The following is a 144,179-nucleotide window of genomic DNA, read 5'->3' as shown; positions in this document are numbered from 1 at the left end:
ATTAAACAATTTACTTTTGTACAGTATTCTACAACCATAAAACACACCAAACACAAAAATATGCAGGAGAACACATTTCAGTATATTTAAATGAATTCTTTTCAATGCTGACAGTAATGATCAGAGGGATATCGCTTTACAAAATGTTTTAGTTGATCGTCTCTCTCTTTTCCAATCACTGCTTCATTTCATTTCAGATTTATTTTCCACCCTTTGTAATTAGTTATGTTCTCTAGATGCTGCCTTCCTTAAATCAAAGTCGTTCACTCCGAAGCAGACCCTCCGTATGGAACAATTTGAATGTTCATTTCCTCTGGGGTGATGTTTAGTGATAATATACCCCACCGTGGCAATGGAACTAAGAGTTCAGTGCTGATGACGTCATCAAGGTTCGTTTATGCACAGAGTCTGACCCAGTCTGGCTATTCTTTTGCTCTAACTAATCGGTCACTATATATCAATCAATCATTATGTCTCATGACAACGTGGGTAGTGTTAATTATATCTCCCTGCTCCTTAATTATGACTGCTTGTCCAGGGGCGTAAGCAGACCTCAAGGTGGGAGGGGGCCAGAGCCCAGTGAGGAGGCACATTTTGGTCTGCTGCCCCACCAACACCCCTCCACTGCTGCCCTGTTGCTCCCCACCCACTGCTGCCGCTGCACATACCTTGGCTGATAGGGGTCCCCAGCTGAAGCTGCATTGCCTGCCCTGCTGTTTCTTCCCCTGACATCTGGCACGCAGGCTCAATTTCATTAAAACAAGCGTGCCAGACATCAGGGGAAGAGAGAGCAGTTCAGGCAATGCGGCAGCACTGGACAAACCAACTTTAGCCAGCCAAACCAGGGGCTTAGAACAAATTTAGGGGGGCCCAGGCCCCCATGGCCCCCCCATAGCTATGCCACTGTGCTCATCCCCTCCAGCTCCCTAAATCTCAGTGTGCACTCATAGATGCCAGTACTCAGCATGGGTTTCCAGTCTAACAGGAGGAGGGGCAGGGCCTGTGAAAGGTCCCAAGCTGACTGACACAACAGACATTAGTAAGGGTGTCCAGTGGGAAAGAGATCAGCCCTGTTTCTGTGACCCACAGGATGGGAACCTTTGTCTTACAGCATATGTATCCTCAGTCAACAGAAATGAGCACACAGAGACTGTTCAGTTTTCAATAAATCATGATATACAGTGGACCACCCAAAATGTACCCCCTCCTCCGCTGAAAAGCTCGTTCCTAGTGTTAAGCTATTGTTCAGTAAACTGAGAGGCAAAGAAGGTGACTCACCTAAGGTCACTCAGAGAATCAGTGACCTTTTCTTCCTGTCCACAAGCCATGAGATTTGTCAGCTTTCAGCCTCTTCACTTGAATTGTTAGTCCTGTAAATAGATACCGTCTGCAGAACACCAAATAGGCTTATTTTTAACATTAGTCTAAAATGTACCACTTGTACCACCACTGAGTGTACAGTTGTAACATTAGTGCTGTTTCCAATTACGGAGAGTCATTTTAGGCAGGTAGGTTCTGGAGAGGCCATTAGCCTTATCAAGCACTGTGTGCTAAGTGCTCAAAAGGACATTTTCTGATGACTGGACAATGGGCCACGTACGAGAGAGGACACTGCAAGCCAATGTGACTGAGCAAGGTCCAAATACGTCTCCATCCAAAGAGATAATATTCCTTTTAGAATTTATTTTTATCTAATGGGATTTATTCACTGCCTGTATGAAGAGGGTCACCCAACAGGTACAGCTTGATATAAACAACTTTCATTGGCAGACAGTGACTAATGAACTTTCCTGTCAAAATTCAAATTAGGGACTGATGAACTTTCTTAGCAAAAGTCACATTTGTGCCCAATAGACTTCCCCACCTCAATTTCCTGTCCAAATCTCCTTCCTTCCTGAGGAAACCCATAGCGCTCCTTAGTAAACATAGGCACAAGTGTCTTAACACAAAAAAAGCACTTCCAGCACTCTGTACTTTTAATAAAGGAACTTCAATATGTCACTATTGGGCTCATTTTCAAAACAGAAAAACATCAAAAAAGTGGCATTTGCTCACCAAAATGTCAAAATCAGTGTTTTCAAAACCTATTTTTAGACATTTTCCATCAGAAATGCATCCGAATCTCAAGGGGGTGTGTCAGGGGTGAGTTCAGGCTGGGACTTGGGCGTTGCTAAGACTTAGATGTTTTTCAGCCATAATGGAACAAAACAATACCGTCCAGACGTTTTGATCTAGACTTGTTTTTATAACGAATAAGGCACAAAAGGTGCCCTAAGTGACCAGATGACCACTGCAGGGAATCAGGGATGACCTCTCCTTACTCCCCCAGTGGTCACTAACCCCCTCCCACCCCCAAAAAATGTGATTAAAAACATTACTTACCAGCCTCAGATGTTATACTCAGGTCCATTAGAATAGCATGCAGGTCCCTGGAGTAGTCTAGTGGTGGGTGCAGTGCAGACAGGTGGACCCAGGCTCCTACCTCCCCCCACCTGTTACACTTGTGGATGAAACTGTAAGCTGTCCAGAACTCACCAGAAACCCACTGTACCCACATATAGGTGTCCCCTTCACCCGTAAGGGCTATGGTAGTAGTGTACAGTTAGGGGTAGTGGGTTTGGGGGGCTCAGCAGACAAGGTAAGAGAGCAATGGTGAGATGTGTACCTGGGAGCATTTTATGAAGTCCACTGCAGTGCCCCCTAGGGTGCCCTATTGCTGTCCTGGGATGTCTGGGGGACCGGTCTACTAAAAATGCTGGCTCCTCCTACATCCCAATGGCTTAATTTTGTGTTTTTTGTACGTGGACATTTTTTTTTTTTTTTTTTTTTAATGGACCAAAAAATAAAACGTCCAAATCACAAAATCTTGTTCAAAACAGTATTTTTGAAAAAAAATAAAGATACATGTTTATCTTTTTTTGTAAATGACCTTCTTTCCTATTCAGATTTTGGCCGTGTTTGCTAAATGTCCAAAGTCAGACTTAGATGTCATATTGAAAATGCCACTCCACGTAATCCTTGTTTTTATATAGACTCTCAGAAAAGTTGGCCTGCTAAATGCACAACCACTCGTCATTGGTTCAAAAATGCTGAACAGCTTCTTAGTTATAAAGCGCAGCGCGGGATCTTTCAGTTGAATACTGTCAACCTCATGGTTTGGACTCAAAATTAGAATGGAGGTCGATAGTTTAAATGGTCTCCTTTTGATAGTGGTGGGAATATTGACCAATAGGAACACGTGCTGGTCACGTGATAAGAAGTTATTCACTTAATAGCGGTGCAAAGACAATTCTGCCATATTGGCTACCTGTAGGAATGTTGCGGTTATGTCACTGTAAGTAGCTGTCACTATTCGAAGAGTTTGATTCCAATTGGTTTTGCTTCAGCAGACCTCAACCCTGATGAAGAATGCAAAATCTGAACATGTTGGCAGTAGGTTCGGTTTGATAACAGCTATACAAATAGCTACATGAAAGATTTTTTAGAAGTTCATATTTGAAAGTAAAGTTTTGCAACAACATTTTTCTAAAACATGTTTGAACCGATGACAAATGGGCAGCTATAGCACGGAGAGGGTGGTGAACGCTTGGAATGCCCTCCCGCGGGAGGTGGTGGAGATGAAAACGGTAACGGAATTCAAGCATGCGTGGGACAGGCATAAAGGAATCCTGTGCAGAAGGAATGGATCCACAGAAGCTTAGCTGAAATTGGGTGGCGGGGGAAGAGGGGTTGGTGGTTGAGAGGCTAGGATGGGGGAGGGCAGACTTATACGGGGTCTGTGCCGGAGCCGGTGATGGGAGGCGGGACTGGTGGTTGGGAGGCGGGAAATGCTACTACTACTACTTAGCATTTCTATAGCGCTACTAGGGTTGCGCAGCGCTGTACAAGTTAAAACATGGGGAAGGTCTGTGCCCTGAAAAAGACAGGTACAAATCAAGGTAAGGTATACACATATGAGTTTATCGTGGGCAGACTAGATGGACCGTGCAGGTCTTTTTCTGCCGTCATCTACTATGTTACTATGTTACTATGTAAAGAGGTGTTGTGCTTTTAGCAGGGCAACTTTTCTGAGGGTTCATATAAAAACAAGGATTATATAGTGACATATTGAAGTTCCTTTATTAAGAATACAGAGTGCTTTTTTGTGTTGACAAGGAGGGGTATTTTTGAAAGGGACGTCCAAGTTGTGATTTGGACATCTTTGCAAAATGGCAAAATCCAGGGGCGGGGAAACCCGTATTTTTGAAACAAGATGGACGTCCATCTTTCATTTCGAAAATACGGTCAGAGACGTCCAAATCCTTAAATTTTGACGTCCCTAGACATGGACGATTCTGACTTTCGGTGATTTTGGAAACCAAAGACGTCCATGCCAAAAACATCCTAATGCAAGCCATTTGGGCGTGGGAGCCAGCATTTCTAGTGCACTGGTCCCCCTCACATGCCAGGACACCAACTGGGTACCCTAGGGGGCACTGCAGTAGACTTCACAAATTGCTCCCAAGTGCATAGCTCCCTTACCTTCTGTGCTGAGCCCCCCAAAACCCACTACCCACAACTGTACACCACTACCATAGCCCTTAAGGGTGAAGGGGGGCACCTAGATGTGGGTACAGTGGGTTTCTGGTGGGTTTTGGAGGGCTTGCTGTTTCCTCCACAAATGTAACAGGTAGGGGGGGGTATGGGCCTTGGTCCACCTGTCTCAAGTGCACTGCAGTACCCACTAAAACTGCTCCTGGGACCTGCATGCGCTGTCATGGACCTATGACATCTGAGGCTGGCATAGAGGCTGGCACGACATATTTTTAAAGATGTTTTTTGAGGGTGGGAGACTGGGCCAGGCCCCCCCAGCTGCTCCCCCTCCCCTCCGAGGTCGCCAACGTCGCTCCCCCCTCCACCCACCCTCTTCCATCTGCCACCAGGCCGGGCCCCTGCATTGAAATCGCAGTGTCTCTCACCTCCGTGTGAAAATGCTGCAGGCAGCAGCAGATCACCTCCCTTCGGGCTTCCTTCCCTCCCTGTATCCCGCCCTCGCAGAAGTTACGTCAGACGAGGCGGGACACAGGGAGGGAAGGATGCCCGAAGGGAGGCGATCTGCTGCTGCCTGCAGTGCTTTCACACGGAGGTGAGAAGCGCTGTGATTTCAATGCAGGGGGCCCGGCCCAGTGGCAGACGGTCGATGATGGAGGGCGGGTGGGACTGTGGCGCCCCGGGGAATTTTGTCCCCCCCTGCCCCCCATCTCGGCAGCCCTGGGTTAGTGACCACTGGGGGAGTAATGGGAGGTCATCCTCGACTCTCTCCGGTGGTCATCTGGTCATTTCCGGCACCTTTTTGTGCCTTAGTCGTAAGAAAAACATGTCCAGGTGAAACTGTCCAAGTGTTCGTCAGGGACATCCTTGGTTTTTTTCGATTATGGGTCAAAGACGTCCAAGTGTTAGGCACGCCCAAGTCCCGCTTTCGCTACACCTCCGCCACACCCCCTTGAATTTGGGACGTCCTTGCGACGGACTGCAGTTGGAGATGTCCAAAATCGGGTTTCGATTATACCGATTTGGATGTCGCTGGGAGAAGGACGTCCATCTTTCGATTTATGTCAAGAGATGGACATCCTTCTCTTTCGAAAATGAGCCCAAAGGTGTCCATGCATTTAAAAAAATGGCCAGTTAAGTGGATTTACAAGTATCTTGTCAGGCAATTACAGGGGGAAGCTGAAAGAAAAGCCGACATCAAAGTCTTGCCTCATCATAGCTAATAAAAACTTTCCTACGCTCTTGAATTTGCCTTGTTACATCAGGATATATCCAAACCTTTTTACCATGAAAGAGAGCCTGAGAATTCTGGAAATGCAACTTCATAACTGCATTCAAATCCTGCTCAAAATGTTACTATGTTACCATCAAAGTTGCCCTTTCAGAGTCCTCATGCAAAGATGATTCAAGTATTGCTGATATATTAAGATCCTCAGTTCTTGAAATTTGAGCCATTGTCTCTGGCTGATCCCATGACAATAATCTTGAAGGAACATAAAATCTTCAGCAGGAAACTTTTAAAACTTCTATTAAGTATATTTAAACACATCCACAGGAATAATTCCAGAAGGCCTTGGGAAATTCAAAAAACAGAGGTTTAATCTTCTATTATAACTCTCTATAAGTTCTATCTTTCGGTGGATAATCAATTTATCCTTAATTACAGCTACACATGTATCTTGCAAAGTTTTTACCTCCTCTTTAAGAGATGTGGAGGGGCATAATCGAACGCGAACGCACATCTCCATGGGCGTCTATGTTCGAGAACGGGTACGTGAAGGGGCGGGACAGACCGTATTTTCGAAAAAAAAATGGGCGCCCATCTTTTTTTTTGATAATACGGTTTGTGCCCGGCAAATGCATCAGATTTGTGCGGATTTGAGCTGGGTGGTTTCGTTTTTCAGCGATAATGGAAACCGAAGGCGCACAGCTGTAAAACGAACAAATCCAAGGCATTGGGTTGTGGGAGGGGCCAGGATTCGTAGTGCACTGGTCCCCCTCACATGCCAGGACACCAACCGGGCACCCTAGGGGGCACTTGTAACAATTTAAAAAAATGAAATACCTCCCAAGTCCATAGCTCCCATCCCTGGGGTGCTGAGCCCCTCAAATTCCCCCAAAACCCACTGCCCACAACTCTACAACATTACCATAGCCCTTATGGGTGAAGGGGGGCACCTACATGTGGGTACAGTGGGGTTTGGGGGCAGTTTGGAGGGCTCCCATTTACCACCACAAGTGTAACAGGTAGGGGGGATGGGCCTGGGTCCACCTGCCTGAAGTCAACTGCACCCACTAACAACTGCTCCAGGGACCTGCATACTGCTGTGATGGACCTGGATATGACATTTGAGGCTGGCATACAGGCTGGGAAAAAGTTTTTAAAGTTATTTTTGTTTGGTGGGAGGGGGTTAGTAACCACTGGGTGAGTCAGAGGTGGTCATCCCCGATTCCCTCCGGTGGTCATCTGGTCATTTAGGGCACTTTTTTGGGACTTGTTTGTGAAAAAAAGGGTCCAAAAATGACCCAAATTCGCGCTAAAAACGCCTTTCTTTTTTTGATTATCGGCCGAAGGCGCCCATCTCTCCTCGGCCGATAAACACACCCCAGTCCCACCTTCACCACGCCTCCAACATGCCCCCGTCAACTTTACCTGTTTCCGCGACAGATTGCAGTTGAAGACGCCCAAAATCGGCTTTCAATTATACCGATTTGGGCGCCTTTGCGAGATGGGCGCCCATCTCCTGATTTGGGTCAAAATATGGGCGCCCAACACTTTCGAAAATAAGGCTGATAATCTGACTGGAAAACTCACTTCTGGTTTCATCCATTTTTTTTTTTTTTTTTAGTTAAATCATCAAATTTACTCACAAGGGTTGAAACCTTTTGTGTCGAGCTTGCTACTGCTGCGTCCAACCTCTAGAGAGTCTCCTAAACCATCAAACTTACTCACAAGGGTTGAAACTTCTTGAGTCGAGCTTGTCACTGTTGAGTCCAACCTCCTGGAGAGTCTCCTAAACCATCAAACTTACTCACAAGGGTTGAAACTTCTTGAGTCGAGCTTGTCACCGTTGAGTCCAACCTCCTGGAGAGTTTCCAAAATACTTTCCAGAGGCACCACCTGAGGAGTCTATTGCTGATGCTCCCCAAAGTTGACCCTATCTCCAGAAGGTTGAGCAGCAGAACTGTCGTCTCCAAACTTGAAGCTTCTGCATGTGGAAGCTCCACAGCTGCTGCCAACACTGATGGATGGGGTGGCGGGTGACATGCTGGAGGAGAGAGTGATACCAAAAGCAACAAGAAGCATCACTAACTATTTTCATGCAGAAAAGAACTGAAAACCTACCTCTTCAAACTTCTATAGTTCACCACATAAGCTATCAAATTCCAACCTCCTGTAAACCTATCTCTTCAAAACTGACACTACTAAACACATAAGCTACTGATGTTCTCTCCAAATCTTGACTGTAAGGAAACGAACATTTATTGTAACTACCACACTGTAAACCACTTTGAACCAAAACATGTTTTTGGATAACAGTGGGATACAAGAATGTATAAATAAAATAAATAATAAGTCGGACCCTGAAACCACTAGCGCTGTCATGTGTAAGGAGGTGACAGGAGACCTTGTTGCAGCTGTGGGGAAGCAGCACATTGTCAATTCAGGGAAAGGCTGAGCTATCAGACTTGGCCTGTTTTAACCCCACCAGCACCAGGTACTGCTCCTTAGACCGAGCCCAATCACTTCCCCTTCCCTTGGTGATGCTGCTACTCCATAAAAAGACCTCCACTGGTTGAAGGGAGGTAGAAGACAGCCCCTCCACCCCCCCCCCCCCCCAGTTTACCTGTGCTTTCCTGGGCATTCTGGTCCAGGGTTTCTCTATCTCTAAGGGGAGGGAAGGAATAGTAGAGATTAGTGGTTGGCGTGTATTGGCAGACTGGATAGGCCATATGGTCTTTCCCTGCCCTCATTTTCTTTGTTCCCATCCAGATTGGGTGGGGAACTCTAGGAGGGTAGGAGGTTATGTTGGGGTGCATGGGAAGAAGGTTACAAGGAGTGGTGTACCTCATAATTTTGTGATGTTTTCTCCTAGTATTTTAAGAAAAAGCAAACAGGTAGAATAGTCCGACATAAGAGAACCATTGTGATCTAAGGGTGCCACCTGCTGGTAAGCTGTGAAATTAGTCAAGAGATTTTATTTCTTGAGTTTATGTACTGCTAAATCCTTCTTGTACTAAGAATTTCAAGCCTTACCTGAGTTGGGACTGAAGAGCAGACAGGATACATATTTTGGGATGCCTGCACAGGATTAGATGTTACATTAGATAAGTGCAGGTATGGTCATTATTTTCAAACCAGGGTATTTTAGTGAATAATCTTTTTTTATTGACTTTTAACAATAACATTACCATAATATTGTTCATTACACAATATCATATATAAAGACATATACAGAAATATCGATAATTATATAATAAAAATATCGATAGGTATAGAATAAAATTTTCTGAACATATTCTGTTTGTCAAGAGAATTCACAACAATCCAAACTATTACAAGTTCTAACACACCCAGGCACTCTGCCTTTAGCTATTGATTAACAAAATATTCTGACATACTGGCAAGTACCATAGTATCATATCCCACATTGCAAAACAGACCAAATCCCATAATATAAACTGAAAACAAATCCATAAACTGTCAAGTTATGCAAGATCTAAACCTCGCATATTCATAACCAAGAGCAATAACTCTCCACCTTTATCAAACTTACATATATATATCAATCCTCCCCCTCCCCCATCCTATCTCTCTCAATAAATTAGAACTACTAGCCCCATCTCCATTATTAAACATTAATCCCAAAGTTGTGATGAACTCCCCTCAATGCCACCCCCCCCCCCACCTACCTCCCCTCCCAGCATCACTAATCCACCCACCCCTCAAACCAGGGTATTTTAAAACAGCATGTTGATGATTGATTAAACTGGAATACATGGTGTGATTGTATAGCATTATTAGCAGGGTTAATCCAGTCCTGGGTTTACCCTGTTGCATGCAGGGACTTCTAGTTCTGATCTCCCCATTGCATTCCCTAAGAAAAGTAAAACTACAAGTTCCAGCTTGCACTGGGGTAAAACCAGGAGTGGGTCTATCTATCTTATATCCCACACCATCCACTAGAGCTAAGCAGGTTACAAAGGAAAACAGACAGAATAAAAATCACATATAAATTACGAACTTTACTGCGCTGAATAATACAAGCTCACTCGTTTATCTGCATTAAATCATACGAGGACACTCATTTATATTAATTAGCTCTTTAAAAAAAGCTTCATGAAACACATGTGTTTTTCACTGTTTCTTAAATATGAACGAAGAGGAGAACTGGCAGAACTCCAGAGCAAGATCGTTGCACATAGTGAGTTCAGCTATAAAAAAAACATTCATGCATGATCCTCCTCTAAACAGACCTGATGAAATGAAGGAACGTCCACAAGACATTTTCCTTGCGACTTCAACATTCAAGGCAGGTGGTAAATCTTCAAACTCTGGAAGATAACAATAGACTTTTCGTCATGCAGCACCTTAAAGACCAGCAGTAGAACTTTGTATCTGCGATAGGCAACATGGAGTCAAGGTAACGAAAACCTCAAATCGAAAGGCCTAGGTATCGGTGACAGTCCTAGAGACGGCAGATTCAATATCAAGAGGCAATGCAGAAATGGAGTTTATCTTGTTGGGCAGACTGGATGGACCGTACAGGTCTTTAGCTGCCATCATTTACAATCTTTCATGGTGGGGAAGACTGGACACCATAAAGATGATGCTTACTCCTCAAATTAACTACATATTAATGATGTTACCTGGATTATGTTTAAAGTTGACATTGTAAGTAGTATACTATGCCATACATTGTATTGCTATTTGAATATTTTTACTGCTGTAATTGTCTATTGCTCATGCCATACTGGGACAGACCAAAGGTCCATCAAGCCCAGCATCCTATTTCCAACAGTGGCCAATCCAGGTCACAAATACCTGGCAAGATCCCAAAAAAGTTCAATACACATTATGCTGCTTATCCCAGAAATATTGGATTTTCCCCAAGACCATTTAATAATGGTCTATGGACTTTTCCTTTAGCTATATTTCACTGTCAAACCAAGCTCTCACTTGATGTAACAATTTTTGTTCGGCGTATCCTCAATTAGATGTGCAGGAATCAGATCTTAAATTTTTTGATATTTTAAGTTCAATTGCCCTGCAGATGATTCTAGGCATTTGGAAAATGCAAACATGTTAGATGCTACATTCTGATGGAACACAGTATGTATGATATCAAAATTAGAATTAAAATCTGCTGAAAAAAAACCCCAAGTAAACCGACAGACCATTCTTTGGACATGAAAACCTTTGGATACATATTTAAATCAAGATTTATAATCACACTGACAATCTATGTATGGTTATATAAAGGCTCAAGGCAACCAGTATCTTATCTACTTTGATGTTCACAGAAATCTACCAGTTTACTATGTCTCTATATAGCATCTGCCTTTTTAAAATTACTGTTCTTGTTTTTTTTACAGAATTGTTATTTTATAGTTCTATTAATTTGAGCATTTAAAGTATTTCTCTGATGAAACATCATTTTGTATTTTAAAATATTAATAAATCATATTTTCTTTGACCCATCCCAACTGGAGTTGTTTATTACATGGAGAAAGACTGATGGAGCTATTGAAATAGAAATATAACGTCTTAAGATACGCTCAACCTTTCATTTAAATTGTGATTATTTGCTTGCTAGTACTTCAACGTATTGTATATTTTGAACTCCCCAAAAGTGGACTTGGGATGAAGATATTATTTTTGCAAAATCATTTTACCTTTGATTGTATTTTCTTCTTTGACCAATTTTTTCCTGTTACAAGATTGCTAAGCTTGTAAAATTTAAAATTGAACAAATAAAATATGAATAAAACAAAAGATTTGAACTCAATAGATATTATCAGGGACTACTCATTCCACATGTCTTTAGTAGAGGAGTACAGGATTACACAAAACAGCTGAAAGACCTTATCAAAACATTTCCTACACAAGCGCAACCTCACCTGAAGAAACTCATACCAAATCAACCTTCCATGGGCACATTTTACATGCTACCCAAGATCCACAAACCGGGAAACCCTGGCAGACCAATCATATCAGGTACTGGCACACTCACGGGAGAAATATCTGGATTCATAGAGGGAATTCTGAAACCTCTCATACACAAAACTAACAGCTTCATACAAAACACCACAGACTTTCTGAATAAATTGAAAAATATCAAGCAACTACCACCTAACACCCTTCTGGTCACGATGGATGTAGAATCACTATACAGCAACATTCCACATGCGGATGGCATAGCTGCATGTGGTAGACTCCTAAAAAAATCCACACTGGACCATCAATACTCACCAGAAACTATTACAAAATTAATCAAATTCATTTTAACTCACAACTACTTCCACTTTAACAATGATATCTATCTGCAAATAATGGGCACTGCAATGGGCACCAGGACAGCACCCCAATATGCCAACCTTTTTATGGCTGAGCTGGAAGAGACATTTCTGAATACACACCAGACCAAACCTCTAAAATACTACCGGTACATCGATGACATTTTTATGATTTGGACGGAGGGTGAAGAAACTCTGAAACAATTTTATTCTGCATTCAATACATACCATCCTACAATCAGATTCAAAATTGACTACTCCCCAGAAAAAGTCAATTTTTTGGACACCACGGTCTCAATCAGTGATGGCTGTATACAAACATCTATATACAAGAAACCCACAGACAGATGCAGCTACCTCCACAACTCCAGCTTCCATCCTTCACATACAAAAAGATCCATCATTTACAGCCAAGCCACAAGATACCACCGTATCTGCTCTGACCCAGGGGACAGAGACAGACACCTTAAAAGCCTGACTGAAACCTTCAAACAGAAGGGCTACAACCCCAAAATAATCTCCAAGAATATTGCCTCCTCCCTCAAAACACCCAGGGAGAATCTGCTACAGTACAAGGAGAAAAAATCCCCCTTGTAGTGACATACAATCCAGAGCTGGAAAAACTGAGGAAAATCATAAGAGATCTACAACCTATACTCCAGGAGGATGAATTACTGAAAGAGATATTCCCATCCCCACCAGTACTGGCCTTCCGACAGCCACCCAACTTAAAACACAAGCTAATCAGAAGTAAACTTCCATCACAGACTGAAAAGGAACAGAAGGGCACACGTCCCTGTAATTTATCCGGTTGCAAACTATGCCTAAATATTTCACAGGACCCCATAGTTATCCACAAAGGAAAGATATTCAACATAAAGGGATCTTTCACTTGCTCATCTTCCAATGTGGTATATATCATTCAGTGTAAAAAATGTAACGAAGGATGCTATATTGGAGAAACAGGCCATATGCTTAAGACAAGATTCAATTTACATAGACATCACATGAACAATACAGCCAGTAGGGCCCCCACCCCGGAGGGACAGCACTTCACAGAACCAGGACACTGTATCAGTGATTTCACAGTGAGAATACTGAAAGGTAACTTTAAAACCATACAAGAACGTAAGACCTTTGAAGTCAGAATGATTGAATATTTTAACACCCAACAGAAAGGACTTAACAAGGATCTGGGGTTCCTAGCCCATTATAAACCATAAAGCTGTATGTCTCTGTTGATCACCCTCCCCTCATCTATCCACACCCACCCTGTTAGAATATCAATGATATGCTTTGATGTCTCCATGCATACTTCCTACCCACCCCCCTCCTCCCACCCTGTCAGATTGTCATAGTAATGCTTGAATGTTTTCACTTATATACACTGTCAGCTAGCACATTTGCTTATTTCCGATCTGAGGAAGAAGGGCAACCTTCGAAAGCTAATCAAGAAATGTATTAAGTTATGTCCAATAAAAAAGGTATCATCTTATTTTCTTTTCCATGTTTTATTTGGTTTGATTTCTATTGATAACCACATGTCTTTAAAAACAGGACATGTCAATGATTGCTTTTCTTTTAATTATAAACTAATTACGATGATACTATTTCTTCCCTTCTGACAATGATATAATTCTGCTTTATTTATATTTTCTGTTTTATATAGTTCTCCTCAGGTGTATTTTGTTTGTTATAAAAATTCAATAAAATGTTTTGAACTTGAAAAGAAAGTAGCGAATGTTTAATAAGAGCTTGGCAGGGTTGCCACTCTGGCCTGTAGAGGGCGCTAGGCCCAGAACATTGAGGATCCAGGACCAGGATGGTCTGGGATTATAACAATATGTATTTGATTCAATCGGAGGAAGTACCCAGCAGTAACACTTTCACTATGGAAACAATGATAAAGAAAATGTCTTTTTTCTTTAGCATCAACAAACTGCAAGTTCACTAGAAAATAAACTCCTAAATTGACAATGTACAAACACCTACAAAGAAAAGTTCTGCCTATCCCTCCCTGTTTATTAAGCCAACGCCAACACCAGTTTAGTAAACAGGGGGGGGGGGGGTATCTCTAGGATTGGAGTTCTCAGGATACAGATCCTGCTGTCCTGCTGTGGCGGAGCAGGTGGGGGGAAGAGGGGTTGGTGGTTGGGAGGTGGGAAATACTGCTGGGCAGACTTGTACGGTCTGTGCCCTGAAAAAGGCAGGTACAAATCAAGGTAAGGTATACACATATGAGTTTATCTTGTTGGGCAGACTGGATGGACCATGCAGGTCTTTTTCTGCCGTCATCTACTATGTTACAATATGGGGCTCATTTTCAAAGCACTTAGCCTTACAAAGTTCCATAGATTACAATATAACTTTGGATGTCTAAGTGCTTTGAAAATACGCCTCTATGTCACCTCTCAGGCTAGGGGACTTGGTAGATGGGCACAAGAGTACAGAGCCTGACAAGTCTCGGGCTTTGGGGGGGGTCTTAGGAGATGGGCACAGGGGTAGAGACCCTGTCAGGTCTTGGGCTGGGGGCCTTAGGAGATGGGCACAAAGGTAGAGACCCTGTCACCTCTCGTGGTAGGGGCCTTCAAAGATAGGCAGAGGAGTACAGAGCTTGTCACTTCTAGGGCCAGGTAACTTGGGGTTAATATTCTGAGTGATTTAATTGGCCAGAAACGGCTCCTGCCCCGTTTAGTTGCCTGTTTGGGGCTAACTGCTAATTTTCAGTGGCACTTAGCTGGTAGAGCTGCTGAAAATAACCAGTTAGTGTTGAACTGAAAACCGGCTATTTTGGGGGTGTTCCGGGGGTGGAGTTAGCACTTGGCTGGTTAAGTGTCGACATTCAGCACATAAGTGACCAGGTTAACCGCATAAATAAGACTGCATAAAAGTAAGTCCTATTTTTATACGTAGCTGGTTAAGTGCTGAATATTGCAATTAAGTGGTTGTCCACAAATCTGGAAATTCCGTGCAGCTGCCCAGACATGGCCTGGCATTAAATTTCTGGGTTTACGCCGCTGGTGATTAGGTAAAAGTGCTTCAGAACTTTGAATGTGAGCACAAATATATTTTAATATCCAGTTTGGTTTATCAGAAACTCAGTACCTCAGAGAACTCTGCACAACTTTCAGATTTTTCTGTAGCTGATTTTCAAATGGATTTAAGTACACTTTCCTTTTATTTATTTATTTATTTCTGGCATTTATACCCCGCTCTTTCCCGCTCAATAGCAGGTTCAGTGCGGCTTACAAAGTGTGGTACAAAGTATCACAGAGATAATACAGGGATGGAAACAATGTATCAAATAGATGACATAATTACTTAGATTAGGTTTAGTATGGTACGATGTATCACAGAGATGATACAAAGTATGGAACAAAGTGTCGCAGGGACGGCATAATTTCAAAGAGTGGGATAATTACATAGAGTGGGACAGTGGTAAGAGATGTGTTGAAGGGATTGGAGTGTGGGTGATATAGTGGAGTGGAGTTGTGTTTGAGATTTAGGATGGGTCGTAGGCTTGTTTGAAGAGGTAAGTCTTCAGCAGTTTTCGGAAGGGTAGATGCTCAGTGGTTTTTTGGATGTGTCGAGGTATGGCGTTCCAGAGTTGGCTGCCAATTACAGAGAAGTTGGATGCGTAGTAGGTTTTGTATGTAAGGCCTTTGCAGTTAGGGAGATGAAGATTGAGATATGTTCTAGAAGTACTGGTCCAGTTTCTGGCTGGAAGAACGATCAGGTTGGACATGTAGCTTGGGGATTCGCCATTGAGGATCTTGTGGATCATTGTGTGGGCTTTGAAGTGTATTCGTTCCTTGATTGGGAGCCAGTGACGTTTTTCACGAAGTAGGTGTAGGGCCGTGGGGGGGGGGGGGGGGGGCCTACTGGGATGTGGAGGCCACGTGACCATTTCACATGTCATCAACTCCAGCTCTCAGAGCAGCTTCGCAATATTCAAAAATGATCTGTCTCATAAAAGAACTGACGTTGGAAAAGTGACATTAAATGAATCCATTGCCAGGTCGCTACTGCCATAATCTATGCCATTTCTTCTTAACCCTGTTCTGAAGGCAATGTCTCCAGTATATGCAAATGTAGCTCATGCATATTCATTGTGGTAATCCTGAAAACTTGACTGGCAAGGTCTGCGTCCAGGGGAGAATTGAGAAGCACCGATCCACACTGCCACAAGCACTGGTGTACCACAGAGAGTTTCACAAAGTGGCATAAAGTCCTTTTTTTTAAATGATGTTTTATTGAGTTTTATTCAAAACAAGTTACAATACAGAGAATATAATAACATAAGTACTGCCATACTGAGACAGACCAAAGGTCCATCAAGCCCAGTATCCTGTTTCCAACAGTGGCCAATCCAGGTCACAAGTACCTTGCAAGATCCCAGAACACTACAATACACTTTATGCTGCTTATCATAGAAATAAGTAGTGGATTTTCCCAAGGTAAAAAAAAACATTAGTTAAAAACTAATAACTATATAACAATATCAGAGGTACTGTAAAGTAAATTCAAAGATCATTTACTGAATAGGTATCACGGGCTTTGAATATACGCATTACAGAGATATAATTTGAGAGACAACCAACCTAAGGGATCCTTTAGCCTAGTGGTTAGTGCAGTGGCCTGTGATCCTGGGGAACTGGGTTCAATTCCCACTGCAGATCCTTGTGACTCTGGGCAAGTCACTTAACCCTCCATTGTCCCCCCCCTCCCCCCGTACAAAATAAGTACCTGAATATATGTAAACCGCTTTAAATGTAGTTGCAAAAACCTCAGAAAGGCGGTATATCAAGTCCCATTTCCCTTCCCCTTATGACATCACAATATCAGAAGTGAGCCAAGTATTGGTTAATCAAGCCATTGTGACATCACTGATGAGGTTGGCTCTTATTGGTGGAATGAGTGGAGGAGTAGCCTAGTGGTTAGTGCAGTGGACTTTGATCCTGGGGAACTGGGTTCAATTCCCACTGCAGCTCCTTGTGACTCTGGGCAAGTCACTTAACCCTCCATTGCCCATGGTACAAAATAAGTACCTGAATATATGTAAACCGCTTTAAATGTAGTTGCAAAAACCTCAGAAAGGCGGTATATCAAGTCCCATTTCCCTTCCCCTTATGACATCACAATATCAGAAGTGAGCCAAGTATTGGTTAATCAAGCCATTGTGACATCACTGATGAGGTTGGCTCTTATTGGTGGAATGAGTGGAGGAGTAGCCTAGTGGTTAGTGCAGTGGACTTTGATCCTGGGGAACTGTATCGGGCAACCAAGCCATTGTGACATCACTGATGAGGTTGGCTCTTATTGGTGGAATGAGTGCAGGAGTAGCCTAGTGGTTAGTGCAGTGGACTTTGATCCTGGGGAACTGAGTTTGATTCCCACTGCAGCTCCTTGTGACTCTGGGCAAGTCACTTAACCCTCCATTGCCCCAGGTACAAATAAGTATCAGTATATACTATGTAAACCACTTTGAATGTAGTTACCACAGAAAGGCAGTATATCAAGTCCCATTAACAAGATTCCATTCACAGTCTCAAAGAGTAGCAACATTCCATGTACAACTCCAAAGAATAAGCAATATTCTGGAATCCCAAGGAGTGGAGGAGTAGCCTAGTGGTTAGTGCAGTGGATTTTGATCCTGGGGAACTGAGTTCGATTCCCACTGCAGCTCCTTGTGACTCTGGGCAAGTCACTTAATCCTCCATTGCCCCTGGTACAAAATAAGTACCTGAATATATGTAAACCGCTTTGAATGTAGTTGTAAAAACCTCAGAAAGGCAGTATATCAAGTCCCATTTCCCTTCCCCTTATGACATCACAATATCAGAAGTGAGCCAAGTATCGGGCAATCAAGCCATTGTGACATCACTGATGAGGTTGGCTCTTATTGGTGGAATGAGTGGAGGAGTAGCCTAGTGGTTAGTGCAGTGGACTTTGATTCCCACTGCAGCGCCTTGTGACCCTGGGCAAGTCACTTAACCCTCCATTGCCCCTGGTACAAAATAAGTACCTGAATATATATAAACTGCTTTGAATGTATTTGCAAAAACCTCAGAAAGGCGGTAGATCAAGTCCCAGTTCCCTTTTACCAAGGTGCACTAACGAGTTTAGTGCACATTAACAAATTAGTGTGTTAAGTACCATACAGAGGTATAAAGTGGACTGTGTGGCATTTAACATGTGCTAATTGGAGAGAATATCTTTTGGGGCTATGGTAAGGAGAATATCAATTTTTTTTTTCTGAGAATCAGGATGCAAAATATGAATGGGACACAATTTGAAAAGGGCTATGGATGGTGATAATTCAATTTGCAGAGCAAAACTATTTTTCATGAAAGACCATGTCTTCTTCCAAAAGGTGATAGTGAAGTCACATTCGTATAACCTGTAATAAAGTATCAATAGAAGAGTTACAGTTCCAGCACAAACTAGAGGAAGATAAGCCTGCTGTCTAGAGTTTACAAGGAGTTGAAAGAGTTCTGTGATATAATAAAAACACCGATTGCAGAATTAAAGCTGAAGAGAGAGGTCTTAGCATTTTGGACCTAAAAAGTGATCTCTGAACTTCAGATAATTGGTGCAATCCTGCCACCATATATTGTAAGTGGGAGTTAAAATACTACAGTATGAAACATAAACAGAGCTGGGAAGGGGTCCGGATCTTTGAAAGAGAGATTTTAAAACACGCCCCCAGGCCTGCTCAGCTTTGCTCAGCCACCTCTTTTGTATAATTCAACTTCCACTGGGTTGGAAACAAATTAAAAGAGCTCTAATGGCAAGAGAATGTTATGTAAAGAAAGTAAATGAAGACAAACAAGAGGAAAAGGAAATTGATATGGGTTCTCCAAGGAGCTGGCTGAAATAATAAAGTAAAAAAAAAAGAATAGAGTTAAGAAAGTACACAGGATCTGATCAAGCAGAAAGAGACAAAGAAAGAAATTAGGAGGGTGAATTAAGAAATAAAGCAGTAAAGCCAGGTGAAAACCCTTTCTCTGGAATGTCAGGGAAAGGAGGAAAACCAGAGGTGGAATTGTAAAACTGACTGGAAGGTCTGAGTTAGGAGCTGAGGTAGACAGCCCTTTCTTGGTCCTTCGCTGAAACTGAGAACTTGTACCATATGCGGAGCTGCCAAGTTACCCATTCCAGGAGGGAGACTTTTTATCCACTTATGGATTTCTGCCAACCTCATCTGGTGCATTATGGGACCTGATTTCAATGGCTAGAATCAAGGAAGTTTGATCACATGAGATGGCGTAAACTTATCTGGCCCATTAACCAGCTAGAGACCTTCCTTTACTGTTCTCCTTGCTTGTTTGTCTGAACTATATGGCGTGAATATAATTCCTTTACTATTTTTAATTGGAGTTCCTTTCCTGTTTCAATTTTTTTAGCCTGTACACTGCTCTGTACTGCTTTAGCCGCTAGTACGGTCTAGCAAATTGAAATAAATGATAAACTATTATATGGTCTGAAACCAGTAGGCGGAGTTTGTTACCCTATCAATTACATTGTTTTGGGTGTACCAACATGGTGGCAGCTGCATGGGGAGAATTACAACCTCCCTAGGTGGAGTAGGCGGAGACTGACTGCAGGCTTGTGACATCATACCATCTCCTGTTATCAAACTGCCTTGGATAGAATCATAGACTACTACTACTTATCATTTCTACAGCGCTACTAGATGGACGCAGCGCTGTACACTTGAACATGAAGAGACAGTCCCTGCTCAACAGAGTTTACAATCTAATTAGGACAGATAAACAGGACAAAGAAGAGATAAGGGAATAATATTAAAGTGAGGATGATAAAATAAGGGTTCTGAACAAGTGAATAAGGGTTAGGAGTTAAAAGCAGCATCAAAAAGGTGGACTTTTAGCTTAGATTTGAAGACGGCCAGAGATGGAGCTTGACGTACCAGCTCAGGAAGTCTATTCCAGGCATATGGTGCAGCAAGATAAAAGGAACAGAGTCTGGAGTTAGCAGTGGAGGAGAAGGGTGCAGATAAGAGAGATTTTCCCAGTGAACGGAGTTCCCGGGGAGGAATGTAGGGAGAGATGAGAGTGGAGAGGTACTGAGGAGCTGCAGAGTGAATGCACTTATAGGTCAATAAGAGGAGTTTGAACTGTATGCGGAAACGGATAGGAAGCCAGTGAAGTGACTTAAGGAGAGGGCTAATATGAACATAACGACCCTGGCGGAATATTAGTCATGCAGCAGAATTGTGAACAGATTGAAGAGGAGAGAGATGGCTAAGTGGGAGACCTGTGAGAAGCAAATTGCAATAGTCTAAGCGAGAGGTGATAAGAGTGTGGATGAGGGTTCTGGTAGTGTGCTCAGAAAGGTAAGGGCGAATTTTGGTGATATTATAGAGAAAGAAATGACAGGTTTTAGCAGTCTGTTGAATATGTGCAGAGAAGGAGAGGGAGGAGTCGAAGATGACCCCAAGGTTAGCTGATGAGACAGGAAGGATGAGAGTGTTATCCACAGAAATAGAGAATGGGGGAGGAGGAGAAGTTAGTTTAGGGGGAAAGATAAGAAGTTCAGTCTTGGTCATGTTTGGTTTCAGATGATGCTGAGACATCCAGGCAGCAATGTCAGACAGGCAGGCTGATACTTTGGCCTGGATTCCTGCTGAGATTTCTGGTGTGGAGAGGTAGATCTGGGAGTCATCAGCTTAAAGATGATACTGAAAACCATGGGATGAGATCAGAGTACCAAGGGAAGAAGTATAGATGGAGAAAAAAAGAGGTCCCAGGACAGATCCCCGAAGTACACCAACTGACAGTGGGATAGAAGTAGAGGAGGATCCACCAGAGTATACATGGGAGAGATAAGAAGAAAACCAGGAAAGAACAGAGCCCTGAAATCCAAGTGAGGACAGCGTATCAAGGAGTAGGCTGTGATCAACAGTGTCAAAAGCAGCAGCTAGATCGAGAAGGATGAGGATAGAATAGAGACCTTTGGATCTGGCCAGGAACAGGTCATTGGAGAATTTAGCAAGCGCTGTTTCGGTTGAATGAAGGGGGCGAAAGTCAGATTGAAGTGGATCAAGAAAAGCTTGAGATGAAAGAAAGTCAAGGCAACGACGGTGAACAACACGTTCAAGTATCTTGGATAGGAAAGGGAGGAGGGAGATGGGGCGATAGTTGGAAGGACAGGACTACAAATATTACACTGCTGGGGGATGCAAATTTAAAACCAGGACCTACCAAAAAGTCTCCCTCCTGGAATGAGTAACTTGGCAGCTCTGCATATAGGGTTAATGTCCTGCCAGCTATCCCCACTGGGGATGAAGGTCAAAAGCGTTTTCATCATGGCCTATAAATATTTATTTATTCATGTAGAATTAATTCAACCAGTACCAAAACTCCCAGGGAAGGGGAGAGACAAACCTTATGCACTGGTCCTGCATTTCTAGAATGTAGTGTTCACACCTCACCCTTTCTCTGTGAATCAATTTCTGTTCATTCACACATAGTAGATGACGGCAGAAAAAGACCTGCATGGTCCATCCAGTCTGCCCAACAAGATAAATGAGTGTGGAGAGACTCCTGGTGTCTCCTGGTGTCCAGTGCAAACCAAGGTCAGACTGTCAATTGACTCCAATCCCACATGCAGTCTCTCAACATTCTCTCTGGCTCTCTCATAATGAAGTTATATGGTAATACTTTTAAAACAAATAAGAGGAAATATTTTTTTTCCAGTCAACCAATAGTTAAGCTCTGGAACTTGTTGCAAGAGGATGTGATAAAAGCAGTTAGTGTATCTGGGTTTAAATAAAGGGTTTGGACAAGTTCCTGGAGGAAAAGTCCATAGTCTGTTATTGAGATGGACATGGGGGAAGTCATTGCTTGCCCTGGGATTGGTAGCATGGAATGTTGCTACTCTTTGGAGTTCGGAATCTTGTTATTGTTTGGGATTCTGGAATGTTGCTCTTATTTGAGATTCTACTTGGAATGTTGCTATACTATGTGAGTTTCTGACAGGTACTTGTGACCTGGATTGGCCACCGTGTTGAAGCAGGATACTGGGCTAGATGGACCATTAGTCTGACCCAGTATGGCTATTCTTATGTTCCTATGGGGCCACCTATCCCCCCCCCCCATGCTGTCTCTCAGCGTTCCCTGTGACACCCATGCTGTCTCTCAACACGCCCTATGATACCCTCACAGTAACACCTCTCTAATCCTGTGCACTTTCAGAAGAAAAGGATCCTCAGGAGCTTAACCGAGATTGGATAGCAGAGCCGGTAGTGGGAGGCGGGGCTGGAGGTTGGGAGGCAGGGATAGTGCTGGGCAGACTTATACGGTCTGTGCCAGAGCCAGTGGTGGGAGGCGGGACTGGAGGTTGGGAGGCGGGGATAGTGCTGGGCAGACTTATACGGTCTGTGCCAGAGCCGGTGGTTGGGAGGCGGGGCTGGTGGTTGGGAGGCAGGGATAGTGCTGGGCAGACTTATACGGTCTGTGCCAGAGCCGGTGGTTGGGAGGTGGGGCTGGTGGTTGGGAGGCAGGGATAGTGCTGGGCAGACTTGTACGGTCTGTGCCAGAGCCGGTGGTTGGGAGGCGGGGCTGGTGGTTGGGAGGCAGGGATAGTGCTGGGCAGACTTATACGGTCTGTGCCAGAGCCGGTGGTTGGGAGGCGGGGCTGGTGGTTGGGAGGCAGGGATAGTGCTGGGCAGACTTGTACGGTCTGTGCCAGAGCCGGTGGTTGGGAGGTGGGACTGGAGGATGGGAGCCAGGGATAGTGCTGGGCAGACTTGTACGGTCTGTGCCAGAGCCGGTGGTTGGGAGGCGGGGCTGGTGGTTGGGAGGCGGGGATAGTGCTGGGCAGACTTATACAGTCTGTGCCAGAGCCGGTGGTTGGGAGGCGGGGCTGGTGGTTGGGAGGCGGGGCTAGTGCTGGGCAGACTTATACAGTCTGTGCCCTAAGGAGCACAGGTACAAATCAAAGTAGGGTATACACAAAAGTAGCACACATGAGTTGTCTTGTTGGGCAGACTGGATGGACCGTGCAGGTCTTTTTCTGCCGTCATCTACTATGTTACTATGTTACACTGCCTCTCACCACTCTCTGTGACTCTCTCATAGCGTCACCTCTGATCTCACACACTGTCTCTCAACACTTTCTGTCTTCCTCATAGTGCCACCTGTAACCTCACAAGCAGTCTCTCAGCACTCTCTGTGACACCCTCACAGTGTCACTATCCTGTATTCTCCCCATCCCATTTTTGGGGTGTAATGAGGTGTCTTTTTCCTTCAGTCACCTTTCCTATAAACTTTATTTTTCCGGGGGGGGGGGGGGGGATGTATTGTTCACAGCCACTTTGTAACACTGTGTCCTGGGAATTTCAAACCAACTGAAGTGGTAACATGGATTAGCCCTGTTTAAATATAGGGATGGGGTTTGCTCGGGCCCCTGTGTCTGAAATTCTGAAAGGGGGTTTATTTCTCCTAATCCCATGGCTAAAGTCGTGTGCCAGCCCTGTTAGTCCACTTTAAAATAAGAAGATAGTAAGATACCCTTTTAATTGGACTCAATGCATGATAGTTTGAAGGGGAAAGGTAAGGGTGAAAGATAAGAAACAGAGAGAGACGGCCGGGTTATCAGAACGAAGTAGCATTTTATGGCTTCTCTAGCAGTAGAATCACATTATTATAAGCCATAAAATGCTACTGCTGTAACTTCTGTCACCTCTTTGTCACCCCCTCTTGAGACCTTACAACGCTTTTACCTTTCACTTAGATATTTTACTGCTGTCATCTTTTGCTCACAATGTCCTGATCTGTGAAAGAATGTATTAAGGTAGAATGATACGAATAAAAATCATCGTATTGGTTGTTTTCTTTCTTTTTGGGATCAGGAAATAAATATTGTCACAGCGGAGCGGCATCTGCACCCGAGCAAAGAGGGTCGGGGGAGGGAGAATGTCTGGCTCCGCCCACAGCTCAGGAGGAGGAGGAGGAAGAGGAGGGGGAGAGGCATCCGTCGGTCGGATTGCGCTCGCCAGCTGCTACTTCGTTCGCAGCTTCCCACCGGCAAGGAAGACACCGCCACCGGCTCGGGAGGGTCGCTGAGTGACCTACACCGGACAGTCCAGGAGCTTCCATCCCCGCGTCTTACTTTCCTTCGCCTCCTCCGCCCCCGACCCCTGATCCTCGCCCCCTCTCCCGCCTCCGATTCCCTGTTCTCCATTGTCTTATTCCGCCCCCGCCCCAACCCTCGATCCCCCCCTTCTCCATTGTCTTCCTCCGCCCCCAACCCTCGCTCCCCCCCCCCCCCCCCCCGACCCTCGCTCCCCGGAGCCGGCAGGAGGCAGCGCCATGGCCAAGGAGCAGGTGAAGCCGCGGCTCTGCCACCTGCTGAGAGATGAGAGCGGATACGGCTTCCACCTGCACGGAGAGAAGGGCAAAAGCGGGCAGTACATCCGCAAAGTGGAGCCCGGATCCCGGGCAGAGGCGGCCGGACTGCGGGCTGGAGACCGCCTGGTGGAGGTCAACGGAGTGAACGTGGAGAAGGAGACCCACCACCAGGTCTGAAAAACACCTTAATCCCCAAATAGTCCCCAAACCCTATCTGTCCCCCCTGGTCTGAAGCACCTTCACCCTAATTCTACCCCTGCCCAGTTCTCAAACCCTTTAACCCTGTCCCTAACCCTATCTCTACCCAGGTCTAAAGCATTTTAACCCAAATCTTACCCCTCCCTGGTTCTGAAGCATTTTAAACCTAATATTACCCCTCTCCAGGTCTGAAAAACACCTTAATCCCCAAATAGTTCCCGAACCCTACCTCTCCCCCCTGGTCTGAAGCACCTTCACCCTAATTCTACCCCTGCCCAGTTCTCAAACACTTTAACCCTGTCCCTAACCCTATCTCTATCTCTACCCAGGTCTAAAGCATCTTAACCCTAATCTTACCCCTCCCTGGTGCTGAAGCATTTTAAACCTAATCTTACCCCTCCCCAGGTCTGAAACACCTTAATCCCAAAACTAGCCCTAACCCTATCTCTCCCCAGGTCTGAAGCACCTTAATTTTAATTCTAACTCTAATCTTACCCCTCCCTCCCCAGTTCGGAAGCATTTTAACCCAAATTGTACTCCTGCCCATGTCTGAAGCACCTTCACTCAAATGTTATTAGAGGCATTTTATTGAAGAGTTTAATTAAGCCACATGTAGGGTTATTGGTGTTACATGGTTTTTTTTTAAATGTTGTAAATTATGGTTTTATGAGTGGTAGTTATAATCCACTTTGATATGTGGGATATAAATTTGATAAACTTACTTACCCCTCCCCAGGTCTGAAGCACCTTAACCGCAACCCTGTCACTAACCCTAACCCTATCTCTCCCCAGGACTAAAGCACTTTAACCCTAATCTTAACCCTCCCCAGGTCTGAAGCACCAGCACCGTATCTTCATCCCTGATGTATTCCTTCTCCAGTCTGAATTCCAACCCTAACCATAATCTTATACTCCCCCCCCCCCCCCCCGTGTCTGAAGAGCCTTAACCCCAGCCCTTATCCCTAATCTTGTCCCAATCTTCAACTCTGACATCTGAAGCACCTTATTCTGATTCTAATCTTATCCTTCCCCAGGCCTGAAGCACCTTAAACCCAAACCTTAATTGTAGACTTATCTTTTTCCAGCTCTGAAGAAGCTTAACCCTGACCTTAACTCTAAATTTGTTCTTTCCCAGTTCTGAAGCAGATTTATCTTAACCAGTCTGTCAACTATTCCTGCCAAAGCAAACCCCAAAACCTATCATTTCCAGAGTTTGAAGCACTTTAACCCAACCTTAACCTTAATCGTATTCTTCCCTAGGACCGGGAGTATTAATCCCCACCCCCCAACATGCACACAAAATCTCCCTTATTCTGATCCTTAGCCATTTGTAAGTCTAAGTGCTTTGAAAATACGCCTCCATGTAGATGAAACCTTCACCTTATTTAATCTCAGTACCAGCCTTCACTTTAACTACAACGTTTAGCCAAATTTCAACCCCTTTACCTATCCTTCCTTACCTTGATCACTAATTGGGTACGCCTTCACCTATCAGTGTGATGTTGTCATGAACTCTGGTGAAGATCAGCTTCTCAGCTGTATTCATACATTAGGTGTATCAGTGTGATGTCCACATTGGGCTCTGGTGAAAATCTGCCCTTCAGCTATCTGTGCTGTATTTAAGGCTTTAAGTCGACCAGAGAGATAAACCTGCCGGGTTACTGAATTCTTATCTGAAATGCTCTCCCATCTCTATCTCTAAATTGCTCCATCTACAACTTCCTTCTTTCTCTAACCTTATCCCAAACCCTGGTTCCTCAGTCCTTAATCTTCAATATTCCTTTATCTCTACTGCTAAGCTCTTCTGTAATTCTCCTTCTTCATCCTTAACCCCAAACCTGTTTGATGGTGACTGTCCTCCATCCCTCACTTTATCCCAAACCTTGTTCCATCCCTAAATTTATATATTATTATGCCTTTGTGTCGCTCCATGGTGCGACCACACCTTAAATACTGTGTGCGATTCTAGTCACTGCATCTCAAAAGAGATAATATTGGAATTAGAAAAGGTACAGAGAAGGGTGATGATAAATGATAGGATGACTCCCCTTTGAGGAAAGGCTAGGGCTTTTCAGCTTGGAGAAGAGGTGGCTGAGGGGAGATATGATAGAGGTCTATAAAATACTGAGTGAAGTTGAACTGATAGACATGAATCACTTGTTTGTTCTTTCTAAAAATATTAGGAGTAGGGGACACACAAGTAGTAAATTTAAAAGAAATTGGAGAAAATATTTCTTCACTCAATGTGCAATTAAACTCTGGAATTTGTTGCCAAAGAATGTGGTGAAAGTAGTTAGCTTAGCAGGGTTTAAAAAAGGTTTGGATAACTTCCTTAAAGTCCATAAGCCATTATTAAGATGGACTTGGGAAAAACCCACTGCTTATTTCTAGGATAAGCAGCATAAAATCTGTTTTTCTGTTCTGGGATCTTGCTAGGTACTTGTCACCTTGATTGGCCACTGTTGGAATCAGGATCCTGGGCTTGATGGACCTTCAGTCCTGTATGGCAATGCTTATATTCTTACATTATGTTATAATCTGCTTCGCTTTCTGTCTGGTCCCTAATTTGTACTACCCTCTCCTCTCTTATTGTGAAATCCAATTCTGTCCCTTTCCCTCACTCTAATCCTGACCCTGGTTCCTTTTCCCGCTTCTGCTCCTGCTTCTCTTTTGTCACCAGTGTCAGTCCTAAAACTCTTTCTATCCCCAGACAGTTAATCCAGCCTTTTCCCTGGTTTGTATCACTATTGCCAACACAGGGCCCCTCATATACCACAATTCTGCCTGGAAACTCTGTCCAAGTTAGCTGCTACTTAGCTAAAAAGACATTGCAGTGTGTATGTCTGGGGTCCAGATAAAAAGTTTTCCATCCAAGAAGATGATTAAAACAGTTATTTCCATAGCAAAGGAGCAGAGACCTGGAGTCTTGCTCGTTAGGAGTGTATGTATCACACTCACTCTGACACTCTGAGTCCCTTCTCTCACTCATTACAGCCTCAGTGCCTGTTCACTAATCCTGATCACTTCTTTCATGAGAGACTAAGAGGGGAATTTTCAAAAGGGGCGTCCAAGTTGCAATTTGGATGTCCTTGCAAAACGGCGAAATCCAAGGGCGAGGAAACCCGTATTTTCGAAACACAATGGATGTCCATCTTTCGTTTCGAAAATACCGTCAGAGACTTCCAAATCCTTAAATTTGGACGTTTCTGACTTTTGGCGATTTTCGAAACCAAAGATGTCCATGTCAAAAATGTCCTAATGCAAGCCATTTGGGCGTGGGAGGAGCCAGCATTTGTAGTGCACTGGTCCCCCCCCCCCCGACATGCCAGGACACCAACCGGGCACCCTAGGGGGCACTGCAGTGGACTTCATAAATTGCTCCCAGGTACATAGCTCCCTTACCTTGTGTGCTGAGCCCCCCAAAACCCACTACCCCCAACTGTACACCATTACCATAGCCCTTACGGGTGAAGGGGGGGCACCTATATGTGGGTACAGTGGGTTTCTGGTGGGTTTTGGAGAACTCGCTGTTTCCTCCACAAACGTAATAGGTAGGGGGGGTATGGGCCTGGGTCTGCCTGTCTGAAGTGCACTGCAGTACCCACTAAAACTGCTCCTGGGACCTGCATGCGCTGTCATAGACCTGAGTATGACATCTGAGGCTGGCATAGACGCTGGCATGACATATTTTTAAATATGTTTTTTGAAGGTGGGAGGGGGTTAGTGACCACTGGGGGAGTAACGGGAGGTGATCCCCGATTCTCTCCAGTGGTCGTCTGGTCATTTCCGGCACCTTTTTGTGCCTTAGTCATAATAAAAACACGTCCGGGTGAAAATGTTCAAGTGTTCGTCAGGGACGTCCTTGTTTTTTTCGATTATGGGTCAAGGACGTCCAAGTGTTAGGCACGCCTAAGTCCCGCCTTCGCTACGCCTCCGACACGCCCCCTTGAACTTTGGCTGTCCTTGTGACGGAGTGCAGTTGGAGATGTCCTAAATCGGGTTTCAGTTATACCGATTTAGACGTCCATCTTCCGATTTATGTCAAAATAGGGACGTCCTTCTCTTTCGAAAATGAGCCCATATGCCTTCCACATAGACGACTAATAAATAAACTGGTTCCCTTGGTTTGCGCCATAAAGTGACTGACTGGGTTAGGAACTGGTTGAGTGGAAAGAGACAGAGGATAGTGGTAAATGGAGCTCATTCTGAGGGAAAGGATGTTACCAGTGGTGTGTTGCAAGGTTCGGTTCTTGGGCCTGTTCTTTTTAACATTTTTGTAAGCGATTATTGCTGAAGGGCTGTCTGTTAAGGTTTCCCTCTTTGTGGATGATACCAAAATCTGTAATAGGGTAGACACCCCTCATGGTGTGGATAACACGAGAAAGGATTTAGTGAAGCTAGAGGAATGGTCTGGAATTTGGCAGCTAAGATTTAATGCTAAAAAAATGCAGGGTCATGCATTTGGGCTGCAACAACCCGAGGGAACGGTACAGTTTAGGGGGTGAAGAACCTTTGTGTATGAAAGAAAAGCAGGATTTGGGTGTGATTGTATGTGATGATCTTAAGGTGGCCAAAATATTTATTTATTTATTTGTTACATTTGTACCCAGTGGTGTGCTGGAGCGGGCTCTCACGGGTTCGCGAGAGCTGTTTGTTACGTTTTTAAGAATTTTGGGAGCCGGTTGTTAAAGTAGGCCTCCCCATGGCTACTTTAACAACTGACTCCCAAAATGTGGGCTTGGGCCCCCTCCTGAATTCTCTTTTACTTTGCTGGCAGTGATGCTGGCCCCACCAGCCAAGTAAATAGACTGCTGCTGCTCCCTGTTCCTTGTTTCTGACTCTGAGCATCAGGCTGGGACTTTTCATGCAAGCGCAAGAAGGTTCCATCATGCTGCTCAGAGCCAGAAACAAGCAGCAGAGAATGGTGGCAGTCCATTTATTGGCTGGTGGGGCTCGACAAAGGTATGCCTAGCGTGCCCGCACAAGGGAGGGGAGAGAGAGGCATGTATTCCCCCACCCCCCCAAAAAAAGTTTCAGGGCCGGCTATGCCCGGATACAGAGTACCCATTGTTAAAATTTTACCAGCACACCCCTGTTTGTACCCCACATTTTCCCACCTATTTGCAGCCTCAATGTGGCTTACATAGTACCGTAAAGGCGTTTGCCAATTCAGTTGATAACAAGTACAAGGTTATATTGTGGTCAAATGAGGTGTAGGTGTGAATCAGGCATCATGAGGGTCAAGGGAATGAAGATTGTAAATTGTCCAGTACGATCATTGGTTATGCTGTGTTGCTGGGTGTGGGGGGATTTACGTTGGATGGTGAAATCCAAAAACCCTTGGTGACTTCAGCACTGCTGAAAAAGATGATGGTGAAAACGAGAATGATGCTTGGGTGCACAGGTAGAGGAATGGCCAGTAGGAAAAAGGTTCTGTATAAGACTCTGGTGAGACCTCGTTTCGAATATTGTGTACAATTCTGGAGACCACAACTTCAAAAGGAAACAGGATGGAGAGTCGTTCCGGAGGGCAGCTACTAAAATGGTCAGTGGTCTCCGTCATAATGCATATAGGGGCACACTTAAAGATCTCAATATGTATACTTTGGAAGAAAGGCAGGAGAGGGAAGATATGATAGAGACATTTAAATATTTATGCAGTATAAATGCACAGGAGGTGAGTCTTTCATTTGAAAGGAAGCTCTGGAAAGAGGGGACGTAGGGTGAAGGTGAAAGAGGGCCGACTCGGAAGTAACCTGAGGAAATACTTGATGGAAAGGGTGGTAAATTTGTGGAATGAACTCCCAGTGGAAGTACTGGAACGAGGGGACGTAGGGTGAAGGTGAAAGAGGGCCGACTCGGAAGTAACCTGAGGAAATACTTCATGGAAAGGGTGGTAAATTTGTGGAATGAACTCCCAGTGGAAGTACTGGAACGAGGGGACGTAGGGTGAAGGTGAAAGAGGGCCGACTCGGAAGTAACCTGAGGAAATACTTCATGGAAAGGGTGGTAAATTTGTGGAATGAACTCCCGGTGGAAGTACTGGAACGAGGGGACGTAGGGTGAAGGTGAAAGAGGGCCGACTCGGAAGTAACCTGAGGAAATACTTCATAGAAAGGGTGGTAAATTTGTGGAATGAACTCCCAGTGGAACGAGGGGACGAAGGGTGAAGGTGAAAGAGGGCCGACTCGGAAGTAACCTGAGGAAATACTTCATGGATAGGGTGGTAAATTTGTGGAATGAACTCCCAGTGGAAGTACTGGAGACAAAAACAGTATCTGAATCCAAGAGAGCTTGGGACAAGTACACAGGATCTCTAAGGGAGTGATAGGGAGAGCGGACGGCATGGATGGGCAGGCTGGATAGGCCATATGGTCAGTAATGCATAGTTAAGCTCTGGAACTTGTTCTGGAGGATATAGTAAAAGCTGGTCATATAGGTGGGTTTAAAAAAGGTTTGGACAAATTCCTGGAGGAAAAGTCTTTAGTCTGTTATTAAGAAAGACCTTGGGAAGACTTCGGTGGTGGTGGTGGTGGGGGGATTGGTAGCCACAGATCTTGCTACTTTTTGGAATCCTGCTAGCAGGGCTGGTGATAGATATACAGGGGCCAGAGCAGAAACTGGAGAGAGAGCTCCAAAGCCCACCTTCAGGTTATGCCTCTTTCAAATTGAGCCAGGCTTGGGACCTCCTGGTTGCCACTCCCTAATGCCTGTCAGGTACTTGTGACCTGGGGAGACCACTGTTGGAAGCAGGATACTGGGCTAGATGGACCTTGGGCAGTTTTTTTGGTTACCTCATGTCCAGGTACTGTAGGCTCCAGGGCCTTTTCTGACTCCTGGGGTTTGGTTTCGCATGTAGCTTCATTTCATGTTTGGCTTCCAGACTGGTTGGGCACTGCCCCTGCTTCTCTGCTGAGTGTTTGTGGCCGACGCTGAATGCAGCCAGTGTTTCACCAGCAGTGCTGAAGTCACCCAAGGCTTTTGCTAGTCCTTCAAGAGCTCCTGGCACGTCTGGTGGAGCAGCTAATTATATCATTACGTTGGGCATGGCTGATAATGTTCCTTATGGCATCCTCTCAAATGGAAACAGGACTGACGTGGCGGGATATCTCTGAAGAATGATTAGCTAGGTCAGGCTGGTTAAAGTGTCTCTACCGAGGAACAGGTGAATAAGATTTGTACAATTCTGATGATTCAGAGTCGGAAGTGATCTGCTGGTACCAGTAGGCAGACACATTTAAACATTTAGAGCAGTTTTCCAGCACTTGGAACAAACGTAGGCTGTCAGATTTGTTGTTACTGTATTTCTGAGCAGAACTTAGAGGTGTTTTTAGCTGAGCTCTGACTGTACATGGACTTGGATGTGGGGCTACTTGGTGTCTGAAGGTAAAGCCACTTCTGCTGTGATCCCCCCTGAATCCTGGGTGTTAAATTAGCAGCTGAACCCTGACTGTCAGTCCTTGGAAGCTGTATGACCCCTGATCTCCCCCATCCCTTTTATCTCCATCACCTGACCAGGATTAGCATTTGATAAGGAATGAAGGAGCTCTGCTTCACCTTTACTTTGGGAGAAATGTTGGTAATTGATTAAGATGTCCTGTGAGAGGAAGCAGGGCAGCGCTGGAGAGAAGCTTCAGCTGACGGGGGTTGGGGACCCCCAGCAGCCAACCCAGGGGCCCCAGATCCAATTTTTTGGGGGGGCCAAGTCCCCAAGGCCCCCCCATAGCTATGCTACTGGTGCTGACATGGGACAGTCCGTGCTTCTTGGCCCTTCCCTCCTTGTTAACTGCCCACCCTGGTCAAAGGGTGTTGATTAATGTAACATGTCCCTAATTAGAAACCCTGTGGTTTGTTTTCTGGTGTATAATCTATTCCTGGCTGCTGAAAGATGAATTTTGAATGTACTTCTGTCTAAGATTTTAGAAAAAAGCTTGAATTGTTTGCAGGAGGTTTTTGGAAAGAATTTTCCAAAGCAAGCGTCACTGATTCCCCTTGTACGGAAAAGCAGTGAAGAGCCTTTAGGATTGCAAATGTCAGGTCTTCAGAGGCCCAGTGGTGCTTCAGAGGCCCAGTGAAGGCCTGTCTTGTCCCCACCTTTTGTCACTGGAACAGTTTAGGTGCCAGAGGGAATCTCGGGCTGGTGACCAGGTTGGCTTTTCTCTCTTTACCTGGAAGGCTAGTTGGATGCATGGGATACCTTAGGAGTGTGGAAATACTCAGAACGCAGAACATAAGGCAGAGGCCTGGTAGCAGTGATGCCAGAGCAAATCGCGAGTCTATGCTGAGGAATATAGAACTTGCAAACTGAGGGGTCCTTTTACTAAGGTGCGCTGGAAAACAGCCTGCGCTGGTGTAGACGCATGTATTGGACGCGCACAGGTCTATTTTTCAGTGCACCTAAAATAAAGGCCTTTTTTTTTTTTTCAAAAAATGGACGTGCGGCAAAATAAAAATCAGCGCGTGTCCATTTTGAGCCTGAGACATTACTGCCACCCATTGACTTAGCGGTAAGGTCTCACGCTTTAACTGGGCGGTAATCTTTAGTGCGCATACACTGCCGATTACCGCCACGCATTAGAAAATAGAATGTATTTTCTGCCACGCGTATTGGACACGCATAGAAATTAGAATTGCCACCAGGGGCACGCGGTAGTTCTAATTTGACGCACGTAGGTACCTGGGAGCCTTTTTAAAAGGTCCCCTGAGATCTTTTCCTGTAAAACAGACATACGGTCATATCTAAAAGTCTGTAAATAAATGTAGTTTTTTCTATCTCTGGGCTTCCAGCTCCTTCAGCTTATCAATAGAAATCAAACCAAATAAAACATGGAAAAGAAAATAAGATGATACCTTTTTTATTGGACATAACTTAATACATAACTTAATAACTTAATGCCCTTCGAAAGCTAATCAAGAAATGTATTAAGTTATGTCCAAATGTATTAAGTTATGTCCAATAAAAAAGGTATCATCTTATTTTCTTTTCCATGTTTTATTTGGTTTGATTTCTATTGATAACCTTAAGAGTGGACTAACACGGCTACCACACAGCTCCTTCAGCTACACTGGGCTTTTCCCTTTCTTTCACTCTTCTCTCTCCATCTCTAGCCCCCCTATAGCAGTGACTATCCTTTGGCTGAGAGAAGCCTCCAGAATTCGGTTCAAGTCGGTGCCTGAACCCGCCAGGAGGTTACTGACTGTGAATTGAGTGGTGGATACTTTTGGGGAATGGAATGCAAAGTATTTGTGTTTTCAGCTGCTTCAGACAGCCATTGCTTCTACTTTCCACTGCCTTCCAGGAATGATATTTTGCAAATTTCCAAGCACAGCACGGACGGACAAGCAGGGTTAGAATGTTGCTCTGTTTATCTGCTGTTTATGTAAAGCTTGCTTGGGTAGCTGGACTGAGATAGTATATAACACAGAGTTCAAACAGCCCATGTAAGCTAGCAGGAGAAACAGTGGGGTCAGAATTTGGGGGGGGGGGGGGGGTGGAATTCATTTGCCTATTCTAACTCACCTTGAATCCTTGAATATTAAACCAGATGGTGTGGTTTAATATTAAGAGAGGTGTGGAGAGGGTTTATTCAAAAGTGAAGGTTCTAGACTTAAAAAAAAACAACCCTAACTTTGTTCAGTTGGAAGATTATCTCAAGGAATTGTTGTCTGGATGGGAACATCTGGAAGAAGTTGGAAAGCACTGGGCAAAACTGAAAGGAGCTATTGTAAGGGTAACAAACCTTTTTGTAAGGAAAGTAAAAGTGGAAAAGGAGGTTCTCAAAAGTAGTAGCTGAAAAGGTAAAGAAAAACCTTTATAAACTACAACTACTACTACTATTTAGCATTTATATAGCGCTACAAGGCATACGCAGCGCTGCACAAACATAGAAGAAAGACAGTCCCTGCTCAAAGAGCTTACAATCTAATAGACAAAAAATAAATAAAGTAAGCAAATCAAATCAATTAATGTGAACGGGAGGGAAGAGAGGAGGGTAGGTGGAGGCGAGTGGTTACAAGTGGTTACGAGTCAAAAGCAATGTTAAAGAGGTGGGTTTTCAGTCTAGATTTAAAGGTGGCCAAGGAAGGGCTCAGGAAGTTTATTCCAGGCGTAGGGTGCAGCGAGACAGAAGGCGCGAAGTCTGGAGTTGGCAGTAGTGGAGAAGGGAACAGATAAGAAGGATTTATCCATGGAGCGGAGTGCACGGGAAGGGGTGTAGGGAAGGACGAGTGTGGAGAGATACTGGGGAGCAGCAGAGTGAGTACATTTATAGGTTAGTAGAAGAAGTTTGAACAGGATGCGAAAACGAATAGGGAGCCAGTGAAGCGACTTGAGGAGAGGGGTAGTATGAGTAAAGCGACCCTGGTGGAAGACAAGACGGGATCGCAGAAAGGGGAAGACAGGAGACAATATCTGGAAAAGCTAAGAGAAGCTGGAAGAGTAGTCGGGAAAGCAAAGATTAAAAATGGAAGAAAAAATAACCAATACGGTAAAGTGGAGGGACAAGACATTTTTTTTTAGATATGTTAGTGATAGGAGGAAGTGCAAAAGTGGCATTGTGAGATTCGAAGGTGAAGGGAAGAAATATGTAGAAGCTGAGAAAGATAAGGTGGAATTGCTTAACAAATATTTCTGTTCTGTGTTCACAGCTGAATGGCTGGGAGCAGAACCGCAGTACACAATAACAATGGAAGGGTGATAGTCCTTAGCCAGCTCCTCTGTTGGCTCCGCTGGTTCCCTGCTCCCTCTGATGTCATTTCCTGTTCCAGGGCAGGGAAATGGCGGAGCCAACAGCCACGTGGCTGCTCCCAGCACCCACAGGAGGTAAGAGCAATGCACCCGGGAGAGATTGGAGGTGGGGGGAGGTGATGCACCAGGGGGGTGCTGCACCTGGGGGGGGGATGCTCACGGCGATCCACCCCGGGCGGCAGATGACCAGAGGAACACCACTGCACTCTTCAATTATGCTTTAATTACTGCTTTTTTTTCATATTTACTGGAATCTTCCCATCTGTAAAACAACAATTCATAATTTGCAGCAAAACTGGAGCAGCAAGATCTCTCAAGTATTTACATAGTAACATAGTAGATGACAGCAGAGAAAGACCTGTACGGTCCATCCAGTCTGCCCAACAAGATAAACTCATATGTGCTTCTTTATGTGTATACCTGACCTTGATTTGTATCTGCCATTTTCAGGGCACAAACCGTAGAAGTCTGCCCAGCACTAGCCCCGCCTCCCCCCACCGGCTCTGCCACCCAATCTCCGCTAAGCTTCTGAGGATCCCTTCCTTCCGAACAGGATTCCTTTATGTTTATCCCACACCTTTTTGAATTCCGTTACCGTTTTCCTCTCCACCACCTCCCTCGGGAGGGCATTCCAAGTATCCACCACTCTCTCCGTGAAAAAATACTTCCTGACATTTTTCTTGAGTCTGCCCCCCCTTCAATCAGTTTTGGAGACGGCACCTTCAAAAAGATATAAACAGGATGGCGTCGGTCCAGAGGGTGACTACTAAAATGGTCAGTGGTCTTCGTCATAACGCATATGGGGACAGACTTAAAGATCTCAATATATATACTATGAAAGAAAAGCGGAAGAGGGGAGATAGGCTTGAGACATTTAAATACTTATGCGGCATAAATGCACAGGAGACAAGGCCTCTTTCAATTGACAGGAAGCTCTGGAACGAGGGGGCGTAGGATGAAGTTGAAAGGGAAGAGACTCAAAAGTAGCCTGAGGAAATACTTCTTCACGGGGAACGGGTGGTGAATTTGTAGATCGGCCTCCAGGTGGACCCGATGGAGATAAACAGCATCTGAATCCAAGAGAGCTTGGGACAAGTACGTAGGATCTTGAAGGAGTGATAGGCACAGTAGGTGGCATGGATGGGCAGGCTGGATAGGCCTAACTTAGTCTCACTCACACACACGAGGAGTGACACGGGCTGCACATACTGCAGCGGGACATGTTTATTCACTCCTAACCACCTCTCTGACCTCATGTGCACCTGCCTTTAAATTAGTCACCTTAAAGTTAAGTAGCTATAGATTGGGGGAGGTCAGTTGGGGAATACACAGAAAGGGAGGAATGCACAGAAAGAGTTGTAAAGTACCAAATGAAGCAAGAATAATAACCTACACTTTGGTAGTCATAGCATGCAGAGAGGCAGAAGAAGCTAAACCATGAATTAAGAAGAAGGTCCCATAAGAGTAGAGGGGGAGGGAAGTGGGGGGGGGGGGGAGGGGGTATAGATTCGGGAAGGGTAATACTCTATCCATATTGGAGGGACATGTGTATTATTAGCCAGGAGAGCAATCCTTTGACAGAACACATTAAGAGGATTCGCCCTCATATAATGTCGAGAGAGTACACAAGGTATAATTACTGGAGTTTAATATAAAAGTTTATTGTTAATAGTTATGCAACTGTACTGTAATTATACATGTCCACATCATAAATATATAAGAAGACAAGAGGGAAGGGATAGGAGAGAAAAGATTGGAAAACTTTGATGACAGAAGTTTCAGGTTCATTAATATGCGATAGAATTGTTTGTTATCCGATTAATATGGACTTGTATACCATGTGAACTCATCAATAAAAATTGTTGAAACATAAATTAGTCACCTTACTTTCCAACTCCTTTTACTCTCTTACCTATGCGTTCCATCTTCGCTTATACCCTACGCTGTCAATTAAAATGTTCTATTACGTGTTGTGTTGACATCGTAAGCAGTAGACTATGCCATACCTTGTATTGCTAGTTGAATATTTTTACTGCTGTTATTGTCTATTGCTCATGTTTGATTTATTCTTATTGTACACTGCCTTGAGTGAATTCCTTCAAAAAGGCGGTAAATGGCGGTAACCTATTAAAAAAGGCATACTCCAACCTAAACCCCTATCCTCTGCGACACATCAATACCAAAGTACGTAATTGGACAAAATCCAACCCCTTCCCGTACATTTCCTTAACTGTGGCTGCAATGTAACAGAGAGAGGGAGAAAAGCACAAACAAAAAGCACCAAGGGCCTCCAAAAAATGGGGACTGAAGTCTTTAATCAACACTTGTTCTTATGGTTATTATAGACCCCTGAGGCGGGCACTGTACGCCGAAACACGGACCGTGTTGGGTCCACTCAAGTATTGTTTCTTCAACATTTGATTAAAGACTTCAATCCCCATTTTTTTGGAGACAGTTGGTGCTTTTTGTTTTGTGGCTTAACTGTGGCTGAGCAACATGACCTTTATCCTACCATATATCACCTTGTATTTGTTTCACCGGAAACGGCGATTGCCTCCCGGTACTATGTAAGCCACATTGACCCTGCAAATTTGTGGGAAAATGCGGGATACAAATGTAACAAATAAAATAAATAAATTCTAATAAATAAAGACAGTGGTTCCCAAACCTGGTCCTGGAGGCCCCCCCCCCCCCCCCCCAGCCAGTCATGTTTTCAGGATATCCACAATGAATATTCATGAGCTAGATCTGCATGCAGCGGAGGCAGTACAAGTATGTCATATGAATATTCATTGTGGGTATCCTGAAAACCTGACTGGCTGGGGGGGGGGGGGGGGGGTGGGGGGGCCTCCAGGACCAGGTTTGGGAACCACTTCCATGTGGTCTTTATCTGTCTTCATGTTTCTCTGTTTCTTGTCTGTGGGAATCAGGGATTCGTTCTCTGCTCTGGTTTTTTCTCTGCCTTTTGTCTGTGTTATGTTTTGGACTCTTGCTTAGGTTTAACTACTTGGTCTCCTGGAGAATATCACACAAGGGATACTGGGCTTGATGAACCTTTGATCTATCCCAGTATGTGCTAATCTCTGATGTGGAGGGGGGAGGGTGACACTCTGATGTGTAGTTTCATTACTGTTTCTCCCTCCTCCCCTTCATTGTTACCAAACACAACCTTAAACCCCAAGCATTGAAGAACAGATTTGGTGCAGACACAAGAAGCCCCTATTCCAAAAGGCCCACACTTCTGAGGGGGACCTGTCCGAATTCACTAAGAGTATCTCTGTCAGGTTTGACTTTCGGTTTTTGGATTCTATTAAGCCACTCATTTATCTGATTGTGGTTTAGAAAATCAGAGGTACCAAGTGACCCAGTCTCTAGCTCATTTATGAACTGACATACCAATGCATTGTGGGATTTGCACTGCTGCTGCTTCCATAGGAAATCTGCACTACGTAGTAACATATAACATAGTAGATGATGGCAGAAAAAGACCTGCACGGTCCATCTAGTCTGCCCAACAATTTAAACTCATATGTGCTACTTTTATGTGTATACCTGACCTTGATTTGTTTCTGCCATTTTCAGGGCACAGACCGTAGAAGTCTGCCCAGAACAAGGCCCACCTCCCAACCACCAGCCCCGCCTCCCAGCACCGTCTCTGCCACCCAATCTCCGCTAAGCTTCTGAGGATCCCTTCCTTCTGAACAGGATTCCTTTATGTTTATCCTACGCATTTTTGAATTCCGTTATCATTTTCATCTCCACCACCTCCTGCGGGAGGGCATTCCAAGTATCCACCACTCTCTACATATCCCAGAGTCTCTTTCTTTGTGTGGTGTTGGATCATGTTCAGTGGTTGAATTTCTCCTCTCTTTGCAGGTTGTGCAACGCATCAAAGCCCTGGAGAACGAGACGCGCCTGCTGGTGGTGGACAAAGACATTGATGAATACCTGCGCAGTCTGGGCATCTCGTGCACCGAAGCCATGGCACAAAGCGAGGACGTGCTGAATGCAAACGCCACATCTCCACAGACACCGACCAGCGAGAGCTCGGAGGTCTGGAAACCACAGGCAGAACTGGGTGATGGAGTCATCCAGAGACGGGCCCACAGTTTCAGTTCGAGCGACGGAAAGCAGGTAATAACATTTTCTGCTTTTCAGGGCCTGTATGGAATTAGGGCAGTAATCAATTGGGGTGGATAATTTGGCTGCCACAGCAGCACTGCATGCTGGGAAGAATGCCAGACTGGAGTCAGTGAAGCAGGACATGTGGACAACTGACTTTCTCCCGTGTCTTCAGTAAGACTAGAAGATGGTTAGGTTTTGTTTTATGAGAACTCTCATGCCTGACAGTCACTTTTAAGTGCTATTGGTCAAAGCAACAGATTGCTCTGAAGCATATGCTGGACAATGGGAGAGAGGGACAGATGTTGGACCCATGGACATATGGGAGGGAGAGAGGGAGAGAAGTTGGGAGGCAGAGGGGAAGAAGGGAAAGATATTGGACCTTGGGCAGAGAGGAGGAAGAGAAATATGCTGGACAATGAGAAGGAGGGAGGGAAGAGAGAAGGACCACAGGGGCAGGGAGGGAGGAAAGAGAGTGAGAGATTTGGACCCGAGGGCTGAGGGGCGAGAAGAAAGGAAAGATGAGATAGGGAGAGATATTGGACCAAGGATGGAGGGAGGGAGAGATGCTGGACAGAAGGAGGCAGAGAGAGAAGAGAGAGGAAGAGATGTTGGACCACAGGGGGAGGAGGTGAGGGAAGAGAAAGTGAGAGATGCTTAACTACTGGGGGAGGGGGAAGGATGGCATGACAGAGAGAGGGAGAGATGGTGGACAACAAATGGGGGCAGGAGGGAGATGTCAGGCTACAAAGGTGGGGAGGAATAGAGAAGGCAAGAGGGGGAAGATGCTGGGCTACAAGGTTGGAGGAGGGAGGGGAGAGGAGATGCTGGGAATGGAGGAACCATGTTTGAGAGGCCATGGGGCATTGTCAAGGAGCTGAGTGAGAAGATGATAATGAATACTTAGGCTAGAAATGTGGTAATGGAGTGTAGATGAAAATCAGAAGTGAATAAGAGGCTAGGGAAGGGGTGAGGTGGGAAATGGAAGAGCTAGGGGGTGAGATGGAAAGTTGATAAGAAGGTGAAAGTAAAAACCAAAAAGAAATAGAGGACTAGAGGGTGAGAAAGAGGGTGAAATTTGAGTGGTCAGAGGCAAAAAAGAAAGAAAGGGGGGAAAATCAATATGTCGGATGCAGATATAGTGAGGGAAAAGAACAAGACAGGAAAAAAGAGGAGAAGTGACAAGTGGACAGCAGCTACTGTAAAAAGAACAGAAGACAGGAAAGCAGAAAAGAGAAACTGGGACCAACATGATGGAAAATAAAATGTCCAGACAACAAATGTAGAAAAAAAAAGTGTTTTATTTTGAATTTATTAGCTGAAATATGTTAGCTTTGGGAAATGTGCCTCATGGATGTCTTTGCATTTTATTTTCAGTATAAGAGGAAATGCATTTCTGTTTTTATTGGTCCAGTGTTGTAGTACATGCCGAGTTTGATTGCTTGACTTTCCCAGTTTGATTTTTGTCTTCATATTTTTATTTCTAATTTGTGTGATCCCTTGTTCTATATTTGGTTAGGATCTTTTTGTGTTTTGTGTATTTTGTTTGCATGTAGTTTCTGTGTAAAAGGGTCTTACGCTATAGAAATAAGTAGCAGTAGTCCATTGTCATAATATTTGTAGTGTTGCCTATTCATAGGTAGGTTCTTGCTGTTTGAATCTAAGGATTAGTGCTACTGTTGTATGATTTGTTTGCTATAGGTAGGTTGAGTTTTGTTTTTTTTCAGGTTTTCTATGATTTCATCATGTTCCTAGTAGTGGAGAGATTTATGTTGCTTTTGCTTAGATGACGTGAAAGTCAGGTCGTTGTTTTTTTTTGTATAGTAACTTCATACAGAAATGTCCTAATTCTAATCTGCACCTGTTGTTGGGTGGGGGAGGTTGTAGTTCGGTGATTGCAGAGCATATTTATATTTGAGGCCCTGAGGACAAAAGCGGGCCAAGCCAACTTTTACGGAAATTAAGGACTCGGTCCGTTCTTGTTCCAAAGACTATGAAGAAAGTAGCCAGTGCATAAAACGTCACCCAGATGACAAAATTGGTTAGGTCTGAACGTGGCCTGATTTTTCTTCATAGTCTCTATGGCCTGGACTTAGAATCGGCGCATAGATGAAATAATGCAAAAACTCCTAAGAACTGCTATACTGTGTCAGACCAGAGGGTCACGTATGTAGTATGACTTACGTGAGCATCATATGTCTAGTGTGTCCCAACTGCCGTAGAGCTTCAGCAGCATTTAGAAAGCCAAGCAACACGCAGATCTTTCCAAATGTATCTTTAGCACAATTTGACTCTCTATTTCTATATTTTAATTTTATTTATTTGTTGCATTTGTATCCCACATTTTCCCACCTATTTGCAGGCTCAATGTGGCTTACATAGTACCGTAGAGGCGATCACCAGTACTGGTATGAACAAATACAGGGTGAGGTCATGATAGAGATCATGTGTGACAGACACATTGGGAATCATAAGAAGGAAGAGTTATGTCCAGTACGAGCTTTTATTTCGTTGTGTTGCATGGTTAAGGCATTTAAGTTGGATCGTTGGGGTATGCCTTTTTGAACAGGTCAGTTTTTAGCAGTTTCCGGATATTTAGGTGGTCATATGTAATCTTCACGGCGGTTGGTAGTGCGTTCCATAGTTGTGTGCTTATATAGGAGAAGCTGGATGGATAGGTTGATTTGTATTTTAGTCCTTTGCAGCTTGGGTGGTGGAGATTTAGGTATGTTCGTGTTGATCTTGTTTGTGTTTCTGGCTGGTAGGTCTGTGAGGTCTGTCATGTATCCCGGGGCATAGATGATTTTATGAACCAGGGTGCAGATTTTGAACGCGATATGTTCTTTGATTGGGGGCTTTTGTCTAAAGTGAGGTTTAGAAATATTGCGACAGATACAGAACCAGTAATCTCAGTCGGATGGGAGGTTGGGGTGGCCACCACAGCCCTTATTGCCTGGGGGGTCCAGCTCAGTGTCAGTCTGCCCCCTGCATGGCAAGAAATATCACCCATCTGCTTTTAAGTTTCTTAAAATGAAGTCAAACTTTATCTAATTGTAGTGATAAACCCCCTATAAACAGAAGTAATTGAAATGTGTTTTACATTCTCCTTAAGCTGCTCTTTGCTGGCATCTGACTGGTGCCTATAGAGTGTGATGTCACTTGGCCATCGGTGGCAGCAGGGACTCGGAGGACCCTCCGCCGTGGGAGTCGCTTGGACTTTTGCTGACTGAGGTTTTGGATAACTTCTGTCAAATTATTAGTTGGGCAGTTGTCCCCCTGCCCACACCTCTGCCCTTGCAGTGTGGCTCGTAAACTGCCCTCTGGGCACATGTGGCGTGGAAGCCCTTTTGTACCAAGAAGCAGAAGAGGGTGGAGAGTGGAGGAGGGGCCAGAAGCCCCCAGACTCTTTACTCATTCTGAACGTGTCCAGCGCATTGTGCCTGGAGGTCCTGCCGCATGTGCTGCTTTTGCAAAGCCTGCTGGGATGCTCTTTGCAGCCAGTGTTCCATATGAAAACTGAACTTTATTCAGATTAACGCTGCAGAGGCTGACTCCTGTGTGGGAAGGGCCGGACTGTGCGAGACCAGTTTGACAGACAGACTCACAGAAACATAGTAACATAGTAGATGACGGCAGAAAAAGACCTGCACGGTCCATCCAGTCTGCCCAACAAGACAACTCATGTGTGCTACTTTTGTGTATACCCTACTTTGATTTGTACCTGTGCTCTTCAGGGCACAGACCGTATAAGTCTGCCCAGCACTAGCCCCGCCTCACAACCACCGGCTCTGGCATAGACCGTATAAGTCTGCCCAGCACTATCCCCGCCTCCCACCACCAGCTCTGGCACAGACCGTATAAGTCTGCCCAGCGCTATCCCCACCTCCCTACCTCCAGCCCCGCCTCCCACCACTGGCTCTGGCACAGACCGTATAAGTCTGCCCCGCACTATCCCCACCTCCCTACCTCCAGCCCCGCCTCCCACCACTGGCTCTGGCACAGACCGTATAAGTCTGCCCAGCGCTATCCCCACCTCCCTACCTCCAGCCCCGCCTCCCACCACTGGCTCTGGCACAGACCGTATAAGTCTGCCCAGCGCTATCCCCACCTCCCTACCTCCAGCCCCGCCTCCCACCACTGGCTCTGGCACAGACCGTATAAGTCTGCCCAGCGCTATCCCCACCTCCCTACCTCCAGCCCCGCCTCCCACCACTGGCTCTGGCACAGACCGTATAAGTCTGCCCAGCGCTATCCCCACCTCCCTACCTCCAGCCCCGCCTCCCACCACTGGCTCTGGCACAGACCGTATAAGTCTGCCCCGCACTATCCCCACCTCCCTACCTCCAGCCCCGCCTCCCACTACCGGCTCTGCTATCCAATCTCGGTTAAGCTCCCCTCAGAGCCCCAAATATTGTTTAAATGGGTTTTGATTCTATACTGAACGGCAGGACTGTTCTTGAAGGCCCAGAGGAGCCCTCACCCCCTGAGAGGGGGCAGAGAACACAGTGCAGTAAGGAAGGAAGGAAGCTGCAGCCCTGCTGTGTCCCAGGAGACCTGGATTTTATTATCGTGCTGTTTATTGCTGCATTTTTTAAGTATATCTCTAATTACCCTCTGTGGCATTTTTATAGGTAGAAGGAACAGCTTGACCCTTTTCTCTCTGGTCATGTGACAAGGAGCAGCTGCTGTAGAAAAGTGATAAAGATAAACCTGCCTTGAGCTGGGTACCAGACTTCCTTGCCTCAGAGTTTTAAACCGGGCTGTAATTAGATGCTGGGGATGAGAATGGGATCCTGAAAGCAGGTGAGGGTTAAATCGCAGCAGAAGATGGAACGGGTGAGCTTGGAGAAATAGTTTTGCTTTTTGAGAGCAATTCACTATCTGGCAGGATTGGGGACAGTCCCCTGTGCTCTGTGGCTAGTCAGATCCAGGACTGGACCCCAATGAGTCCTACAGCTGTTGAATCAAATGGAGCTGGAAATTAGCAGGGATTTGCCCTGTGGCTGTTGTTCAATCTCCCTCCATCCCAACCACTTGTAGGATTCTGACTTGCAGTTCATCTGTCTTTGGGGTTTGTGATTCTGTTGTGATTAGAAGTCCTGAATAGGGAAAGCGAAATGGGACTTGATGTACCACGTTTCTCTATGTTTTGCAACTATGTTCAATGCGGTTTACATAGTATATACAGGGACTTATTTGTACCTGGGCAATGGAAGTGAATAACCCAAGTTAAATGTATAATGGTGCACAGTAGTGAAGTAACAGGGGCTCTGGGCAGCTCTAGGAGTGGCACAATAACTATAGAAGATGCAGAGGACCACAGTAAATGGGCAGCACCACCACAAGACTGGCAGGGATGGGTTTCCCTTCTGCTCTGGGGTACTGTGTACACGCATGGGGAGCATATGAAGGGGCACCTGCCCTGTCACATGTTGTGCTCTGGGGTAGTGTGTACACGTATGGGGAACGTATGAAGGGGCACCTGCCCCGTCACGTGTTCTGCTCTGGGGTAGTGTGTACACGTATGGGGAACGTATGAAGGGGCACCTGCCCTGTCACGTGTTCACGTATGGGGAAGGTATGATGGGGCACCTGCCCCATCACGTGTTCTGCTCTGGGGTAGTGTGTACACGTATGGGGAACGTATGAAGGGGCACTTGCCCCGTCACGTGTTCTGCTCTGGGGTAGTGTGTACACGTATGGGGAACGTATGAAGGGGCACCTGCCCCGTCACGTGTTCTGCTCTGGGGTAGTGTGTACATGTATGGGAAACGTATGAAGGGGCACTTGCCCTGTCACGTTTTTTTTTGTACCAGAGACTGCCTTCTGCTGAGACAGGGCAGCAGTGATTATCGCCCAAAAACAGGAGGTGGTTGTGACAGGAACTGTTCTGACAGTGACAGGCCTGTGTTTTTCCTTTTCCTGGGTGATAATCCCAGTTTGTGGTGCAGACGAGGTGTGAGGTGTTGCTGCCTGGCACAGTTTTACATGAAGATACAAGGACAGGCGCTTCTCTGTGTCTGTTTGGGTAGTATTATCAGTTTCTCACTTGAGGTCATAAGCACAGAAGGATTAAGATACCAGATCTCCAGAACTGCCATGTGACTTCCGAAATGTCCTGGTGCCAGAGCTGCTGCTGTGTGGTCAGAGGGCACCCGGAGCTTGCAGTGTGAGGGGAGGAGTAGCTTATTGGTTAGTGCAGCTGGGTTCAATTCCCATCCTGGACAAATAACGTAACCCTCCATTGCCCCAAGTGCAAAACAGATTGTCAGCCCACTAGGGACAGAGAAATTACCTTCATATAATGAGTACTGTAGTAGTAGATTTCAGATCTCTTAATCTGAAGTGGAAGCACGTTGCTATTTCTTGTAACTCTAGAACCGGGGAAAACACGGCCGCAGAATGAGAGAACCCTTCAGGCTTCCTTCCTTGATAGTGAGTGAGTGTTGTCACATCACTCACTGAGTATTTTTCTCTCATCTGATGCAAATTCCAGAAGTGCAGCTGCTTAAATCCAGTGACACCCCTGGAACGTGAACTAGCATGTTGTCAGTCTCGCTTATTACCAAGGTGGGGGGGGGGGGGGGGCTCAGGGAGAGGTTCAGAACCACAGGGTAAATTCTCAGATGGTAAAATAAACCATCTAAGTCTGCATGGAGAAGTATTTCTAGAAATGGAAGTTTGAGTGGAGGTATTACGTGTCTTGCCCATGGGGGGGGGGAGGGGGGTGGAATTGGAACCAGGGTCTGATTTATTAGACTAGGCTCCCCAAGATCTATCATACAGTGTAGTTCTTAATTTGCACTAAGAACCTTGCTGGGGGCAGATGGAGATGGTTTCACGTAAATGGAACTTGGGTGAAGTAAATGCAGTTCCCGTTCCACAAAGGGAGCACAGAATGTGGTAAATAACGGCAGAGAAAGACCTGCACAGTCCAACAAGGTGGAGGAGTAGCCTAGTGGTTAGTGCAGAGGACCTTGATCCTGGTGACCTGGGTTCAATTCCCACTGCAGCTCCTTGTGACCCTGGGCAAGTCACTTAACCCTCCATTGCCCCAGGTACAAAAACTTAGTTTGTGAGTCCTTTAGTCGAGTGCTAGAGGTCACATGACATGATGAGAGTGAGCGGCAGCTGCTCCTTGCCCAGACTCGCTATTAATCGGTTGGGTGATGGTGCCTGCTGTTTTTGGGTGATTTTAGTGGAGAATTTGGTATCCGATGGCTGCTAGAGAGCTGAAAGGGAAGGACAGGGATAAGCAAAGTGGTCAGGACAGCAAGATGGTGGCCCCTGGTTGTTAAATATTAAACATCGATCACATGTTGATGCCAATTATGGATATAAGATCCTATGTATGCTTTTTGTCAATTGCATTTTTAAGTACTGACTGGTTGTATCGTGGTTTGTCATCAATACAAATTGTTGAAGTCTAATATGTACAGTGCTGCATACGTCTAGTAGCGCTATAGAAATGATTAGTAGTAGTAGCCAGGGCTGCCGAGAGACTCGGCTGGGCCCGGGGCAAGGCTGCCCCACCTCTGCCCCCCTTTCGCTCCCCCTGCTGCTGCCGCTTCCTGCTGCTGCTGCCCCCCCCCCCCCCCGTCGCTCCCCCCACTGCTGCAGTCCGCGGTCTCACCTGCCTGCCTCCATGGCTCCGGGCCCCCTGCATTCAAGGCGGCAGTCGCAGATCGCCTCTTTTCTGGCCTTCCCTCCCTGTGTCCCGCTCTCACGGAAACCGGAAGTTACATCAGACGAGGGCGGGACACAGGGAGGGAAGGCCGGAAGGGAGGTGATCTGTGACTGCCGCTTCGAATGCAGGGGGCCCGGAGCCGAGGAGGCAGGCAGGTGAGACCAGGAACTGCAGCGCTGGAGGCCCAGGCCTGGGGAATTTTGTCCCCCCTGCCCCCTCTCTCGGCGGCCCTGGTAGTAGCAGTAAAATGGGCAAAGCCACACCACCACTCTGTGCAGGGCCCCAGCCATTAAACATTGGTTGTCAAGTCTCCACCATGCCAACCATACAGGCAGTCAAACGTGATGTAGTCTTGGTTACAACCACATATCAACCCCAGGTATTGCTGACAGTATTCAACGTACCAGTCAAGATGTCTTCCCCTTCCCTCCCCCCGAGTTGCAGCCTCACTCGCAACCCATGACAAAGTGATCTGCAACACGGGGGGGGGGGGGGGGGGGGTTGCTGAAGCTTCATCTGTCTTTGGCCATTTGTGGGACACAAGACTGTAGAAATCTGTCCAACATCAGCCTCGGTTCCCCCTGTGCTGGAGTTGCTGAATCGTCTTCAGCCTTTTTGCCATTTGTGGGTCACAGACCATAGACGTCTGTGTGGCACTGGCAGGTCTGGTTGGAATCCACCAGAAACAGCGCCTTTTTTTCATTGCACCGTCTCTCTGGAACACCTTATCACTCAACAGCTATTCGGAAGCTTCTTCTAAGAAATGTTGATCATCATTAAAACCCATTTTTTAAACGTTGTTTTTGCTGGAAGTGGGGGGCCTGGGCACGTGTACTTGAATGTGTGGGCAGCCATGTGACATTCCTTTTAAGGAAACTGTTATTTAAATCTTATATTTTTAACTCTATCACCACTTTTAATTTTGAATGTATTTTTGTGCCTGTGGTTCTTTTCTTTGATGTTTATACGGTCTTTTTCCCAACTTTTTTGTGATAATTGTAAACCACTTCGATTTGTGTTTCAAGTCAAGCGGTATATCATCAAAGGGAAATAAATGATAATGAGAATTTGGCCACACTATGGAAGAAATCCGAGCACAGGGTAGTTTGTCGCTTCCCAGGACTCTTCTGAGCGTGCTTTGTTCTTGTATTTTTAGTTGGCGGTTTTCTAGAAAGTTACTGCAGCTTTTTGGAAGCGTCCTGCACAATCAAACTAAGATTCTAACACGTGTTTTTTTTCGGGACCTTACTACGGATTTTGGAAGCGTTTAATACAATCATTTTGGAACTGCAAATTTTTAAGGAATATATCTATCTTGACTCCTGAGCAGTGGCGTAGCCAAGGGTGGGCCTGGGTGGGCCAGGTCCACCCACTTGGGGCACACCTATGCTGATTCCCTAGTCCCGCCAGCTGAAAACTCCCAACAACTGTCCCTCTGCATACCTTGTAAATAGCAGATGGCATGCAGGTGAGACAAGGAGAGAACAAATCACCTGCCCACCCATCTTGAGTCCAGGCCCAACCAAAGTTGGCTGTCTGGCTACGCCCCTGCTCCTGAGGCAGGTGCAGTGAAGCGCTGAAACATGGCCCGTGTCGGGTCAATTTGCAATAAAGATTGTACCATTGTTCCAGTTCCGGAGACCCTTTTGTGCTTTTTTTTTGCTATGTTTTGTTTACCATTGGACCCTCTTTTCTTGGCCGTCTTGTTCTTCTATTCGGCATATTTCAGGATCCTTCTGGTGCATTTAAACACGCTTCACTTTTCACTTATTGGATCTGAAATCTCTCCGTCTGTATATCCAGTTTGTAGAAGTTGCTCTGCCTGTTTCTTTCCATTGGGTAGTTGTGACTTCTGGATAGGATTCAGTTCTGCAGCTCTGCTCTTCTCTTCTGATGCAGAAGAACTTGGGAGAGATTTAAAAATGGCCCTGTATCTGTACAACTTGATTGCTGTGGACAATCCTCTGTTCTTAGAACGGATTCAGGCTTCTGACAAATATTGACTCTTTACAATCCGGCTTATGGCAGCAGGCGGACGAGGAAGTCAGTGTAATCCAAACAGCTCCCCCAAGCCATCTGTCAGTTCCATTAATTGTTCAGTAGAGTGTTGATAATATGGTATTGCAGTTATATATATATATATATATATGTTTAACTGATATATTGTAATTGTTGTATTGGTGTAACTACGTTATATCAAATTTCTGCAGCTTTTAATGCTGGAGCCACTGTAGAATTGCCTGAATAATAGTACATTTATATAAGACTAGTGCTGGATAATTCAGAGTTTCTGATGTTCCTGCCTCGTAGTACTTACAGAATGCTCAGAGAGAGATTAGGCCTGGCTGAGAATGATGAGTAAAAAAAAAAAATGGATTTTAACTTGACTTTCCAAATGTTGCTCAGGCAGTTTATAGTATTACTAGGATTTAAGTTCCTGTTCCAAAGAGCTTCTCGTCTAAATAAGTGACTGAGACGTTGGAAGGTCAACGTGACTTGCGCAGGGTCTTAAGGAGCATCAGTTATGGAAGCAGGTATGATCCACGGCTTCCCTGGGTCTCACCTCACTGGATTAACCACTACACCACCTCTCATCCACAGCTCCGTAGTTCTGTTGGCCTTTGAGGAATTGTCCTGTCCTGGGCCCCCCTTGGGCCCCAGTAATAGTAAACCAGACTACCAGGTGCACTGGAGTCTGCCTCTCCGTATCAGTTTATTAGCGGGATAGCATTCGTATTTTCAGAATCCATGTTAACAAGATGTCGTCGGTGAATACAGCACAGATAAATGTGTTCGTGAAGGAGCTACTTCTGGGTTGTTCCTTTTTCCCTACTGCATTTGATCCTTCCTTTCCTGGGGTCACACATAACCGTATGCAGGTGTTTAGCTAATTAGCTAAAAGATGAAAATCATCCAGAGAACCTAAAAAGTGATATTAGTAAGTAGATGGCCCTCGCTCCAGTGGCGTAGCCACAGATGGGCCTGGGGGGGCCAGGGCCCACCCACTTAGGGCTCAGGCCCACCCCACAAGTAGCTCATGTTTAGCAGTAGCTGATGGGGATTCCAAGCTCTACCAGCTGAAGACTTCCCCCTGATGGTAATGAATATGGTGTGCTCCATGTTACTGGTACTTGTGAATGCTCAGTTTTCAGCGCATGCCTGCTGCAGACTGCCAAGGTGGAGAGAAACATTTTCCCACCAGCTTAGATATTATTTTGGGGGGAGGGGGAGAACACTTGGTGCCCACTCACTTCTTGCCTAGGCCCACCCAAAATCTGCTGTCTGGCTACGCCCCTGCCTCGCTCTCCTGTTTTTTTGAGGATTTGAAGTAAAGAGCTTCTGGTTGCAGGTGAAAGGCATTTGTGGGAGTGACGTGGCCTTGGTTAATGTTTTTTTTTTAATAGGTTCTAGTTCCTAACCCAGCAGTATGTGTCAGCTTTCACAAGGCAGGATGGGGGCCAGCTACCTACCTATTCCACTCCTAATGTTGCTTTTCAATGCCTCTTTACCTGTTCTTTCCTTTTCGGGCTGTAGGGCAGACCCATGCATGGCCTTCAGCATTCTCACTATACCAGGTATTTCTTCCATTTCCTGGGGTGGTGTGTCTGCCAAGGCTGTCTCTGCTGTGGGAGCTGGAAGCCTTTACATCACTCCTCATTGCTAGGATTCTTGCTTCCTTCCTCTTCATCCCCCAGGACTTCACAAAGATTAACTCTTAGCGCCTTCTTGCCAGCCTGAAGCTCTCCAGCAGCTAAACTATCTCACATTTTGAAATGAAATTTCTGGGCTGTTGGGGTGCCCTAAAGTTGCTAAGTGGGATGGGAGAGTGTGAGAATACAAGAAGTTGTGTGTCTAAGCTGTACCGGGGCCAGTCTCTGTAGGAAATGGCTTCTCAGGCAAAGAGACAGCTGCTGTCAGAGAGTGAACTGTGTAGGATTAGAGAAGTTTCACTGACATTCCCATGGAAAAGTTGTTTGTTATCCTCAACAGTGAATATAACATATCGCTTGTTGTTAGCAAATAGTTCCAGTGCACCGTATCTGTTACAGCAGTGTCGGCATGGAACCAAAGTTCTTGGCAGAAGTTTGTGTTAAATATTTGGCACTGTGAAACGTCTTGAAAGCTGTGGAGTTACCACTGGCTGGTTGCTGGTGGTTATCACACAGGAAAACATCTATAAATCACTGCATTTAATTCTGACTTATGACCCCTGCTGTCTTGATCAGAGAGTGGTGTAAATCTCTCCAGGACAAACTCAGGTTACCTGGGAATCCTGTGCTGACCAGCGTCTGACCACTGACCCTTCCTCTGATGTTCAGCAGTGCTCCATTGACCTGAAAACCAGAACTTGGGAGTCCCCTGCGTGAGACGGCTTGGTCCCTGAGTGAGACAGTACAGCTCCCAGCGTGAGACGGCTTGGTCCCCGAGTGAGACTGTACAGCTCCCTGCGTGAGACGGCTTGGTCCCCGAGTGAGACTGCACAGCTCCCTGCGTGAGACGGCTTGGTCTCCGAGTGAGATGGTACGGCTCCCTGCGTGAGACGGCTTGGTCCCCGAGTGAGACTGCACAGCTCCCTGCGTGAGACGGCTTGGTCCCCAAGTGAGACTGTACAGCTCCCTGCATGAGATGGTTTGGTCCCCTAGTGAGACTGCACAGCTCCCTGCGTGAGACGGCTTGGTCCCCGAGTGAGACGGTACAGCTCCCTGCATGAGACGGTTTGGTCCCCTAGTGAGACTGCACAGCTCCCTGCGTGAGACGGCTTGGTCCCCGAGTGAGACGGTACAGCTCCCTGCGTGAGACGGCTTGGTCCCCAAGTGAGACGGTACAGCTCCCTGCGTGAGACGGCTTGGTCCCCAAGTGAGACTGTACAGCTCCCTGCATGAGACGGCTTGGTCCCCAAGTGAGACTGTACAGCTCCCTGCATGAGACGGCTTGGTCCCCGAGTGAGACTGCACAGCTCCCTGCGTGAGACGGCTTGGTCCCCGAGTGAGACGGTACAGCTCCCTGCATGAGATGGCTTGGTCCCCGAGTGAGACTGCACAGCTCCCTGCGTGAGACGGCTTGGTCCCCGAGTGAGACTGCACAGCTCCCTGCGTGAGACGGCTTGGTCCCCGAGAGAGACTGCACAGCTCCCTGCGTGAGACGGCTTGGTCCCCGAGTGAGACTGCACGGCTCCCTGCGTGAGACGGCTTGGTCCCCGAGTGAGACTGCACGGCTCCCTGCGTGAGACGGCTTGGTCCCCGAGTGAGACTGCACGGCTCCCACCCAGTCATGGGCCTTTGTTGTTTGTAGCAAGACTTGACACTTGTTCCTTTACCAGGTTTTTCCAGATGGGTCTTTGTTTTAAATAGATTAGAGAACCCCACCTCAGGAAAGGGTGGGCTTGGAAGAATGAGGCTGACCTGCATTGTTTGAGTTATCAGCTGCCCTGCCAAGCAAAGGCTTACACTGAGGGTAACCCAAGCTCAGATCTTATCAGTTCCTGGCTGCTATAAGCCTTGTGTCCAAGGAAGTGTGTGCTCACAGCACAGCAATGCAAGATTGGGGGGAGCACCCCAAGGTGGGCAACTCAAGGGGCCATTGGTGCTTCTCAACCCAACCGGTCTGGTTTTCAGGATATCTAAGGTGATTATGCATGAGAGAGATTTACATCCTGAAAACCCGACTGGCTGGGTGGGACCCGAGGACTGGGTTGAGAAGCACTGCATTGATTGTCTGTTTACTAGATTTTCAAGAGGGAAATCTTCTAATTTTTTTTTCAATTCTTGGTGCCAGAAAATTAGCTGGGTTTTTTTTTTGTTTTATGGAGGAAGCAATGTGGTGCTGCTGGAGCAAGTCTACTGTTCATATAGCTAATTTAAATATGGATTTGTGGTCCACATTCCATTCAAAATGTAAATGAAATGATAATGACCAGAGGGATGGGCACTTTCTCTCAATGAAGGACCCTCTGGGACTTGAGCTGGTGTTTATCATAAAATCCAGGTGCCAGTACCAGGCACTGCAGGATCTGTGCAACTTCTGTCCTGTGACAGAAAAGGTAGTCGCCCTCGTGGACCCATATTCCGATGCTTGTGGATGCCACAGCTGGAATGCAAGAGGCAGCTGCAGCTTTGGTCTTCCTTTTCTGGGTCTGAGTCAGGATAATGGCAGTGTCCTGCTGTGCTACAGACAGACAAATATCTCTGTATATCTAAGCTATTAGTTCCTCATAGGACAAACATACAGTAGATCATGGCAGGTTGATTCACTGCTTTGAGAGGATCTCAGTTTAAATCCTGCCTGAGATGTATTGAATGTGATCAGGGGGGTTCTAGGAGGTGTACTTTGACCCTCCTTGTTGAAACCAGAAATTCAGTCATGTTTCTCTCCAAGAAGTGATAGTGGGAAAAAGTCAGAAGCCATTTGGTCTGTTCAATCCAGAGTTTTCTCGTAATTCTGTTCCCATAACTTCTTGTTCGTCATGGTGCTTTGCATTCAGACCACTCCATGCTGACTGACATAGAGGCATATTTTCAAAGCACTTAGCCTCCATAGAAACCTGGAACTTTGGAAGGCTAAGTGCTTTGAAAATATGCCTCATAGGAGGCCAGCTCTGTGGGTTCTTGAGCAAATGCCTTCACTTTGTCCGAGTGATGGGTTGAGCATCCCCAATCATTGTGAAAAGTTGGATCCAATGTTGACTGAACCTGACAGAACATAAAAAGAGAAACCTTCCACAAAAAGGCAATGAACCAACAATGGAGTGGAAGACACCACGCACAAGTTCAAGGCGTGTTTCGGCATGCAGGCCTTCGTCAAGGGTCTGGTCAAATCAGCGAACATAAGCCCTCTACATTATGCCACCACTGCCAAAGAGTAAACTACAGAAGCCCTTTTGAGCACCGACAATAGAGATCACAATCAAGACGATTGTACAAATTGATTTGCTGATTTGACCGGACCCCTGATGAAATCCTGCATGCCGAAACATAGCCTGTGTCGGGTACATGTTAGCGCACTCTGCATATTGAGTTTGAACAATAAGCTGTGCCTTTGGCTGCCTTGGAGCTTATGCATGGTTTCTTTCACTCTTTTGTTGGTTCAAAACATAAGAAGGGGCCATGGCATCCAGGAGTGAAAGGCATAACAAGCAGACTAGGCCAGCTCTGAAGCCACTAAATGCCACAGTCCGAAGGTGGTTATACATTACACGACTCTTCGTCAGCAGGCAGCATCCAAGGGAGCGATCTGCTCCTAGTTAAACCAACAGAAAGAGTAGCCAATGCACATGGCAACTCAAGGTCCTAGTAACACAAGGGGGGACACTGCCATGGAGTGGATGAGGAGCCAAATCAATAGAGCAGTGGCCCAAGAACCAGGTTCAAATTCCACTGGCCTTCCTTGTGATCTTGGGCAAGTCACTTAACCTTCTATTATCTCGGGTGCAAACTTGGGGACAGGAAGATACCTAGTATAGCTCAAGGTGCGTTACATTCAGGTACATCTGAAAAAGAAGGCTGTACAAGGACGAGCATAAATCCTCACTTGCAGTCCTCCCCCTCTGATGTGTGATGTGTTTGGAACAGACTTTCCATTGTATGTACAGGAACTGAATTATCTGAAACCTTCAGCTGGGTCCTTGTGAAAATTAATTGTAACCAGCTGTGGGGTCATGGTTCATTTTATTTGATTATACTACCAATCGTTAGTGCATATCTAGGCGGTGGGGCCTTCACCGCAGAACTGTCCCTTGCATAAAGTCCTGTTTCTCGGGCTGAACCATGATAACTTAAACAGTAAATACCACACTAGACAGCTGGCACTCTGTGGTAGTTCAAGATCGCACATAGGAAGCGTGGCAAGAGTTGAAGTGAGCTGCTGCTTTCTGGGCACAGAAATTCTGGTTTACAGAGTCCGTCGTACTAAGTGGTCTCCAAAGAACTCCTGGCAAAATCTAGACTGATCCCAGTCATTATATTTCTCCCCTCCTTCCCCCACCACCCATCACAATCACCTGGCAAAACAGAGGTAAAAGCCGATGATACCCATGTGGGTCAAGAAAAACTCAAGCTAAAGAGAGAAACGTGTTCTAACTTTCTTCCTGAAGAGCAGATGATTAGATTCTTTCTTATATAAAGGCCGTGTGCTAGATGTAATCTACTTGGATTTCAGCAAAGCCTTCAATACGGTCCCCCACAGAAGACTCGTGAATAAACTGAAAGGGCTGAACTTAGGACCGAAAGTGGTGAACTGGTTGACCGACAGGTGGCAGAGGGTGGTTGTAAATGGAATCCACTCGGAGGAAAGGATGGTGAGCAGTGGGGTTCCTCAGGGGTCGATGCTGGGGCCCATTTTGTTTAATATATTTGTGAGAGATATTGCTGAAGGGTTGGAAGGAAAAATTTGCCTTTTTGCGGATGACACGAAGATAGCCAATAGAGTGGATACCCTGGAGGGAGTAGAAACGATGAGAAGGGATCTCTGAAACTTAGAAGATTGGTCGAGGGTCTGGCAGATGCCTGGGGTATCTATTCCTTCTGGTTTCTCCTGTATTGTTGTACTTATTCCAATAGAAACCGTTATTTTTTTCTTTTGCTGTGAAATTCACTCTTACTATGTGATTTAATTTGTAATTTTATAAACTTTTGTGATAACAGTGCTCGGTACTTGCATATTACTCCGGATGAGATTGCTCTTAGTAATGTGATCACCAACATCACTGCACTGTGGCCCTCCCTCCCTACCAACTCATTGGCTCCTATATGTATTTCCTGTTCTTAAATCCACTCTTCTCGTTTTTCTTATGTATACCGAACTTATCTTAGGGCCGGGCTTCTTTCTTGTCAGCTGTGATGTTTTCCTTCCAGAGTAACTGATAGCAATAGTCCTGCGCTCGTGACTCCTCTAATTATTCTCACTCGATCCTCATTTTTCTATCATTCTCTCTTAGTTCTCAACACTAGCTGTGTTTTCGCTGCTTTCTCGCGTCCTCAGGAGAACTATCCAATTATTTAGTCACCGTTTCACTTTTTGCCTATACTCTATTCTTCGCATCTTGCTTTAATCCCTTACTATTATTATTCAAGTCATGTCCTTTTGTTCTTAATCAATTTGTTTTTAGCATCTATATCCATAGCGTACCTGGTGTGGGGGGGTCATACTTCTACTCAAGTGTTTCAACCAAAAAACGCCCGCACATTTGCTGTACCTTGTATGTAAAATTCCTCTAACGTCACTTCCCTTCAATTTTGGAGCCACTCTGTTTCACGGTGAAAGACCAATCTTTGTTCTTCCGCCTCAATAATTGGGCTATATCTTCCCCTTGGGACACTTTCACTTGTGCCAGTGTTATATATCTTAAATCTTGTAGATCATGCCTCAAGACATCCCAATGTTCTACTCGCGGGGCTTCTTTCTTTTTCACACAAAGGTTGCTGATGTGTTCTGCTATTCTTTGTTTGACTTTTCTAGTTGAATATCCTATATACCATTTCTTACATGGGCATATGATGCCATACACAACTTGAGTGGAATCACAGTCAGTGTTCATAGTAAGCCAATATGTTTTCCCTGTTCTCAGGTGTATTACTGAAGTCGTTTGCCAAATATATTTATAATATACGCATCCCGAGCAAGGTGTATGTCCTCCTTCTCCGTGTTTTATTAGGTCACACATCAGCAACCTTCGTGCGAAAAAGAAGGAAGCCCCGCTAGTAGAATAGGAGGGGAGAGATTAGCAAGCTTGACTCAGAACAGAGACCTTGGGGTGTTGGTGTCTTAGAATATGAAGGTGAAGAAACAATGTGACAAGGCAACAGCCATGGCCAGAAGGATGCTAGGCTGCGTAGAGAGGGGCATAGCCAGCAGAAGAAAGGAGGTGTTGATGCCCCTCTACAAGTCATTGGTGAGACCCCACTTGGAGTATTGTGTTCAGTTTTGGAGGCCGTATCTTGCCTCTTCAATCTGTTCAAAATTCTGTTGCACAACTAATATTCCGCCAGTGTCGTTATGCTCATATTAGCCCTCTCCTTAAGTCACTTCACTGGCTTCCTATCCGTTTCCGCATACAGTTCAAACTCCTCTTATTGACTTATAAGTGCATTCACTCTGCAGCTCCTCAGTACCTCTCCACTCTCATCTCTCTCTACATTCCTCCCCGGGAACTCCGTTCACTGGGTAAATCTCTCTTATCTGCACCCTTCTCCTCCACCGCTAACTCCAGACTCCGTTCCTTTTATCTTGCTGCACCATATGCCTGAATAGACTTCCTGAGCCGGTACGTCAAGCTCCATCTCTGGCCGTCTTCAAATCTAAGCTAAAAGCCCACCTTTTCGATGCTGCTTTTAACTCCTAACCCTTATTCACTTGTTCAGAACCATTATTTTATCATCCTCACTTTAATATTCCCTTATCTCTTGTTTGTCCTGTTTGTCTGTCGAGCAGGGACTATCTCTTCATGTTCAAGTGTACAGAGCTGCGTACGTCTAGTAGCGCTTTAGAAATGATTAGTAGTAGTAGTAAAGATGTAAAAAGACTGGAAGCAGTGCAAAGAAAAGCTACAAGAATGGTATGGGATTTGCGTTGCAAGACGTATGAGGAGAGACTTGTTGACGTGAACATGTATACCCTGGAGGAAAGGAGAAATGGGTGACATGATACAGACGTTCAAATATTTGAAAGGTATTAATCCGCAAATGAACCTTTTCCGGAGACGGGAAGACAGTAGAAGTAGAGGGCATGAATTGAGGTTGAAGGGGGGCAGACTCAGGACTATTGTCAGGAAGTATTTTTTCATGGAAAGGGTGGTAGATACAGTGGGGGAAATAAGTATTTGATCCCTTGCTGATTTTGTAAGTTTGCCCACTGACAAAGACATGAGCAGCCCATAATTGAAGGGTAGGTTATTGGTAACAGTGAGAGATAGCACATCACAAATTAAATCCGGAAAATCACATTGTGGAAAGTATATGAATTTATTTGCATTCTGCAGAGGGAAATAAGTATTTGATCCCTCTGGCAAACAAGACCTAATACTTGGTGGCAAAACCCTTGTTGGCAAGCACAGCGGTCAGACGTCTTCTGTAGTTGATGATGAGGTTTGCACACATGTCAGGAGGAATTTTGGTCCACTCCTCTTTGCAGATCATCTCTAAATCATTAAGAGTTCTGGGCTGTCGCTTGGCAACTCGCAGCTTCAGCTCCCTCCATAAGTTTTCAATGGGATTAAGGTCTGGTGACTGGCTAGGCCACTCCATGACCCTAATGTGCTTCTTCCTGAGCCACTCCTTTGTTGCCTTGGCTGTATGTTTTGGGTCATTGTCGTGCTGGAAGACCCAGCCACGACCCATTTTTAAGGCCCTGGCGGAGGGAAGGAGGTTGTCACTCAGAATTGTACGGTACTTGGCCCCATCCATTCTCCCATTGATGCGGTGAAGTAGTCCTGTGCCCTTAGCAGAGAAACACCCCCAAAACATAACATTTCCACCTCCATGCTTGACAGTGGGGACGGTGTTCTTTGGGTCATAGGCAGCATTTCTCTTCCTCCAAACACGGCGAGTTGAGTTCATGCCAAAGAGCTCAATTTTTGTCTCATCTGACCACAGCACCTTCTCCCAATCACTCTCGGCATCATCCAGGTGTTCACTGGCAAACTTCAGACGGGCCGTCACATGTGCCTTCCGGAGCAGGGGGACCTTGCGGGCACTGCAGGATTGCAATCCGTTATGTCGTAATGTGTTACCAATGGTTTTCGTGGTGACAGTGGTCCCAGCTGCCTTGAGATCATTGACAAGTTCCCCCCTTGTAGTTGTAGGCTGATTTCTAACCTTCCTCATGATCAAGGATACCCCACGAGGTGAGATTTTGCGTGGAGCCCCAGATCTTTGTCGATTGACAGTCATTTTGTACTTCTTCCATTTCTTACTATGGCACCAACAGTTGTCTCCTTCTCGCCCAGCGTCTTACTGATGGTTTTGTAGCCCATTCCAGCCTTGTGCAGGTGTATGATCTTGTCCCTGACATCCTTAGACAGCTCCTTGCTCTTGGCCATTTTGTAGAGGTTAGAGTCTGACTGATTCACTGAGTCTGTGGACAGGTGTCTTTCATACAGGTGACCATTGCCGACAGCTGTCTGTCATGCAGGTAACGAGTTGATTTGGAGCATCTACCTGGTCTGTAGGGGCCAGATCTCTTACTGGTTGGTGGGGGATCAAATACTTATTTCCCTCTGCAGAATGCAAATAAATTCATATACTTTCCACAATGTGATTTTCCGGATTTAATTTGTGATGTGCTATCTCTCACTGTTACCAATAACCTACCCTTCAATTATGGGCTGCTCATGTCTTTGTCAGTGGGCAAACTTACAAAATCAGCAAGGGATCAAATACTTATTTCCCCCACTGTACGTGGAATGCCCTCCCGCGGGAGGTGGTGGAGAGGAAAACGGTAACGGAATTCAAAAATGCGTGGGATAAACACAAAGGAATCCTGTTTAGAAGGAATGGTTCCGTGGAATCTTAGCGAGATTGGGTGGCAACGCCGGTATTTGGAGAATAAAACTGGTGCAGGGTGGACTTCTACGGTCTGGGCCCTGATCATGCCTGAATAGATATGAATGGGCTGGAGTGTAAATTTTAAGGGGCTTCCACTTTAGCTTCAGAATTTTTAGTACAAGAACAGTGTTGGGTAGACTTCTATGGTTTGTGCCCTGAGACTGGCAAGGACAAATCAAACTCGGATATAAAGTATCACATACCATGTAAAATGAGTTTATCTTGTTGGGAAGACTGGATGGACCGTTCAGGTCTTTATCTGCTGTCATTTACTATGTTACTATGTTACTCTTTGGGGTTCTACATGGAATGTTGCTACTAATTGGGATTCCGGAATCTTGCAACTCTTTAGGATTCCAGAATCTTCAGAACTTTTAGTACAAGAACAGTGCTAGGCAGACTTCTACGGTCTGTGCCTTGAGAATGACAAGGACAAATCAAACTCGGATATAAAGTATCACATACCATGTAAAATGAGTTTATCTTGTTGGGAAGACTGGATGGACCGTTCAGTATACCCAGTAGCTTCAGGAATAGGCTATGAGTGGATGTACTGTAATTATATCGCCTTATTCTTACTTCCCCTCCTTTCCGTCCATGCCTGATTCTCGAATGTGGGCCCCTGGGCTATAGACACTCCCCAAGGACAGCTCTCCTAGGGCTGGTTAAAAGGACTAAAGATGTGTGTGTGGGGGGGGGGGGGGGGACTTTAAAAGAGCCAATCCCCGGGGCTGGGGGAAGGAAATTTGATTTTCAAACTGACGTGCATGGAAACAGCAGATGAAGATGTATGCATACGCAGGTGCTTTGTAGTCTTGTCTTCTGGCTACTTTTTACAGGGACCTGGCTGAGCCTCATCCCTTTAAAAATTGCCTGTGTGTGCATCTGCTTTCAGGAGCATCCCGAGCCGGAAATGTGCCCACTGCGTACGCAGCAGCTGAGCAGGGGAGTTAGTGGATAGAGTACATAAGCACATAAGTATTTGCCATACTGGGACAGACAGAAGGTCCATCAAGCCCAGTGGCCAATCTAGGTCACAAGTACCTGGCAAGATCCCAAAACATTGCAACACATTTTATGTTGCTTATCCCAGAAATAAGCAGTGGATTTTCCCCAGGTCCATTTGAATAATGGCTTATGGACTTTTCTTTTAGGAAGCTATCCAAACCTTTTTTAAACCCCGCTAAGCTAACTGCTTTTACTACATTCTCTGGCAATGAATTCCAGAGTGCAATTGTGGCGCCCCCAGCCCTCTATCGTTCTGTATGGGCACACCACCTGCACATAGCTTGCTACAGCCTGACCGGCTCTTTTTCTGAGCAGTCATCAGGAATAAGTTTGCTGTTTGAAAATGTAACTACCAGGTGTGAATATCTTGCAACAATGCCACTGGAACCTGTCCCTTTACGTCCGTGACGTTAGTTTCTGTACATGTTTACAGTACAAATTTATTTACCATCTACAAAGAAGGCTGACAAGATACAAAGAAGAAATACCAACGCTGTGTGTCTGACATTATCTGCTGTCTGAGGTCAAATTTAATTAATACTCCCATCTTCCTTCTTATCCCTTAAGGATGTTACTATTAATAGTCAAATTATTTGTTACTTGGTTCTGACATGTGCATAATACAGATTAATTCCCACCACACCCAGACAAAAGCAGCATCAAATTTCCAAGGTCGGTGTAAGAGACAACACCCCATGACACAGTAAAGTTCACAGCCTAAGTTTAATATGAAAAATGGAGAGGGTGGAGCTGACTTAATGGCTACCCTGTGGGTCTGTGAATCACCTGTGCCTTTGAATCTTACTCCCTGTCCCTCTGGGTCTGTTGGTTGAAAATGACCTTGTCTTGAATCTACTCTGGCTGCTCTGGTCACTAATTTAAAAAATGCCAATGAAAAACAAGGACTCGGGGCTGCCCCTGTCACTGGGTGAACTAGGCAGGAATCCAGCATTTTATCTCCCTCCTTTTCTCTTCCTTATGCTGCCGCCCTCCCCCTTGCCAGTGCTGAACCTGCGTCCCTTTGACCTGGACAGGGGTCTTTTACCACAGGCCCTGTTTGAGCCTGCTTTATCCTGCCATCGGAGGGGGAGCAGGATATAGCAGTACTTGAGTAGGGGTCTCTGGTTAAAAACCCCATGCTGGCACTGAATCTGCTTGCCCCTTTGACCCCAGAAAAAGAAGGGATGGCAACAGCGGAGGGGGATAGGGAAATGGAGATGCTGGCCACATGGGGATAGGTAGAGAGGGAAAGTGCTGACGCTGGCTATGGATGGGGTTGGAGGGAAAGTGGAGATGCCGGACTATGGGTGGGGTCAGAGGGGAAGTGGAGATGCCGGACTTACTCTGGACCATTGTGTTCTGCAGGAATGTCCTTTAGGTGTTTCCAGTTTTTCCAAATTAAGAGATGTTTCTGTCTCTAGATCTTTGGGACATTTTTTTGCCTCACAGCTTCCCTTTTCTCCTCTTCTCCATCTCTTTGGCCACCGGTTCTTTCTGAACATGTTTGGTCAGTGTCCTGACAGCAGGTGTTGGCTAATGAGGTCATTTGGCCCACCCTAGCTTCTAGCTCAGGGTATAGCTGCTGCTTCTTTCCATCGCCCGCTGCATTAAGATCACCCAGCTGTGCTCTGTGCAATCTTAATCACCTTCCTTCCTTTTTCCCATTAATTGGAGAGTGTAGCCAACCCATCCTTCCACCTCCTCAATTGTTTCTGAGAATGTCTCAGGAACTTATCACTTCTCCATGCTGGTCAATTTTGCCACCTCTTCCAAGAACGTAAACTATAATCTACTCGTTTATTTTCCTCGCCCAGCCCTAATACCACCTCCGCTCATCATCTCTTACCATGTCCCAAATCTGATTATTTTCTTTTTTTTTTCACCGTTGCACTGCTTCAGACATCCCATCCTCGTATTTCCTGGGAACTTCCCTCCCTGCTATTTCATTTTGTGATGTCTTCTCCTGGAGTTTCTGCTTCCTTGAGCTTTTGTCGGTCTGTTAAATACTTGACTGGTTTGATCAAATTCCACTTTTCTCTTTTTTTTTTTTTTTCCAGAGAGTACATTTTGACTTCTTGAAGCTACTTCATGTAAGAGAGACATGGGTGGACTCTCCAGCTCTCTCACCTCCCTTCCTCAGCTTGGACGTCTCCTTGGACCTCATTGTCCCCTCCCCCACCATGGGTTGGCCCACCCTTGTGTTGCAGGCTTTCTTTCCTTCTAGTAGGCCGGCCGCCTTCTATATTGGTAGGACCTTCTCCTGAACTTCCATCCCTTCAATGGCCTTATGAAAATACGGCCTCCAGAACAGAGGAGGGTGCTCACGATGGGGTTATAGAGACAGTGTTACTTCCTTATTCAGCCGGCGATACCTCTTTATACACTCACTTTTCCTGTAGCCCTTGTTTGCGAATTAATGTCAAGTTCCTCTCCCGAATGGCAGGTTTCAGCTCTCGGCCCTTGTAACTGATAAAATGGCTGCTTATTTTTGTGCTTTAGATGAATGATTTGATATTTTGTGCTCTGTTGTAGAGTGTCCACACCCTGGATCATTCTTTTCTTTTCCTGTCGCCTTTGTTTCTGTTTTGTTTTCAGCTCTTAATCCCTTCGGCTGTGTTTCTCCTCTTACAGATTTTGTACCTTCTGAAAACAGATCTGCTTTGCCCTGAATCTCCTCTGCAGTGTCGCTAATAAATTACCTACATATAATAAATGTAAACAATTTTGCTGGTATATAAAATTCCTTTGAAAGGTATTGAGAAGAACCTGGCGTTCCCAAGTTGTCACTTTGCTGGCCCTGTTTCCGTCCTCCGTGGTAGCGCTGTTGAAGCACATTGAATCGGAACCTGTGTGATAGTTGCTTCATGAGGCCTGCTTATGCTTTCATTGCACATTGTGGTTAGAACTAGGTCATTTGATGCCCAGTTTACCTGCTGGATAATCACATCCTTGTGCTGAGATCTGCCAACCTGTCTTTTTCTCAGCCTCAGTCTTTAGTCCACAGGTGCACTGAGGTTGGCTAGATGAACTCTTAAGGTTACAGGTGATGTTTGGGGCAAGGAGGGAAAGAAAACAGGGAGAAGGTAGGGATAGAAAGGGATTACATGAGAAAGAGAAAAGGGAATGGGACTTGATATACTGGTTTACATGGTATATACAGGTACTTATTTGTACCTGGGGCAATAGAGGGTTAAATGACTTGCCCAGAGTCACAAGGAGCTGCAGTGGGAATTGAACTCAGTTCCCCAGGATCAAAGTCCACTGCACTAACCACTAGGCTACTCCTCCACTCATTCCACCTATAAGAGCCAACCTCATCAGTGATGTCACAATGGCTTGATTGCCCAATACATTCCCCAGGATCAAAGTCCACTGCACTAACCACTAGGCTACTCCTCCACTCATTCCACCAATAAGAGCCAAACTCATCAGTGATGTCACAATGGCTTCATTGCCCGATACTTGGCTCACTTCTGATATTGTGATGTCATAAGGGAAAGGGGACTTGATATACCGCCTTTCTGAGGTTTTTGCAACTCCATTCAAAGCGGTTTACATATATTCAGGTACTTATTTTGTACCAGGGGTGATGGAGGGTTAAGTGACTTGGCCAGAGTCACAAGGAGCTGCAGTGGGAATTGAACCCAGTTCCCCAGGATCAAAGTTCACTGCACTAACCACTCCTCCACTCATTACACCAATAAGAGCCAACCTCATCAGTGATGTCACAATGGCTTGATTGCCCGATACTGGGCTCACTTCTCATATTGTGATGTCATAAGGGGAAAAGGGAAATGGGACTTGATATACCGCCTTTCTGAGGTTTTTGCAACTACATTCAAAGCGGTTTACATATATTCAGGTACTTATTTTGTACCTGGGGCAATGGAGGGTTAAGTGACTTGCCCAGAGTCACAAGGAGCTGCAGTGGGAATCGAACCCAGTTCCCCAGGATCAAAGTCCGCTGCACTAACCACTAGGCTACTTAGTAAAGCAGACTGCCATTGTGCTGTGCCACCCCATAGGTATCCAGTGCTACCACCTATGCACTTGGTGTTAGCTGGCAGAATTGACCCCTGAGGCAGGCATTTTTCATGCCGAAACACGGCCTGTGTCGGGTCATCAATAAAGTGTACTTGTCCCATTCTTGAGCCCTTTCTGCCTTTTTTTCGTTGGACTGCTTGTGCTGTGTTCTTTGACCCTCTGTTGAATACCTCACCGGAAAGCAACAGAACAGGGAATCTGTCTAAACACTGGTTGTTAACCTGTTGCACAAGGTTCAGATTAAACAGCAGAGCTTTTTATTGACCCTCCATATCTGCTTAAGGATGAGAAAGTTATGTTTGCTGTTTGTTCTTTTTTTTTGTTTTGTTTTGTTCTAGGCGGGCGTCCTGCTGGTGCTCCTCGGGCTTGTTTTGCATTGGTGCAGTAGCAGGAAGTGTTTCCCCACCTCTGAAATTTCCTCTTTGGGAATTTATTTTTAGTATAAGACAAAGCAGGGTAGAGGAGATTCAGATTAAGATCTGGATGACGTGCCAGATGCTGTCTTGTTTCTCTTGAAACAGATTCCCTGCTTTGTAGGAAAACAATTCCTGGGGCCTCAGAAAACTGACATCCTCTGCTCAGGCTCCTGCGGATTCCAAATGGAAAATGGTTAAGACGTAGTTCATTCACTGTTTTATAAGATGGAAACTGAGGAGCATTAGAACGATGAAATGGTTTTTTAAAAAACATTTTAGAAGTTCAGCTGCAGTTCTCTGAACTCAGACTTGAACTTCATTGTCCCATGATTCCATGCAAGAGAAATGTAACCCCTGAACCTCCTGGAACTTGTACGGTAGGAAAAAAAATCCTCCAATAAAATTACTGTGATTCTTTACTGTTTGCTGCCAGCGAAGGCCTAAAGGATTAGAGGTATCAAGGGGGGGAGGGTCAGAGGACTGGAGTTAAGTGACCCCCAAACACCTGAGGGGAGGGAGAGATGCTGGGTTGGCAGGGGAAGGGATTGTGCCCACCCACTTTGGCTTCACCCCTACAACTAAACGTGCAAGTTGGCCTCCAATCCAATTTTTGTTAGTTGCATTGAATCACTTGTATTTCCAAGTGGAGGGATGAATGTCTTGAATTTTTCTGCAGACCATAGTACAGTAGTAGCACAGATACACCTTGTTACGAGATGGCACCAGCTCAACATGGGCAGCAGGACTTCCTGTTGGTTGTAAACTCCTCTGGCATTTTTTTTTTTTAATATTTTGCTCACACCTTTTTCAGTAGTAGCTCAAGGTGAGTTACATTCGGGTACACTGGGTATTTTCCTACCCCTGGAGGGCTGACAATCTAAGTTTGTACCTGAGGCAGTGGAGGGTTAAGTGACTTGCCCAAGATCACAAGGAGCAGCAGTGGGATTTGAACTGGCCACCTCTGGATGTCAAGACCGGTGCTCTAACCACTAGGCCACTCCTCCACCCCAAAGAATCTTATTACTCTTTGGGGTTCTACATGGAATGTTGCTACACTTTGAAATTCTGAATTGGAATGTTGTTATTCTTTAGAATTCTAGAATCTTTATTTAGATTTTGCTCCCACCTTTTTCAGTAGTAGCTCAAGGTGAGTTACATTCAGGTACTCTGGATATTTCTCTGCCCCAGGAGGGCTCACAATCTAAGTTTGTACCTGAGGCAATGGAGGGTTAAGTGACTTGCCCAAGATCACAAGGAGCAGCAGTGGGATTTGAGCCGGCCACCTCTGGATGTCAAGACCGGTGCTCTAACCACTAGGCCACTCCTCCACTTGACCTTGTGGGGAGGCGAACATGTGAACAGCATTACCCGGGTCTCCGGCCCAGATTAGCCATGTCCTGGCTTTTAGTGGCCCTGTGAACAGAACGTGAGCACATGCAAGCTTCACTACCTGTCCTGGGTACTTGGTCAATTTGAATCCTGCAGCATCACTATGAGAAGTGAGTTAGAGAATTTGAGATGCCCCAGTATAGATCAGTCTTTCTGAAAATATGCACCAGTTGGTGACTTCAGGTACCGATCCAACTTAAATGCCTGAACCCTGCAACACAATGAAACCAAAGCTCGTACTGGACATAACTTATTTGGCAAATCGCGAGTCGACAGTGCCAAACCCCTCCGAGAAAAACTGCACCGGCTTCCAATCAAAGAGCGCATCACTTTCCAAATCTGCACCCTGGTCCACAAAATCATCTACGGCCAAGTCCCAGGTTACATGACAGACCTCATAGACCTACCACTCAGAAACATAACCAGATCATCCCAAACATACCTAAACCTTCACTACCCAAACTGTAAAGGACTTAAATACAAAGCAGTCTATGCATCCAGCTTCTCCTACTTAAGCACACAAATATGGTGGAACGCACTACCAAAAGCTGTGAAAACCACATATGACCACCTAAACGTCAGGAAAGCATTAAAAACCAACCTGTTCAAAAAGGCATTCCCCACCGACCCAACATAACCATCTGCACACTGCAACACAGCAAAACCAAATCTCCTCTCCTCGATCCCCATAATAATGGACACTATTTAACCTTCCTCTCCTCTATCCCCATTGTACCTATCCACATGTATCTATAATCGACTCTATCACCTTGTATTTGTTTTTCTACTGGACTAGGCGAATGCCTTTACGGTACTATGTAAGCCACATTGAGCTTGCAAATAGGTGGGAAAATGTGGGATACAAATGAGGCAAAATAAATAAAAATACTGATGAGCTGATATGATGCTGTGTATCTGCTATAGAGAAGTATCAAAATTCTTGAAAGCACAGACTATCTCTTTTATTTATATTTTATTGAGAATTTGTTATACTGTTTATTTACGGATACATCATAGCGGTTTACATTCCAGAATTCTAGAATACTGACTAACAAACTTACCACAACATCACCCTGTATTTGTTCACACCGGAGCCTGCAAAGACCTCTCCGGTACTATGTAAGCCACGTTGAGCCTACAAATAGGTGGGAATATGTGGGATACAAATGTATCAATGTACAAATAAAATAAAAAAACTGAAACAAGATTATTAAAACACTTCTGTAATAAGTTTTCAGTGGGGGGGGGGAAACAAATAGCACAAGGACATTTCCAATTATCCCTTGTGTGGATGGATAGGCTGTGTGGTCTTTAACTGCCCATGTTAGGGGCAGCTCGGGTAGCCCGGATCCCTTTTTTGTCCCTGTAGGTGCTTAAACATGTTTCTAAAAATTAGCAGTTCTTACCCCACGCTTTGGTGTGGTAGAAGAACCAGTGGATGAATTTGTTTCAGGGTACCCAGGTCATCAGACTCGGTCATTTCTTTTGGCATTACTTTCTCATTCACATGTCCCGGGATGCACCACGTGAGAGGCTTTGCCATTCCATGGGGCAGATTTTGATCCTGGCTCTGAATATAACCATAGTCTGCTATTGAGATAAACATGAGGAAGCCACTGCTAACCCTGGGATTGGTAGCATGGAATCTTGCTACTCTTTGGGATTCCGGAATGTTGCTACCGTTTGGGTTTCTGCCAGATACAATGTTGCTACTGTTTAAGATTCTGCATGGAATCTTGATATCTTTTGGGGTTCCAGAATCTTACTCTTTGAGGTTCTAGAATCTTGCTACTATTTGGGTTTCTGCCAGGTACTTGTGACCTGTATTGGCCACTGCAGGAAGCAGGATACTGGGCTAGATGGACCATTGGTCTGACCCAGTATGACTGTTCTTATGTTAAACAAAAGACATACAGAGCTTTATGTAAACTGTGATTTTTTTTTTTTTTTTCTGTGAGAGATTATTCCTAGCCTGGAGGCCTAGAGGATTCATCCTTGAGTATAGGGTTGCAAAAATCATCACCTTGAATTGATCCACTGGATAATAGTGCTGTCCCCCCCCCCCCCCCCCCGAGTCCTTCGGTTTTGATCCTCTGTGTCTCAGCCACTGTTCTTGGGAGATGGTGGGGTCTGCAGCCCAGAAAGCCCCCTCCGAGTAAATCGTTCCTTTAGGAAGACTCTTGTATGACTCAGGAACTGAAATTTTATGTAGGGAAGTTACAGTAAAGAATTAAAATCATCAGTATATGGGAAAGGTAATACCAGTCAAGAGAATAAATCTTTAAAACCAAAATGTTGTGTTTGGTCAGATCATGGCCTAAAGATGCACCCAGCAGAAAAGGGAAATGGGACTTGATATACCGCCTTTTTGAGGTTTTTGCAACTACATTCAGTATAAGAATGGAACAGTTTTTGCAACTACATTCAAAGCGGTTTACATATATTCAGGTACTTATTTTGTACCAGGGGCAATGGAGGGTTAAGTGACTTGCCCAGAGTCACAAAGAGCTGCAGTGGGAATTGAACCCAGTTCCCCAGGATCAAAGTCCACTGCACTAACCACTAGGCTACTCCTCCACTCATTCCACCAATAAGAGCCAACCTCATCAGTGATGTCACAATGGCTTGATTGCCCGATACTTGGCTCACTTCTGATATTGTGATGTCATATAAGGGAAAGGGGGAAAGGGAAATGGGACTTGATATACTGCCTTTCTGAGGTTTTTGCAACTACATTCAAAGCGGTTTACATATATTCAGGTACTTATTTTGTACCAGGGGCAATGGAGGGTTAAGTGACTTGCCCAGAGTCACAAGGAGCTGCATTGGGAATCAAACCCAGTTCCCCAGGATCAAAGTCCACTGCACTAACCACTAGGCTACTCCTCCACTCATTCCACCAATAAGAGCCAACCTCATCAGTGATGTCACAATGGCTTGATTGCCCGATACTTGGCTCACTTCTGATATTGTGATGTCATAAGGGAAATGGGACTTGATACACCGCCTTTCTGAGGTTTTTGCAACTACATTCAAAGCGGTTTACATATATTCAGGTACTTATTTTGTACCAGGGGCAATGGAGGGTTAAGTGACTTGCCCAGAGTCACAAGGAGGAGCTGCAGTGGGAATCGAACTCAGTTCCCCAGGATCAAAGTCCACTGCACTAACCACTAGGCTGCTGCATTTCAGTGATATGGCGAAGTTAAGTAGAGCTGCAAATCTTGCAAAAACATTATAAGAATGGAACAGTCTGTTCTCAACTGGCTGGGAGGGTTTTAAAGACCCAGGTTAATGGCTGCACACATTTCTCTCTCCATTTCCCAGAACAGCTGTCCAAACAGCTTCAGCTAGTCCTTGTAGTCCCTGTCTCAACTGGCCATCAATAGGTTAATGAAATAGCAGTCCAAGTGCCAGACTGGCTTAATAATACAGTCACCTCTTCAAAAGACAATTAGCAATCTCAAGAGAACAAAAGGAAAGACTTGATACAGCCAGTGTTGTCAAGGTGAAAACAATGTCCACTGAATAGTCTCTCTTATTGAGCTGCCACAGTCTCAGACTGCCAAGTGTGCAAACAGAAACCCTGTGCCAGGCCCACTGAAATGTTTACTGAAGAAACACTACTTGTAACATGCCATGCTAAGAATAGACACCACTTAAAGTGTGCTGATAAGGACACTGGTTCAAGGAACATTCACAGATATTTCAGAGTTCGGTTTGCTTGTAGAGCAGTTTGTGTATCTGGGTTTCAAACCGGTTTGGACAGATTCCTGGAAGAAAAGTCCATAATCTGCTTTTAAGATAGACGTGGGAAACCCACTGCTTAATCCCTGGAAACGATGACTTGGAACCTTGCTACCTTTTGGGATTCTGCCAGGTACTGTTGGAAGCAGGATACTGGGCTGGATGGACCATTGGTTTGACCCAGTATGGCTATTCTTATGTTCTTAGATGAATTCTTATGTCCTGCTTCCTGGGTTATATATCCCCAAGACATGATCTGCAAGCAAACACGGGGACTGAAAGCTTGGGACCGACATTTTCAATCTGAGAAATGTTAACACGGCCTTGTTTCATTTTTAGGTTCAGAAAATAGAGTTAGGCCCTTTTTTTGCTCCTTGTTGGCTTCATGGGAATGTGGGCTGTCAGAACAGCATTTGTCCTAAGTCCATTGAATGGAATACTGCTGATCTCTGGAAACTCTGGGTTTTGTGGTTGGAGGTTCTGATAAGTTATTGCCGGTAAAGTCTGTGATTGCTTCCACATGGAGAACCTTTATGGTTCCTCTCTCTCTATCAAACTACCTGATTCTGCTACTCCCACTGGGAAAGGCAGATGGCCAGGGGAGGGGTGAGGTGGGAAGGAATTTCAGGGATGACCTGGGGATGCCTTAGAGAGGTTGCAGGTGATGGGACAGAAGGGTGGAGATGATGTATACAAGTTGGGTCATGCTGTGACTATGGGGCTGTGTGGAGTGGTGGTGGGGGAGGGGGGGATTGTCTTTTAAACAGCTGAGCTAATATCCTAAACAGCATGATGTAAATATTTCTAAATGTTTGCGTTCTGATTAAAGATGAGATGTTTCTCTTCACATACAGGTAGTGACATTAGTGGAAGCACTAGATCTTTCAGTAACCGGACATTGTGAAGTGGGTGGTCAGTGGAAAGGATTTGATCATTAGTGGGGTTGCAGGTGGGCTTTGGTGAACTGTAGCTTAGTCAGGCTGATCAGAGGCATGGGTGGGCAGGGGGCTGCTGAGGGAATCTGGTGAGTGGGTGGATGTCAAGGAGGTTGGATGGATACAGGAGACGGGGTGTTCCTATCTAGTCCATTATACGGGCTGAAGCCAAATGGGCGGAGCTTTAGTTCAACCACCCTTAGGATTCACCTTTGTGTTTAAAAAGCAAAACTATGTGCATATAAGCACTGGATTAACAAATTAAAACAAAGTTTACAGTAAATGCCCTTAATATGTAATACTTGGTATCAATAATGAAAAAGTGATGGAATATTCACATAGCAACCAGCCTGAGCCAACAGATTTATTTTCCATTGAGCATAATTAACTTTGTATGAACTTGGCCTCTAATCGTGTGCTGAACCAGACAGTGTTGCATGTTTAGACTGACTCTGGACAGAACTTTTGCATGAAGGAAGCCTTTCCCTCAATATTCAGTACATATCTGTGAAACAGTAATTTAAAAAAAAAAAAGCAAGTGCATTTTTATAATATACCACTGCATTCCACAAAAGAAAAAGGAGCACGTTCCCATATGCCATCTTTTTCTTTTGATGTAGACACAGGAAAAAAAAGATGTTAAATGCTCCCAGTTTCAACCTAATGAATGTTTTTTTTAATTGTACTTATAAATAGTAAGTCTGATTGTTAAGTTCCTGATTCTCATAACATGGCTGTTTTGGTGACCCTTTACTAGGTGAAAACATCTCTGCACGAATACAAGGAGTCCCTATAACCAACCCCTCCAAATGACACAGTGATTTAAAATGTAGAACTAATTAGTACACTAACCAATGAAACCAATACCTTCCTCTGTGTACATCCTTTTGCTACACAAGCTGGCATGTTTGAAAATATAAGTGAGATTAAATAAAAATGCTACCAACGATGAAGAGCGACAGCGAGGATGCAGCAGCTCATAGGTTTTCTCGCCTTGCTTTGAGTGTACTAGATGACGGCTGCGCGGGGGAAGGGGAAAACATAGATTTAAGCTAATTGGCTTCAACGTTTTCACATCATCCTGTCTCCTGTTTTCTTCAACCTCCTTGGATGGATGTACAGGAGGGTTGGAGACAGGCTTGCTGGCAGGTTGGATTTGGTGAGAAATGCAGTGGCGTAGGAAGGGGGGGGGGCGGGAGGGGCGGTCCGCCCTGGGTGCACGGGCTCGGGGGGTGCCGGCCCCGCTAGTTCACTGCTCTCTCTGCCCCGGAACAGGTTACTTCCTTCCGGGGCAGAGAGAGCCGGGAACCAGCGGGGCCGACGCAGCTCCGAGTGACGTGCACTCGGGGTGGATCGGCCCTCCCGCAGGTAAGAATGCGGTCCGCGGGGGTGCCGCAGAGGGGGGAGGGGGGTCGCGCTGTGCTGCACCCAGGGAGGAGTGCGCAGCGGCGACCCGCCCCGGGTGCCATTAGCCCTCACTACGGCACTGGAGAAATGTAGCCAGTGTTAGTAGTAGGAGGGCTGGTGGGTAATGGTAAGGAATTAGCGAGTTGAACTTTTCCCCCTTTGCCCTATAGAAAAGCTGGTTAAGGCTGGTTGTTGTGCTTGTAACAGCTGAAAATGTAGGTTGGACAAAAGCCCAACTTAATTTGTGTCATGACAATAACTGTAACAAACTCTGTAAACAGAGCTGAGGGATGTGATGTGACTGACCAGGGTTTGCTCCCCCCTGCCAGGAAACATGTTTATCCACAGTAACCTGCTGAACTTGTAATCAGGTTCTGCAGATTGGCTCTGCGGAGGAGTCCTGCTCTTGCAGATTAAGGGTCTTCCAGTCCAGCTCTTCTTTAGGCCAGTTGAGTCGATTTTACTGAACATCTCAGACAAGACATTGGGCAGGTCACAGTGGGGTTTGGTAATATCTTTGTTTGGAGAAAGGTGTCCTTTTTGGCTCTTTGGAGGAGGGGGCAAACACATTTAACCTCTGCTCCCCTCCTATATACCCAGATGCTTATTCTGCTTGGGCCACAAAGTTGGTGGGGTTCTGGTGGACACCCTGGTCCACTGCCTGTGGGTATCATGCAAGGAGCGTTTGTGGAGTTAAAGTAGGGGGGAGGGGTCTTTGGCTGTAATCGGGTGGCTCGATGTTCAATGCTGGGCCATATCTGGCGACTGGCATTGAATATTCGGGTTTATTTTGGCCGCTAAAAAGTTAACCGCTTAATCCGCTATTCAGCGTTAGCAGGTTAACCTTTTAGCGGTCAAAGATAGGCCTGATATTTAAATGACATATTTTGACTGCTCAACATAGCCGGTTTAACACTGAATATCTGAAGTTAGGTGCTTAAACCCTATTTAACTAGCCAGGAGCCGTTCCTGGCTGGTTAAATAGTTTTGAATAACGGGGTTGGGGGTGGGGGGAGGATCTTCTGATTGAGAGGGTGACAGATATATTGGTGCCCCTCTCCACCACACTCCTCATCACGAGGGCCTCCCTGTGAGATTCTTTGACATAAGTATCACTATGAGCAGCGGCTGCAGAGCGATGAGAAATTGAATAAAACAGAAATTACAGCTAGATAGACGGATGTGTCCACTTCATATGTTTGGGAATGAGCAGTAAGAGTCAATTGAGAATTTCCTAGTGACCCAGGTCACTGCTGGAGACAGGATGCTGGGCTTGAAGGACCAGTACTCTGTCTCAGCGTGACACCTGTTATGTGTTCGCTAGCGTCGACTCTGCTGAATTGTTTTTTTTAATACTTGGTTTTGCAACCAGCTTTGATCTGCTTAGTCTGGTGCAAAGTTGTGTGAGAAGCTGCCCCTGATGCAAACTTAGTGCTGAACCTTGGCCAAGTTGGACTTGAAAGTAGACATTTTTTTTTTTTGTTCTGCTACGGTGTCTGTCTTCGCTGTTGTGGCTGATTCAATGCACTCAGTTCCTTGTCTTTGGGTCTCCTGCTGCCTATTTGGGTCCCAATTTTAAGTTGCCCTGGGCACAACTGCTGGATTAGCCTGCTGCTCTTTACACAGACCTTGATAGGACAAACCAGGGAGTCAGGTGAAATCAGCCGATGGGGACCAGAGAGAGGGGGCAGGAAGAGGCATTCGGTGCATTGCACATACGCAAAAGAAAATAATTAGTTCAGTGAAGAAGTTTATGAAAGTTTTAATGGGCAGCGTAATTAATGCTGACAGAGCTCTGTGCTCTGTGAAACCTTGACAGCATGTATAAACTCAGCAGCTCTCTTCGTTCACAGCCTAACATGTGGTGGTTTAAATACTCTTTTTTTTCATTTTAGGACAAATTCCTTATATTTGTACAGTGACTTGTTTGTGTAGTGCAGGAATGTAATTAAAAGTAGGATTGTGTTTTCATCAATTTGTAAGATGGCTACAGCCTTCCAGTTACCCCCCCCCCCACCTTCCTGCTCCCTGAGAACTAGGAGGTGGGGGTTCCCCTATCTCATCTGCAGATCAAGGGGAATCCCCTTGGCTCCTGGTATGAGAAGCACCACTGAGGTGGCCCTGCACATAATAATGCAAAGTTTGCCCACTCTTCTGCGTCCTGTGGCTCAAGTGTGTGTGTGTGGGGGGGAGGGGGGCGCAGGGTTCCACAGGACAGGAGGAGGTTCTGGGCCTGATAGGCTGAATATCCCACCTCCTTCATCTTAAACTGTGGCCAAAAAGCCCTTCTAGCTCCCAGGATGCCTTTCCGTTAACGTGACAGAATCAGTACAGTGAATCCAGGATTAAAAAGATGCCAAGTTACCCAGTTCCAGGCTGGAGAATTTTTTTCCAGTCTTGGATTTCTGACCACCCCATCCTGGTGCAGTATGGGACTTGCAGCACTGATTTCAATGGGCAGAATCGGGCACTACATATCCCATACTGCTTTGGGTTATAAGTTCAAAAGCAGGGCTGGCTAAAACGTCTCCAGCCCGACCCTGGATAACTTGGCATCTCTAGATTCTGTAATCATTGTAAATCTAACTTCTATTCCAGTTTTACATTTTGGCTACCTTGGAGTTAACTGCTCTAGTCTTTAACAAATTTGTTACTAAGATTATCTAGAACAGGCTTGTCCAAGTTCAGTCCTCAAATCAGGGGTGTTGCCAGACCTCATGGTGGGAGTCCGAGGTTGGGGGCACATTTTGAGTGCTGCCCCCCCCCCCCACCGCCACGCCTCGCTTTGCCTCACCTTGCCCCCTCACAAACAAATACCTTTGCTGGCGGGGGTCCTAGATGAAATTTGTGGGGGCCCAGGCCCCCGTGTCTCCCCCATAGCTACGCCTCTGCCTCGAAGGCTGCAAACCAGTCAGCTTTTCAGGATATAACTATTGTAAGGCTGCCAACTGGATCCAGAATCTGATTTGCAGGACAGGGTTGACCCAGACCTGGCTTTACCCCAGTGCATGCTGGGACCTGTAGTTTTGATGTCCCCATTGCATTCCCTTTGAAAAGCAAGACTACAAGTCCCTTCATGCAATGGGGTAAACCCTAGGATTGGATCAACCCTGTCTTGTAAATCTGGATCCAGTTAGCAGCCTTAATGAATATGCAGAGAAAGATTTGCATACAATGGATGTAGTGGGCATGCAAATCTTTCTCATGCATATTTATTAGGGATATCCTGGTTTGTAGCCCTTGTGGACTGAGCTTGGACAGTCTTGAACTGGAGGATCCTCACATATAGTGAAGCTAAGTCTCTGGACAGCTTGTGAACCTGTTCATTGTAGTAAAAGGAGCTGAATTGGCTAGTGGACCCTGTCTCAGGTTGCCGCCTCACCCCAGATTAACTGAACAACCTAATCCAGTCCTGGTTTTTTCCCCATGGCATTCAGGGATTTGTAGTTTTTTTGTTTTGTTTTTTTAGTGGAAACATCACCTGCAAATCCCAGCATGCAGTAGGGCAGAACAGGCCTGGATCAGCCTCTCTGACTGACCTGGGTGAGACGGCAAGCCTAACCTTAATTCCACTTTAAAGAAGATCGTTGATTAGGAGGCCAATTTCCAAAGCAGTGTCTAGGTATTGCTGTCTGCCTAGAAATTGGATTTTGTGTAAAATTTCTCACTCAGTAGAGTGTGTAATTTTACCCTGACCGAGTGGAGGAGTTCCGGGGTTGGGGATGGGGAAGGGTTAGCTTTTATGTACATATTTTAGGAAGCCCACGGTCAGATGCATAAATTGAGTAGGGAAATTTGTATGTACCAAAGAGCGGGTGTGATTCCTGGTTTCGTTTTGGAAGGAGCCAAAGCCTGTTCATCCTTCTGCAATCGCACAGTGACAAAAGAGCCCCATATGTTTTCAGAAAGTCCCACAGTGCTCTTCTAATTAGCTTCTCATTTCTGAAGGATTGTTTTTCTCTGACTTTAAGGGCACCCTAGAGTTGAGGCAGGATGTAACTGTGTGTGGGGAAGAGGATTGAGGTGACCAGAGAGCAGGTCTGTGGGTGAGAGGCCACTGGGTCGAACAGCTGCTTCTGCGATCTGGAATCTGGATCTTTTTAGTGCTTGGGAGGAAAAAACCCAAATCCCTGCATTGCCACTGGGACTATGAAGCCCCTCAGCTTGCGGCTGGACTTTTCCCACTTTCTTCACTGCACTTCGCATCATAAAAATGCAGTTTTTGACAAATGGCTTTAGAGTTGATGCATTTCTACAGTTGTGTTTCTCGTTCCCAGGCCAGCTGCATTTCATTTCTTGCCAGATGTGTGCTGGGGTTCTTCAGAGCTTCTGGCTGGAAAATTGCCCCAAGGGGTTATATGCAGAGTCGAGTGAGTGCACAGTCTGATGAATTTAAACCATGTCTGTATGTAGGTCATCTGGCACGGAAAGTTCAAAGGAAGTAGAAACGGGCTTGACGTCTTCCAGCTCTAATGGAGAGACGAGATGCAATTAAGCATTGGGGGCCGAATTTTGTACACGGGGCTCAAAAATGAGCGCTGGAAAAAAATCAGCGCTAGGCGCTATTCACGTGCCTTTTGTAGAATTTCGCTTAGCGCTGCCTCCTGCACCCTAATTCTGAGCGCCACACGCCTGCTGAAGTTGGGCATGGAGACCCAGTATTCCAGAACAATGCACACCACTTTCTAATGCCTCCCCTGACATGTCTGTGCCCCTCCCATGGGCACCATGTGTTATAGGGTATTTTGCGGTCAGATGTGGCCAGTCGTTGCGTGTTAATGACTCATTAGCCAATTAAGTTGCGCGCATCTTTGGATCACCCCCAAATTTGGTGCTGGCAGGGTTTGAAAACTTCTCAACACATTTTAGTTCTACTGTGTATTATGGGTTGTGCAGTTCAGACACGTTGCCCACAACTGAAAATATCATCTTCAGTTCATCACTTCCCCTCGATGGCTGGAGGGAGGCAGGACCCTCTGTTGGGTAGGGAATGGGATCCTGGGATGATGAGCAGATGAGTGAGGGGAAGTGTGAGACTTGCAGGGTTATTTTTGAAAGAGAAGGGCCCCCCCCCCCCGTCTTTCAACACAAATCAGGAGATGGGCGTCCTTCTCTCAGGGTTGCCCAAATCGGCATAATCGAAAGCCCTCAACTGCTTCCCGTCGAGGGGCTGACCAAAGTTCATGGGGGGGGGGGGGGCGTGTTGGAGGCGTAGCAAAGATGGGACTGGGGCATGACTAACAGATGGGTGTCCTCAAGCGATAATGGAAAAAAGAAGGGCGTCCCTGACGAGCACTTGGCCAACTTGGTCCATTTTTTCTTATGACCAAGCCTCAAAAGGTGCCCAAACTGACCAGATGACCACCGGAGGGAATCTGGGATGACCTCCCCTGACTCCCCCAGTGGTGACTAACCCCCTCCCACCCTGAAAAAAACAACTTTTTTTGCCAGCCTCAAATATCACAGTCCGGTCCATCGCAGCAGTATGCAGGTCCCGGGGGGGGGGGGGGGGGGGGGGGGGGGCGGGGGGAGTGTGTGTGTGTGTCAGCGGAGGCATAGCGAAGGCATGGACGTCCTTCTTTCAAACATTTTGGACATCCTGAACTGCCTCCCCCCCTCACAGGGACGGTCAAATTGGAGTGGAGGAGTGGTCTAGTGGTTAGAGCACTGGTCTTGCAATCCAGAGGTGGCCAGTTCAAATCCCACTGCTGCTACTTGTGATCCAAAATCCAAATAAATAAAGGGGGCATCAGAGGCATAGCAAAGGCATGGAGGTCCTTCTCACAGAAACATCCACATTTTGGACGTCCTCAACTGCCCGTCGCAGGGACGGAGGCATAGTGAAGACGCCTAACACTTGGACGTCCTTCACCCATACTCAAAGACATCCCTGATGAGCACTTGGACGTTTTCACCTGGACTTGTTTTGTTTTTTTATTTATTTATTTATGAATTTTACAAACAATTATTCAAGATACAACTTGAAGGATAGTATTATATCACAGGAAAAACAAAATCATTATTCAAAAGGTAAATATTTTCTGATACAATACTCAAGTCCTAACAATAAAGGAGATCCAAGATCCTAATATATGAGGAGATTCAGGGAATACAAAATAGGAAATCAAGTACTTGTGAAGAGAATGCTAACTTTCTTTAAGGCTACTAGATATTCTTTTAGACGCAATAAAGGCCGAGAGCTGAGAAGGATCTAAAAAGACGTATTTAACAGAGTCAATCCTAACAATACATTTGCATGGATATCTCAGAAAGAAAACACCTCCCAACTGTTGAATTGCTGGTCTCATAATAAGGAACTGTTTTCGCTTACGTTGAGTTTCTCTAGAGAGATCAGGGAACAAGGAAATTTTTAAACCCAAAAACAGGGTTTCCCTATGCTTAAAAAACATTGAGAACAACCACTGTTTATCATGTGGTAAAGCCACGGTTGCCACCAAAGTGGCCGCCGTGGCTGATTCAGTATCTGATGTCTCTAGAAATTGTGACAAGTTTTCAAGTCTCTGTTCCTGTTGATTTTGCTGAATAACTTGTTTATTGGGTAGATAATAAACTTTAGTAAAAGGTGGAATATTGTCCTGCGGAATTCCCAAGTTTTCCCGCAAATATCTTTTCAACATATCATATGGTTGAATCATTTGAACTCTTGGGAAATTTACAAATCGCAAGTTGAGGTTTCTCATATGATTCTCATATGTTTCAACTTTCAATCTTAAATTAGAAATATCTTTAACCATAGTCATTTGAAGATTTTCTGTCTTTTTTGATTCTTGTTCTACTTTATCCATGCGAGTTACCAAAGCTTGCTGAGAATTATCAATTTCTTCCACTTTTTGCTCTAAAGATTTTAGTTTCTGAGCCCCTTTAGTTGTTTGGGAAATAAATACTTTCCCCAGCTGGGACATTAACTCCCAAAGGGAATCCAAAGTTACCTCTGTTGGTTTGTTGGTTAACTCTGCTGGAAATATGTCCTCCTGCTCCTCCTCTAGCTCTCTTCCATCGTCTCTTTCCCCCGTTACTTCAGTCGATCCAGCTCGTCCGCTCTCATCAAGATGAAATCGATTCCCCAGAGCAAACGGGGTCCTAGCGCGTTCTTGCGTCGGCCCCTGCTCTCCATGGAGTGGTGAGCTTGTGATCGGTGGTTGCGGGGGCGGAGCTCTGCGGTCGGGGCTCAAAGTTGTATCCAGCCCGAGGGACGCCGTCGACTCCTCCAAATTAGCAGCGCCCATCAAAGGTCCACTCCCGACCTGTACCGCAGTCCCCTGCAGGCTCAAGAACCGATCCATCGGTCCAGGAATCGAGGGAGGTAATGGGGTAGTTCGGGCAGTACTTTTCCCTCTCCGTTTAGGCATGTTGGTAGAAGGAATCTGAGCGTGCAGCTAGTCACAAGTGCTTCACTTGTTTTGTTTTAAGGTTGTAGACGGCTATTATACATGCAGCTTGTCTTTGTCTATGAAGCCGTCTTTGGCATGCGCAGAGCAGCCATGCATAACACTTGGCTGCTCTGCACTGGCTTCCCCTCCTTAGGAAGGAAATCATGTGCAAATGAGCTAACAGCGAGCAGCTCATTTGCATGCGATTTCCTTCATGCATGCCTGTTCCTTTCCGAATTTAAGCGATCAGTAAGGGGAAGGCTTTTTCCGTTCAGTTAGTGCATCAGTCCACTGCAGTGCCCCCTAGGGTGCCCGGTTGGTGTCCTGGCATGTCAGGGGGACTAGTGCACTACGAATGCTGTTTCCTCCCCCAACCAAATGGCTTGTATTTGGTCGTTTTTGAGATGGGCGTCCTCGGTTTCCATTATCGCCAAAAACCGGGAACGACCATCTCTAAGGTCGACCATCTTAACATTTAGGCCAACCATCTCTAAGGTCGACCTAAATGTTGAGATTTGGGCGTCCCTGACCTTATCGAAACGAAAGATGGATGCCCATCTTGTTTCGATAATACGGGTTTCCCCGCCCCTTTACGGAGCCATCCTGCGAGGACGGCCCCAGGAAAACTTGGGCTCCCCGTTCGATTATGCCCCTCTTGGTCTACCAAAATCAGGGGTCAGGGAGAGCTGGTGGTTCTAGAGGGCAGGGGTGTAGCCAGACTGGTAGGAGGGGGGGGGGTCCAGAGCTCGAGGTGAGGGGGCACATTTTAGCCCCCCCCCGGCGCTACTGACCCCCTCTGGCGCTGCCGTCGGCTACCTTTGCTGGCGGGGGACCCCGACCCCTGCCAGCCAAGGTCCTTTTCTGGTGCAAGGCTTCGTTCTGTTTCTGTGAGTCTGATGTCCTGCGGGGGAGGGTTGGCGGCGGGAGGGGGGGTCCAGGGCCAAATCTACAGGGGCCCAGGCCTCCGTAGCCCCACGTAGCTATGCCACTGCTAGAAGGAAACTAGGAGGGTTTAGCTATTGCAGCCATGTTTGCTAAGCGTTAGGTGTGTTAACAGGATCTTGTAAGGCCTGTTTTGCCTTGGTCGAAGGAGGTGCTGCCAGTTGTTGAGGGTGAGCAGGGCTATGAGTCTGGAACATGTTATCCCAGAGAACTCCAGGGGGTCCAGCACAGGCTGAGTTTTCAAATGTGCTGAACTTTTTGGTTACGTTTCATTTCATGGCGTAGGAATGTAGAGGCTGAAAGTGGAAGTGAAGTGATGGGCAGAGTGCCTGAGAGAGACATCCTTAGCCCTTCAGCAGATTCTACCTGAGGCCCCCCCCCCAATCCCCAGTTCCTGCAGCACAGCCAAGTCCCTCTTCCAGACCTGCAGAAGGATCATGTCCCCCTCTCCCCCCTCTCCCCCATCTTTTCTGCTTTCTGTCTTTCGTATTTTCTGTTGCTTTTGGAGAGCTTCGGGATTGTACCGAACCATCTGCAGCTTGTCCCTCCTTTAACTTAAAGCAGAAGCTGTTTCACATACCAAGTTCCAGGAGTTGGTTTGGCTGTAGGAAATTTCAGTGCTGCAGACCTTGTGCTGAAGCTGCTTCAGTTTATCTCCAGCAAAGATGTTTCTCTCTCTTCTGCTGAGAGAGTTACCTGAACTGCGGTTTGCTTATTTTCTTTTCCGTGTTTTATTCTGTTTTATTTCTATTGATTACTTTTAAAATCCAGCCACCACTGCTTTGGGTGGAGCAGGGGGGAAGCAGATGATTAGAGCTGGGATATTTAGGATCATTAGGGAGGCCACATCCTGTTGTGCTGTGCTAGGCTGAAGGAGAAGGCTGCAGCTCTCTCAGAGCTACTTCTGGAGCCACATCCATCACTCAGGATCAGACCCAGCTGCCCTAGGTAAAGTTCCCAGAGGACAGGGAGGGATATATGTCAGCAGTTTGCCAGCCTGGCTGATCAGAGGACGTGCGTTCTCTGCTGGGTAAATAACAGTCTTTAAAACTATGTTACATGTTGTTGCTAAATACAAAACCATTGCCATAAGCACATCTGGTTTCTGTATTGCAATTATAACAGATACATTTTCCTCTTTGTATAATGTACTGTTGCCAAGTTGTGAAACTCTCTGGCTACTCAGAAAAGGAAAAGCCAAACAGAGCCCAAAGCGCGATCCTGCTGGCGTTGTGAGGACGGGGCTTTGGTGGTTTTTCCTGGAAGTCAGCTGGTCCCTTTCTGCCCTGGCTGCTGAATGACTGCCCAGAGGGGAAATCTGTAGCCCTTGGAGGGCTTTGTAATGTGTTCAGGTGGCTTCTTGGCTAATTATCATTTCTAAAGTACTACCAGCTATACACAGGGCTGTGTAGACACAGTCCCTGCTCCCCTGAGCTTACAGTACAGTCAAGACAAACATACATGAAAAATAAAAGATTCTAGGGGAATGGATTGTAGAGAAGTGGTAAAGGTGAGTTTGTAGTCTGAATTCGAGAGAGGACAGAGAGAGGAGCATGACGCAGTGACTGAGGAAGTCTGTTCCAGCAAACGGTGCCCTGAGGTTGAAAGAGCAGTTGGGAGTTTAGCAACGGAGAAGGGAAAAGCTTAGACCTCTCATGGGGGGGCCTGTAGTCTGTCCCTGAGCAGCTGGTGTGCGCTGTCATTTTCTGATCATGCCAGCCTTGCTGAGCAGTGTCAGGGTGTGATAAGCTGGGTGTGGGAAGATGGGGTTGTTGACAGAGCTGTAATAATTTTACTGACTCGCCTCTGGGTACGTTTTGCAGAAAATACAGTGAGGGAGGGAAGTTTGAGGTGAAAGATGAGAACCAACAAGGAAGCAAAACACAGACTAAAGGAAAAATTCTTTTAATAGATTATCTGAAATATGTTTATCTGGTTTTATTTTTTTAGTTTGTACAAAATCAATCTTTCAAAGATATAACGTGGCCTGTTTCAATATGTGAATCCAAGCAAGTGGGTAATCAAATCAGAAATGCTTTAACGAACGAGAGAGAGCTTGTAGGAAGCTCACGAAGAGGTCTACTCGGAGACCGTCCATGTATGTACAATGACATGGTAGCGGGACACATTTTGTCTCTCTTATCTGATACTGTAAATACAGGAGATTCTCGGTGGCCTGCTCGTTCGGTTATCCCTATAAATAAGAGATGTCTTAACGTTCATCATTATCACTAGAAGGAAATGTCAACAGTATCAACTTAAAATGTTGGGTCTGTTGGATTATTTGTAGTAAATAATTAGCAGATTTTAGTACACACAGCTTCAGCTTTAGAAATGTTAATTTCTTTCTTCATCTCTCTCTCATTCACCCCTGAATAATTCACTGCTGAGTCACTTTAAAGTTGAAGTAACAAAACATCTGTTTACTCACAGTTTGTAGTTAGATTATAATCAGACAGGCTTATATTTACATATTACTATACATTTGTCTTATCAGCTCCTTCCATGTGCTTAGATGGTAATGGATGCTCACACCACCACAGATCCTCTCAGGTTAGGAGAGATCATGAGCTCCATGTGCTCCATGTGCTGCATCTATCCCCCACAGGAAGTTGCATAGCTGTGTGACCTCTCTAAGTAATTCACATCAGAGGTCACAGAGTAATCACAGAGAAATAATAGGTGACAGGCAATGCATGTAAAATACAATTACATTCCAACAAACCCCTTCTCATGCATAACTGTCATGCAATTATTTATTCATACAAAGTCCAAGCTTTATACGCAGATTCACAAAATGTTCTCTGGGTAACGGTTTGGTCATGATGTCAGCTGTCATCTCACTGGTGTGACAATAGTGTAGACTGATGACCCCTTCTTTCGCCAACTCTCGCACGTTGTGGTATTTCGTTGCGATGTGCTTGGTGCGTGACTGAACCTTGTCATTCTGTGACAGTCGGATGCAGCTCTGATTATCTTCCATTATCTGGATTGGTCTCTGTTCAGCTATTCCGAAATCCAGCAAAAGTTTTTCAATCCACATCAGTTCTCTGCACGCTTCCGATACTGCCACATATTCAGCTTCTGTAGAAGACAGACTCACAATACTTTGTTTATGACTGGCCCATGAAATTTGTACATTTCCATACATAAACACATATCCACTTGTGGATTTATAATCAGAATGATCCCCTGCCCAATCTGAATCACAGTAACATATTAGTTTTGGATTACTATTGGCTGAAATCTTTAATTTACAATCAATGGTACCCTTTAAATACCTTACCATCCTTTTAACTGCAGTCCAATCTGATTTGGTAGGTGAGCTGACCCTTCTGCTCAAAATTCCTACTGCATTTGCTATATCAGCCCTGTATGTGGTAGCTAGATATATAAGCTTACCTATGGCTGATCTATATTGGATGTTATCTGGTAAAGGTTCTCTTACTGTTTCATCCTTCAGAAAATCAGTGATCATGGGAGTGCTTACAACTTGGGCATCTTGCATACCTAAACTTTCAATAAGCTCATTTATTTTCTGCTTCTGGCTTAGAAGATAAGAACCATCATTTTGTTTCTCAATTTCTATACCAAGATAGTATGACACATTACCAAGTTCTTTTATCTCAACATTGTGGTTTAAACATTTTACAATGCCCTTGTACTCTTGCTCACTTTCGCTTGCAATGAGCAGATCATCAACAAAAGCTAAAATGTATGCATATTGTCCATTTGTGCACCTAGTGTACAAGCATTTATCTGCTTCACCTTGCTTAAATCCTAAATTTGTCAATATTTCATGCAATTTTTCATTCCAACATTCTGCACTTTGCTTTAATCCACAAAGACCTTTGTTTAATTTACACACTAGCTGTCTTTGTTTTGTATTTATGAAACCTGTTGGCTGTTCCATGTACAAGTCTTCAGTTATATCTCCGTGAAGAAACGCTGTTTTCACATCAATGTGGTTGACTTGCATGCCTTTTGAGACTGCAATGCTCAGAAGTGTTCTGATTGTCGTGTGTTTCACTACAGGTGCAAACACTTCATCAAAATCTTCTCCATATTTTTGAAGATATCCCTTTGCCACTAATCTTGCTTTATACCTTTCCACTTTTCCTTGTGCATTCCTTTTTAACTTGAATACCCATTTGCATCCTATAGCTTTCTTGCCAGGAGGTAATTTTGTAAGAATCCAAGTATTATTTTTATCCAATGCATCAATTTCTTCTTGTGCAGCTTTATGCCATTCAGCAGCTTCTTCTGCTGGCATTTTCTCAATCTCATCCCATGTTAAGGGCTCTTGAGCTTCTGCTGACTTTGTTAGGTAAGACAGTCTTGGGGGTGGAACACCTTTGTTTTCCCTGGATGAGCGTCTGACAACAGGTTGGTCTGACCTTTCCGCATCCTCTAAATCTGAGAGTTCTTCTCCAATTGATTCCCCTTCTCCAACTGTACTGTCTTCTTCAATGATCCTTTCTGTGTCTGCTTCCTCTGCCTGTTCCTCGTTAGATACAGGTGAGTTGCTTTCAGACATCTGCCTTGGTATGGCATTTATATACACTGGCATGTCTATTATGGTTCTAGTTTCATATTCTGGATGATAAGGCTCATCTGGGATAATCCAGCCTTTATCAACCCTCTTGTTTTCATCAAAATATGTAACATGTCTTATGCCAACAATGCCAGTTTTCAGATTCAAAATTCTATATCCTTTGTGTCCTGGAGCATAGCCAACTAAAATGCCCCTTTCTGTTGTGGAATCCAGCTTATGCCTTCTTTGCTTTGGTACATGAGCATATGCTGTACTTCCAAATGTTCTTATGTGTGACAGGTTTGGCTTCCTACCATGCCATGTCTCATGTGGTGTGCGCTCAGCGCCTTTAGTTGGCATTCTGTTTTGTAGGTACACTGCTGTGAGAATGGCTTCCCCCCATAGTCTTTTAGGGAGATTGCTATCTGACAGCATACATCTGGTCATTTCCACAAGTGACCTAAATTTTCTCTCTGCAACAGAATTTTGCTCTGGTGTATAAGCTACTGTTGTGATATGTTGAATGCCTTCTTGTTCTAGAAATGTGCGCATGCTTTGTGAAATGAACTCACCACCATTGTCGGTCTGAAGAACCTTTGGTTTTCTTTCAAATTTATTGCTCACCATGGCTACGTATTTCTTCAGCATGTCTGTGACTTGACTTTTCTCTTTCAGCAAATAGGCCACACAATATCTAGAGAAATCATCCAAGAATATTAGCACAAATCTGTTATTTCCCAATGATGGGATATTAAACGGTCCACATAAGTCACTGTGTATTAAGTCCAGCACTTTATTACTCCTATTTCCTGTGTATGCAGGAAATGAGGGTCTCACACCTTTTTGAGTAACACAGTCTATGCATTTCTCCATTTTACCAGCATCTGCACTTATCTGAATGCCGGTGGCCAGTTGCTTACTGTAAAGATCCTGGATCACCTTAGAATCACGATGTCCCAGGCGGCGGTGCCAGATTTCCAGACTACATTTACCATCATTCTTCCTTACTTGCGCCATATGTGAGGCTTCACCTGAAATGTTCAGCTTATAAACATCATTATGCATAAAAGCTTCAGCATACACTTCATCATTTTTAGAGATTGTGCACTTACTGTTTTCAAAATGAATCACAAATCCCTTCTTATCTAATGTAGATACACTAAGCATATTGCAAACTGCTTGGGGAATATACAAGACATCACTTACAGGAATTTCTTTAACTTCATTAGACACTTTGCATTTTAAGAATCCAATACCTTTTGCTTGGATCTTAGCAGTCCCTGCGTTTGCAGTTTTAAGAATACCTTCCTCTGGACACATTTCCTGAAAGAAATCCTTACAATTGGTTAAATGGCATGTACTCCCTGAATCCAAAATCCAAGTACTTTCATTTGAATTATTATTTACCATAGTCAAAGATTTTTCTGCCATTAGAAAGCCCTTGTGTTTATCTTTGTCCTTCATACATTTCCTGGTTTGAAAATTCTTTAGTTCCATTGGCTTAGGTGAGCTAGAGGGAGTGTTTTGTGTTTCCTTACACCATTTAGATACATGTCCCTCCTTTCCACATGAGTAGCAAATCAGCTTGCCCTTGGGTGGAGTTTTCCCATAGCTCCGCCTTCCTCTGTTCTTTGCCAAGAAATTTGTTTCATTTCTCTCTGACTTGCTTTGAGAACACATCTCCTCAGAATCATTTATTATGCATTCCTGCCTTAGTTTTGATGTTGTCTGTTCAAAAGATTGCCCTTCAATGGCCTCATTTACAGACCTAAAAACATCAAACTTCTTTGATAGTGAGGTAAAAAGAAATGCTCTTTTCAATGCATCACACATGGGAATTCCAGAAAGTTCTAGCTTTTGAAATGAAGACATAAGATACATAATGTGATCATTACATTTACTTTTATCCCTTAATTTGGTTTCATTCAACTCTGCCAACCAAATTGGTTGTTGCTTTGCATATGTAGTTGCATACATAGTTCTCAGTTTATATAAAATGTCCTTTGGTGTATCTTTTCCCTCCACTAATATGGCTTGTTTCTCTGAGAGAGCTTCCAAAAGCATGCACTTCACATAATAGTTTGCATTGTCCCATTCAGCCATATTTTCAGCTGTTCTGTCTTGATCTAAGCATATATATAATCCTTTTGCTCGAAGGAGACATATGAATCTTAGTTCCCACTGCTGATAATTAAACTCAGTTAATTTAGGCACCTTGAGAGAATAGAACAATGGTGAATTTCTTCCCTCAGCCATTTTCTTAGCCTTCTGTCTGCTGTGTGGGGGGAGAGAGAGACAGACTGAATCTTTCCTTTAAAACTTAAGAGAAAAATGTGGCCTTTTTTTCTGCCTGGTAATATTTCTCTTCTTTTTCAATTCCTGGACCCTGGGCCCATAACCCTTTTGTTGGATTATTTGTAGTAAATAATTAGCAGATTTTAGTACACACAGCTTCAGCTTTAGAAATGTTAATTTCTTTCTTCATCTCTCTCTCATTCACCCCTGAATAATTCACTGCTGAGTCACTTTAAAGTTGAAGTAACAAAACATCTGTTTACTCACAGTTTGTAGTTAGATTATAATCAGACAGGCTTATATTTACATATTACTATACATTTGTCTTATCAGCTCCTTCCATGTGCTTAGATGGTAATGGATGCTCACACCACCATAGATCCTCTCAGGTTAGGAGAGATCATGAGCTCCATGTGCTCCATGTGCTGCATCTATCCCCCACAGGAAGTTGCATAGCTGTGTGACCTCTCTAAGTAATTCACATCAGAGGTCACAGAGTAATCACAGAGAAATAATAGGTGACAGGCAATGCATGTAAAATACAATTACATTCCAACAGGGTCGATATTCCGCCAATGGTGATCAGTGTTATGCCTGGAAATTGGACAGAAAGCAGAGGGTAGGGTTAAATGGCCATTTCTCTCAATGGAGGAGGGTGAGTAGTGGAGTGCCCGGATCCTCTTCTACTTCTATCCCTCTGCCTGTTGGCGTACCTCAGGGTTCTGTTCTTGGTCCCCTCCTCTTTTCTATCTACACTTCTTCCCTTGGTTCATTAATCTCATCCCATGGCTTTTCCTACCATCTCTATGCTGATGACTCCCAAATCTACCTTTCTACCCCTGATATCTCACCTTGCATCCAAACCAAAGTTTCAGCGTGCTTGTCCGACATTGCTGTCTGGATGTCTCAACGCCACCTGAAATTAAATATGACCAAAACCGAGCTTCTCATTTTCCCCCCCAAACCCACCTCCCCGCTCCCCCCGTTTTCTATTTCTGTTGATGGCTCTCTCATTCTCCCTGTCTCCTCAGCTCGAAACCTTGGGGTCATCTTTGACTCTTCTCTCTCCTTCTCTGCTCATATCCAGCAGATTGCCAAGACCTGTCATTTCTTTCTTTACAACATCCGTAAAATCTGCCCCTTTCTTTCCGAGCACTCTACCAAAACCCTCATCCACACCCTTGTCACCTCTCATTTAGACTACTGCAATCTGCTTCTTGCTGGCCTCCCACTTAGTCACCTCTCCCCTCTCCAGTCGGTTCAAAACTCTGCTGCCCGTCTCATCTTCCGCCAGGGTCGCTTTACTCATACTACCCCTCTCCTCAAGACCCTTCACTGGCTCCCTATCCGTTTTCGCATCCTGTTCAAACTTCTTCTACTAACCTATAAATGTACTCACTCTGCTGCTCCCCAGTATCTCTCCACACTCGTCCTTCCCTACACCCCTTCCCGTGCACTCCGCTCCATGGATAAATCCTTCTTATCTGTTCCCTTCTCCACTACTGCCAACTCCAGACTTCGTGCCTTCTGTCTCGCTGCACCCTACGCCTGGAATAAACTTCCTGAGCCCCTACGTCTTGCCCCATCCTTGGCCACCTTTAAATCTAGACTGAAAGCCCACCTCTTTAACATTGCTTTTGACTCGTAACCACTTGTAACCACTCGCCTCCACCTACCCTCCTCTCTTCCCTCCCGTTCACATTAATTGATTTGCTTTGCTTACTTTATTTATTTTTTGTCTATTAGATTGTAAGCTCTTTGAGCAGGGACTGTCTTTCGTCTATGTTTGTGCAGCGCTGCGTATGCCTTGTAGCGCTATAGAAATGCTAAATAGTAGTAGTAGTAGTGATGTCCTGGCATGTCAGGGGGACCAGTGCACTAGAAATGCTGGCTCCTCCCACGTCCAAATGGCTTGCATTTGGACGTTTTTGACTTGGACGTCTTTGGTTTTGAAAATCGCCAAAAGTCAAAGATGTCCAAATCTAAGGACGGCCTTGGATTTGGACATCTTTGACGGCATTTTCGAAATGAAAGATGGACGTCCATCTTGTTTTGAAAATACGGTTTTCCCCACCCCTGGATTTAGATGTTTTACAAAGATGTCCAAATCCAAACATAAAACGTTTCTTTTCGAAAATGCCCCTCCAAGAATACTATAATGCCTCTGTATCTATCACTCCATGTTACTACCTCACGTTGAGTACTGTGTTCAGTTCTGGTTGCCGTATCTCAAAAACGATACAACGGAATTAGAAAAGGTTCAAAGAAGAGCGACCAAAATGACAAAAGGTATGAGGAAAGGCTAAAGAGGTTAGGGCTTAAAAACTGGTTCCTCTTCTAGCTTTGCTCATCTTGCCCTTCCCATTCAAATAAGAGAAATTACAACATATGGTCTTTTCAGAAAGCAACAGAAGGCTTTTCTTTTTAACACATTGTTAACTTGGGTTTTATCTGATGAAATGTTTTGTTTTGTTTTTCCCAGAGTCTGTCTGGTCCTGTTAATCAACATCAAACTTGAATTACTTTTGCAGAATATAAGAACAGCCATACTGGGTTAGACCGATGGTCCATCCAGCCCAGTATCCAGTTTCCAAATGTGACCAATCCAGGTCCCAAGTACCTGACAGAACCCCAAATAATAGCAACATTTCATGCTACCAATCCCAGAGCAAGCAGTGGCTTCCCCTATGTCCATTTTAATAACAGACTATAGACTTTTCCTCCAGGAACTTGCCCAAACCTTTTTTTTTTAAACCCAGATACAGTAACCCTGTTACCACATCCTCCAGCAATGAGTTCCAGAGCTTAACTATTCATTGAGTGAAAAAAATATTTCCTCCGTTATAGATCTGTCTACCATTTAGACCCCCAGAATCACACCACACATTAAGCTGGCATAATAAATGCAGCAGGAACCTGTGTAACTTCCAGTATTCTGTTAATTATGCATGGAAGCTGGAGTCTCACCTGTGTTCCCTGCATATCCCCCTTGTAAATACATGTCATTATTCTAAACATTTACATCCATTACTCATAACAGTCAGCATCAAAATGTCTCAGAAAATGTTTGTTAAAGATACTGACAAATGCTTCGTATAAGGAAGCCAATTACTCAGGGCATCGACCTATATAAAGTATGAATAAATCATAAATCATTGCAGGAAGTGTAATGATTAATAGGGGAACAGCTTGGCAGGATAATGTCAGGCACAAATAGACCTTATTAAGTACCAGCGCTAATAGATGTATTGTAGGTGATAATATAGAAAAAGCAGGTCATAAATAACAGACCTTTATAAAATCACTAGTAAAAAAAAGCCCGTTTCTCACACAAATGAAACGGGCGGTGACATTCGTTGTCATTTCTAACCAATCCCCTTCCAACCTTTCCCACCCCCTAAACGGGCACGTTGAACCCACACAGGCTGGTGGAAGCGGGTGGGAGGTCATCGCTCGCTCCCTCGCTGGATAAGGTGTTGAAAGTGGCCCTGCTCTCTATTCAGGGGTCTGCCCGTGCTTGAGACGCGTCACGGTTTCCCAGGCAACACGATGACATCACTGGAAGGCTTCAGACATTACGAACTGGGCTTCAACTTCCTGGCAGTCAGCTTCAGAACGTTGGAGGTGCAAATTATTATAGTAGATAGGGTCCTTTTAACAGATTTAATGCACCCTAAATGATAGGATGCCCATTATATTCCTACGAGCATCTTATCATTGAGGGGGTCTTTTATTATTATTATTAGCATTTGTATGGCGCTACCAGACGCACGCAGTGCTGAGCACCTGACACAGAGACACAGTCCCTGCTCAATAGAGCTTACTTTTACTAAGCAGGTTTACCGCTCACTAATTTGGAACTACTTCTGGGCTACAGCAGCAGCCTGGCGGTACTTCCCACCCCCAGTGTGGGCCATTTCTGGCGCTCCAAAATTTTTAAAACATTTTTGCAGTGCCAGTGTTTACCCGGCGGTAATTGAGCAGTGTGGCTCGCTGGCCAGTTACCACTGGGTTAGCATGGGAGCCCTTATTGCCGCCTCACTTATCGCATGGTCATTTCTTTAAAAAAAAAAAAAAAAAAGACAGCCTTTTTCCTGCTGTGGTAAATGGGGTCCTCAGCGCGCATGAAAAACACACCAGCGCTTGCCCCCTTTTACCGCAGGTTAGTAAAAGGGGCCCTTAGCACATGCTGATCGTTCGCATGCGCCAAATCTGTTAAAGGACCCTATAGATTGGCTTCTATAAATAGGTCATACATTAGATTGTATAAAATACTAATACCAACATTCTTTTATATTCGGCAAAAGTAATTCAAGTTTGATGTTGATTAACAGGACCAGACAGTCTCTGGAAAAAAAAAAAACCCCAAAACATTTCATCAGATAAAACCTAAGTTAACAATGTGTTAAAAAGAAAAGCCTTCTGTTGCTTTCTGAAAAAAACATGTGTTGTAATTGCTCTTACTTGAATGGGAAGGGCAAGATGAGCAAAGCTAGAAGAGGAACCAGTTTTTGAGCTCTAACTTCTTTAGACTTTCCTCATATGAGAGTAGAGGAGTGTGGTAGCCATGTTAGTCCACTCTTAAGGTTATCAATAGAAATCAAACAAAATAAAACATGGAAAAGAAAATAAGATGATACCTTTTTTATTGGACATAACTTAATACAGTTCTTGATTAGCTTTCGAAGGTTGCCCTTCTTCGTCAGATCGGAAATAAGCAAATGTGCTAGCTGACAGTGTATATAAGTGAAAACATTCAAGCATTACTATGACAGTCCGACAGGGTGGGAGGAGGGGGGTGGGTAGGAAGTATGCATGGGGACATCAAAGCATATCATTGATATTCTAACATGATGGGTGTGGATAGGGGAGGGGTGGGGTGATCAACAGAGACATACAGCTTTATGGTTTATAATGGGCTAGGAACCCCAGGTCCTTGTTAAGTCCTTTCTGTTGGGTGTTAAAATATTCAATCATTCTGACTTCAAAGGCCTTACGTTCTTGTATGGTTTTAAACTTACCTTTCAGGATTCTCACTGTGAAGTCACTGGTACAGTGTCCTGGTCCTGTAAAATGTTGACCAACAGGTGTGGGAACCCTACTGGCACCAGCATTGTTCAAGTGATGTCTATGTAAATTGAATCTTGTCTTAAGCATCTGGCATCTCTCATACGAGAGGAGTTCCATCCCCTTTATCATTTTGGTCGCCCTCCTTTGAACCTGTTCTAATTCCGCTATATCTTTTTTGAGATACGGCAACAAGAACACAATACTCAAGGTTCGGTCACACCATGGAGCGTTACAGAGCATTACAGTATTTTTGGTCTTATTCACCATCCCTTTCCTAATAATTCCTAGCATCCTGTTTGCTTTTTTGGCCGCTGCCACACACTGGGCAGAAGATAGTCTACATTGACACCTAGATCTTTTTCTTGAGTGCTGACTCCTAAGGTGGATCCTAGCATCAGGTAGCTGTAATTCGGATTATACTTTCCAATGTGCATCACTTTGCATTTGTCCACATTAAATTTCATCTGCCAGTTGGACGCCCAGTCTTCCAATTTCTTAAGGTCTTCCTGCAATATTTCACAGTCCGCATGTTGTTTTAACAAGCTTGAATAGTTTTGTGTATCTGCTAATTTAATTACCTCACTCGTCATTCCAATTTCCATATTATTTATAAATATGTTAAATAGCACCGGGTCCAGTACTGATCCCTGTGGCACTCCACTGTTCACCCTCCATTGAGAAAAATGCCCATTTAACCCTACCCTCTGTTTTCTGTCCAATAATCAATTCCTAATCCCCACCAGAACATTACTCCCACAACTCTCTCAGGTCATTAAATGCCCCTTTTACAAGATGCGACTCATTCACTCTATTCGTTCCCTGATATTCCCATCTGCATTAAATATTCTAGCTCATTCATTAGTCATTTCGCAAATAGATTATTATAATTCTTTTTATAAAGTACTTCAGGTTAAAGACATCTGTCGCCTTCAGAATATTTAAAACATTCCCAATCTCGCCTGGTACTATAGAGCAGCGCAAGGGAAAGAGGCACTCGAATGGCATCAGGATTATCCTGACCATCAGTGGGTGCATATAGAACAACGCACCTTTAGTGTTCATTCTGGTGGATCCTCTTCTACTTCTATCCCTCTGCCTGTCGGCGTACCTCAGGGTTCTGTTCTTGGTCCCCTCCTCTTTTCTATCTACACTTCTTCCCTTGGTTCATTAATCTCATCCCATGGCTTTTCCTACCATCTCTATGCTGATGACTCCCAAATCTACCTTTCTACCCCTGATATCTCACCTTGCATCCAAACCAAAGTTTCAGCGTGCTTGTCTGACATTGCTGTCTGGATGTCTCAACGCCACCTGAAATTAAATATGACTAAAACCGAGCTTCTCATTTCCCCCCCCCCCCCCCCAAACCCACCTCCCCGCTCCCCCCGTTTTCTATTTCTGTTGATGGCTCTCTCATTCTCGCTGTCTCCTCAGCTCGAAACCTTGGGGTCATCTTTGACTCTTCTCTCTCCTTCTCTGCTCATATCCAGCAGATTGCCAAGACCTGTCGTTTCTTTCTTTACAATATCTGTAAAATCCGCCCCATTCTTTCCGAGCACTCTACCAAAACCCTCGTCCACACCCTTGTCACTTCTCGTTTAGACTACTGCAATCTGCTTCTTGCTGGCCTCCCACTTAGTCACCTCTCCCCTCTCCAGTCGGTTCAAAACTCTGCTGCCCGTCTCGTCTTCCGCCAGGGTCGCTTTACTCATACTACCCCTCTCCTCAAGACCCTTCACTGGCTCCCTATCCGTTTTCGCATCCTGTTCAAACTTCTTCTACTAACCTATAAATGTATTCACTCTGCTGCTCCCCAGTATCTCTCCACACTCGTCCTTCCCTACACCCCTTCCCGTGCACTCCACTCCATGGATAAATCCTTCTTATCTGTTCCCTTCTCCACTACTGCCAACTCCAGACTTCGCGCCTTCTGTCTCGCTGCACCCTACGCCTGGAATAAACTTCCTGAGCCCCTACGTCTTGCCCCATCCTTGGCCACCTTTAAATCTAGACTGAAAGCCCACCTCTTTAACATTGCTTTTGACTCGTAACCACTCGCCTCCACCTACCCTCCTCTCTTCCTTCCCATTCACATTAATTTATTTGATTTGCTTACTTTATTTATTTTTTTGTCTATTAGATTGTAAGCTCTTTGAGCAGGGACTGTCTTTCTTCTATGTTTGTGCAGCGCTGCGTACGCCTTGTAGTGCTATAGAAATGCTAAATAGTAGTAGTAGTAGTAATGGGCGAGACGCCGCTGAGCGCACTTATGTGGTTACCGAAGTCTTTCAGAATTCTGGAGGAGTGAGCCTGCCCCTCCATAGCTATAACACTTTATTACTGGGACAGTTTATTTCCTAAGAGACATTGACCCGAGGCATCCCTATAGCTTTTAATCCTTCATTCTTGCCAGGTACCATCAAGGGGATATTTACTAAATGGTATGAGATAGGGGTGAGAAACTGGGGCCAAATGTTTGATGGGGACTCACTGCTGTCTTTTCAAGCCTTGAAAGACAGATACCCAGGGGTAGAGGGAGGTGAATTTGCATATCGTCAACTAGCGCATTTTCTCCAAACTAAAGCGGTACGAGAGGTGATGAAGCGTCAAACGCTAGAGCTGGAGGAAATGCGTGAGAAGTTTTCTACCTCTCGAGGCCTGATCAGTCACCTATACCTCATCATAAGTAAGCAAACACCTTGTAGTGATGAGCACAGGAATAGATGGGAAAGGGAATTGGGTATGTGCCTGGGAGAGCCTGAATGGGAGAGAATAGAAAGAAGCGTGGTGGGAGTGTCGACACATGTACCCCTGCAGGAGAACGCAGTGAAAGTATTTACAGAGGATATTTCCGTCTTCCTCGGGTATGTGTTGGCGGAGGTGTGGCCACAAGGGCACAATGGGGCACATATGGTGGGGTTGTATCAAAATCCGTGCATTCTGGAGAGCGGTCCACTTTAGGATGCAGAAATGGTTGGGATGTATAATCCCATGGGCTCCTGAGGTGTTTCTGTTCTCTGCTCCGATTGCAGGCTTAGCAACATGTAAACAGACCCTGGTGAAACGTGGTGGGAACGGCAAGGGTGGTCGTAGCCTCTCATTGGCGACGGGAGGGGGTTCCCCCAATAACAAAATGGCTTCACAAACTGAGGTATGTGTGCGAAATGGAGAGATTGATGGCTGAGCGCAAACATCAGATGGGAAAATGGAAATTAGTTTGGAACAATGTCCCTTCTGAAGATCTATCAGTCTAGCCTGTTGATTATTGGAGTGCAAGATGAATGTCAATGGCCAGCTGTGTCCTTTAGGAGGGTGGGTGGGTAGTGGGGGGGGGGGGGGGTATTGTTAGACTGGGGGGGAGGTAAAAAAATCGACAAAAATTTTGAATTTCTGTGATGTTAATATTTGATGGTGAAACTATTATTTACCACAGTACAGAAAGTATTAGTAGGACTACTTGTATTTACAATAGAGCAGTACTTGCTTGTTGATTGTGCAATGTACTTTATGTTATGTTTCATTGAACAATAAAGACTTCTTTCAAAAAAAAAAAAAAAAGAATATTTAAAACATTGCTACTTGTTTGATCTCTAACTCCCATAAATATGAACACATCACTCCATATCTTAAGGAAGCTCAGTAGCTTCCTGTAACCCCCCCCCCCCCCCCCCCCCCCCCGTATCACCTAAAAACTTTTATTACTTGTTTTCAAAACACTGCAAATTGGACATCCCCTCTATCTTTTCCGTCATATTATCCCTTATTGTCCTGCATGAACATTGAGGTCCGCTCAACAAAATCAATTAGTCGCTCCAAGTTATTAAGAAATAATCCACAAACATACTAGGCATGCCATCTTCAACGTATAAGGCCCCCCAACTTTGGAATAATCTTCCAGTCTCTCTTCGCCTACAGACAGCACTTGATAAATTCAAATCAGAATTAAAAACTCTTCTTTCCATTGATGCATATAACTAATGTCCTCTAGATACCAATGGTTTCCCAGGGAATCTAGAAGATACATGTATGACACAATGTTTTGCCCCCCCCCCCCCCCCCCCCCCCCGGTGCTATCTAATGTTGTAGTTCTACCCTTTATCCCGCAAGTCACGTCTTAGTGTCTAATGTTTTAAATTTGATTTCTTTACCTCTTCCCTGTTTCCTTTTGATTAGATTGTTAGCCGCCTAGGTGGTTTTTCTTTGAAACTTGAAACATGCTGCGGATCTCCTCCTGGGGAGAGGCTCCTTCATAGTAAGACCTCTTCACTTTCTGTATCCAAGATTCAGGCCTTGGCTAGGGGTTGTCTTAAGAAAGATCCTCAAGCTCCAATGTCAGGTACCGTGCCCGAAGAACCGGACCCTAGATATGGGGTCCAGGACGTTCCCAATTCCAGGGGAGTTTATGGTCTTGAGGACAGCCAATGGAAGTGTGCTGGCTATTGTTTTGCTCCAGTCCTGTCTACAATTCCAGCCTTGCCTTCAAACTCCAATCCTGTGGTCCATGTTCATGCTCCAAAGCTCATTAGCAGGATTCACCGTGATTTCTCATAGACTCAAGATCGGACTGAAGGGAGGAGGGTCTTTATGGAGGAGGTACAGTCACGGCCATGGCCATACCCCTACGTCCCATCTCACCTTTCCTTTCGGTGGTCCGGCTCCGCTGCTTCTCCAGACTGCGTCCCTAGCACTACATTCCTCCTGCACTGATGCCTCTGCTGCCTGTTTCCCTGTTTTCCAAGCCTCACTCCTTGTCCCAGCCCTGCTGGTCTTCAGCTCCAGTCCCAGCCCTGCTGGTCTTCAGCTCCAGTCCCAGCCCTGCTGGTCTTCAGCCCTGCTCATCCTCTGCTCTAGTTCCACCCCTGCCAGTCGCCAACTCCTGCTTTGCCTGTCTCCAGCCCCAGTCCTGCTTGTCTCAAGCTCCAGCCTGCCCTTGCCTGTTTTTTGCTTTAGTGCCTTGTCCTGCCCAGGTGGTTCAGCTGCTGTCCAAGGACTCACCTTTCCTGACGCCAGGTAGAGGGGAGCGGTACCGCTGTACTCTCACCTAGAACTGTGCCATGATCTAAAATGATCACCATGACCCATAGGGAGAGGTTGGACCGTATAGAGGAAGGAGAAGGGAGACGGGGAGATGCTGGACTATGGAATGGAAGGTGGAGGAAGAGAAGGCTGTGGAGACTGAATTGCACAGGGACAAGGAGAAGAGAGAGAGGGGTGATGCTGGACAGTGGGAAAGGAGTACGGGTGGGGGGAAGGAGGGTGATGGACTGCATAAGGAAAGATAAGAGAGAGGGGGGGAGATGCTGGACCACTGGGGGTATGTTTGAAGAGGAAAGGGCTGCTTGATATTGGACCATATGAGGGAGGGAGGAGACAGTAAATGTTACACTTCATGGGAAGGAACAAGAAAGTGTTGGGTTGTGCAGGGGGTGCTGGACTGAAGCAGAAGACTGGGGGGCTTGGGAGAAAATGGGGAGGCAGAAAGCTAGGAAACAGGGTTTCATTTTGAATGCCATTAATTGGAATATGTCAGCTTTGGGAAACACATCTTATACACTAGAAAAGCTTTATTCCTGCCTTCCTCCTGTTACTTTAATCTTTCTGTATTCAGTGGTGCTCGCGGGGAATGAGCTGCTGATGGCAGGTGAACCCTTTGTACAGACTGAGAAGACCCATGGGTATGAAATGACAGGAAGGGTAGGAGGAAGTTCATGTCAAAAGAAATACCTTACATTTACTACCTACTACTTAACATTTATAAAGCGCTACCAGGGTTACGCAGCGCTGTACAATTTAACACAGAGGACAAAAAAGTGCAGTCAATCAAATTGGGGCAGTCTAGATTTCCTGAATAGATTAATAATGGTTAGGTGCCGAAAGTGACATTGAAGAGGTGGGCAAAATTAAATAAGCAATGAGCAAGGGGGTAACATGGTCAGATTTCCAAGCCAAATCCACATTCTGGATGTTTTGAAGCTGTTTTACAGCAGTAAGTCTGGAGCTGTTGTATCGTGGATCTCTGTAGTCCAGACACTAAGGTGTGAATTACGGTTCTCAGGGTAGCTTTTGTCTAGACAGGACAGGGCAGAATGAATCTAACATAGAGCTGTAAAACAGGATTTAATCACCGATGATTGTTGGATATCAAGGTGGCAGTCTGTGACCTTTAGGGAGTCTACAAAGTCAGTTGAGATTGGATAGTGGGTCTCACAGTATGAACAGAGATTATTCACATTATCTGAGAGTTGATTCACTTGCAATGTATTTGTGCTCAGTCCGTAACAGCTTCCAGGCAGGAAGCAAACGCAGACGATAGAGGCTATTGGTGTCATACTAGTGTCTGCGCTTGCTACCACCCCATGATCAGAGCCCCTTAGCGTGTGAAAAAATGCATTCGTGGCCTCTGACCGCAAGTAGCATGCAAATGCATGCTAAACATATTCCTCCCCAGTGATCAGCGGGCAGCGGGCCAAACGTTGGCACGCTGTCCATGGCAAACCTATAGAGTTTGCAGACCGTTGGAGAGGAATGGTGAGTTCTGTCCAGCATGCATTGGTATGCCAGCAAGCCCCCTCAGGAACCCTGACCCCCACCCCCCACCTCGCCAGCGACAAGGGGACTGGAGGTCTGGTGGATCTCCAGCCCCCCTAACCCCCCTCGCACCCCTAAAAAAAGCCCTAGAGGCATATTTTCAAAGCACTTAGCCTTCCAAAGTGCCATAGGTTTCTCAGTTGCTTTGAAAATATGCCTCCTGGTGGCCCAGTGGGCTGCAAACCAAGCCCCCCCCCCCCAACCTGGTAGTCTAGTGGCCCACTACTACTACTACTATTTAGCATTTCTATAGCGCTACAAGGCGTACGCAGCGCTGCCCTCTTCCCCGCCTCCATAGTGTTGGAGGAGGGAGCAATACACTCCCTCCTTTTCCAGCGCCAGCTTGAAAGTGGCGGTGCCAAGCCCTGCCCAGTGTATCCTGGGATGCGTTGGGTGGGGCTTTACCACCATATAAGGGAGATGGAGGTGAAGTTCCACCCAGCGCCAGGTCATTTTTGAACTTTTGTCAAGGGGGGGGGGGGGGGGGTCAGGGGCACTGTGGAGGTCCAGTGGACTTCCAGCCTCCATGTCACTGGCTTGGGATGGGGGTTCGGTGGGGGCACTAGGCCACCAGGGCCTTGCTGTTTCAGGGGGTCTGGTGGTCCTATGGACCTCCAGCCCCTGTGTTTGACAGGTCTGGGCTTTTGACAGCCCGGCACAATCCTCTTGTACTTTTACCCTATGATCAGAGGTAATAGCGCGCATAAATTTGCATGCTATTATCTCCGACCAAAAGGGCGGTAAAGCCCCACGCTGTTCCAGTGCTATTTTTAGAGTGCTATTTGGAACAGCACGGGGCTTTTGATCATTTGGGCACGAGATTGGGTTTCCTAGGGTCCAAGGAACAGGGCTGGTGGTAGATAAGCAACGGCTCTGGGCAGAAACTTGGGAGGGGGCCCACAGTCCACTGCCCACCTGCAAACTATGCCTCCTTCAGCTTCAGGCAGACTTGGGGCTCCCTCTGGCATGGGGGCCCAGGGCAACAGCCACGTTTGCCACCCTCTAATGCCGGCCCTGAATCTGTGTGTTCGGGGGCTGAGGAACAAGATAAGGGACCTCACAGTCAAGTGCACGGACAGCGGAAGAAGTACCTGAAACCAGTAAGAAAAGAGATTTGTCCTGGTATCTGTGTACAGAACAGCAGGACCAGTTCAAACTGTGTGAAATGGAACAAAGTGGTGGGTGGGAGGCCTCTGGGTACCAGCCCTTCTTTGCAATATTCCCTCATTGATTGATGGTTCCAACTGGGATGTGAGTGCACGTCCTCCCACCTCTTTGCCTAATATAGTTTGCTAGATATTTAAAGGCCCAGGAATGGTGCTGGCAGCCCCCTCAGAGCGAAGAAATGCACCTGTATCCCACAGCTCACCGCTTCGTCCGTGCTGTCCTGCATAGATGCACCTCTGATCCTGCAAAAACATACTTCCGGTCATGTCCTATATTCAAATGCAAAGTGGGACCAGCCATCCCTAGACCTGAAGTGATGGGGAGGGGGCACCTCCTGAGCTCTAGACCTAGGGCCACACCTTATTTTGAACAGTGGAATGAAGACAGACATGAATTAACTTCTGTCTCCCTGTACCTTTGCGAACAGTATATGACTGATACTTCTGGTATTACTTGTAGTGCTAAAGGGCGTAACTTTGTGTCCTCTACTTTAATGTATGACCTCTGCAGGGCTTTTTTTGAGGGGGTACTTGGGGGTACTGAGTACCAGCACCTTTTCCATTGTCTGCTAAAATTGAGCTCAGGCTCTACACACCAATTCTGCCTTGTCATAGATTCTGTGACTGGTTGCAGGGGGCCTGGCTATTGTGGGGTGGGTCCCTCAGTGATCACCCCACCCCTGAAGGGTGGCCTGGCTTTTGAGTACCGGCAAACACACTGGACCTCTGCACACCTGAGGTGGCCTGCATGTATTTCCTGTTAAATGTAAGGGGACTTAATTCAGATGAAAGACACTGTATGAATCAGCAGACATCCCCATTTATAATCGGGAGGTGGGGGGGGGGGGGGAATAGTTTCCTTTTGGGTGTCCAGCTCAGTTGCAACTGTCTTACTGAGTCCCACCACCTGAACTTCCCCCTCCACCGCATCTGGTTCAACCTTTACAGTGACCAGGGTCAGGGTTTATTCAGAGCTAATGACAGCAGCTCCATCAGAAATCTGCTACAGATGCATGGACCTCAGGGCTGTGACCTTTGCCCCTGAGGGACTCTGAGCCGGCCCAAGGACTATATTGTTAAACTTCACTGCAGTTTCTTCAGGGTCGTCTGAGTGTAGGATGGCAAGTCAGGGTGACCATTATGCAGTGTGTTTTTTTTCTAGCAAAAGAGGTGCTGATACTCAAATACTGGGAACAACTTCCCTCTGTGTTTGTGAGTGGAGGAGTGGCCTAGTGGTTAGGGTGGTGGACTTTGGTCCTGGGGAACTGAGGAACTGAGTTTGATTCCCACTTCAGGCACAGGCAAGTCACTTAACCCTCCATTGCCCCATGTAAGCTGCACTGAGCCTGCCATGAGTGGGAAAGCGCGGGGTACAAATGTAACAAAAAAAAAAAAATTGGTGTGTAGATCCTGAGCTCTTTCATTAAAACTTGGGGTCCGTGGGTCAATTTTAACAAACAATGAAAAAGGTGCCGGTACTCAGTACCCCCAAGTACCCCCTCAAAAAGCCCTGCCGTTATGAGCCCTGCGCTCGCCCTCCCTCTTTCCACTAGCGGGAGATGCTGCACTGCAGCTTTTCGTACCTGAGATCTGCTTCCTTTTCTGCTGGCCTCAATCCCAAGCAGTTCTGCAAAATTCAGATTGAAGCCAGCAGAAGAGATGGAGGAGGAGGTGACAGATATGGCCGCCGAGAAAGTGACCCGGGCCTGGGGCAGGGCCACCGCTGCTGCTGCCCCCGCAACAGGATTAAAGTACCTTGGCTGGCGGGGATCCCGAGGCCCCGCCAGTAGAAGATGTCTTCCTCCAGAGCTGACTGCCTGCCCTGCCCTGCCCCTGCGGCTGCTTTTCCTCTCGGGGCATGCTGGGTTTCAAAACCGAGCATGTGCGCCTGAAAGGAAAAGCAGCCGCTCAGCAATGGGCAGAAGAGACATTCTGGAGGAAGCTTTGGGTCCTCCCCAACCTCCAAGGGGGGACCGAGCGCTGGAGTTGTTTCTCTCCTGCTCCTGTCGGGACGTGATCACTTGAGTCCCGTCAGGAGCAGGAGAGAGAGAGAGAGACCCCGGTACTGGACCCCCCTTGGAGGTCCGGGCCTGGGGAATTTTGCCCCCTCCCCTTCCCTGCGGCCCTGGTGTCGGATTTAGAACAAACTTCGCTCTTCAATGCATCCTGCTGATGGAAGGGAGGGGGAGGGAGAGGATTGTGCTTGGGTGGTGGATGCAGTGGCATAGCTATGTGGGGCCACGGGGGCCTGGGCCCCCCAAATTTCCTGTGGGCCCCTGGTTTTGCTGGTGGGGGTCCCTAACCCCCACCAGCTGTTGTCCAGCGCCAGTCTCTGGCGTCTCCGCGTTGCCTGCCCTGCTCTGTCTTCCCCTGACGTCCGGCAAGCTCCTTTTAGTGAAACTGAGCATGCTCAATTTCATCCACCGTGGATGACCTGCTCAGCCGCTTGGAGCTGCCCTGCTGTGTATAGAATTGCACTACCTGGCCAAGTCCTTCCCAGCCTGTTTGTTCTTTCTGAATGGCCACTGTCTGAGCCAAAATTGGTGGTGTGCGAAGGGCCCAGTCCTTCCAAGGCCATTCTAGCGATACATCCAGCTCCAAGACTCGCATATTCTGGGTCCCAAAAGAACGTGACATTTGCAAGTGACCAGAAATGGTTTTCCAAGAAAGTGCTGAAAGGCAGGAGTTAGTGAGAGCGCTCCGGAGGCTCCGTGTGTGATCTGAATGGACGCTGTCTCTTCTCAGTCACAGCGGCTTGTCTGTATCTAGGCCAGGAAACTTTTGCATCCAGTGTAAAAGTTTTCCATGTGATGCTTTTCTCAGCCCTGGCACATGTATGCACGGAGTTACTGGGAACAACTTCCCTCTGTGTTTGTGAGTGAGAGCAGACTGCCGAGGGCAGACGCAGCAGTGTCGTTGCAGGTCCCCAGTAAACACTTTTGGTCTTTGTCTGACCCGGACAGAAGATCCTTTGTGCGGGGCCAGAGGAGTTGTTTTTTTTCATGCTCTCATCCTTCCTGCCCTGTTTTTTTTTTTTTTATATTATTTACTTGATTGTGGCCTGTGGGGTCAGCATGAAGGGTTTTGCTCTTTTTAGCTGATGTTTCTATCTCCGCTGTTCATTTAAGTGAGGTACAGAATCTTGCGTGAATTCCAGGGGTAGGGCTTGTGCTGTCAGTCCCAGTGCACCCCCTAAAGGCATTACAGGGCTGGTTTTAAATACAGATGGTCCTTAAAACTTGTGCAGTAACGAGGCCAAAAGGAGCCCCAGATAATCCCATGCTGACTGCTAAGAGCCCACTCTAGTCCCTGGAAGATCATTCTGCTTCTGTTTCCTCCAGGACTGGGAGATCCACAGGTTCCCAGTAGTTCGTAATGCTGCCGTCAGAAACCATCTCCGTTCCACCTTTTCTGTGAGTGGGTTAATGATGAGAGGAAGGCCAGAATGAGAGAAGCACAGCAGAACCAAAGAAATAAGCAGAGAAATAAAGGAGCAGGAAAAATGAAGCTTGGGAGGGGAGATTTGGGACGCTACGCAGGCCTGAGACCACTGATGCTGTTGCTTGGCTCTGCCGCTGTCTGAGTCAGTTACTGGTGGTAATGTGACCAGTAGTGGGATATGCATAAAGGAATCCTGTGCAGTAGGAATGGATCCTCAGAAGCTTAGCCGAAATTGGGTGGCGGAGCAGGTGAGGGAAGAGAGGTTGGTGGTTGGGAGGCGAGGATAGTGGAAGTCCATAGACCGCTATTAAATGGACTTGGAAAAATTCCGCATTTTTAGGTATAACTTGTCTGGAATGTTTTTACGTTTGGGGAGCGTGCCAGGTGCCCTTGACCTGGATTGGCCACTGTCGGTGACAGGATGCTGGGCTAGATGGACCTTTGGTCTTTCCCAGTATGGCACTACTTATGTACTTATGTACTTATGTAAGGCAGACTTATACGGTCTGTGCCAGAGCCGGTGATGGGAGGCGGGACTGGTGGTTGGGAGGCGGGAAATACTGCTGGGCAGACTTGTACGGTCTGTGCCCTGAAAAAGGCAGGTACAAATCAAGGTAAGGTATACACATATGAGTTTGTCTTGGGCAGACTGGATGGACCATGCAGGTCTTTTTCTGGCGTCATCTACTATGTTACTATGTAAGTGATAGGGGATCAACCAAGGGGCTTACCAAAGGGGGGATGTTCTCTTCGGAAGTTCCTTTGAGAGCACTAGCTTTGTTCTTATTGGTTGGAGTGTGGGGCTGTTCCATATGCCATGGACTTGGGAGGCTAGGAATGCCGGCTGTGGGTTTCGAGGGCCCCCAGGGGAAGGAATACTGGAATACTGGACCTGGGAGAGAAACGTCAGGACCTACTGGGAGGTGGGCCGGGGGGGAGGAGTTCAACAGCAGGCGGATCTGGGCGATTTGTTGGGCTCACTCAATGGTAGCTACACCAGGTGGGCCTGGGTGGGCCGGGGCCCACCCACTTAGGGTTCAGGCCCACCCAACGGTAGCACATGTTTAGCGGTAGCAGGTGGGGATCCCAAGCTCTGCCAGCTGAAGACTTCCCCCTGGTGGTAATGAAAACGCTACTCTCCACGATACTGGCACCTGCGCATGCTCAGTTTTCAGCGCATGCCTGCTGCAGACTACCAGGGTGGAGAGAAGCATTTTCCCACCAGCTGAGAGATTTTTTTGGTAGTGGGGGGGGGGGGGGGGAGAACATTTGGTGCCTACCCACTTCTTGCCTAGGCCCACCCAAAATCTGCTGTCTGGCTACGCCCTTGAGCCACACCCCTGTTCTTAGTGCAGGCTGTCCGGACAGTGAGTGGTGCAGAATATTTGGATACAGAGGTGCCTGCTGGCATTATCCAGAGAGGGGCACTATCAGAATAACTTAGGACGGCTTTCTTTGTGTCCGACGTTATCCAGATAGGAGAGTGAGTAGTGCCTGCTATCCAGAAAATTCCCAGGGTTTCCCATGCTCTAGCCCAGTGCTGTCGGGATAGTGCTGGGTTGGGGGTGGTCAGGATGATTTTCAGCAGCACAATTAATAAATTTGTAAAAACTATCTGCGTAGCACCGGGGTGGGGGTGAGGGATGGGGTCAGGAAGGATATTTGTGCTGCAGATCTCTGTCTAGATCCAGCCATCAGCGCTTTTCTGGACAGCGATTGTACTATCCGGATAAGTGCTTTTAAATATGGATTGCGTGGATTTCTGTCTGGTGGGCTCTGTATCCTGGCGATGACTGCACAGATGCTTCTGGAAAGAGTTCACTCAACCTCGGCTTTCTTTCCATTTTTTTCTGTTTCAAATGAGGAATACAATATTTAAAGAGGCACAGACGTAATTTACCCGGGAGCACTGGTGAGCAAAACCTAGTGATCAGTGGCGTAGCCACAGGTGGGCCTGGGTGGGCCACGGCCCACCCACTTAGGGCTCAGGCCCACCCAACAGTAGCACATGTTTAGTGGTAGCTGGTGGAGATCCCAAGGTCCACCAGCTGAACACTTCCCCCTGATGGTAACGAAAACATCTCCATGATACTGGCACCTGCGCATTATCAGTTTTCATCGCATGCCTGCTGCAAACTGCCAAGGTGGAAAGAAGCGTGCTGAGATATTTTTTTGGTGGTGGTGGTAGAGGGGAGAAGAACACTTGGTGCCCACCCACTTCTTGCCTAGGACCACCCAAAATCTGTTGTCTGGCTACGCCCCTGCTAGTGATAAATAGTGTATTTCAGGATCAGATGTACCAAACTACTAGAACCAAAAGCAGATTTAACGTCCCCTGTCTCACTGCCCAGCTGAACATGTCTGATGTATGACCAGCCTCAAACATACCTGCAAAAGCTCCCATGTGAGCCAGGTCAAGATATGGAAGATTTTGTCCAGTCCTGGGTTTTGAACTGCTGTTGCAGTGCATTATGGTACTTGTAGTCCTGCTGGTTCTGTGTGAAATCAGGTTGGGGTTATGAGACAGGCGGGGTGGCCTGGAATCTGCCTCCTTACTGGACCTGGGCCATTTTGCAGGGATTAGTGTGACAAAATTACGTTCTTGGAGCTGAGGTCTGAAGAAAGCTCCAGGGACAAGTTATCAGAGTCTCAAGAAAAGTTTTAGTGAGCAGAGAGGAGTGATAGATCTGCTCAGCCAGTCTTGGTTCATTCTGTATAGTTTATTTTATTTATTGCATTTGTATCCCACATTCCCCCACCTATTTGCAGGCTCAATGTGGCTTACATAGATTTTTAACATTGTCATTTCAGGATGTCAGATACAGTTAGTAATGTGTAACGATCAAGGAAGGGAAGAGATAGGAAGGAAGAGAGTGATTAGGGTAGTATAGAGGTGGGCGTTCGGTGAGGTGACTTAGTGAGGATATAGGTTCTCAATTGTAGGCCTTGTTTTCAGAGATTTTCGAAAGATAGTTGTTTTCGTTGATTGCTTAGTGGTCTGTTGATTTATTTTTTTTAAGTAGTTTACAGCTTGTCCATGTCTCTGGCCCCTGGGAGCTGTGGTGAGAACATGGCAGGGGATTCTTTAACAGGTAAAAGTAGAGACTAACCAAAGACGATTCACCACTGGAGACTTGAGTCCAACAGTCTTTATTTGTAACAATAAAAAGACCCGACACGGGCCGTGTTTCGACGCATGCAAACGCCTACATCAGGGCTTCAAATACAATACTCTAAAGGTAAAAACATAAAAATAAACACGAACAACCATAAACAGGCATGCATACAAAATTTGATATAATACTGAATTTTTGAAAAAAAGAGTGACAGTTCACATTTATCTTTAAAGCAAAATTCAATTTTGTATGTATGCCTGTTTATGGTTGTTCGTGTTTATTTTTATGTTTTTACCTTTAGAGTATTGTATTTGAAGCCCTGATGTAGGCGTTTGCATGCGTCGAAACACGGCCCGTGTCGGGTCTTTTTATTGTTACAAATAAAGACTGTTGGACTCAAGTCTCCAGTGGTGAATCGTCTTCGGTTAGTCTCTACTTTTACCTGTTGAGATTCGTCATCGTAGAGAATTCCCCCTGTTTTGTACTAGGGGATTCTTTAAGCCAGGGGCAGTAGGGCCTAAAGGCACCGAGGGCTTAAAGGCAGACCTTTCTGGCTGGGACCCTTTTCATTCTTCCATATTGACCACATGTGAGATTTGGTCATTCGAATCTGTCGGGTGGTGATAGAGCTTCACAAATGTCCCGTTTGTATTAGTCTATTTTCGATACTTTGTTAAGGGTCTTGAGTTGCAGGGCCCCTGTTATACCGCCCCCCCCCCCCCCAGAAAAAGTGGCCATGGTACCAAGCTATAAATGTGGCGGGGAAAACGTGACATCTAACAGGAAGGGCAGAACACAGTGGGATCCTGTCGCTAACGTAAGATGCCAAATTATTCGTGTATGTTGTAGCAAAGGAATAAGAACTGACAAATGTGGGACTATTTATAACAGTGGTTCAGGCTGTAACTACTACTACTATAAGTCACTTCTATAGCGCCACCAGTCGTACGCAGCGCTTTACAATTGAACATGAAGAAGACAGTCCCTGCTCAAAAGAGCTTACAATCTAAATCAGGACAAACAGACAGGACCAAAAAAGGATAAGGGAAGGACAGACAGAAGGATAACATAAAAAATATGTTAACAAAAAAAAAAAGACCTAAATATTAATTTTTCAGAATAAATGAAAATGGTGCACAGAAACTAATATTGTGATGAACACCACCACCTGGTGATCACTGGTTCAATCACTGCACCTTAAAACCCTACCAGGCAAACAGTCCAAAGAAGCAAGTGAACAACTTATCTGTATCAGATGACGTTGAATCCAAGAAGTCGCTGGTAGGGAAGTGCAGACTCGCCAGACCTGAGTGTTCCAATAATAATCCAATGTAAATATCAAAAGTAAGACAATAGTCGTACAAATTCAATCCAAATAAAAGCACTTTTCTTCTCCAATCCTCAACGTGATCATGTTTCACTTGGAAGCTTCTTCAAGAGGATGGATCCAAAGTCAACAAAGTCTGAAAAGAAAAAAAAAAAAAACAGACATTTTCAAAAACAAAATATCACAAAAGCAAAATAAAATTCAAGAATTGAAACTGAAAATTAGCTCGTGACAACTCACAGACCAAGCTCAGAAAGGAATGAGAGCCACAAGTGACCACTACAGCTGGTTTCACTAGAACAGCCTATCCAAACAACCCAACTTAATTTACGAACCTAATCCACATCATTAACATTAACATACCTCAGTCCTTCCCCCCCAAATCAGTGGTGTACCAAGGGGGGGCGGTGGGGGCGGTCCGCCTTGGATGCACGCCGCTGGGAGGTGCCATGGCGCGCCTGTCGGCTCCGAGTTTGCTAACTTCACTCGTTCGCTGCAGCTCCCTCTGCCCTGGAACAGGAAGTAACCTGTTCCAGGGCAGAGGGAGCTGCAGTGAACAAGCGAAGTTAGCGAACTGGGAGCCGACAGGCGCGCACTGTGGCACCCCCCCAGCGGCGTGCGCCCGGGGGGGGGGGGGGGTCATTTTGCCAGGGGGGGGAGGTGTCATTTCGCAGGGGGGGAGGGCATCGGCGATCCGCCCAGGGTATCATCCAGGCTAGGAACACCACTGCCCCACATCTCTTCCTCTTGTGCTTCCCTATACAATTGTGTTATTCTTTGTGATACTTTGTAACCACACATTGTATTATCTCTGTGATACCTTGTACCCATACGTTGTAAGCTGCACTGAACCATCGAGCTGGAAAGAGTGTGGTATAAATGCTACAAATAAATAAATAAAGGACTAGGTCAGAGCGATGGGTGGTCCTGCGAGTGGCCACATTTCCTGGCTGTCAGCACGGGGTCCATAGGACAATCTACACCCAGGCCTGTATCGTTTTCAAAACTGCCTGTATTGGGGTGTGTAGTTAACCAATATTCAGCGCTAGTTAACTGGCCAGGAATGACTCTTCGTTGGTTAAATAACCTTAAGTTGGCTAACTGCTAATAGCCAGCTGTCTTGGCTGAATATTAGTGGCTAGCCCGGTCATCGGCTATGCCATGTGACCAGTGCATTTTGTCTAGCAAAAAAGGTGCCGGTACTCAAATGCCAGGCCACCCTTCAGGGGTGGAGTGATCATTGAGGGACCCACCCTACAATAGCCAGGACCCCTGCAACCAGTCATAGAATCTATGACAAGGCAGAATTTGTATGTAGAACCTGAGCTCTTTCATTAAAATACGAGAACCATGGGTCAAGTTTAGCAGACAGTGGAAAAGGTGCCGGTACTCAGTACCCCCTCAAAAAAAGCCCTGCACGTGACATAGCTTGTTAGCGCTAATATTCATTAGCTGACCGGCTAAGCTTAGTGGCCGGATAGATCCACATAAATAGCAGGTCTGTCTTTGGCCGCTGTAACTTAGCTGGGCAGCCGATAAATATCGACTTAACCGGCTAAGTGCATAGCAGCCAAAACCCCCCAGAAATTCAGTGCCGGTCACCAGATACAGCCTGGCTTTGAATCTCCAGGTTCACTGCTGACCGTGGGAAGGAGCCCGGCTAACTCTACTACTGCTACTACTTAACATTTCTAAAGTGCTACTAGGGTTACTCAGCGCTGTACAAACTCCCAAAGTGTAAATGTCAGGCCCCTGTGTCTCCTGCCTGCTGACTGTTACATACTTTTTCTTGAGAGGAACAACCACGAAGGTGGAGGAACACTCAATCCCTACGTCAGTCAATCAAGCGAAGGAAGGAGTAGGGTGGGCTGGCTCTTTCCAAACAACACAGTTATAGGTCTTTATTGAAAAACATCAAGCGACTCGACACAGCTGCCTAAGCGACTGCCCCAGGAGTCTATAAAACATGTAAAAACTAATGTAAACATATAGTGCTGAGGAAGACAATAAAAATGAAGTATAAAATAGATAATGCATTAAAAAATGTAGCTAGACATGACGCAATAAAAATGTAATATACCAAAGTATAACATAATACATATATTGTAGTCCGGTCAAAAATAATATTAAAAACACAACACAGTAAAGATTACTGGATTGGGGGAGGTGGGGAGGGAGTTGGGGTAGGGACAAGGGAAGTTATACTTTCATAATCTTGGGAAAATCTAAAAAGTTTTCAAGTTGAATTTGTAGGCGTCAATGTGTGTGGGTCGGAGGGATTACTCGTTTCCAGCTTTGTTTGTATTGGCAAGATGTATTGACTTTTTGGTGGCATTTTGTTCTTTGTTATGTATCCCGTTGACTATGCATTTAATAAAGACTTCTTATAAATTAAAAAAAAAATTACTGGATTGATTTGCATACATAAAGGAACAATGCAATTTACAAAGGTAAACAAATGATTTTTATACAAATAAAATTAAAAAGATTTATTACAAATAATAAAATGACATGAAAATTAGATATAGAAAATAGGTTCAAATGTGACTCTACACTGACCTTGTGGTATTTCCAAGGTCCAATACCAAGATTAAGCACATGCTGCTGTTTCCTAGTTCTGTCACAAACAACAGAGCTCAAAGCAAATGTCGTAGTCCTATAGAGAGGAGAAATGAAACGTTATTCATTCAACCAAACACTAAAAAGCATGTGAAAAGAGGGACTTTTATACTCTCCCCTCCCCAAGGGAACACGGGTTGGGAACCTGGTCTGAACGGAGACCTCTGCTGTTGGAAGCTGGGCCTTTCCCTAACTCCCCATTCTCCATCTTCCTGCCCTTCTCTTAGAAAGGAAAAAGCTTTCAATATATCAATAAACAATGTAGTGACACAGGGCAAAGGGCTGTGCTTTTAAATCTATAATCTATATTGAAGCAATAATTGCCAGTGAAGATAAGCTAGAAGTGATCACTTCTACTAGAAAACCACTTGTATATAGAAGAGGAATGCTGAAAAGCTTAGATCTGCGCTTGGGACCCGCCATCCATGATTCAGGTATTAATTATCTGGGGCGTCGAGTTGTACAGGTGTCTGGTTTTCAGGCTACTGCAAATGAATATACATCAATTGTACTCATATCTATTCACTAGATTAGTGCTTCTCAACCCAAGAGAACGTGGTGAAGGCGGTTAGCTTGGCAGAGTTTAAAAAGGGGATTAGACGGTTTCCTAAAGGACAAGTCCATAAACCACTACTAAATGGACTTGGGAAAAATCCACAATTCCAGGAATAACATGTATAGAATGTTTGTACGTTGGAAGCTTGCCAGGTGCCCTTGGCCTGGATTGGCCGCTGTCGTGGATAAGATGCTAGGCTCGATGGACCCTTGGTCTTTTCCCAGTGTGGCATTACTTATGTACAATCCTGAAACCCAGTCAGGTTTTCAGGATATCCACAATGAATATGCATGAGATAAATTTGCATGTACTGCCTTCTTGGTATACAAATCTATCTAATGCATATTCATTGATAACCTGACTAGCTGGGTGTGCCCCAAGGACAGGGTTGAGAAGCGCCGCACTATGGATATCCTGAAATCCAGACTGGTTGCCACTCTCAAGGACTTAGAGGCCCAGGAGGCTGGAGGAAGATGTGGACTTCACAATTGTTGTCATTTGGGGTTGTGGCAGGAATGACACATTCTTGGGATCCTAAGAACATAAGAACAAATAAACCCCTCCCCTTACACTCTCACTCGGAAAACCCCTACTGAATATCTGGATGTCTCTCTGAGATTCAGAGCCTCTGCTTCCTGCTTGTCTCTATATTCTGGAAGAAATCACTTCACCTTCACAAGGTCACACAATCCTTCCAGATGCATCTGCTCCTCCAGAGGGGTGTGTCCTGTTTTACAACCAGCTTTGCAAATTGAATTGTAAACTTTAAAACTAAGCCCAGGCTATTTTTAGTTTGTGTGTTTAAAGGGGGGAAAGTGAGTGCTGTTTTGACCTGATTAAGGAAGAGGCTCCTTTTACCTGTGAAGGACCTGCCTTTCTGTGCCAGACATTCCTGCAATGCTGGCTGTGTGACAGTGCCCAGCCTTGAGCCGCAAAACAAATTCCCCACTGTGAAGTCAGTTTTACTCAGGTGTTCCTCAGCTGCTCACAGTATTTTCAGACCAAAGTGTTAAACAGCAAATTTACATTGTTTAGCTCTACAATTTTATCTTCGGGGTAGGGAAAACCTCAGAAAATAAGAGCAACTTTAATAACTCTTCAAAGCTCTCCCTTTCTCAGTCATTGCATAAAAAACCTCCCAAAGTTTTAAATTTTGAAACTTGACGGCAGAAGCAGGACGAATTCCATTGCATTGCGACTACTGGCCTTTATCCCTTGAAGAAGCGGCTGCGAAACCGATGCTTGTCGGGATTCACAGCTTCAGATAAGTGCCACTGTAATGAATTGTTAACTGCAAACATAAGGCTACAGTTTAAGATGGAATGAATATTCAGGATTTGTACTCATCTGAATCAGTGTTTATGCACGAAAAATTGATAAGAAGTGAGTTTACATAATTAGGACGGAGGAGTTTTTTTGGTCAATGATTGAAATGTGATAGAAACGTGATGAGAACAGCAAGAACCTACCTAACCCTTCACTACCCCAATTGCAAACGTATAAAATATAAATCTTCACATGCCGCCAGCCTCTCGTTTATAGGTACACAACTTTGGAAGTCACGACCCAAAGACCTGAAACTCACAGAAAACTACCTACAATTCAGAAAAAAAACTTGAAAACACATCTTTTCAAGAAGTCTTTCCCCCTGGATCTGCCTAATTCCATACCACCGTACATCACGAAAAGTTCAGAAATGGAAAACAATAATAAAAAAAACTCCTCCATCCTAATTATAAGCACGCAACTATGGAACACGCTACCAAATGCCTTGAAAACAACTCACGACCTATCAAACTTCGGGAAATCACTAAAAACTAACCTATTCAAAAAGGCATACCCTAATGACCCAACTTAAATGCCTGGATCCTGCAACACAATGAAACAACTAGCCGTTCTGGTCACACCTTAATCCTTCCTCCTTATTCCCTGATGTGTCCATCATACATGAACCTTCTACAGTGTCACTCTGTATCTGTTATACCGGAATTGGCGATCGCCATCACAGTTACTATATAAGCCACATTGAGCCTGCAAATAGGTGGGAAAATGTGGGATACAAATGCAATAAATATATAAATAATATTAACCTCTCTCACAAAATATATCAACCTAAGCGTTTATTGTACTTCTGCATTATGTACTAGACTTCTACAAATCTAAATTTTGTAACCACCTTTTTAGCAATATGTAAGCCACATTGAATCTGCCATACGGTGGGAAAATCTGGGATACAAATGCAATAAATAAATAGATAGTCACCATAAGAGTTATCTCCGACCCTTAATCACTTATAAGGGCTTTTCCTCCTATCAGCAATAGGGTCCACTTAATGTTTTATTGTTTTCTTAAATTGTAGACCCATTAGCTTATTTTGTGGATTAAGGGGACCTTTTAGTAAGTTGCGTAGGCGCCTGTGCGCTCCCAATGCCCGTCAATTTGGAATTAACACCCAGCTACCGCATGGCCCGGGCAGTAATTTCATTTTTTACTTGCGTCCAGTATGAGTGCCAGAAAATAATTTTAATTTCGGGCGCACAGGCTTTTTGAATGTGCATTGACCATTACCACCCGGTTAACACGTGAGACGTTATCGCTAAGTGAATGGGTGGTGGTAAAGTTTCAGACCCAAAATGGACGTGTGCCAATTTTCATTTTGCTGCACGTCCATTTTCAGCCCTATTCCACCCCCCCCCCCCCAGAAAAGGCATTTTTTTACAGGTGCGCTGAAAAATGGATCTGCGTGCATGCAAAACACACGCCTACCCTAGCGCAGGCCACTTTTCAGCGCACCTTAGTAAAAGGACCCCTAACTGTTCTTATGTTTTCAAACGCAACACCTTTTAGATTTCAACGTTTTTATCGATGACAGATCATGACAAACAAAGAGACTTTAAAAAAGATGAATACAGCAAAAGCAAGGCTTATTACAGATCGTCATCAGGATTTTTACATTATGCGCCCCCCCCCATCCTTAATAAATCATCCCTCATCTACTACCCCCCAACTCAGCCCTCACACCTCCCTCCCTCCCATCTATAAACCCCTCCTCCCCCCTGCCCCCCTGGACTTGTACTCTGATAGTCCGAGTGGGCACGCAACACCTTTTAAATGGTGCAGCTTGTTCTAGGAATATACGAGAGAGTCATTTAAAAAAACAAACAAACCTTAAACGATCGCTTATCTTGATTTATTCCGATCGCAACTATTTGGAATCAGCTCCAATAACAGTCCTGGCAAGCGTCTCTCCTCATGCAGTCCATTAAACAGCTCCGAGGCGGCCAACGTTTTGCGGCTCTATAGCCGTTCCGTTAGGGAAAATTTCCACGTTGCTGAGATGTCTCAGTGTGGCAAACTTTTCTCCCCCGTTCTCAGTGCCTTGAACAGAACTCCTTCCTTTTTCTGAGTAATGGTTACATTCAGTCCAAGCCTGTCATGTAACATTGTTCTGCACATTTTATGATACACAGTATCAAAGAGTTGACATTAAACATTAACAGAAAGGAGAGGTGAGAGAGTTACACGGCTTCTGTGCATTTTTCTGTTGGTGATACACGTAGGAGGCATAAGTACAGGGCTTTTTTTGAGGGGGGTACTTGGGGGGTTCTGAGTACCGGCACCTTTTCCACTGTCTGCTAAACTTGACCCATGGTTCTCGTATTTTAATGAAAGAGCTCATGTTCGATATACAAATTCTGCCTTGTCATAGATTCTAAGACTGGTTGAAGGGGTCCTGGCTATTGTGGGGTGAGTCCCTCAATTATCACTTCACCCCTGAAGGGTGGCCTGGCACATTTTTTGCTAGACAAAATGCACTGCATAAGTACATAAGTATTGCCTTACTGGGAAAGACCAAAGGTCCATCGAGCCCAGCATCCTGTTTCCAACAGTGGCCAATCCAGGTCACAAATACCTGGCAAGATCCCAAAAATGTACAAAACATTTTATACTGCTTATCCCAGAAATAGTGGATTTTCCCCAAGTCCGTTTAATAACGGTCTATGGACTTTTCCTTTAGGAAGCTGTCCAAACCTTTTTTAAACTCTGCTAAGCTAACCGCCTTTACCACATTCTCTGGCAACGAATTCCAGAGTTTAATTACACATTGAGTGAAGAAATATTTTTGGCAAAATAAAAAAAAAAGGCCTTTTTTACAGGCACGCTGAAAAATGGATCTGCACACGGCCAAAACACGCGCCTACGCTAGCGCATCCTATTTTTCATCATGCCTTAGTAAAAGGACCCCTTAACCCTTCAGTACCCCAGGTACAAATTACCTGTATACAATATGTAAACTTCTTTGAGGCAGTATAGCAAATCCCTTTCCCTTTCCCTGGTCAACAGGGATGTGGCTTGGAGACATGACAGCTGAGCTTCTGTGCTCTAGAGTTATGTCCCTGGGCTTTATTACTGTTACCAGTCAGCAAAATGACAGAGGCATTGGACTGGGCAAGAGGTAAGATGCTGGATTGTGGGTCCGACCCTTTCCTGGGCTGCGTAAGAGGAGAAATACTGCTGGCGTGTGACATTTCACTCTCTCTGTGGGAGTTCAGTGCACTTCCTTTGCACGCCAGTTCACTGCTTTCTCATTAACTCCCACCAAGACATTGAGAGCTTTTTAAGGCGCAGTGCGATCCACAGCACTGTCTCCCAAGTCCGGGTGGTAATGGAAAAAAATGTTTTCTGTGTAAAATACCAACATTAAAAAAAGTTGTGTCTCTGTAGTTTCTGTACTTATTCAAGAATTCAAAAAAGTGTATTATTTGTTCTGTCCTTGATAATTGATAAAGATGAAATGGCAGAAAGCTTAGTTTCAATACAGGAGCCAGAAGAAAATAACCGATTGTTAATGGGCTTCCTTCACCTCTGAAGGGGGAGGGGGCCCAAAATGTTCTCCGGGATAAAAAGTGCTGATACCTGCAGTGCCCTGTACTCCTGTGTGGCAGTGGGGGGTCCCTTTAAGAAATGTTCTTTCCTATTTCATAAGAACATAAGAAAATACCCATGCTGGGTCAGACCGATAGTGTATCCGGCCCAGTCTCCTTCTTCCAATAATGGCCAATACAGGTAACAAGTACCTGACAGAATCCCAAAGACACAAAACCTCTACTACTACTTATCATGTCTAAAGTGCTACTAGACGTACGCAGCGCTGTACACTTGAACATGAAGAGACAGTCCCTGCTCTACAGAGCTTACAATCTAATTAGGACAGACAAACAGGACAAATAAAGGATAAGGGAATATTAAAGTGAGGATGATAAAATAAGGGTTCTGAACAAGTGAATAAGGGTTAGGAGTTAAAAGCAGCATCAAAAAGGTGGGCTTTTAGCTTAGATTTGAAGATGGCCAGAGATGGAGTTTGACGTACCGGCTCAGGAAGTCTATTCCAGGCATATGGTGCAGCAAGATAAAAGGAACAGAGTCTGGAGTTAGCAGTGGAGGAGAAGGGTGCAGATAAGAGAGATTTACCCAGTGAATGGAGTTCCCGGGGAGGAATTTAGGAAGAGATGAGAGTGGAGAGGTATTGAGGAGCTGCAGAGCGAATTCATTTATAGGTCAATAAGAGGAGTTTGAACTGTATGCGGAAACGGATAGGGAGCCAGTGAAGTGACTTGAGGAGAAGGTAATATGAGCATAAACCTCAGTAACTTTTAATGGAAACCATCTCCACCGAGCTTAGTTTGGAATCAGGGCTGGCGTTCAGAGGTGGCAAACAGGGCAGTTGCCTTGGGCCCCCCCATGCCACAGAGAGCCAGAAGTCTGCCTCAAGCTGAAGAAGACCTGGCTTGCAAGAAAGCTTTGGGGCCCTTTCCCAGTTTCTGCCCTGGGTCCCATGTTTAACGGAAGCAGACCAGAGGGAGGCAGCAAACCGAGATGTGGCCCTCGGATGAAACACAGCCGGAGGCAAAAGTAGTAGAAGCCAAAGACCTTGAATGAAATTTTGGCTTCTGTTACTTATCAGAGGGCCAAGTCACTGTTTTCTTGGCTGACATGTTTGGAATGACTGCGTGCTCTCTTACGACAGCTACACACTCACCCTCCTCTAGTTGAGCAAGTTAATCCTTAATGTATGGAAGGAATTGAGGAACAGCAGGAAACCTTAGTAAAACTTTGGAATGCCCTCCCGCGGGAGGTGGTGGAGATGAAAACGGTAACGGAATTCAAAAATGCGTGGGATAAACATAAAGGAATCCTGTTCAGAAGGAAGGGATCCTCAGAAGCTTAGCCGAGATTGGGTGGCAGAGCTGGTGGGAGGAGGCGGGGCTAGTGCTGGGCAGACTTCTACGGTCTGTGCCTTGAAAATGGCAGAAACAAATCAAGGTCAGGTATACACATAAAGTAGCACATATGAGTTTAAATTGTTGGGCAGACTAGATGGACTGTGCAGGTCTTTTTCTGCCGTCATCTACTATGTTACTATGTCGTTCTTATGGGTCTAATTTTATTTTTAAGATTTTTTTCATTGGTTTTAACAAAAATCAATATTTTATAACGGCACATGCAGTCCACACTGGCACCTCTCTGCTTTTATAAAATAGTCTCCCAGAACCAGCCCCGATACTGTGCGATTGCTCATGGAAAAAGGTGGGAATGTGTGTGTACTACACACGTACCAATATGCAGTGGCGTTCCTAGGGGGACTGACACCTGGGGCGGATCGCTGATGCGCCCCGCCTCCTGGGTGCAGCGCCCCCCCGGAACAGCGCGACGCCCCCCTCCCCTGTCGAAAGAACCCCCCTCCCCCAGGTGCACGCCGCGCGCCTGCAGGCTTTTCGTTTTCAACCTCCCTCTGCCCCGGAACAGGAAGTAACCTGTTCCGGGGCAAAGGAAGCATGAAAACGAAGAGCCGACAGGCGCGTGGCACCCCCCCCAGCGGCGTGCACCCAGGGCGGACCGCCCCCCCCTTGGTACACCACTGCCAATATGCTCCATAAAATCTGCACAAACTCTACAGCTCCACCACTGCTAACGCAAACTGTGCTCAGATCACCTCCAGGGCCACTCTTTCCACGTGCCTTCTTTTACTCGCTTACGTGGCCTGCACAATTTGCTAGAAGACTTTTGAGCATGTAAAACAGGCTTTAACGTGTGGGAAAAGTTTTCCAAAGTCACCCTCGTAGTGCAGAAGCAGGGGCGGGTGCCTGGAAATAGCGCAATGTGTCGGGTTGTACAGCTTAATGTTATTAGTTACATCAGGGCCTCTGGTATAAGTAGCAAGATCCAATATTAGTTATATTGTTTTACTGTATTTTTAAAAATTCCTTTTGTCTACTTGATTCTTTGTTCATTTTTGAATGTTGCCACTTAGTTGTAGAGGGAATAGAAATTGGTAAATGAAATTAAGACCTCTAAGGTCCAATTGCCCTCTATGACGGCAGCTCTCTGTTCCTTTCCCTCTATATCTGTCCCAGAAATGTGTCAATTCTGTCACGGGTTATTTCAGGAAAACCACATGTTATCCTTTTTCACACAGGTAATTTTTCCAGTATTAGATTCTCCCAGAGAGTTTTGTCATTAGAAGAAAAGACAAGCCCCAGAGCCTGTCTCGAAGGGCCTGATTAAACGAGGGCTGGGCCGTTTGAGCAGGCACGGGCAGGAGAGAATTCTGGGAGGAGGCAGGCCCTGTAGGTCCGGCAGGCTTTTGCTCAGCTGTGATTGGACAGGGTAATGGCAGGGGCTTGCCTCTGAACCCATCGGGCGGAGGGATTGGCCGGGAGAGATGGGTAGAGGCAGGACAAGGATATTCCCTATTAGGTTGCCCCCTCCGAGGATCAGGGCATTCCTGCTCCTCGGAGGTGGCTTTCTCACCCTTCCGCCCACTGTTTGTTCATCTGTGGCGAGTGTTGAGGCATCGCAGCGGGGGAAAAACCCGAGCTACGGGAGCAAGGGCCCATGGGGGATGAGTCAGGTCATTCAAAGACGAGTTGGGTGACCCTGATTAAAGGTGTGGAGGTCCACATGGGCTGGGGTTCTTGCTGTCATGGCGGAGACAGAACAGGAAGATTGGCGGCAACCACCGGAAGCAGATGTGCTGCTTTGCTGACATGGCGAGCGGCACATTGTGTGTGTGTGTGGGGGGGGGGGGGGGTTGTATGTTACCATTTTGCCAACTGTAGCTCGGGGGGGGGGGGGAGAGGGGTATGTACTCCCTTTGGGGATATGTTTGAAAGTTGTTAATAAATTAAGCTGCAGCCTACAGTTGTCCCAAGTTAAAGTGTATGTGAGTTTTATTGATTGAGGTATTGTAAGGGGAAGGTAGGTGGGGGAGATGGGGAAAAATGGGGAGGGGGGTTTGGTATGTGTCCTGCCGAACAGGTCCCAGATCCGAGTGTTAACAAAAAAATCACTTGCTTTGATTTTGATGTTAAACAGGGCTGGCGTTAGATATTTCTGAAGAAGGGCTACCTTCAAAACCTAATCAAAAAACGTTTAAGTTAGTCCAATAAAAAAGGCATCATCTTATTTTCTTTTCTCTGTTTTATTTCTGTTTATTACCTTTAAAAGTGGACTAACAGGGCTACGACATCACTTGACTTTTGATTTTGATGAAATGCAGAGCAGAAAAGGTGCCACGGACGGGCACCCAGAAAAAGTCAAGCTGCCTCTTTTCTCTTTTTGATAAAAGCCCTTTCAGGTATTTGTTTATCCCAGGGAGGCACCATGTGATGAGAGAGCTGGCAGTCTGCTGACAGATTGAGGATGATCAGTACCAAGTGGTACAAGGCAGTGACGACTGCTTAGATAAGACAGGCACGGAGAGCCCCAACTGGCTTTTCCCTCCCTTCTTAACCAGAGCCAAACAGCTCCTTAACCCTTCACATCCTCACAGAAGGCTGCTGGTGTACTGAGATGTTTCCAAACGCGACAGTTCAGGCCAGCAAGGAAAACGCAACCTGCATCCCCCACATGCCTGGGATATATCAGCAGGACTGCTGGTGGGGTATTACCCTGAAGGCTGTGTCTTGGCTGCTTTCAAACGTCAGCACAGAAAACACCACAGATTCTGCACCTGATCTGCAAGCGATGCGTAGGTTTCGCGTCGCTCTTTCATCTTCCAGAGGCGCAGATTGTTCAATGCAAGATGAACCGGCGACTGGATGCACTTTCAGAACAGAAAACAAGTTCAAAAGATCTAAAAATGTGTGAACTCATTTTAGGCTTCTGGAAAGTGATTTAACCAGCCAGAAATGGCTTCCGTTTGGTTAAATCACCTGCTCAGCGCTAACCGCTTATTTAACTGAAAACCAGCTATTTTGGGGATGTTTGGGGGTGGAGTCTGCACTTGGCCAGTTAAGCCCCGGTAATCAGTACTTAACCGGCCAGGTTAACTGCCTAAAAAGGACCACATAAACGCAGTTCTGTATTTATACGGTAACCCATAGCTGCTTAATTCCTGAATTTTAAAGTATATAAATCGCTTTGCTGGCTTTGTCCTTGATGATTAATCAAATAAATGCAACAGTGGTGTAGCTACAGGTGGGCCTGGGTGGACTACCACCCAATTTGAACTCAGGCTCACCCAAAATTGTGTGTGGTGGGAATCCTCCTCAGGCAGCCAATGCTCTTCCAAGTGGCATCTGGCCACACACACACAACACACACACACACACACACACACACAACACACACAACACACACAACACACACACACACACACACACGTTAGGGTAGGGAGAGAGGCAGAATGCAGAGCATAGGGGGGCCAGGGAGGGGCTCAGGCCCACCCAAAATTGCCTGTCTGGCTACGCCCCTGAAATGCAACCTTGAATATTGCACTTAACCGGCTCCACAAACCCGGAAATTCAGTGTTGCTGCCCAGACATGGCCCGGCATTGAATTCCCCATTTTAACGCCCACAGTGGCCAGCAAAACGCTGATCGCCGCTGGCTGAATATTGGGCCTTAATTGTATAACATGGTGACCGGGTTTAGCAGACAGGAAGATAACCTTTAAAGATGCGCAGGCACCTTTGCGTCTGCAAAACACTAGCAGAGCTGCAGCAGTGTTGAAATATCCTTGTGGACAAAGTCTTCGGAAGTGAGTCTTTTATTTAAAAAAAAATGTAACATAGTACATGACGGCAGAAAAAGACCCGCACGGTCCATCCAGTCTGCCCAACAAGATGAACTCATGTGTATACCTTACCTTGATTTATACCTGTCTTTTTCAGGGCACAGACCGTATAAGTCTGCCCAGCACTATCCCCGCCTCCCAACCACCAGTCCCGCCTCCCACCACCGGCTCTGCTACAGACCATATAAGTCTGCCCAGCATTATCCCCGCCTCCCAACCACCAGCCCCGCCTCCCACCACCGGGGTCTTTAAAAAGACCTTTAGAAGATGTATGTAGAATTTGGTTTCCAGACGCCACTGGTTTGCAAACCAAAAATCAAAGACTCACTTCTGAAGATTTTGTCCACAAGGATTTTTTTCGACACTTTCTCCAAGACTCCTGAAGAAGGCATTCTCAGTGCCAAAAGACGGTACTGTGTAGAGTCTTTTCTCAATAAAGTTTTATTTCTACATTGGACATCCCGGGTCTGTTTCTTGAAGAGCCTGATTCTGTGCCCAGTCTTCTCCTGTGACTTTCCATGGGACACTGTTATTCTTTCCACTTCTGTGGTTGTGTTGCAGCAATAACACCTACATTCAAGCTGCAGACGTTATGAAAGTAAATATTCACACATAAAGCGCCCAAGTCTGTGCATATTTAAACATATTTTATAAGCAAGGCGTGTACTTTGTGACTCCGCCCAGAACGCAGCCCCTGGAACTCCTACAGTAAAAATCCGTGCGTGCAAACCAATGTGCATAGTGTTACACGTGACCTAATTGTAGAAAAGTGATTTTACATTGTCACACGGTGTTAAAATGACTTCTAAGTGATCCCTTTGTCTGCTTAGAGCAGAGTTTCCCGAGTTGGTCCTGGAGTACCCCGTTGCCAGTAAGTTTTCAGGATATCCACAATGAATATGCATAAACTGGATTTGCATACACTGCCTCCATTATATGCAAATCTCTTTCATGCCTATTCATTGTAGATACCTTGAAAACCTGACTGGCAAGGGGCAGTGGCGTACCAAGGTGGGGGCGGTCCGCCCCAGGTGCATGCCGCTGGGGGGTGCCGCAGCGTGCGCCTGCTGCGAGTTTACTAACTTTGCTCGTTCGCTGTAGCTCCCTCTGCCCCGGAACAGCTTACTTCCTGTTCCGGGGCAGAGGGAGCTGCAGCGAACGAGCAAAGTTAGTAAACTTGCAGCTAGCACGCGCTGCGGCACCCCCCCCCCCAGCGGCATACACCTGGGGGGCTCTTTCGCGGGGGGGGGGGGGTCTTTCGCCGGGGGGGGGGGTCCACGCTGCATCGGGGGGGCGCCGCCCCGGGTGTCCGCCCCCCTAGGAACGCCACTGGCAAGGGGGACTCCAGGACAGGAGGTGGGAAACAGTGGCTTAGAGCAGCCTGGCCTCAGGCTGGCATGGGTGAATCCTGGAATTGGAGAGCAGATTCCTGTAATTAACATACATGTGATTATTTATTTATTTATTTGTTAGTTACATTTGTATCCCACATTTTCCCACCTATTTGCAGGCTCAATGTGGCTTACATAGTACCGTAAAGGCGTTCGCCAATTCCAGTATAAACAGTTACACAGTGATGTTGTGGTAGAATGAGGTTCATGTGGAACAGACATATTAGGGAATCGTATAGAGGAAGACTTACGTTATGTCCATTACGCTGTTTGGTTTCGTAGTGTTGCAGGGTTCAGGTATTTAAGTAGGGTTGGTAGGGTCTGCCTTTTTGAACAGGTTTTTAATGTCTAGGGGGGGGGGTGTATGGTCCTTTCCAGTGGCGTAGGAAGGGGAGATGGGAGGGGCGGTCCGCCCCGGGTGCACGCACTCGGGGGGTGCCGGCCCCGCTGGTTCCCTGCTCTCTCTGCCCCGGAACAGGTTACTTCCTATTCCGGGGCAGAGAGAGCAGGGAACCAGCGGGGCCGACGCAGCTCCGAGTGAAGTGCACTCGGGGCGGATCGGCCCTCCCGCAGGTAAGAATGCAGTCCGGGCTGGGGGGTTGCGCTCCGGGGTGGGGGGGGGGGGGTCGTGCCGTGCTGCACCCGGGGGGGGGGGGGGTGCGCAGCGGCGACCCGTCCTGGGTGCCATACGGCACTGGTCCTTTCTTTTCTTGAATGTCTCCCAGGGCATTGTTGACTCCCTGGTGCTCAGATTTACCCTGCATGACGCCTTTAATCAGTTTTTTTTTTTTTGCAGCTCTTTGCTTTCCCTGTATTTTAAACTCCTATCCTCTGACAGCCAGTCTTTCCTCTTATTTCTAGGATTTAAACGGCCAGGTGAAAGAGCTTTGTCCCCGTTTGTGTCGCCTGAAGAAAGGACCCAATGGCTATGGATTTAATCTCCACAGTGAGCGGTCCAAGCCAGGCCAGTACATCCGCTCTGTGGATCCAGGATCACCAGCTGCCAGAGCAGGGCTGCGACCGAATGACAGACTGCTGGAGGTAAGCTGGGGCTGTGTGTCTGTGCGTACACACAGCTGTTGTATACAGCCCACTGCAGCGCTTATAGTGAGGAGGAGGTGAAAAGCGATTTATTTGGGTAAAAAGCAGGGAGGTGCATTTCACTAGGGCACATTCAGTTCAGTGACAGTTGGTGTTAGCAACATCAATTTAGAGGGTCTTAAATTATGAATTCATAAAGCCAACCTGCACATTTAAAAAGTAATTAAACCATGCAGGAAACTAATGGCATGAAACAGGCTGCAAAAATGCCTGAAAATGGAAAAAATATCACGGCTTTAGGGTTACCATATGGCTCCAGAAAAAGGAGGACGGATTGAGCCAGCCGGGTTTTACTTCCATTGCTTTCCATTGAAAGCAATGGAAGTAAAACCCGAACTACATTGGTTATCAGGGGTATGGGAGGGAGGGATTGATTTGTTTACTGGAATCATAAAAATGGTGGTTTGGGGTTTTTGTTTTTTTTGTTTAATATTGGCAGATGTTAAATTACAGATCCAAGAGGTTATCTTAGTTCTAGTTTTTCCTGGTTTGTAACACTGTGGTTTTTCACTTCCATCACTGATAAAAGTTGTTTAAATGTAAAAAGTCCAAATAAATTAAAAATTAACCCAAAACGTCTGGCCTGCTCAGCTCCCTGTAGAAAGCATTTACCCATGTAATCAGCTGACTGGATGCTACTGTCCCTCAGCCTGTCCTGACAACATTAAGAGGAGGCATTGGGGGTGGGGGGGGTGGGAGGGGGGAGCATTTTTAGGTCACACCGTAGCAGTGGCAAATGTCCACAGATACTTCGTAATCGTGGAACGTTTCAGAGCGGACATAGAAAAATGATGCAAAGTCCACAGCTTCAAAACACCCTCAACTGGCACTGAAATGAGGTGGGGGCTACTGTGACAATGGCTGAACAATATTTTGCCCATCACAGCATCGGTGACTAGAGCTTGGGGGCAGGGTGGGAGATTGATTAGTTTGCCTCTGCAACCCAAGCCCCTGATACGCCCAGGTTGCCTTTTGTAGGTAGCGCAGACGTGTTGCGTCAGTGGAACTCTAGTGCATGAGAAATGGTGCCGCTGTGCTGCTTGTTCTAAAGAGATGTAGGTGGGTACTTCCCTTTGCAGAATACTAGCCTGACCACTGTGTCAGCAGTGTAAGTGCACGCCCCTAAATGCTGAAGGTAACACATCTAACGTATAGTCTTAAATGCTCTGCCGTAAGAGAAGCGCCCGTGCTCCGCCCACATGTACAGCTATCTGTAAAATATGGCCGGTGTGTACGGAATAGCGCTTCAAAGGGTTTGGGGCATTTACATGTGTAGAATTTGCCCCGTAGCGCTTTAGTGAGCGGGTCATGTGTCACCAGGGGCGTAGCCAGACTTTGGTGGGAGGGGGGTCCAGAGCCCGAGGTGAGGGGGCACATTTAAGCCTCCCCTGGCGCCGCTGACCCCCCCACCACCATTTTTGACTTCCCCGCCGCCTCCACCACCACCTTTCACCCCCCCCCCCCAGTGCCAACCTTTTCAACCCCCTCTTCCTGCCACCGCCAACCCTCTGCCGCTGGGTACATTTGCTGGTGGGGGTCCCCAACCCCCGCCAACCGAAGTCCTCTTCTCCGGTGCGGCTGCGTTGCTGATCTGCAAGGGCAGGCTTCTGTTTCTGTGAGTCTGACGTCTTGCACGTACAGAAACAGAAGCCTGCGCGGCTGCGTTGCTGATCTGCTAGGGCAGGCTTCTGTTTCTGTGAGTCTGACGTCAGACTCACAAAAACAGAAGCCTGCCCTTGCAGATCAGCAACGCAGCCCCACCGGAGAAGAGGACTTCAGCTGGCGGGGGTTGGGGACCCCCGCCAGCAAATGTACCCGACAGCGGCAGGGGAGGGCTGGCGGCGGAAGGGGGGGTGGAAGGGGTTGGCGGTGGGGGGGACAAGGGCCAAATCCATGGGGGTCCATGCCCCCGTGGCCCCACGTAGCTACGCCCCTGTGTGTCACAAAGAACGTCTGGCTCGGGGAAAGCAACCAAGCAGAAATGACAGTGTCTGAAATGTTTGAGCAGAGGAGGGAACCGGAGACAGCCCGCCCCTGCCTGGAGTCTGGGAGCGGTGCCCACCGGGTGCCTGTGACCCAGAACAACTGTGTGTGCTGGTCTCATGGTTGCGTGACCTCCAGGCGATGACCCCTGAATGCACTCTGGGAGAACGCACTGTTTGGGATGCAGGTTTCAATGCTGGGCTTGTGCATTTTTAATGCATTTCCAGGAACCAAAGAGCACAAGCCTTTTACAACACAAAGTGGGACTGGACTGGCTTCCATACTCCTTTTTTTTTAAATTTGGCACTTGTTGCCCGCCCCTCTCCGCCCTTTCCACATGACAAGCAGCCTCGGGACAGGGAAAGGCGATACCTTACCTGGGCTGTTGGTGGCTTCAATAAATATTTGATGCCAGGCAGTCACTCTGTGGGGGAGGGGGAGAGTCTCGGAGGGAGGGGGTGGGGGTTAGCAACCTCCTTGGCCGTGAAGGGAGAGGTATTCACAGAGTTGCTAAGAAACCAGGGCTCCCAGCTGCTGTTCTCCTGGCAGGAGTAAATGTGGAGTGGAACTGGAGCCGGGTAGGTGTGTGCAGCCAACTGGGATCACGCTTAGGGAGGAGGAGGAGGAGGAAGGAAAGTGCACCCAGGAGAGGAGGCAAAGAGGGTATTACTCACATGAAAAGGCAGGGATTAGTCACACAATGGTGGTGGTGGTGAGGGGGGATTGTGTCCCTGTACAGAGGAGGTTATGCACACCAATTACACCAATCCTGGCTGGCACTGGCATCTTCCATGCGATGTCTATGTAAATTAAATCTTGTCTTTAGCATCTGACTTGTTTTTCCAATATAGCATCCTTCGTCACATTTTTTACACTGAATGATGTATACCACATTGGAAGATGAGCATGTAAAGAATTCCTTAATGTTGAATATTTTTCCTTAGTGAATGATCGTGGGGTCCTGTGAGATATTTTGGCATAGTTTGCAGCTGGATATATTGCAAGGATGTGTGCCATTCTCTTCTTTTTGAGTCTGTGTTGGGAGCTTACTTCTGATTAGCTTGTGTTTTAAGTTGGGTGGCTGTCGGAAAGCCAGCACTGGTGGTGTTGGGAATATCTCTTTCAGTAATTCATCTTCCTAGAGTAGAGGCTGAAGATCTCTGTTCCCCCCTATCCACCCCCATCCTGTTAGACTGTCACTGAAATGCTTTGATGTTTCACTTATATATACTGTCATCTACCAACATTTGCTTATTTCCGATCTGACGAAGAAGGGCAACCTTCGAAAGCTAATCAAGAAATGTATTTTATGTCCAATAAAAAAAGGTATCATCTTATTTTCTTTTCCATGTTTTATTTCTATTGATGATTACCTTTACATTGGGAGCAAATTCTGATTTGGTGGGTTCCGCTGTACACTGAAGTGAAGTGCACGTTAAAGATTAGTGCAGTTTATTACGTCGGTCTCCGTGTGTCAGGTGCTAGTGGCATGTGATAATCGGCTGGTGTTGGGAATGGTGAAAGATTCCAGTGGCATTCTCACGGCTCTGTCTTTTGCAGGTGAACCGACAGAGTGTGGAGGGTCTGAAGCACTCTGAGGTCGTGTCCTGCATCAAGGCTAAGGAGAATGAGGCGGAGCTGCTGGTGGTGGACTCCGAAACAGAGGAGTACTTCAAAAAGCTTGGGATAACTCCCACAGAGGCCCATGTGGCAGGTGAGAGAGCACATACTGCCTCCCTGTGGCAGGAGACAAAAAGTGCATCATTTCAACTCTTGGTATAGCCTTTGGGAGTGTGTATTTCTTTCTGTAGAAAACCCAGCGCTGAGAAGGTATGTGAGGCTGGCCTTGAGGCTCAGGCTGACGGAATCTGGATACCTGGGAACTTTTCATATTTCTAAATAATTGCATCAAAGTGGGTTACAGCTGTGGGGGGGGGGGGGCACGATAGGACTTGCACTAGAAGCCACACCCTGGCCCTCACCTGTCCGACGCTTTCTGAAAGAGACAGAAATTTGGCCCGGGGGATCTTGCTCCTAAGGGAAGAGGCAAAAAGAACGTTGACAGCCACAAAAAAAAAAAAAAAAAGGGTTTGTTTTTTGGATTTTCTGAAATTTTTCTCAATGAAGGAGAGGACCTGAGGGGAAAGGGAAGATGGGGTGAGGTTGGTTAGGGGGGATGGCTGTGGTCACCTAGAGATTGGAGTCGGTTAGTGAGAGGTCTCTTCCCTCTTCCACATAATTCAAACTTCCTCTCACTCTCCCTCCACCTTTCGCTTCCTTCGTGAAACCAGTCTGTAATTACTGTTGTTGAATTTACTTATCCAGCCGTGAGGTGGGTAGGGAGCTAGCGGACTAGAAGTGAATTGAGGTGGGTGCAAGGGGGAAGGGTCACCTGGAGCGAGACTAATATGCTCGTATCAGACCTGCCTGACATCGATACTGGATATAGAGAAAGTCATAAGAACAGCCATACTGGGTCAGACCAGTGGTCCATCTTGCCCAGTTTCCTGTTTCCACAGTGGCCAATTCAGATCTCAAGTACCTGGCAGAATCCCACATTGAATACATGAGTTCGCTGGTTTTCTCAATATGGTTCCCAAAGTAAGGACTAGCATAGAAATAGCACAGTTCAACACAGAGGGAAAGAGAGAACTGGAACAGCAGGGGTCGCTGCATGTCGGGGCTGCTGTGTATGTATTAGAACTCGAACAGCAGGGGGTGCTGCAGGTCAGGGCTGCCATACATTTGTACAGTGGTGCGTGGGGGTGTCAGGGCTGGAATAGGGCAGGAATGAGGTATATTGGCAGCGCAGTGTATATATGGGAATCATATGGAAATAGCAAGGGGCACTGCAGAGCAGGTGTATTGGCAGAGCTGTGTGTGTGAGTCTTAGTGCTGGAATAGGGTAGAAGTGAGATATATTTGCAGAGTCTCATGGAAATAGGGGGCACTGCAGAGCAGAAGTGAGGTGCATTAGCAGAGCTGTGTGTGGGGGTCTTAGTTCTGGAATAGGGTAAGAATGAGGTATATTTGCAGAGCTGTGTGTGTCTAGGTGGAGGGTCTCAGTATGGAAACAGGAGGGGTTGCTGCATGGTGGGAGTGAGGTGTATTGGCAGACCTATAAGTGAAACTCTTTTCAAGTTAAATCCTTTAAAATTTCATTTCATTGTGACATGTGTAGCATTTGCTCTAGTTGTGAGCTGTAGCGTATTCATTTTCTGCTTTTGATCCCTTTTTAGGTGGGTTCTCTCGGCCGATTACCAACGGATCTGCACAGATGCAGGTGAGACTGTCACGTTCTGACCCAGGAAATAGAATCCAGTCAGAGTTAAACTTCAGGGGAAGGACAAATGTTTTAATATAGAGAGGACAAGTTCCAGAATGTGCACAGGGGGGTTAAGACCTCTGTAAGCTGATTTTTTTTTTAAAGATTTAAACCTCTGTTTTCCCCACAATCCCTTTGAAAATCTTCCCCCTCAACCCCCCCCCCCCCCCCCCCATTTGCTGTATTCTGTCAAGAGAGCCACTGGAAGGGAGCAGTCTGCCTAGGTAGCCATTGCAGCGCTGCACATTCCCAGTGGGACGAAGCGTAAAGACCTGCCGACACTAATTTCTTCAGCAAACGGAGCAGAGGTGAGAGGTGCGGAAGAAATGCACACTCATCCTGGGGGTTGGACAGATGGGGGAAGTATGCTACGATAAAATCTGAGAATCCCAGTTTCATAAATGGCAGAGTTTTAATTGCGATGGGAAGGTTTCATTAAGAAAACCAAATAAATGGTATTGCTATAAAAATTGAATTTGACCCCTCTCCTCCCCTCCAGTCACTGAGCTGGACACAGGATATGAGGACGAAGCAGAGATTGAGCTGGGTCTGTGGTGTATTGGCAGAGTGCGTGGGCCAGGATATATCCAATCAATATTCATGAGACATTTGCATACAATGGAGGTAGCAGGCATACAAATTAGGGGTGTGTACCCAGACATCTTTGTATCATATCATTTTCCTTGGTGTTTTACAGGAATTTTTGTTGGGGGGGGGGGAGGGTTGTATTTTTTTTTTCAGTAAGAGTGTACGTTCTTTCAGAAGAATTCACTGTTACTGACACACAACCCCCCCCCCCCACACACACACACATAAACCTGTCATGAAACGACATGAGAAATGTTGTTTCAAACAAATGAACATGCCTAATGCAAATGTCCCTCATGCATATTCATTAGGGATGTGACCTGTTGAAGGTTCTTGAGGAGAGGGGTGAAGATTGAGATTCTAGTCTGTTTCATGCTGTCCCCGTTTTCTGCTTTTGATGATAAGTTAGAGAGTTGCAAGGGGACAGAAATCTTACCCATCCCCATCCATCCCCGCAAAAATGTAACCCATCCCAACCCGTCCCCACCTTTCCCCCCCCCCCCCCCCGCAAGAATTTAACCCATCCCCCCACCCATCACTGTAAGAATTTAATGGTACATAAAAGAAAATTTCAGTCAGCTCCCTCAGTCTCTTTCTGGATTTGAGCCACAGCACTGTAGGCAAGGAAGGAATGGAAGCTGAAACTTGGAACACTCTGGTGCACACATGTAAGATTTGTCTCTGATTTACTGGCACTTTGTGCTGAGAGGTCACCACATGCACGAGCCAGTAGGTCAGGTGACATCTGATGCTCATGCCTGTATCAGAGCTGAGGTCTGCGCATCAGCCCGGGAGCAAAGAGGATTAATTGTAACATCGTAAGTGACAGCAAAGAAAGACCTGAATGGCCCATCCAGCCTGCCCAATAGTCACACTCCTTATCAATTCATGATTAAATCAATGAGTGTGATATTATATACTTGATTATGGTCTTTCTTTTGTGTTTGTGGAACATAGACCATAGAAGTCTATCTTGCGCTATCCTTATGTTCCAACTGCTGGAGTTGTCGTTGAAGCCCACTCCAGTCTATGCGTCTTCTCTTTTGTGGGACACAGATCGTAAAAATCTGTCCAGAACTGTCCTTATGTTCCAGCCACTGAAGTTGCTGTCTAAGCCTTTTCCAGCCCATCCTAAACCAGACTTCCATATATTAGACACAGACCATACAAGTCTGCCCGGTATTGGCCCTAGTTAATCACAGCCAGAGTCGCCATCTAAGCATCACTTGACACATCCACACACATGCAGCCATTTAAGGTTAGGTTTTTTATAACTTCCATTTTCTAATTAGAGATCCTCTGTGTTCATCCCACGCCTTTTTGAATTCCATCATCATTTGTGTCTCTACCACCTCCTTAATGGAAAATTTTCCACATTTGTGCTGTTAAAGCAAGGAGGAAGAGGAGGAGGAGGAGACAGCACTCAAAGAACTTGGTACTAGGTAGATGAGAGGCTGGTGCAGGTGTAGCTTACACTTCCACGGGAACCCCACAGGAACTGCTTCCGTCCCCACGGGAACCCCACAGGAACTGTTTCCGTCCCCACGGGAACCCCGTAGAACTGCTTCCGTCCCCACGGGAACCCTGCAGAACTGCTTCCATCCCTGCGGGAACCCCACAGGAACTGCTTCCGTCCCCGCGGGAACCCCACAGAACTGCTTCCATCCCTGCAGGAATCCCGCGGGTTCCATGGGATTCCTGCAAACCCCGTTCCCATGCAGCTCTCTAATAAGAGTGTAACTGGTTGCAAGCCTGTACTGGGAATGATGTCCACTGAGTGCATGTGGGACCCTGATGCCATGCTCTTAATGTGTTTTCTCTAACAGCTGAACGGAGGCTCCTCAACATCTTCCTCACACAGTGACCTCCAGACACCCCAGAGAGATCGAGAGGTAAGATCTGCTGGCCACATTTTCACTCCAGGGAAAAAAATGGAAGGAAGTCCTTCCTGGGCAGGGCAAACCTTAAACGAGAATGCCATTGCGCAGAGAACAAAAGCGGAATGGCAGCTGACTCTGGGTAAGGATGGCAGACAGACGCTGCTGCTGTTTCATTGTGAACCACACTGCCTGGATCTCCAAGAGCTCAGAAAATCCTGAAGGATAGGCAGGGTAGTTTTAGTATTGTCAGAGTGGAAGGTGGAGTTCATGCAGTTCCTGAATGGCAGAGGCTAAGCCCCATCCCCTTGTTTCTCAGGTATTTTAAGATATTCCTTGTCAGTGAAGGAAGCTCCTTGACTGGGAAAAGAAGTTATGGGTTAAAACGCAGCTAGTCAGCATGTCCTGTTTGTCCATTTGAAGCATTGGGATTGTTCTCTCTCTCGGTGGGGCCATTGCGTCCCTCCTTACTTGAGAGGGATAAATCTCTCACCTCCCTCTGTCAATACAGTGGAATCTGTTCCTCGTGAGAGGTGCAAGGCTAGAAATCAGAGAGCATGTGTTCCTCTGTGGGAATCAGCTGAATGGCCAGAAAGTCTCCAGGCCAAGCGTTTCCTTTGCACCACAGGGTGCTGGGCTGTACTTCCTAAATTTCTCCCATTGCGCTGAGAAATATTTCTCCATCTGAACCAGTGCAGTTGAGTATCTTCTTTGAGTGCTATGGCAGTGTCTGGTTAGTGCCAGGGCGGTCCAGAGCCAGGGGGTAGCCTGGGCATCCCCAAGTACCTGGACAACTGGTTAACTTAGGACTGGAAAAGGCGGGTAGATGATCAGCAGCGGTACCTGGGTTAACTCCTAGCCACCTCGTGGCCTGATATTCAATTTTGGTTCCCAGCCAGTGGCTGGCTCTGAACATTCAGGTTTAATTCAGCCGGTGGTGGCCATCGTTAACAGAAATGCTATCGCTGATGGCTGAAGATACCCCTCGGTGTGGAATATCATAAAACATAAAAGTGCATCACAACCTTCTGAACATGACCCCCCCCCCCCCATTTCTGTAACTTTTACTATCTAAACGTAATCGCCATTCATGCGCTGAAATGATAGAACAGCAGCATTTACATGCGAGACGTACAGTTACACATGGAAATGCTTGTTGGGCACTGTAATTTTAACATGTAAATGCAAGGGGGGCTGACACAGGGGGGTCCCTATTTATGTGCCAAGGTGCCACATTTAAGTGTTGTTCATCTTCACCTGCTGTTGACATGGTTAAGTGGGTGTGTCTAAATGCAGGTGTGGAAATGCCAATGTACACTGGAAGCTGGGCACTCAGATGCTGTTTTTCAATTAGCGCTCATGAGCTGGATCGTGGTGGATAACGTTTGGCACCAAACTGTCTACAATGACACCTAAATCTTTCTCTTGGTGCCAAACGTTATCCACCACGATCCAGCTCATGAGCGCTAATTGAAAAACAGCATCTGAGTGCCCAGCTTCCAGTGTACATTGGCATTTCCACACCTGCATTTAGACACACCTGGTTGCGTTTTTGGCCTCTACCACACAAGGGGCAGAAGATTAGGAAAGGGATGCAAAATAAGACCAAGATTATTATAATGCCTCTGTATCGCTCCATGGTGCGACAAAAGTACATAAGCGTTGCCATACTGGGACAGACCGAAGGTCCATCAAGTCCAGCATCCTGTTTCCAACAGTGGCCAATCCAGGTCACAAGTACCCGGCAAGATCCCTAAACAGTACAATATATTTTATGCTGCTTATCCTAGAAATAGTGTATTTTCCCCAAGTCCATTTAATAATGGCTTATGGACTTTTAGGAAGTTATCCAAACATTTTTTTCAACCCTGCTAACCTAACTGCTTTTACTACATTCCCTGGCAATAAATTCCAGAGTTTAATTACATGCTCAGTGAAGATTTTTTTCAATTTAAATGTACTACTTTGTAGCTTCATTGTGTGCCCCCTAGTCCTAGTATTTTTGGAAAGAGTAAACAAGCGATTCACGTCTACCCGTTCCACTTGAACTCATTATTTTATAGACCTCTATCATATCTCCCCTCAGCCGCCTTTTCTCCAAACTGAAGAGCCCTAGCCACTTTAGCTTTTCCTCATCACTGCCTAAAAGCTTGCTTTTATCTATTCCCTATAACAGAATAGCTTTGCTCCTCTCTCTGTTCCACCACTTCAGTGCTACATCAAAAGGTTTTTGTGAGCATGAGACAAAATGCCCTCAGTGGAGGCGTCCAAGAGACCCTTCTGAGAGAAATGATACACCTGCTCTGGTTTGTGCTTATGTGGTAGATCTGCTAAATATCGAGGCTTTTCCTAAAATACATTAATTACACAAAGAATATTAATCTCAGCCTAAGAAGCCATTGCAGAGCAAGGCTTGGGAACGCATGCATGGTATCTTGTAACCCTGGGTTCCAGAGACAGGAAAGGCAATCTTGAGTAGAAAAGTTTATTATTATTAAGACTCGACACAACACTGTGTTTCGGCCACAAGGCCGGCTTCAGGAGTCTTAGATTTAAAAATTTGACATAAGTAGACTTCAAAATTCCAAACGTAGAAAATTTCTAAGCAGAACAGTTATGAGTGGTCTTGAAAAAGACCCTTGTGTGCTAGACATTGCGGAACTTTTTAGTGGGTGGCCGAAACACAGTGTTGTGTCGAGTCTTTTTAATAATAAACTTTTCTACTCAAGATTGTCTTTCCTGTCTCTGGAACCCATATAGGCATATTTTCAAAGCACTTTGGGAGGCGGCTAAGTTCCATAGGTTTCTATGGAACTTTGGGAGGCTAAGTGCTTTGAAAATGAGCTTGACAGTCTGTTACCCTTTCTTTTGCCTGTGTCTTCTCGTGGGACCTAAAGAGTTCTCCACTTCTGCGGATTTCTGTTGGTGTCTTGTGACATGTGCATAGGATATTAGTGTGGCTCTCCTGATATGGCTGCCCCCAGGAGGGAGGCAGGGGAATTTTTACAAAGAATAACAGGTAGATGTGAAGCGTCTGTTCACGCTTTCCAAAAATACTAGGACTAGGGGGCATGCAATGAAACTACAATGTAGTAAATTTAAAACAAATCGGAGAAAAGTTTTCTTCACTCTACGTGTAATTAAATTCTGGAATTCGTTGCCTGAGAATGTGGTAAAGGCGGTTAGCTTGGTGGAGTTTAAAAAAAGGTTTGGGCGGCTTCCTAAAGGAAAAGTCCATAGACTGTTATTAAATGGGCTTGGAGAAAAGCCACTATTTCTGGGATAAGCAGTATAAAATGTTTTGTACATTTTTGGGATCTTGCCGGGCATTTGTGACCTGGATTGGCCACTGTTGGAAACAGGATGCTGGGCTTGATGGACCTTTGGTCTGTCCCAGTATGGCAACACTTATGTACTTGGGATTCTGAATGGAATCTTGCTATTCTTTAGAATTCTAGAATCTTGCTACTCTTTGGGGTTCTGCATGGAATGTTGCTACAATTTGAAATTCTCCATGGAATTTTGTTGTTCATTAGAATTCTAGAATCTTGCTACTCTTTGGGGTTTTACATGGAATGTTGCTACTGTTTGGGTTTCTGCCAGGTACTTGTGACCTGGATTGACCACTGTTGGAAACAAGATGCTGGGCTTGATGGACCTTTGGCCTGTTCCAGTATGGCAACACTTATGTACTTGGGATTCTGAATGGAATCTTGCTATTCTTTAGAATTCTAGAATCTTGCTACTCTTTGGGGTTCTACATGGAATGTTGCTACACTTTGAAGTTCTGCATGGAATCTTGTTGTTCTTTAGAATTCTAGAATCTTGCTACTCTTTGGGGTTCTACATGGAATGTTGCTACTGTTTGGGTTTCTGCCAGGTACTTGTGACCTGGATTGGCCACTGTTGGAAACAGGATGCTGGGCTTGATGGACCTTTGGTCTGTCCCAGTATGGCAACACTTATGTACTTGGGATTCTGAATGGAATCTTGCTATTCTTTAGAATTCTAGAATCTTGCTACTCTCTGGGGTTCTACATGGAATGTTGCTACTGTTTGGGTTTCTGCCAGGTACTTGTGACCTGGATTGGCCACTGTTGGAAACAGGATGCTGGGCTTGATGGACCTTTGGTCTTTCCCAGTATGGCAACGCTTATGTACATAAGTACTAATAACAAATGCTTGAGACGCTGAGCTCTAGCAGCACCTTTGTAGGGGGAGGGGAGATTACTGTGGTGTAGTTCAGTTGTCAGAAGAGCTTGCTGCAGTGAGTCAAGTGCGCTGTGTGAGTCGTGCAGCATTGTGTGTGTGTGTTTGTGTGTGTAGGGGGTATCGAACTCCTCTGACCCAGCAGGGGTTGCAGCACCTGCTCGCTGTGTACATGAGCTGCTCAGAACATCCTTCATGAGAGTCCTGTGGAAGGTTGACTATAATGCTTTGGTGTTAAAGGTTATTTATTTATTAGGATTTATTTATCACCTTTTTGAAGGAATTCACTCAAGGCAGTGTACAGTAAGAATAAATCAAACATGAGCAATAGACAATTACAGCAGTAAAAATATTCAAATAACAAATATAAAGTATGGCATAGGTTACTACTTACAATATCAACACAATATGTAATAGAACATTTTAATTGACAGTGCTGTAAGGATGATTCTGGGTGGTACAGTGAGTAACACAGCTCAGACTGGTGAAATGTCTGGTTTCCTGAAGGTGATCAGGGCACTTTGCTGCTACTCTGATCTTCCTGTGGTGCGTTTCACGGCCTCTCGTTACACTTTCTGTCCGATGTGTCCAGAAATGCAGGGTTCTGCTGCTGGTGTCCTGCTCTAGGAGCTGGGAGTCATCGTTCACAGTTAGGCCTGCTCAGAGGATTTCCAGCTTTTATGACAGCTCAGAAGAGGGGAGGCAGTTGTTCCTGCAGAGCATCCTTGCATGTGGAAGCCTCTGCAACCTCTCACGGGGATAACACCCCTGGGGCTCCATATTGACTAACTGACGAACATGGTCTGACAGCTAGTTGCTGGGTCACTGGGGGTTAAACTATCTGAACAAGGGCTCCTGAGTCATCCTGGAGGCTTAGAATAATCCCATTAGCCAAAGAGAAACACCAAGAGCCTCACCAAAGTACGGGAGACCAAACCTATGGAAGGCTATAAACAGGATGGAGTCGGTTCAGAGGGTGGCTACAGGACAGGCTTAGGAACCTCAACATGTATATGCTGGAAGAGAGACGGGAGAGAGGGGATATGATAGAGATGATTAAATACCTCAGAGGTGTTAATGTACAGGAGGTGACCCTTTTTCAAATGAAGGAAAACTCTGGAATGAGAGGGTGTAGGATGACGTTAAGAGGATATAGGCTTAGGAGGAATCTAAGAAAATACTCTTTCACGGAAAGGGTGATGGATGTGTGGAATGGCCTCCTGGTGGGGGTCGTGGAAACGAGAACTGTGTCAGAATTTAAGAAAGCGTGGGACCTCTTAGAAAAAGGAGGAGTTAGGGGTTACTGAGGATGGGCAGACTGGATGGGCCATTTGGCCTTTATCTGCCTTTTCTATGGGTCGTGGAGACAAGAACTGTGTCAGAATTTAAGAAAGCGTGGGACAGGCACGTGGGATCTCTTAGAAAAAGGAGTTAGGGGTTATTGAGGATGGGCAGACTGGATGGGCCATTTGGCCTTTATCTGCCTTTTCTATGGGTCGTGAACTGTGTCAGAATTTAAGAAAGCGTGGGACAGGCACGTGGGATCTTTTAGAAAAAGGAGGAGTTAGGGCTTATTGAGGATGGGCAGACTGGATGGGCCATTTGGCCTTTATCTGCCTTTTCTACCAACATCAGACCAGAGCACTGCAAGCCTGTCTGATAAACGGGGTCAGAACCTGCACTGGAGCCTTTATCATACTTGGGTCATGGTGTTTCACTCGGAGTACTGCTGACATTCTGGCAGGCTGCAGCCAGGTCAAGCTATGGGGCTGGTTCTGTTCACCTCTCAGATTGGGTCAGCACTCACTGAGCTCAATATCTAAAAAAAACCTGCAAAGTTTTCTAACATACCTGTGTCATTTGAACTGATAATTTTGGATAAATAAACCATCAAACAGCCAAGGTTGTGTGTCTAAGAAGGGGGCAAGATTTGGGGCTTCCAGGAGCAGTCCAACTTAGGCGTATAGGGCTCCAAAAGTTAGGTTCTGGAGCGATCCGCACTGAAATTGCATTCTGTAGCGGGCGCTCCGCACCAAGCACCCTTTATAAAATAATGCTTAGCGTTAATTTCCGTGACCAAACTTGGGCTCCAGGGACTTACATCAAGTGAAACCTGGCACATTTTAGCCCCCTCCCTGCCCCCCTCTCGACCCCCACCTCCTGCCGCCAACCCTCCGTCGCCGTCTCCTACTTTTGCTGGCGGGGGACCCCAGCCGAGGCCCTCTTCTTCCTTCGTTCTGTTTCTGAGTCTGATGTCCTGCACTTATAACATGCAGGACGTCAGACTCAGAAACAGAATGAAGGAAGAAGAGGACCTTGGCTAGCTGGGGTTGGGGTCCCCCGCCAGCAAAGGTAGCAGACGGCGATGGCGGGAGGGGGGTCCAGGGTCAAATCTATGGGGGCCCAGGCCCCCGTGGCCCCACATAGCTACGCCCCTGGTAGGAAGCGTTGACACTGGTCAGTGTAACACTGCTGCCATTTTCTCTCCACAGCGAAGAGATGCCGGAAAGAGGGATCCGTTCGAAGAGAGTGGCCTGAGCCTGAGCCCCACAGCGGCAGAAGCCAGAGAGAAAGCAAAGAGAAAGCGGGCAAAGCAAGCGCCACCGATGGACTGGAGCAGGAAACACGAGATCTTTAGCAACTTCTGAGCTGTCCCCGCTCTGCGCGTGACACACACTCCAGTGGGGGAGGGGGGAAGCTGGAACTGGTACCCTGATGTGACCAAAGCCTCAGTATTGCTGAAGACCGAGGAGGAACCGCTGAGAGGGAAAGGCCTTTGGTCAGGTTTGTGTATCCCTTCAGTGCATTTCCTTTTGCAAGAGAGGCTGGGCAGTGAGCGGGACTGACCACTGTGAGGAGAACCATGCAGACTCTAGCCAAGCCTCAGGGGCCTGGAATGTGGTCCCAGAATATTCTCTAAAGGCCCAGAATATTCTCTAAAGGGCTGTTGGAGGAAGGAAAATCTCAAGCATGTATCAGGAGAAAGCAGGAACATAACCCTGAAACATGCCAGGGCGCAGGCATTGCACCTGTCCTAGATAATTTCAAAAGGTTGTTAGCGAAATCATTCACCTGTGAGCCATCCCTTCCCCGCCAGCTAAAAACTCACTTTACAAAATCATCTCCAGCAATAAACCTCTCACAGCAAAGTCACTCTTCACACAAGACCCATTCCTGCTCCCTCACTTTAAGACTTGTGTCACAAAATACCAGTAGCAGCATATCTCTTGCCCTCACCTGCTACTGCGATTCACATGTTAAGCTCCTTCCTTGGCCCCCCACTGTAAGACTCATGCCTGCAAAAACTCAAGCTTTCTTCTGCTGCTGCTTCCCAAGTATGTGCTCCGTCATGCGGTTTCTTAAATGTAAGGGAAACGATTTTCAAAGGTTATTTCTGTGGGCAAATGGGGGGTTTACCTGCGGAGACCTCCAAACATTTTCTCATCCTCCCTTTAGCATGTAAATGTACGACTGCTGGTCACAATGTGCATAAATTTACCCATCTGAGAGCGGAGGTGGAGAGGGGCAGAGTACAGGTCAAGCTTTTTCACTTGTTTCAAAGCAGGGGATATGGTAGATCCCTGTTCCTACCATCAAGAGAAACCCCATGTGACACTTCTAAATTACCACGTAGAAAACAGTAGAGGAAAAAAAAAAATCTCGCAGATGGTGTCCAAAGAGCTTTTATTCCAAAAATCTTCAGGGGGGCTGGAGAAAATACATAAAGTACATAATGTAAACCATATATAAATAAAAACAATATTAAAACATTCCTACGTATTATGTACTTTTCTCCAGACCCCTGATGCAGGCCAGTAGGGCTGAAACACGAGTTGTCAGGTCTATTTTAATGTTCCTGAAGATTTCTGGAATAAAACCTCTTTGGACACCATCTGCGAGAGGTTTTTTTCCCCCTCTTCTGTTTTCCATGTGGTATACTTTATCCGTGGAGGTAATTCCTTCTGTTTTGTGACTGCCATTTCTAAATTACCCCCAAAATAGCAGGCCTCACCTTTACAAAAGAAGTTGCATAGAAAAATAGAGAAGCAGATGCACAGGACCCAGAGGGGGATCTTAATCCCGAGGGAAAGAACCTGAAACAGGGACGAATGCGAGAGAGAGAGAGTAGGATGTATTGCAGGATTTGAATTTTAGATGCCCCATGGCATTATGGGTTGCTTTTCCATGCTCGGTGACATGGAGGTGCCTGTCCGATGCGCTGGGAATCTGCCAGTGGTTTTTGAACAGTATTTTTGTTGATTTTGAATGGTCACTGCTTCCCTCAGCACATGGGGCCTCCAGGATGTCATCGCTGTCTGGGTCTCCAAGGGTTGTAGCTTGTCCTGAGAGGGGAGCAGCCATCCTCCGAGGCTCCTTTCTGCCCTGGAGTGGCCAAGTTGACCCCTTTTGAAGGTGGGGTACTGGTTTTATTCCCCAGCTGTAGAGACGCTATGGCAGGTCTGTTCCAGGCAGGCTCAGACTTAAAACCAGCCTCGGCTCATCTTTCTGACCAGCCATCGCAAGGAAAGCCAAACTGCTGCCTGCAAACTCAAGACCGTCTCAGCTCGGCCCTAATGGACCGAAGTGGTCCAGGAGGTGGGGTGTTAGTACTAGGGATGGTCACCCAGGGCAGATGCACATGTAAATTAATTAGCTAATTCATCAATAATTGAACTTAATTGCACCAACTTGGATTTTCACGTACATCTGCGTCTAAATTTCATAGTGTGGCTATGGGAGGAGGACGGGTGGGTCTAAGCGCAATGTTGTAGAATGTCATATCCTTACCTAAGTTGGACGCTGGCTTTACACTAGGTTTCAGCAGGCGTAAATCCAACGGCCAACGTTAGTCACGAAACCGCGCTAAGGACGCGCACCCTTGGTAGAACACTAGTTTAACTTGGACCTTGACAGTGCTGTTTACTGAATCCAGCTCTATGTGTGTAGAGTGCACTCTCCTCCTGATAGTGCACCCATGTGCAATCGTACACGAATGATTAGGAAAGAGTGGGCCCTCCTTGCGCACTGTTATCGGCAAACATGTCCCAAACGGCAGCCCAATCCTAGTTAGCATCCCAAAGACTCCACTCTTTCAATTTACTAACCCCACCCTTCTCATGACATCGCAGCGATCCCAGTCTGGGAAAAGCAGCACCAGCAAAGGATTTGGTAAAGTAATGGGGTTCTTAAATGTGCTATTGAGGTGAAACAGATCCTTGGTATTGCATAACCCTGATGTCTTGATGGGCCAGTGCTGGGTTTATTTACAAAACACTTTTTTTCTTTGGCTACTTGAAAACAAAACAAAACACAGAGCCCGAAGGGCAACTTCCCTGCCCTAGTATAGTCTCTCATCCGCTGGGCTCACTCAAAACTTGTAAGCAACTGTGTACATCCCTGTGCGCTGCTGGTCCAACTACTGGTATACGTGGCTCCCATGTATTCAAGTAATCTGAGCTGTCACTCTGCTTACGGTGACTTTTTGGGAATTCTGCCAGATCTGCGCAAGAGGCACTTTGGTCTACTCTGTAACTAGACCTCGACCTCTGACCTTAGTCTCATTCAGGATGATCAGTTTTACATATCCATCCACACAATGAGGTATTCTAGTACCAAACTATAAGGCAGTGGTGTAGCTGTGGGGAGGGGGGGGCAGGCTGTTGCTCTGGCTGATGGGGGTCCCCAAGCCCTGCCAATAGAAGCCCTCCTTCTTGCAAAACCAGGCAGTTATCAGCACTTTTTCTGAGCCACTGCTGCACTGGCTAAACCCCCCACCCCACCTCCACGTTTGGTTTCTGTGAACTGAACATTCCCGAGGGGGGCCCACCCCCTGCACATGCTCACATGAGCAGGGGGTGGGCCTCCCTCACGCATGCTCAGTTTCACAAAAAAAAAAAAAAACGCAGAGGCATGGCTTTTGTGGGGAGGGGGCTGTTTTCAGTTGGCGTGGTGGCCCAGGAAAAGATTCACCAGTAGGTGTGGGGCAAAATTCATGCCTCATCAACAAAATCTGAGGCCTGGCTATGCACCTGCTATAAGGAACAGGTGACTGGGCCCTACTAGACTATCCTGGGACTATGTTAGAATGAAAACCTAACACTGAAGCATTTGTTCCTCGGGGGGGGTGCTCCACACAGTGAGCAGAGGCTTCAGAAGGAAGGCGATAGGTATGAGATGAGAGTTATGCCACACGTTAGGGATGCAGGAGTGGAGCGCGGAGGTGAGGCATCTGGAGGAAGATCCAGGGCCCAGGATGCAGGAAACAGGCTGCTAGACGGTTATGCCACAGGTTAGGGATGCAGGAGAAGGGTGCAGAGATGATGCATCAGGAGGAAGATGCAGGTTAGAGGTGCAGAGGATTCAGAAACTGGTGACTTTCTTCAGACAGGGAAAAGGTGTTAGGTTTGCTGTTTTGCTATGTGTTCAAAGAGAGTAGGGATGGGCAGCCAGAAAGATTTTGTGTTTTTACTGGGAGGGGGGGGGGGGGGGGGGGTCATTCTGGAACAAAATGTTATTACGAATGTGCACTCTTCTTACAGAATGTGTTCCCAGTAGTGTACACATGTGGTTAGTAGTAGATGGGGTACCCAAAAAATGGGTACAAAACGTTCTCCCTTCCCCATGGATGTGCTGGTGCCATTGTTGCAGGTTTGAGGTTCTGCTGTACCTTTTAGTGTAAGGTACGAATCCCGATGGGCTGTAGGAAGGGATATCCAGGTCCAGCTCCTCCCGGGCACTACAGGTGCTGACAGGCTAAGTTTTCTAGTACGTGCTGGAGCTCATTTTCCACATAGACTATAATGAAGGAACCATAAGGGAATCTAAGTTGGACACGACATGCAGGTTCCAGAGGCCGACCAAAACCAAATCTGTGGCTCGGTTTCGGCTGGAACTGTTAACAAGCTGAAATTGTGGGCCCTGCTGCCACTGCAGCATGCCGGCTTCTTCTCACCCCTGCCACTCACTCTGCCCTTGTGAAGGCCCTGGTGGTCTAGCGGTGTCTTTGGGGCAGGAGCATCCCGAGTTGATTCTGCCCTCGTTCACCGTGTTGAAAAAAAAATAGCAGCTGCAGTTACCTCACGAGACTGTCTGCGGGATGCACTGGCCTCCATTTTGGAATTGGGAATGGCCTAAGCGGCAGCTTCTGCTCAGACCATTCCCAATTCCAAAATGGCAGCTGTGACCTCCTGCAGCAGTCTCAGCCCTATTTTTTCAGTGCAGAGGAAGGAGGCAGGAGCCATCGCACCACTGCCTCCTGTAGGCTGATTAATGCAGAACAAGCCATCTATGCTACAGTAATGCAGGGTTGGGGGAACAAGATCCAGGGTTAGAGGGGAGCACAGTGACAGAGAAGGATGAGGGAGGGAAGAGAGCCAAGGTTGGAGGAGAGCAGTGACAGAAAGTGATGTGAGAATCCAGGGTTAGAGAGGAGCAGTGACAGAAATGCTTATTGCACCAGCCACATTTTGATCCACCAGTCACCACTTCAATAATAAAGTCACGACTTTGAAACAAACCGTTTCTAGATTCTGGCCATGCTGTCTGCCTGACTTCTTATAAACTTTTGTAAGAATTATGTAGGATTTTGTATATTAACTACAGCACAAATTGAAAGCTCTATCTGCAATTGTAAAACTAATGTCTACTGTAACATTAGAAATAAATATTTGCTTTGCAAAGGGCAGGCTGCAGGAGCAGCGTCAAGACATTGCATTCCTTGGTTTCTGTGTTTACTACATTAAATGCACAGGAAAAATACTGAAGCCACAGCTATGAGCAAACATATCCTCCCCTGGTCATCACAAGTGCTTACGCTGAACCCTCTGCGCTATACATGCAGCGAGCTGTCCTCACCTTTTACAAGCTTCTTCAATCGAGGACAGGCTCAGCGCTGTTCTCAAATCTAGGGCCAGATATGAACAGTG

General features: G+C 46.0%; 1 protein-coding gene across 1 annotated transcript; it reads left to right on the top strand.

The window, feature by feature from the left end:
• Positions 1 to 24,051: 24,051 nt before the first annotated feature.
• On the top strand, positions 24,052 to 142,726 carry SLC9A3R2 (SLC9A3 regulator 2). Its single transcript, XM_030211350.1, has 7 exons — positions 24,052 to 24,593; positions 39,244 to 39,501; positions 124,033 to 124,212; positions 127,816 to 127,969; positions 129,495 to 129,538; positions 131,995 to 132,060; positions 138,747 to 142,726. Exons 1-7 carry the CDS (start codon positions 24,384 to 24,386, stop codon positions 138,900 to 138,902), a joined length of 1,068 nt encoding a protein of 355 aa, XP_030067210.1. The 5' UTR covers positions 24,052 to 24,383; the 3' UTR covers positions 138,903 to 142,726.
• Positions 142,727 to 144,179: the final 1,453 nt, after the last annotated feature.

Source organism: Microcaecilia unicolor, chromosome 8 (genome assembly GCF_901765095.1).
Source record: "Microcaecilia unicolor chromosome 8, aMicUni1.1, whole genome shotgun sequence".
NCBI classification, from domain to species: Eukaryota; Metazoa; Chordata; class Amphibia; order Gymnophiona; family Siphonopidae; genus Microcaecilia; species Microcaecilia unicolor.
This window is presented reverse-complemented; position numbering and strand designations above follow the sequence as displayed.

Excerpts from the sequence above, each read along its gene's own strand:
- SLC9A3R2 (XM_030211350.1), top strand. The coding sequence starts at position 24,384 with ATGGCCAAGGAGCAGGTGAAGCCGCGGCTCTGCCACCTGCTGAGAGAT. Across the intron at positions 124,213-127,815 it reads CGAATGACAGACTGCTGGAG|GTGAACCGACAGAGTGTGGA; the intron begins GTAAGCTGGGGC and ends TGTCTTTTGCAG. Across the intron at positions 129,539-131,994 it reads ACGGATCTGCACAGATGCAG|CTGAACGGAGGCTCCTCAAC; the intron begins GTGAGACTGTCA and ends TTTCTCTAACAG.